The sequence below is a fragment of the Ruditapes philippinarum genome, unplaced genomic scaffold (genome assembly GCF_026571515.1).
Source record: "Ruditapes philippinarum isolate M1 unplaced genomic scaffold, ASM2657151v2 ctg359_1_1_1_1, whole genome shotgun sequence".
In the NCBI taxonomy this organism is placed as follows: Eukaryota; Metazoa; Mollusca; class Bivalvia; order Venerida; family Veneridae; genus Ruditapes; species Ruditapes philippinarum.
This window is the reverse complement of record NW_026863896.1, coordinates 397,045-507,521: the sequence shown is the minus strand read 5'-3', so window position 1 is coordinate 507,521 and position 110,477 is coordinate 397,045. Positions and strand designations below refer to the sequence as shown.

The following is a 110,477-nucleotide window of genomic DNA, read 5'->3' as shown; positions in this document are numbered from 1 at the left end:
TGTTATCTTTAAAGTTATAAATGCTTGTTTATTCTATGTAAAAGGGGGCATTCAGTGTTTAACATGTGTTCATCATAGCCATCAGGGATTTTATGCCATTCAAGAAATAAACTCTTTTAAAAAAATGTGTAAATTTTCATCCAAATTCATTTTCATTTTAACCCGTGTAATCACTTTGTTTGTATTAACAGGACATTCCATGTGTACGTGTATGTCTACTTTCACTCATTGATCCGCCCAGAAAATTGCAAAATTCAAGATAAAATATGATTATATGATTTTTAGGACTTGCCATCACAGAATGATATTACACTATAAAGGTGCTATAAAACATTTATAGCGTTTTTTGTGACTTTATAACCAAACATACATTGTACACTTGGCTGAGTAGTTTTGTTTGATGTATAATACTGTATGATTTAGAGATTCAAGATTATTCTAATATTTAAGATCTCATGCTTTCTTTGCTTGTAGATTAGGAATTTTCCCATGTTAGAGTTTTTACTATTCATTTAGTCTCCGTGTTTAAGTTTTTAATCAACCTTTCTTGATAGAATTCTGTTACTGAGCTTTTGTTTGTTCAATATATCTTTATATTTTTGTTGGAAGTTTTCTGTTTTAGGGCAAATAAACAATCTCAGTACTAGTACATCTTTGTGTTTTTTTGAAGATTTTCTCTTTCCCTAATAAAGAATTGAAATATAACTATGCTTTAGTTTAGTAAATAATGAAAAACTTTTATTGTTATTTGACTTAGGTTTAATACATATTTGGTATTAATGCACCATTACGGGAACCCACCGTCACCTATTAAATGTTTTGATTACATATGCATAAGCTTGGAGGCAAACTTCTACTGCAATATGTGGCACATGCCATTGTCACAGGTACGGTGTATGAGCTGGAAATTATATCGGCAGATTCCCTCTTGACAGGCTTTGATTCACGTGGCAATTTCTTCTACATGTCTATAAATATTAACTTATAAATAAACCTATTCAAGAGCACATGGTTACCTACCCATTGGGCAAGCCTCTAAATGAGGCAAACTATGTCTAGAAGTTAAAAGATTTAAGTAATAATTTACATGCTACATGCAATGTATGATTTAGCACCACATTTCTACTACATAACTAACGCAGTAAGGATTGAAAGTGCCGTTTACTTTGTTAGTTTAATTTTTAAAAAATCTTACACATTCTCAAAAAAAATCATGAAAATTAGCATGAATCTGAATGCTCGTTGCTTTATCGGCCATATAAAGCGAATGATACGAGTAGCAAAAAATTATCTCCAAGCCTCGCGGACTTTGATATGCATGTATATAATAGTTATTTCTGATTCATATTTATATGATTAATTTTACATGTATATGTACAACTAATATCGAATTCAGATTGTATCTAATAATAATGGGAATTGGATAACGTATGTAATTTTGAATAATTATTAATCAAACTGTACTTGAATGACACAATATAAAAAAGTAGTCCGCGTTATGACCCGTTTGTTGTAAAAGGTCACGTTGTACGTCAACACCGGTCCGTGCGATAACTTGTGTGGTATACAATAAGCCAATACGCTTTACTGATTTATGTAAATATTGAACACTTATTAAGTTATAACCCTTTGTTTTCACTTTTAAAATTTCCTGGCGAAGTTTCAAATGGAATACCAATATATGACAAATATTTGGTCTCGATTTTTAATAAATTTGCCATTTAAATGAAGTCAGTAAGTTCATAATAAGATTGTCGTCTGCGACTTACGATTGATTGCAGGTATTTATTATTTATGATTATATTATTAATATTGAAGAATTTTAATCTCCTAAGCTACTTTATATATCCCCTCCTGTTAATCTATATTATTATTTTTTATTTGATATATCTGTTACTTTTAAAACAGGAGCGGGCTGTCAAAATTATAATGAAAGAACAAACGATTTTGAAAATATTGAGTTGGGAAATTTATTTAATAATATCTTATTACCAGAAAAGGTAAGTGCACGTGCTAATAAATGTATTATAATGATTATCACGGTTAGATAATTTTGATAAGAAAATATATGTAAACAAAAACAATTTTATTAATCCATAACTGGATAGACATATATTTCATAAACGCTTACAAGTTGTTTTGGATCATTGATTCCAGCACTTTTAAATGTTGAAAATTGAGTTCCATTCAAGCCGGTGCTAGGGAGCGTGAGGGATGTTGCACTTTTGTACAGACTCAATCAAACCGAGTCTGCTATTTTCATGTAATTTTATTGCGATTTATCTTTCTTCCATATTGGTATTCTTCAGGTCATGTTTTAGAGAATTTTAACACTGTCAATGTGACGCACGTGAATATTCTTTAAGAATACAGTAACAAAATACTGCTATGTTTATGCCGGTTTGAGACTGATTTTGTGCATGAACCACCCGCAAGATCGGAATTTTAATAAACAAGGTTCTTCGATGCTATATTCGCATTAATAGCCCAATATAGATTTATACGTCTTAAATTTTCTATGCTACTAAACATTCTTATAGTTATTAACTTAATGGAATTATGAGTTATAAAACGTGCACGCTTGGAAATTCTACACATAAACTACAATGTAATTTTGTCTTAAGTACCAACAACTGTACCTCGTTAGATATTTGAATATTGAAATAATAAACATTTTAAAGAGTCTATATGGCAGTGACCAGAGCAGTAATTATGTTCTTCAAATAAAACTATTGAAAATAAATACAACTGCCCCATGAAAATAAGTATACGTATATTTGATATAATTATAAATTGTTTAAACAGATAGGGTTATTTATGCTGATACAAACTCCTGTTAACATATTGTCGCAACCTTAAAGGCAAAGTTGTGCCGCAATAAAGCTGTCAAATATTTCTTAAAGTTACTCAGTGGCCAATTACCTGAATCATATTTTGATTCTGTTACTTTCTCGGAATTAGTACAGTTTTAGTGATTTAGTATTTCGTATGGAAGTCAAAATACTAGTTGGTTTACATTTTGCCCCTTGTATGACAAATAATTTCATATTCGCTCAGCGCTACTTTTTTCGGGTAATGAAGCATCTAACATGTTCGAAAACCATTATTCAAACATTATAAAACTCATGTTTCACGTATTTCTAAAGAAGGAAAAATGGCATAATGTGCCTTTTATCAAACAGTAGACTATAATATTGCACGTTTGTAACGTCTATTTTCAGTGGACAATCGTGGCATTCATATTTTTGACAACGCCCAAGCAAATTTATATACATAAAGAAAATATCGAAGAAAGCAACCCTTACAGTAAAATACATATGTGTATTATACATGTGTATTATATTCGTTATGTAATACTAACAGGTTATATGTCCGTGTGCAAACGGTCATTTATTATATAACTCTCGCCTTACGGTTTAGGGTAATATAAGCTTTACCATTGTTTATATATTGAGCCATATAGCCTATCAAAATACCTTTAAAGCTAATAATATACATTGATATTAAAGAGAAACCTTATACATATATTAGGTTGATATTTAAACATAAAAAGGCATAGAGGAGGGAGATATAAGTTAAACATTTTTTATAGGTCTTTATCATTTTTAACAATATCTTACCATAATAGTGTACCATTTCTTTACGTTAAATATTGATTTTAAATAGGTTTGATTCTTATGGTGTAATTAGAAATTTAAATAGCATCTAAATATTCTGTATATCATGTTATGTCATAAAGGAAACCTAATATAACACTAGTGTTTGACAATGTAGCGGTACATTATTTATTATTCTATTTTAGCATTTTTTAACAGAAGCGAATATTTTTCGATATTGAACTCGAAATTATATATAGGTATCAAACTAATTTAATTCATTCAAAAGATATAAAGTTATATTGAATTTATTCGATCAGGAGATTCATATATTGAAAAATTGTTTGCTGTACTGTAGGAACAGTTATTTGTAATTAAAATTTATAAATTTATAGCTTACAGATTTCAGTTTAGGAAGCAAGAATTTAAAATCATTTGAATATTAATAGCAGACGTCGTCTTTGTTTTCTAGATTTCAAAATGGGATATGATACAGATAGGTTCACGTCTGCTATAAATGATGCTCTCACGTGCTGCATATGCCGTGACGTATTAGAAGATCCGGTTCAAGCTCCGTGTGAACACGCGTACTGCAGAACCTGCATAGAGGCGTGGTTAGTGCACGAGACAACGTGTCCCGAAGACAGGAGGCCATTGTCTTATTCAGGACTTCGTCCTCTTTTCCGCTACATGAAAAATGACTTGAATCGTCTGCAACTTAAATGCAAAAACGAGGCTTACGGATGTGAAAGCATTGTTTCTCTTGAAACGCTTGAGGCGCACGAGAGAGATTGTATTTTCGACAGACACAAGTGTCCAAATGACAGATGTTCTTTCTTTGCAAATCGGCAGGAAGTTGAAAGTCACGTGAAAAGATGTGAATATGGTCGAAAGGAATGTCCAAATGGATGTGGAATGCTTCTTGCTAGGCCCGTTGATCTTGATCATAACTGTATCCAAGAACTGAAAACATGCCTAGAAGTATTACGATCAGAGTTTGCTTGCAAGTTTGACGATCAAAGGCAAGATATTGAATTGCGATTGGATACTCAGAGAAATCACATGATCCAAAGAGAGGCGGGGCTTCAGAGTCAAATGGACGCTTTGAAAACGGAGAATTCTCGGCTGGAACTGAAAGTGAAATCGCTTATGGATATTGAATTAGAAAGGCGTCAGGATATTGAAAAGCTGAAACTGGAAAATAAAGAGCTAACAGAGTTATTGAGAAAAACTTCAGCAATGTCGGAACTTCGAGCTCCAAGAAAACTACAACGCAGCCTAACTTTTAGAGGAAAAGAATCACATGTTTAAGTGTGACTTCTTTCAAGACCATACAAAAATTTCGCCAATTATTTCTAGGGTAATTCGAAAATAAGTCACACTATGCATGGATACTGTAAACTTATTTTGAATCAGTTTATTCATGTACATTTTTCATTGCAGTGTGATGAAATGATTCCATTATTTTTACCTCTGTTGTAAATACTTCGTAACTGATACACATTTTGCAATTTTTGTGTATTATAATGACAAATTTCAAATTTTGAAAGACAACAATTTTATAGATGCATGACACAGGAAATAATTGTACCTGTGTGTAGTTAGGGCCTGTATACATCTCCGCTTCTAATTTGTTTGCATATTCACTAACTTTGAATTTTATTTCTAACCGGAGAACTGAAAAAAGATACACATTTATAAATCATGTATAGAATGAATTCTGAATGGGCATTATTGCATGACTTTTGGATGTATGGGGAATATGTTATTCCAAAATGACAAAGGATATAAAAAGGATTTTATATCCAGATTTTTGCCAGAAAAAATAAATGTACGTGTATGTACTTGGCAACTAGGCAACTGTAAGGTTCTATTTCTTCATTCATATTTTTATATCTGTTAAATACAGTGATAGTACATTTTATTACAATAGCAATTATAATTTATATGAAAACTTGTTTAGTAGAATTTAGACAAATGTGGCATTATCTACCCAGTGATATTTCCAGTTATTTTGTTATGTTGTAAAATAATGCACTGTTAATAAATGTTGATGTAAATTTAATGTTGTTTGCCTTTGTGTATGCAGTCTCAAGTTTTATATAATTTATAAAAACGTTTAACGTAAAATTTTGCAAGTACATACATTTTTCATGACTTGATTTTTTCTTTGTATTATTTTCTTAAACATTTTCTTTAAATTCATATAAGGGGTCTGGGCTGCAACTGCTATTTTATTAAAAGGAATGGAACTCTTATCTTAATCATTAACTGTAACTCTAAATTCATTTAAACTACAAGTCAACGTCATCTGCAACTGTTACATCATTGAGGGACTGTAACTATTATACATTCAGTATCTACAACTTTTACTTCATTTAATTGCTGCAACTGTTACTTCGTCCAACAGCTGTAACTGTTATTTCATAAAACGGCTGTTACTTTTATTCCACTAGTTTTGTACCTATTTCTTCTTAAAAGGGTTGAAACAGGCGGTCACTGTTACATGCACTTCTTAAAATGGTTTTTACTTTTAGGGCATTGACCGTTACTAAATAAAATTTTTGTTATTTGAAATTATTTCATTGAAGGGCAATAAATGTTAATTCAATTAAAGGACATATCGATTATTTCATTCAATAACAATAATAATACTTCATAAAATAGTTTCAACTGTTACTTCACTAAAAGTACGATGCTAACTAATATTGGTACAAATGTCATTGTTCATAGGTAGAAGGGGTCTCCAGGGCAGAGTGATAAAGGTCGTTGGCCTCTCTCCACTGTGGGCTTGAATCCCGTCAATGACTTTGAATTTTTTTCATGTGAGGAAGCTATCCAGCTAGGTTAAGAAACATTGATGGTTCTACAAAGGTGCCCTTTTCAGTCTGAAATAATGCATGGTTGGGCACCTCAGGTCCTCCTGCACTAGTAAAGCTGCAAAGTCACCATATAACCTTTACTCTGTTGGTATGGCATAACACCTAATGAAACAAATCATGTGAAGGAAAAATTGAAATAATTGCTCTGTGAACAAATATTTAATCTTAAAAGTGTACAAAGATATACAAAATGGCAGTAAAGAAATACAAAAACAACAACAAAAATACAAGCAAATTGTCAGATTTGATTCCAGCACTACTTCAACACAAACAATAAACAATTAACAAAAAACTTTGACTTAAATTTGCTACCAAACTTTAATGCACCAAAATAAAGATATGATTGAAATTAAAATACAAATGTATATGACCCTTATTGACTGGTTTACTTATAAACCTACTGGCTTACTTACAAGCCTATTGATATTTCAGCTCTACAAGTTTACAATTGATGATTGATTGAAAATGAAATGCAGTACAGTGAAGGCAAAAAAATCACCAACACATAATCTTGTGGCTTTGTGAATCTAAGTGCAATTCTATGTGATTCTGAATTTCATGGAATCATATACAGATTTAAATAGAAAAAAACAACATAATTTCCTTTTGCCCCAAAAAGCCCAAAATAAAGCACTGAAACTTTTGTGGATTTAATTGCATGGATAATTTTAAAGAGACAAAACAAATGACGAACTATCCTAACTCTAGACTAAATCAAGGGGAGTAACTCTGTTGTTACAGTTTAAAGATCTGGACAAAACTTACGATTAAAACTGTTGGGAATATATATAAGATCAAGAAAAATATGGATTTCTGTCTTAAATCTAAGAAAAAATATCAAAATATATTAAAAATCTTATATTTCAGTCAAAAAGTTAACTTAAAATCAGTTATGAATAAAGTATGACATGTAAAAGTTTCTTTGATCATTTGCTTAGCTCTTGATATTATTATGTAAAGATAACTATCCTTGGGTCAATGTTGAAAAATAATTAGAGTTATGGGCACCATGACTTCATAGTGGACAGGATGTGTATTTTTTAAAATTATTATTGCACAACAACTATATATAACTACATACACACCAACATGAACTTTTTAGTACAGGTTAATTGTATATTCATCTAGGTACAGGATAATTTGTAATAAGGAGAGATATGTATAATTCCAATGGTAAATTGTACTTGTAAGTTTTTCCTTCAGCACCCCTGGATGGTGAATGCAAGGGCACCTCACAATAAAAGGTAAGATTTGTCTCATGCATGACTCTGGGGTCCGTACTCTCACTAAAAGGGTGGATGGACCCTCATTAAGCAAAGACAACTTTTATGCGTGACTTATATAAATAAAATGGCCATATTGGAATGGGTTATAAACACTGTTAAAGAAGTACATGATACAAAAAACACTTAAAAATACATTCAATTAAATGGATACTTGTGTAAGGTATAATGAAAATGTCACATTTATTTATAATGATAGCATTTAATCATGAAGGATTTCACACTCTATAGGCTTTACATTCGTAGTGATGACAAGTGATGACTTAAAGTCTCAATTCAGCAGTTTTTGAACCCTAAATCACACTACAACCGAGGTTTATCCAGTACTTTAATGAAGGGAATGTAATTTATAATGAGCAATTTTTTATAATCATTCTAACACATCCAACTTTTTCAATGATAACATAATATAATATAAGGTGGACAGACTGACATGTGCATAGAATTTATAACTGCTTCTTCTAAGTGAGGCATAATGATCATAAATGAAACATCTTAATAAAGTTTACCTATTCTGTGCAACATTTTTATCTTTAATAAAAGTAAGCCCTCATTATTTTTGTTTCAGAAGTTGCCTAGTAAAGCATAAAATAACATTCACAACAGATTGACAAACAAATGGAAATCACAATACATGTATAAAGTTCTTTCTCTTAAAAGACACTACAAGTTCTAATACCGTATTCTCAATAGGGTTGAAAAGGCTTCTTTGTGTCACATAATCAAAATTTAGGTTCCACTAATTGGATTTTGTCTTCAAACATGCTGAGAGCATTCCCAAAGTCCTCTTTAAAGTCCGTTTCCAAAGGCAGAATCTCAGACTGCCTCACAGAAGGATATTCCCCAGAAGGTAAGCCAGTTTGGTAGTACGGCAAAACTAAACAAAGTGAACAACCAACTGCCGAAGAAATATTTATCCACCATCGACAACAAGAGGCCCTGACTTAGATTATTCCAGGAAATGTAAAGAAGCTCCAGTACATTCCTGTACTCAGAATTCAGACTAGATATAATTGCTGCTGCGTAGAGTATAGTTAAAGGAGAAACTGCTAGCAACATCAGTTTCTGGCCCCACCTCGAGTACCTGAAATCAGTAAAAAACATATTAAAATCTAGCAAATAAACTTACTCCTGAATAAATAATATTTGGGTTTTTCCCAGCTAATCCCCCGGTACAGACAAACTTTTACACAGCTTCCAAAATAAGCGCAACAGGTTGACTAATCTATTGTAACTGGTAGTGCACCATGAAGATATAACGGTAAAAGTTTGTTTGTACCAGGAGATTAGCTGGGAAAAACCCACATTTGCCGAGTTCCGGATTACATATATTCATTGAACTAAAATTTCTTGCTGAGGCCATCCTTAAAAAAATGTTTGTTTGCAGTAACCCAACCCAGAATTTTCAAGGTGGGTAGGTAGGTTGATTTTTTTCAATTTTTTTTTTATTGAACAACCCAAATAAACATGGAATTTCAAAATGCTGGACAATATATGCTTTGATAATCTGGTAACAATTAATAAATTGTTAACTGAATTCTAATTTAATAAGAACTACATTTTATTTCTTCTACTAACCTTTAAAAGAACGAAAACAAAGCACAAGGCATAATCTTCTGAGACAAAAAATTTTTTTTATCCAGACCATGAAAAAAAAATTGAGTAGGGGCAAATTTTGTGAGTCGGTTGTGTTACTGCAAACATACATTTTTTTAAGGATGACCTGAATAATGCAAATCACTAGTTTGAAACTGCTTAGTAATATTATCATTAAAAGTTCAAAAACAATCAGTTGTAAGATACAGATGGACTGACATGGATATACCAACTATCAATTCATAAGATTACTTTATTACCCATCTTAATTTTTCAGAAGGGACAATGTTGTGTATTCTATAGACTACAAGTATATGGGCACTTCTAAAAAAGACTGTATGTTCACTAAAGTACAAAACTTTGATCAGATAATTAGATCTTCCAGTACTCCAGCAATTCTATAAGGCACATTTTTTCATGTTTTACTTAACCTTGATTTACTGGTAATATTAAAGCAAATTTGATTCAGATTCCTAATGTCATCAACATAGGACTCAAAACTATGTTTCAACTATACACCTTTGGGCCTAAAAACTACAAGTACATCCAAATTGTGATGGAATACACTCCAAGACTGTATATTTGTTGATACATTCTTTGTTTATATACATGAATATATATTGTGTAAATAATATCTCATAATCTGAGTGAGTCAATCGCAAAAGAGATTTTCAAACTGTAGAAACTTTCAAGTTCGTAACCTAAAGCTCTCATTCAGCATTGAACTTTGTTGTCGTTAGGTTTCAAGTCCTGTTGACAATGCTAAAGTTGTGTGTCAACTTTCTAGTTTAAATGATGGAGAAAAATCCTAGATGATGCACAGCACATAATTCCGTCAAAAAGCAAGTACATGTACAATGAACAGGGTTATAACCAGCAAACTTGTTATAATTTTATTTCTGAATAATTTCTTAAAATTCCTAACTTTATTGAAATGCAAGACTTACCACTTTTTGGATGGATGAACTATGACAGAAACTGGTACAAACAAAACAGCCAGGAAAAATGCCAGGGATATGTTTAATAAAGCCAGGGAGAACAAGACTAAAGATTGAAATATCAGTGTGACTGCCTTCAACAGTGCCCAGTCAAATAACAGTCTCTTGTCGTCTGCTGTCCGTCTGAAATTATAAAATAACATGAAACTGATAAAAAGATCTTTTTCAAGCAGTGTAACTGAATATCAATCTCATTTAGTACAGCTGTTCAAAGAATTTTTATTGGTACGTGTTTCAATGAAAAATTTCCTGTTAAATCATTTTTAGTTTGAAAATATGCTTTTCATGCAATTTAAATGAAATTCAATAACATTTAAAATAGTTGTTCAATGAATTTTTACTGTTATGTGTTTCAATGAATAATTTTTTTTTAACCACACAGACAACAAATGACCGATGTACAAGTTCTCTAAAAGTAGTTTCTGAAACTGTATTTTAGTCTCTTAAACAGGGCATGAAGAAACTGTGTTTAAGTCTAACTGTCTGGTAGCTCAATAGGTACAGCATTGGACATTGAATTCGGCCACTCTGGTTTGATTCAGGGATGGTGCAGGTAACTTTGTTACAATTCATGATTTATTGACCACTGCTCTGGTATGTACAGAAGTTTCAGTTCCTTGTGAAAGTGAAGGCAACTAGTACATAAACTTGTAAACTGCTTGACAGCCTGCCCAGGAACTATACTGTGGCTGCACTGTGCTCTGGTAAATTCAATGTGGGTTACTGCCGTGATCCAGCATGAAAACTACCAACACCACTGCCACCTATGTTTCAGTCTTGTCTCTGTATGACAAATTCTCACTAAATTTAAACTGGCTTAAATAATTTGTGAAATGTAAACCCTACCTGGCCACCATCCTCGGAAATAAGAGAGATGCAGTAAATAAGGCAAGGAATCCAAAGAAGATCCCATCTTCTATGTTCATCTTGAAAGGCACCGCCATGTTAGAGAGTAATTCCGGTCCAGTGTAACACAGTAACGCCATAATCACACTGCTCAACATCAATGGTAATATAGTGATCACTCCTTCCGGCTTATCTTCCTGCAAAAAATGAAGAAGCTATCATAAAAATAACATTGTTTTTTTTTATTGGGTTTTAAGTCGCACCAACATAGTTTAGGTCATATGACAACTTTTCAGCTTTAGTGGTGGAGAAAGACCTCAGGTTCCCCTTTGCATTATTTCAGGCACAAATGGGCACCTGAATAGAACCACTGACATTCCGAAAGCTAGCTTGATACCTTTTCACACAAAAAGTATAAAGACACCATTTGAATCTACAGCCAAGTGGCAAGTGGTTTGAATTCAACGTCCGTAACCATTCGGTCAAGGACGCCCCATGAATAAAGTTAAACCTCTTCACATACTTTTAAGTCTGCCATATGTTAATGTATGACTTTAAATCTATAAATCTTTTTTCTTCTTCAAAACTGATGAGCTTAAAATAACATTTTAAGTTGTAATTACAAAATCAAGCTCAGTTTCTTCATCCACAATTTTGTTCAAGGAGGCTTTGTCAAGTTTTTCTCCCTTTTCTTCATTCTTCTGTCCATCATCAGCCTTTGGTTCAGTTTCTCCTGCTTTCTCTTCTGTATTTTTCTCTGTTTTCGCTGTTTCTCTTTGACAAAGACCTACCCATAGTGCTATAGCTTACAGAAATGTTAAGGTTATATCTCTTCTGGTACATTGTATACAATTATCTTAAAATATATCCTCCAATCGACCTAAATTCTTCAAAATACACCATGTGCCTTAAGAAAAGGGCTCAAAACATAATTTTAAACAAAACTTACCTAAAATTTGACTAGTTCTATGCTGTAGATATACTATTTCATGCTTATTTTGTTTAAATCAAAGACATAAATGGGTAAAACCGAAAATGTTAAGAAATTGAGTTTTATACCAAATATGTTGATCATATAAATGATAGTTGAACAATATTACCTAATGGAATAAAAGAAAAAACTACTACTGATAATGATGCACTTATTATACAAACAGCCACAATTTTAAAGATATTTTTAATTTTATCTCTTAGCCTTCTGGTGGAGACTAGATCTACCCATGTGACCCGTGCTGGCCATGATCAGGTTAGATGGCAAGGATCGTGGTCTGCACTGTTTGCTATTCAGTGAAGTAATCATGTTGAGATATTCCCTAAAAATGATGAATGGCTTTGTCTAGCTTATAAGTCCATTTAAGAAATTTAGCATTGTCATAATAATAGTATACCAAAAGATAGATATCTTTTATCAGCATATTTTCATGAGGTTTCATAAAAAAAGGATATTTTAACAAGACATGATGCACAAATTATACCAAAAGGTATCATATAAAGACCAATGGACACGTATCTCTCAGTCCCAGGTAGAATGTAGAAGAAAAAAGACTGGTGAAACCTCTCCAATAAATTGTTCAAGCTGCGGAATATACCCTCCACTACCCTGAAAAAACACAAACAATATTATTATACAGTGCAATCTCTGCCAAGTGTTCGCCTTTCACCCCTATTGAGTAATAACCTCTTTACAACCACAGTATCAATGGTTGTTCAAAGAAAGAAATGAGCCGCGCCATGACAAAACCAACATAATGGGTTTGCAACCAGCATGGATCAAGACAAGTCTGCGCATCCTCGCAGTCTGAACTGGATTAATGCTGTTCGCTATCAGTTTCTCTACTTGTTATAGGGTTTGTAAGCGAACAGCATGGATCCTAATCAGATTGCGCAGATGCGCAGGCTGTTCTGGATCCATGCTGGTCGCAAAGCAATTATGTTGGTTTTGTCATGGTGCGGCTCAAATAATAATAAGTTTAACCTCTACAGCAACTTCTCTCAGCAATGATCAAAGTCTATGTCTGTCAAAGGGTGTTGTGTTGCTCTGCAGAGTTTGTACTGTATGCATAATATAAAATATTCCAGTGTAATGACACTTTCTTGCTTAAATTAAAATAGAAATTTTTGGATAAAACAATCTTTAGACAATAACCTTACCTACATTTTGACCAGTCTTTAGTGTCTCTTCAAATATAGTAAACTCCGCTTAAAGAGATATTAAGGGGACCGCAGAATTTATATTGTTATATCTTGATAATGCGTATATCCTTATATCCGAGAGGCAACCAAGTTGAAAACAAGAGCCGGGACTGCGGCAACAGCATCATTATAAGCTTTATCTTTTTAAGTAGAGTTTACTGTAAAAAGACATAAATGTTTGATTTCTTTCCACATGCAAACATAAAGCAAATACACTTTTTTACTGTCAATTTACATCAACTGAAACGATACAATAAGTTTCAAGAATGTTTGAAAACTACCATGTCAAATTTTGGGCCTTTTTGACATAAAATTATTGCTAGGATTCATTATAACACAGGAATTAATACAACATACCTTCCTGTAACGGCTAAACTAATTTTGCCTGTCTTTTTACGTCTGATTCCTTCCAGTGTGACTGCCTCAATATGGAACCTATAATATAAATAGGATATCAGCAAGATCAAAATAATTAAATCGCTTTTAGGGGAAATAACTCTAAAGCATATTCTGTAAGCAGGCCCCTTCAAGACAAGTGACGAGATCTGCAAGTGATACCAATTCTTTGCAATTCTAGTTCAAATCAAATCATAAATGAAACTGCAGTTTTGCAGCGAAATAAACACTTTGATGCACAGAGAAATATTAAGTGGTCACAAATATTGAAAAACAAAGACAAAAAGTACTTAAAATTGATGACTTAAGAGTATGAAATAATATATGACTGCTCACATTTAAATAAAGTAAGACTAAAATAACAAAGAACAGTAATTCCTTTACCTATGAAAAAGACCATGATTTCCTGATGGCAACCCTGAAGCTTGAGCCCACATCATTTTCAACATAGTTTTAGCTGACTGCTGGAAACCAGCCACGGTTTCTGCTTCCCACTGAGGAACATCTCTCTGTCATATCAGAAATAAAGAAAATTATTAAGCTGGTGCCCCTCTACTTAAAATAAAAAATATTTGAATTTATACCACAAATAAGCACAGCAGAAATACAAATATAAACATGTTTTGCTCCAATACTGAAATTAAAATCAAGACATTTACAACAATGGATTTTGAGCAGAAAATGGAAACCTGCATCTGTGCCAGGAAATTTGACAGTTATTCATATAATATGCATGTGAGGTCCATGCAAGAAATTCCAGTAGACTGTCAACCCACAATCAGAATTAACATACATAAGACTGGTTCAAAAATTTATCATGTATTTCATTCATCATACTGGCAATCCTCAAACCAAAAGACTCAAAGCTATGTTAGGCATCGTCTCATTCAGTCAACCATGACAGTGAAATGTTGTTTTTGCTCCATTAAGAAAGAGATGACAGATAACCCTGAAATTTCTAATTTTAAGTTGGTACATGCTTTTTTCTTCATCCTTTTTCTTTTAACAAAATGGACTTTTAGAAATTATGTATTAACTCATTTTTAGCTCTAGCAACACCTTCAATACTTACACTATTATGTAACATGACATCTACATTATTCTTGTGACACAGTCTAACCACTAAGTTGACCAGGTCCAGGTTAGGAAGCTGTCCGTTCAAACCCTCTATCTTCACATTAAAATATTTTATATTAGCATCTGGTACTTCCAGGTTGATAGCAGCTTGTATCTGACCACTTCTACCAGGCAACTCTCCAGGCTGGATGTCTGTAATATGGAGAGAAACGTAAAATTTTGTAGGACTGTTTTTTGTTTTTGTTTTTTTTCATGTTGGGTTTTATGTCATACCAACAAAGTAAAGGTCATATGGCAACTTTCCAGCTTTACTGGTGAAAAAAGACCTCAGGTGCCCTTCCGTGCATTATTTCAGGCACAAGCAGGTACCTGAATAGAATCACGAACATTCTGTAAGCTAGCTGGATAACTCCCTCACATTGAAGAATACGAAGTCCCTGTCAGGCTTCTAACCCACAACACTCGCAGTGTCTGAAATGGCCCATGAACCCTCATTAAGCCTAGAATACACGTTTGCAAAAACATAATGCACAACACCAACAAAACTCTTCACCCTTATATTTAAGAAATGGGAATGGATTTACATCTCGATGCCAAATTGTCACTTTGACAACTGTCTTTTATAGCATACCATTTTGCACCAGGTCATTTGATTTTTACATGACACACCAGGTCATTTGATTTTTACATGACACACCAGGTCATTTGAGTTTTACATGACACAGTATGTAAGTAGTAGAAATTAATTCATTGTCCTCATAATAATGAACTTACAGTCTGACTGTACTTCATGATATCCGTCGAGCCACGCCTGCATACCAATCTGTTCATGATCAGTAACGAGGAATATTATATCTTTGCTCCAGTATGGCTGACCTGTTAAAGAGAAAATACAAGAAATTAAACTAATAAAAAATACCATTCAACTTCCAATATCAACATAGCTTTTCATTTATTCCAGTTTTTTAAACATGTGTTGTTTTCCTTTCTTTCTTGTTTTGTCAATGTACATTTATAATTTATTTGCTCTAAAAATTTAGTACCGCATTTCCCAGGGAATATTTACAATTACTTAAAGCAAATTATTGAAACACCATAAAGGGAGTTAAACACACTGGTTAAACAATACACCTTGTCTCTTAAGTTGAGATAATAATCATAAGCAGATAATATGCATTGAAGTGCAAAGATGACTATAACATAAAATAGATTAAAGAGTAGAAAGTTCTATTTGTCAGCCCTTTAAATTTGAGGACACTTGTGTCTTCAATGTTAATTTTGGATAAAAAACGCTTTTGTCCACTTTGTTTTGTTTTTTATCATCAAGGAGGGCTTTTATATATTATGTCTTTTTTAATGAAAGTGCTTTTGTTTACTTATACTCTTTTGTCTGGGAGGGTCTTTGTCCACTGTCATTTTTGACGGGAGAGTTCTAGTCTCAGTGGACTTTTGTCTACTTTGTTAATTAGATTGAGAGGGGCTTTTTTTCTAACAAGACTTTTGTTGACCAGTCATTTTTTGGATGGGAGGGGTTAAGTCTGAGACGGCTTCTGTCTACATTGTTATTTCAAATAAAAGGTTTTTTCTCTGAGAGAACATTTGTGAACATATGTGCCATATCAGAAAATGAATAAATAATACAAATAGTACGCTATGATTTGCACAAGGTATACAACTTACGCATGAAGTATTTGGCTAGACCAAGCATCACAATGATACCACCATAGGTCTGTGGTAAATCAGAGGTTTTAGATCTGAATGGTACAGATAGCACTACTGCCTCGGTACTCGCAGCTCTTCTAGCTCGCAATATGGCATACACATTCTGACCAGGAACCAGCTGAATATAAAATAAAAATAATATCTTACATATTGTCAAAAAACACATCTTAAAAATAATGAAGCCTGGAAACATACAATACTAAATGAACTAATGTTAGCTTAAACACATAAACTAAATTTTAAACATCAATTTTTGGAATATTTTATGAATTAAATAAACTGAATTTCAATTCCTTATGCAATTCATATGCTAAAATAAAATACATAACATTTTTATAAAAAGCATATGATAGAAATTTGTAACAAGTTTATCCCATTCCTTTGTATATTTAATACAATACAATTATTAGCAATCAGATTTTTTTCAGTATAACATTATGCATTATGCAGCATTTTTTTACCTGTCCTCTAACAATTTGTAGGGGATATTTTACTGTGTAGTTTTGTATGTATGCATCCAGTCCAATTTCTCTGAACTTTTCAAATAGCCAGTCCCTTGGCACATTTCTAAATTAATGGAACAAATCAATGTACATGTAAATGATTGATTTATATATTTAATTCTAATAAATTGTTATGTTGAACTTCACATTTAAACAAACACTTACAATGTAATTTTCAACATCACTATTTTGCAAACGTATAGCTATCACAAAAATAAGAGATGTTGGCAGAGACAAACTCCTTTCTGCAAAATTTGATATTTTCATTTTGTCTAACCAGAAATATATAAACATTTTTCAGTTTTAAAGACTGAATTAGCAAAACACGCACACAAGCTGGTTGTAAAAAATGTCTTAGATCTATCTTTATTTAAGGAATGGGCATGCTTACAGATATTTAACTATTAGGGAAGGGGAAAAAATGACTGCTGTGTGATATGACATATATGTATATATAACTTGCCGATAAAATAAATATCATTCTTCATTATAAACCAAATCAAATTATGCTTAATTCCTACCTTTTATCTTTCTTTAGCTCTTCTTTAATCTCAGCTATGTAAGCTTCTGAACTATCTTCAAAGAAGAATCCACTTTCAACAACACCTGTGAAAAACGCAAAGTTAGAAATGTACATGCTACTTGTTTTCTAAAAATACTTAAACCATACAATACATACATTTAATACAACAATACAATAAGTAACATGCCTTGAAAAATACAAATTCTGTATGCTTTACGCAAATGAATGACTATAATGACTGATTTTACTAATTTTAACCATAATCATCACTCTGCTACAAAATTCTAAGTAAAAAAGGGGGCATAATTTTGTCAAAATCCATGAAAGAGTTATGCCCTCTTGCCTGGAAATGGGGATGAGGGTTACTTACAAGAATACAAAGTTTCAAAGCAATACCTCTAAGGGTATTGGGCATGAGTGGGGTGGTATGAAAAACTTAACCATAAGTGTAACGCAGAAGCCGAACACCTGGATGAGTAGGAGAGCTCTCCCGATTATCTAAATATAAAACTGTAATGCTAAAAATGCTTTGAAATCACCCACAAGTTTTGTATCACTGATTTCTTTTAATTTATCACTGGCTACTTAAAAATTTACAGCCAGCACTGTATATTTATTACCTGGTAAAAGAGCGTTCTCTGAGAAGTAAGTTTTAGCATTGAGTGGTGGGTAAGCTAAAGCCAGGAACCAGATTACTCCAACTATATAACATGCAGCACTCAGAACATTGTTATACTTCGTGACAGCTCCTATAATCTTCTGCCGTGACTTAGGATTGGACAGTAACCCCATCTTGTGTCTGAAATTTTATTATAATAATACATTGTTGATAGGGAGCACTCTGAATGGTGAAAACTAATAATCACATAATTCTATATAAAATTTTATTCATTTTGATTTTACAACACAGTTTATAATACAGGGATATTTTTTTGGCTTATTTTATAGCCGATATTCGGTCATATTCCCAATTGAAAATAGTATATTATTTTCCCAATCCACAGGAAAAAATTCCCAATTCAAAGTAACAAAATAAAATATTGAATAACAAATTAAATAAGGGCTTCTTCACTGTGAAGGTGCTTAAATGTTTGAAGATCAATCCTAGACAATGATTCTTTGCTTTCATTTAATCACTGCAAAATTTAAGTAATGCATTTTTCCCAAATTTTTAACAAAACATCGCTGAATTTCCCAATTCCATGAGTTTGGGTCATGTTCCCAAAATCCTGAAAAAATCCTGCAATATACATTTGTAAAACAGTTATAACTTTAAAAGAATATCAGGACATTCAGTATCCCCTGTTGATTACCATCAATCTTAATATTAAGTTTTGCTAAAGTACTACCGGTAATTTTTTCTGAAATGGGATACTTGGCGCAGTCATGATCGTTTGATGAATTAATCATAAAGTAGATAAAAATTTGACTGATTCAAGTATACAGTACAATTTTTTATAAATTACAGTTAAAATAATTACCTTTTAATACACACAACTTATTCATAATATACACAATAAATAGAAATAGACACTGAGTCAATATCAAACTTTATAGCTTCATGATGTCCTTTTCCCAAAATGGAATTATTAATCACCAATTAGTTTTAAGTAAACTTATGTACTCTGAAGGGTGTGGATTTTTCAATTTGGACCAATAGTGTTGTTAGGGTTCCATAATGATATAAGCGAGGCTCTGATTGGCTAATGATAGTCAGCAGCTCGTAAACCTCATGTAGGATGCCAATATATGCAGAAACATAAAGGTTAAATCCCATTCCATTAAGTCCATCACTTAGCAGATGTTAGTTAGACCCCAGCTTGATTATGGTTCCGAAGTATGGTCTGCCCACAACAAAACTCAAATAAATCAAACGAAAATGTCCAAAGAAGAGCAGCCCGATATATTAAGCTACAAAATGTAGATTATGGTCAGACCTCTAGCATCACGGAAATGCTTCACTCTCTTTAACCTTCAAAAACAGGAACTCAGACATATAGATGCTAGGTTATCCCTTCTCTGTAAGATTCACCACGGTCTGGTTGCTATCCCCATCTTTCGTAGGACAATATACAACTGGAACCACCTACTCCCCGCAGTTGCCCAACTCCCTACCCTAGAGCAGTTCAGTGCAGCCATAGAGAATGCCAGACATTTCACTCCCAAGACATTTCACTATTGAGACGTTTCACTCCCAAGACGGTTCACACCTAGACGTTTCACTCCCAAATTGTAATTGTATGGACGTTTCACTCTCATTTTTTAAAATGTTTATAATAATTTAGGAAAGTTAACAAATATTTTTTCATTTAATATTTAGGGAAAATTAAATTTTATGTTTGATTAAATAGATAATGAGGGGATTGTAAATAAGAATTTATGAATTTGAAGGGAAAAAAATGAAATGTTACAGAATGAGTAAAAAATATAATCTAAACAGTACAGTATAGTATATGTTCAGAAGAGTAAATTTTGTTCTGTTTAAACAATGTTTTGAATTATTCATGTTATTAGGAGTGAATATATTGGTTTCAATGAGAACATAAGATAAATTATTAGAAGATTACTCATTTCATTATGAGTTGAATGATGAGAGGTTTAAATGAAAGACAAATTTTTAACATTTTATTTTTTAACAACATGATTAAAAAAGATAATAGAATAACATAAAAATGAAAATTTATTAAATATATAATTATATTATTTTTTGTAAGTCTAAAACTATGAAATGCAAAAAAATGTATAAAATCAATTATTCTTTTAAATCATTTCTTTATCAATGTATTAAACAGTAGCCATTAAACAAACTTATGTAATTGTGGTGTTAACAGTAATCTTGTCACCTAATTAGTTGTATAAACACTGAGACCATCAACTAACAGTTTGACATCACTATTAAATCAGTTGTATAAACACTGCACTTTAGCATCAACAGTTTACTAATCAGTTGTTTATTGGACTATTAAAATTGTTTTCAGACAACAGCCACATATAAAAAAGGTCTTGGGAACAAAAACTTCTCCAAAAGTTTTGTATTAAATTAAATATATAACAAAAGTAAAATAATATTTAATCAGATAATAAGTTATAAATAAATTATATAAGATGATCCAATCAAGCAAAAAAACTAAATTAACAATTATGATATACAAACTTAAAGTACTGAGACAAAGTGAAATCCCCTTTCAGGTTTTAATTTATTTTTATTAAATTTCTGGTATATTTTAGTAATTCACAAGTATCAAACGTCTTTAAGACATTTCACTCCCATTTCGGAGTGAAAGGTCTTGGTGTGAACCGTCTTGGTGTGAACCATCCCAATTATAAATAGTAAAATGTCTGTCTACCAGCCATAGCTTGTATCGAACCAGAGACATAGATAAAATCTATGTCTCTGATCGAACATGTCTCACCCTTAGACTAAGTTCTCTAACATTTCTAAATATTCTTTTATCCTCTTAAACAACTCTTTTAAACTTTCTGAGAGTGATGGTTATGGTTAAAACTTTCTTCCGATTTTTTACCTGCAGACATGTCTACGTCCATGCGAGGGATTTCACATTAACCAAAGACAGATAGTGTTGAGTGAATTTTGCGGTCGAATTATCAATAAAAGTGTGCAGTTGTCAATTGGGCCTAATAAATATGGTCATCATAATGAAATCATTTAATGTTTAATAGCGAGCTGGCCAAGATGACCCAAAGGGCCTGCTCGCAAAACGAGCTTTACGGTAACGTGAGTACCTGCTGGATAGTGATGGTTTTGAAAACTTTCGTCCGAAGTACTGAATTAACACATCGCAACTTTTCGAATTACAAGATAACGATAAAAGCCGAGGTATTCTGATTGAAAACGGAAGTGTAGACTGGTGTCCTGCTCATTTTATGGGAACCATAAGAGGACAGGGAACCAGATTAAACGGAAGCAGTGAATAAAATACCGAATGACATTTTCTAAAACAGAAAATGAATGAACGTTTATTTAATAGATATATCACTATTTCACAGTTAAAGTAAATCGAGTTCGCTTTGAAGCTTTGCCTTTTTCATATTTATTTCTGTCAAAGAGCTCGCTTTGCGGCTTTGCCTTTTTAAAATATTAGTAGATCTATTAGCAACTGACATGCCTATGATTATCATGTGGATTTGTGGTGCTTTTATTTTTGACAAAAAAAATGTAAAAAATATTGTTATATATGAACAGATGAAGATTTGCAAAATGGTGGCAAAAGCACAAGAAAAAACAGCATATGATTTTGAAAGAAAACTTGACAAGTCTCAAATATTCAACAAGTTTAAAGGAGATTTTACAGTGAAAATATACAAAATCATACCGGTTCCTCAAAAATAAAGAAATTTCATTTAGAGTAGACTCCCTTGGTATCTGAAGTTTACAAAGCGTATAATATTTTAAAATGCGGACTCTTCCCACAATAGATATTTACATGTATGATTCTGATACTAAATTAACAATAATTTTTGTGAAAAACTGAAAACAATATATTAAATTATCAGATATCTGCAAAATGATGGAAATTAAGTGTGGAGATTCAGTTTGACAGTGTATATTCCGCTGTAACCTTGTGTAACCGTTCTTTCGTCATGAGTGTGTGAAAAAGAATTGTGGTGTTGTGCCATCAATGCTTATCAAATCGATACTAGCGATAGGGGTGACAAGAGTCATTTTTCAAAAGACCAATACAAGTAATTGAGTCTGACGTTGTTCAGTAACAACAAGACCTTAAATAAGATTACAATTAATGCATACATATAAATATATCATTTTGAGAAAATTTCATTCAATTTAATCTCAACACATGGTTTTTATTTCTACTGTATTTGAAGATTAATTTCGCAAAAGATTTATATCAATATAAATGGTTGTATTTTATGAATATTAAGATTAATAATGAAAAATGGCCCTTAATTGAAAAGCTTTGCAGCGCTTTTCACTCCAATTGGACTAAGAATGGCACAAAATTACGATTTTCAATTTGTTTCTGGCTATATTTCTGAATTATCTTTTTGGTTATCTTTCTGCTTAAAATGTTCCAGATGATTTATTAAAGAAATTCAAATTTGATGTTTTTAGGAATGTGGAGCTCCTTTAATGATTGGGGAAAAGTCTAAAACAACATTATCTTTCTAGTGTTAGAGGGATCTATTGATATTTCCTTTTTATACCAAAAAACCTTTCATCAATTTAAAACTGAGTGCCATAAGTCCGGCCTCAGAGAAAAACAGAATCCCTAAAGAAAGCCCAAAACGCAAAATTGACTATTGAGCCTGTTCATGCATGGACGGTATTGGAAGTGCAAGTTACCGTCCACGCCCTCTAACTCCGGCTTTAGCAGAATTCAACATTTAAACACGAAAATGGTGAAATTTTGAATTTCAGAACATCCGCAGATGTGTTCATACGGCGGTTATCATGAAACCTTCAATGTGACACAGTAGTGCCATTCCATGAAAAGCGGCGTATGGTCCCCAAGTAAAAGAATGTGTGTGCCCTAACCGAGAAAACAATGGGCGGAACTAAATAAAATGAAATTTTGAAAGGGGATCAGAGGTTATGGAGCCTGCGTAAAGACTAATATCTTTGATATTATTCACATTGTGTCGTTAATATGTTCAAAGGGTTAAGTACAGTACAATGAACTAAAATGTAATTCATTTACATCATACCGTAATGAAATTACTTTAAAGATAATTAAAATTGCAATTACTTTATGCTTCAATATCAACTATTCGTCCTTAACAACAACAACAAAAAAACGACATATGAATGCCCCTATTAAATTCAAAATAACACATTATACTTCATGACGCATAGATGAAACTTAAGTAATAACAATTTATATCGGTAGCTGGTTAGAAATCTAAGGGTTGCAAATTGTTATCTTTCCACAAAAAGTCTTTCACATGATACTGTAAAAGGTCCCTTGTAGTGGAACTTTATTGGTAAGCACATAAATTGAAAGGTGCTTTCTTGCTTTCTTGGATAAAAATCATTTGAACTATCTATATGTTTACCACTGTATATTATTAAATCCATATATGGCGTTTCAATGCAGAGTATTGGCACAAATAGAATAGTCAAAATGAGAATAAAAGACATTTTGAATCGGTTCTTGGAAAAAATCCCTCCTATCCAAAATATGATGAAAACCCCTTTCCATTCAAGCTATTAGTATAAGTAGTCAAAAAGCCGTACCGTGAATTTTATGGTGTACACAGAAAATTTCTCAATCAAAATCTACTTTTAAATTGTTATTGTTCTAAAATTAATGCTTTATACTGTTGTACATGTAACCTAAAGGATTTCTAAATATAAGTTTATATAAATGAGTATAAATGAAAGTGCAAATTATGCTCACAACATGGCTTCAGAGGCTTGACATTTACATCCTATATCATCACATTAAGTTTTTTGTAACCAAAGAAGATAAGAAACAAGAATTGTTTGTGTCCCTTGTTGTTTTCTCGTCTACGGTAAATATCTTCCCTTTTCCCTTTTTCTCCTAGTTTATTCCTTTAATTCCCCCCTTCTCCCATTCCCTTCCTCTTTTACTTTGTAATCATTTATTTGTTTTCTTTGATTTCCTTGTCGGTTACTTTCATTTCTTCTTCATATCATTTTGTATTATTTAAGTGATTAGCCTGCCCGTGCTCTGTCATACGCCCTGTCCTGTTTTTGTTTGGGGTCCTCCTGGGCTCCTAGCCGCTAGTTCTTGTTGCTGGGTTGCGTGGGGTTGCGTTCATTGAACGCCACCTTTCCTTGTTGATATTGTTTATCATATTTTACATAAATTGGCTAGAATGAAAGGTGGCGTCCATATGATTCCACTCAATAAAAAAGAAAACCACTTTGATGTTTTGCAGTCAAACTTGTAACAAGATAGCTTTCAACAGAGATTTTATTCAAACTTGGATTTTTTTTTGCATTTTCATATTATTGGACAAACTATTCCCAATCTTTTATATCAATATATAGGAAAATGCCGTCTATGCAGTACATGTGTTATTACAATGAGGAAACTTATTTGATTAAGAATTAAATGTTGTATTTGTATAAACCAGATGTCAGAACAAATTTTATTGTCATATAAGTTGGCACTTAAAACCATTTTTATAAAATAATCGTATGCATATGATAAAATATAATAAAATAGAGAAAAACAGAATACCTAAAAAAGCCCATCACGGAAAAATTGAAAATGTTGCAGTCTTGATTTGAATTTACCTGTTCATAAGCCTTATATCTAGTTGTTTTACACTATTTTCAATATTTAACATGTTCACGTCTGTAAAAGCTAAACTAGTTCTTGGATTTTTGTACAGACAATTTAGCGGTGTTAATTCAGGCGGTAATATGACGTAAAATTTATTTCTATCCGCATATCATACTGGAGATTCCAAAATGGCCGGGTTGGTCGGACGTTCGGCGAAACAAGCACTTTTAAAAGTGTCTAGCACTGCACAGAAACAAAATGTAAGAAAACTTTACTTAGATACAGCTGAAAAAAGTTGTATAAAATATCATCTCTCACATAATTATTTTTATAAATTGTATATTTTCAAGATACAAAGGTCTAAATCTTTGTCCTTGAGCGAGGAACAGTCGTTTCAAGTTAAAGATTATGAAAAAAAGTTATATAAGTATTTTTATGTTACGTTATCTACGTTACGTAAATATATTGCTGGAATGATTGTTAACTAATTTTTTGAAGTAAAAAAATCAAGTTATTGCAGTTCTATGTTATTGATTTATATTCTGTAGTGTTACATATAGAATTTTAAAATAATGGTGGATTGTCCCCCACTTAACTGAAAATTGTGAGGGACATGCATTTACCAAACTTTATCACATACCGAAAAAGAATTCATTTATTTCATGCTTAAGCATTTTTGATAGCAGACGTCTGCTCGAAAAATGATAAAGAATTGGTGAAAACTAGTAAAGTATGCAGATCAGACGGGTGAGAGTGGTTTCATGGAACTACAGGTTCAGTGAACTGATTACAGGGCTCACACTGGCTCAAATAAAATAATAGCCAATATTTTCAACTTAAAAAAATAATAGCCAAAAGTTCAGCGGACTTTTCACGAATTAGCGATTAATGACATACGCAGTTGATTAAATAAACATTACATTTATATAAAACTTTCAGTTTTATAAGGATTCTCAAATAAACTGATACATTTGTATATATTGGTAACTACCTTTTTTAAAATAGAACCACAACTTTAATTGTTATTATAGAACAGAATAAAAACGTTATAATTAGTATCATTACTGTATAACAATAATACTAAAGATTCATTATAACTTTACATATGCTGTTATCAGACAACTTTTTTTTGTTTGTTCTAATCAAATTTTGTCAGCTTTAACCACTGTCAATTTCCACATTTCACACAGAACTGGAGTAGATCTAGGTCATATTAGCCTCAGGGTTCTCGGGGACGCTTATTTCGGCGTCCCGGTACGCATGTTTATTACAGCTGGACGCAAATATTTCAGAGCAAGGATTCCACGTACGCTTAATTTTGCCTGGGGACGCATAAACATTGCCGATTGTTTACAACCACTAATACACAAATTCGTCGGCGCGTGTCAGTCTATAGGTAGGCGGTCCTATGCACATCGACCCGTGAAGCGATTAGCCAATCAGCGATAACGCTTTCGATCATTATCACGCAATAGAGATCAGACTAATGTATGTACACGCTCTGCAGGTGTAATTACCAGATATAACGCGAGATATATTTGATCAACAGTTAATTGGAAATTAGCAAATTTTACCGACAAAAGGATAAAAATATTGACTATTTACGCCGCAAGTTTAAAGACTGTTTTCTCAAATTACAAATGAGTGTAATTTTGAATTATTGTCGAATATTTTCGGCATTTTCTAGGCAAAATTTTGCTTTCGTTTCATGCCTGCAAAAACGTTCTATAAGAATATTAAGAATTTGAGATTTGTGCCGAAATTCCAGGGCAACAAACCAAAATACACATACGCTTTTCTTTGATATTTAGATTTTATCAGAAAATTGATCCCGAACATCGGCAATTTCACTTCGCCAGAAACCCTAAAATTTCGCAAAAATTCTCAGTTTCCAAGCCAAACATGTGAATGAATTGTTCCTTTATTATTCAATCAACATTAAATCTTTAAATATCGATCTTCAATTTGCCCCCTTTTGAAGATATTTGCTAAAATAATTATCGATCGGATGAATCTCTTACACACTGTGTGAAGCTGTACGCGATTTTCCTATTCATTCCGCTAAACGCTTCCTATATACATTTACGTTTTTTTACAAATATAAACTTTTTGTCTTTAGAGTGGACTTATTTTACCAGAATAAAATTTGATTTGGTATGAAAGTGAAAAATAAAAAACGAGTTCCATGTGTTGATGCATTATAATGAAATAATTTTAAAATAAATATTAACAACAAAACAATAAATTTACTATGTAGTTCAGAGTTTGTTGTGAATAACTATAAACTTTGAAAGTCTCTTGAAGATTCAAAATATCAGCAATGCTATTGTGAGCATTAAATAACTAATCTGTAAACATATTAATTGCGACGCGCTTTTGGACTCCAACTTTTTCAGGGTTGGGAGTCCATGGACTCCATGTTTTAAAGTCCTAGTGAGAACCCTGTAGCCTATAGAAATAACACAAGTTTGCAAACTCATTCACAGAATGCAGCCTTTTTTCTGAATAATTTACTGAAAAATATCATCATCACCAATGTAATACAAATTTTCTGCCAAAGTGGTAAAGATTTTTAAACAGAACATAGCTTATTTCACCTTTAAATAAATATCAAAATTATCGGTGTCGCGAAAACATGTGACAATCGGATTTTTCCTGTTTTCTGAAGAAATATTCACAATTTTGGTTGTTGTGCAAATAGTTGTTTGGAAGTTAATACTTGTTATATATTTTACCATTGTTTTCCACTGGCGATTTAGTCAAGTAGCTTAAAACAAAAAAAAAATCAAAATTTGCAATTACTGCAATTCACGGTAAATTTTGGGTAAGTCAATATCCAGTTTATCAATTTTAAAACGATTTTTGTGGCTAATTGACGTATATTTGATGGCTATTATAAATGCTGGACAATATCTTTAAAGTACTTATACAATTATACATCTCGCATGTATTTTATCACCTCGGGCAATATAGTTAGCAGCACGTGACCGGTAAAAAGTTGACACTCAATTAAATGCACCCCGCTGGTGTTAATTGGGTCTACTGCATTCATTATCGATTTTTACACCTTATATAAACACTGATGGAAGTAAAAAATAATCGCCAGATTTTGTAGCCAAAATGCAAAAATAATCGCCAATCTTATAAAATAATCGCAAATGGCGACTATGGCGACCGACAGCGTGAGCCCTGGATTAAATAAAATAAAACAGGTAGTGGTTCCGGCGAACTAATTTATATAGTGCGAACAATATCTATTGTATTATGGGAACGTCAATTATCGCGGGTCCTCATGTGTGGTTTATCACACATTTTCATGCATTTCAAAACAAGATAATGAAAATTTAAACCTATTATTTATAATTTATCTTAGTGTAATAGTATTTAATAATATTTACATAAAAGCATAACACATTACAAAAGATCTCGGTGAACAAACAACATCATAGGAATTTTCAAACAAAATAATATTGGTTTTTTTTTACATATTTTTTTGTCAAAAACAATCAAGTAACGCACAAATCATTAAAATAAGTATAATATATAGGCATACTTGTACAATATATTATATTCATTTAATGATATTTGCGCCATAATTTTATTATATCAAAATATTGATGATAAAAACACTTTATATATTATATGGACAATGTCTACTTTGCTTGCCTTTAATTACTATATAATATAAGATTGACGAAACTACTTTCGCACCTCTTCATAAATTAAGTTCGCTGCACCGGTAGTTTGACGAAACCACCATAATATCAGACCGTTGGTACACATGTGAATTGACCTGGCCCTCTGCTACCCACGATTAAGTACATATTTCCGTCATTGTCACAAGTGAAAACAAGCATGGCAAAAGCATTCTAGATATGAAGATTAACTGAATTAAGTTGAAAAGAATGTCAGATCTATGCTAAACTTGGCGTGCATTGACTTCATTAAAATATGCGATCTGCAAAAAATATGGGGGAATCAGGCAGCCTTACCTAGATTCAACACTGCTAATAGAAAGGCCAACAACTTTTGATACAGACCTCCATCTCCCAAGTATAGTGTCTCTGTAAAAGTTCATGTCAGAGAATATGATTGCAGTGTGTATTTATTATGCAGTGACTGTGTGTCATGATAATACAGGTGTAGTCACAAAGTAATGACCTCCTTGCATAGATTCTGGTTTAAACCAATTGACCCTAAGCTAGCTCTACCCCCAGGGCTCTTGTTAGCATTTTGAGACTGGGGCCAGGGTCCATGCAGAGGGGGAATTTTGCATGATTTTCAAATATTTTTCATTTAAAGGGGATTTTTCCGGTAAGACTTGAAATTGTGCGACATGTTGGAATGCTAAAAACTGTCTGGAACATTTTATTTATATATACATACTAATTTTCGATAGCCATTCCCAAGAATACATACTAATTTCTGGTTGCCAGTCATGGAATACATACTAATTTCTGATTGCCGTCCGCGGAATACGTACCTATTTCCGGTTGCCGTTCGCAAAATATATATTCGCTGATCGGCATTTTCTATGCCTGTTAAATATTAATTTCCAGGGATTTCAAGGGGGATTTTTTTTCGGTTTTAGGGGAAAAAACATACTTTTTTTGGTGGGGGAATGGGCCGATATTCGGCCCCAAATTTTATCAAACGAGAGCCCTGACCCCAAATGGTAATGGTAATATTCCCACATAAACCAATTTTGGGGTCAGGTTGGGTGGAAATTGGTGTATGCGAAATTTTGTCTTTCTTTTATAACATTAAATGTTGACTTTTTGAAAATAAAACTTTTTTAGTTTTTAACATGCACCTGCTCAGAAACATAATATTTGGTGAAAAAAGTAAAAGATAAAAGTGTATCCAGTTCCTGTAATCCATGGGTTTCAGGTTTGTTCAAAGGGTTGAAACTTGAGTCGACAGACACTTGCACCACTTGCAGAAAAGATGAAAATCTTGGGACATATTGTTCACAACAATTCTTTCTTATGTATTTCAGGTCAGACTATTTTCATTAAAAAAGCCGTCTGCTAAAAATGTGGTAAGTAATTTTGTGAACATTATTGAATGGGCATATCAAACTATTTGCATTTTTCTTTTTTTCTCTAAGATTTCTAAAGATATGTTGATAGCCAACAGCTTCAGTTTATTAGTCTTTGCAAAACAGGTTTGAGTTTGTCCAATCTGGAATTCTTTTATTCTTGAAATGTTGTAAATCCTTTGGATTCTTTTATATGACTTGTGAGGAAGCCAGAAAGTTAGTTTGCTGAAAGATGATGGTTGTGCCTGAAATAATGTACAAAGCAATGCCGTTAGTGTCCCACCAACAGTAGCTTTTGGTATAATGATGAATATGTAAAGATATTTGTGTCCAGTGTAAAATAGATTCTTTTTTGTATCTTTGTAGGCATTGGCAACAGTAGGAGCTGCCGCAGTTGGCGGTCTAGGTTTCGCTGTGGCCTTGAACTCATCTGTTAATGCAGCTGAACTTGAGCTCCATCCACCACACTATCCATGGGCACACAATGGTTGGTGGACAGCTTTGGATAAGGCCTCGTAAGTTTTACTTTTAGACATCCAAAATATTATATAGATTATATATACGCATTTCCTGTTGTTTGTCTGTCTCCATTCTGCTTAATAACTTTTTTTTCAGACTTTGTTTTAGTTTTGATTTTGTAGGAAGCTATAAGCTAAAGGTTAATAGGTTATAGACACGCTCATATATTTGTCCCTGAAACAAACTCGTACTTAACAATTAGTGTTAAGTTTATTGTTCATTCACTTGCTTCTGAGTTTGGACCCATATGGGCAGCAATGCCTAGATTACTAGTTTAAACAGTTAACTACATGCTCATTCCACAACTCCTGCCTTTACATTTGTTTTGTATTCATTTATTAGTATGCACTTTTCTCTGTGAAATTAACAAAAAATAGTTCATTTAAATTGGGGGTGAAGACTCATTTAATTTGGGAAGAGTACACATTTAAATTGGGAGAACTGAGAAGACCATAGATAAAGCCAATGCTGGAAATGCCCATTTCTTTTATATTTAAGAATGCGAAGGGGATACGAGGTTTACAAACAAGTGTGTGCTGCATGTCACAGTTTGGAATATGTTTCCTATAGAGAAATGGTTGGTGTAATTTTCACTGAAGCTGAGGCGAAGAAAGAGGCAGCAGAGGTATGGTATTACTACAAATGATTGTCCATTCTTAAAATTGTCTTGAGGTTTATTTAAATAGCTGAATCGATTGATTAAATATTATGCCATATACACGTATACAAATTGTTTGTCTTTAAATGTATCATTATGATTAAATAACCAGTTGAAATTTAATGTCAAAATACAAAAAAATATATGAATAACGAGAAATAATGAGTTTAATTGTTAGGCATGTTGCATTACCTTATGGGCAAGTCCACAACAAGAATTGTAAAAAGCATTCCCTAAGGGAAAAAAAGGCATCTCTGTGGGTCACCTCATTTTCATAAACTTTGTAAAAAAAAACACTTGAATCTTCTTTTCTAAAACAATATGGCCTAGAGCTTAGAAGACATGTCTATTTGTAACATTACGTAAAGGTCCTCTAAAGAAGATAATTAAGTAAACATCCTTGAATCAAAATAATCTCACCCATGGCATTAATTGCATAGATTTCCATAATAGCAAAATAACTAAAAGCTCAAATCAGGGCTCACACTGGCTCAAATAAAATAATAGCCAATATTTTCAACTTAAAAAAATAATAGCCAAAAGTTCAACGGACTTTTCACGAATTAGCGATTAATGACATAAGCAGTTGATTAAATAAACATTACATTTATATAAAACTTTCAGTTTTATAAGGATTCTCAAATAAACTGATACATTTGTATATATTGATAACTACCTTTTTTAAAATAGAACCACAACTTTAATTGTTATTATAGAACAGAATAAAAACGTTATAATTAGTATCATTACTGTATAACAATAGTATTAAAGATTCATTATAACTTTACATAATGCTGTTATCAGACAACTTTTTTTGTTTGTTCTAATCAAATTTTGTCAGCTTTAACCACTGTCAATTTCCACATTTGAACTGGAGTAGATCTAGGTCATATTAGCCTATAGAAATAACACAAGTTTGCAAACTCATTCACAGAATGCAGCCTTTTTTTCTGAATAATTTACTGAAAAATATCATCATCACCAATGTAATACAAATTTTCTGCCATAGTGTTAAATATTTTTAATAAGAACATAGCTTATTTCACCTTTAAATAAATATCAAAATTATCGGTGTCGCGAAAACATGTGACAATCGGATTTTTCCTGTTTTCTGAAGAAATATTCACAATTTTGGTTGTTGTGCAAATAGTTGTTTGGAAGTTAATACTTTTTAAATATTTTACCATTGTTTTCCACTGGCGATTTTGTCAAGTAGCTTAAAACAAAAAAAAATCAAAATTTGCAATTACTGCAATTCACGGTAAATTTTGGGTAAGTCAATATCCAGTTTATCAATTTTAATTTTTTAAAACGATTTTTGTGGCTAATTGACGTATATTTGATGGCTATTATAAATGCTGGACAATATCTTTAAAGTACTTATACAATTATACATCTCGCATGTATTTTATCACCTCGGGCAATAGAGTTAGCAGCACGTGACCGGTAAAAAGTTGACACTCGATTAAATGCACCCTGCTGGTGTTAATTGGGTCTACTGCATTCATTATCGATTTTTACACCTTACATAAACACTGATGGAAGTAAAAAATAATCGCCAGATTTTGTAGCCAAAATGCAAAAATAATCGCCAATCTTATAAAATAATCGCAAATGGCGACTATGGCGACCGACAGCGTGAGCCCTGCTCAAATTCTTTATGTCAAGGATTCTTCTCCATTTTTGCAGCTTTGGTCTTCAATATTAACAATATACAGCATTTGTGTTTGAAGTATTCTTTCACATTTGATAACTTTTGATCTACATGCTTTGGTCCTCAAGTACAATTTGTTTCATAATATTGTACATTTGATTAGAAAATATAGAAAGAAAGGGACCTACTTTAAAAGTTTTAGCTTCAATCTTTAAATTTTGTAATATTGTAGAGCAGATTTATTAAAAAATCCCCAAAAGTCTGTGATTTTCAGCTATTTATAATTTTAATTTGAATCTTTTTATTGCTTTATATGGACCCCCCTTTACAGATGTTTTATAAAACAAATCATATTTTTGTGTGGAGTGTAAACAAAGATTTGTAATAATATGAATATTTTTACTAATTTTAGGCAATGATCCAGGATGGACCAGATGCCAATGGTAACATGTTTGAGAGACCTGGTAAATTAGCCGACCATCTACCAAGTCCATACCCCAATACCCAGGCAGCCATGGCAGCTAACAATGGTGCAGAACCACCAGATCTTTCCTACATAGTTCGAGCCAGACATGGAGAAGGGGTATGCTAATATTTAATTTTATCTGACTTTGGATAACTGACAGACAGTGTCCGTGTAACTTTACCATATATTTATCATAGATTTTTATTCATATAAATACAATTGGGATTTTAATGCCCCCAGAAAATATCTGAAGCATAAATTCCTGTGTTTTGACACTTTTTAATCGAACTACCTATCAAAATAATCATGGACGGACATGAGAGACAAATTTCAATTGTATGTAAAGAAATAGGGTCTCACTTTTCTATTCAACTCTATTTGTAACAGGGAATTACGAAGGTGACGGAAATTGACGAAAGTCTGTCATATTTAATTTTGTATTAATGATCCTCTTGTTTGAAACTTTGTTGAATTATTTGGAGTTTGCAGCTTTATTTTACTACTTTTCAGGACTATATATACTCCCTACTGACTGGCTACAAGGATGCTCCTGCTGGAATAGAATTAGGCGAGGGTCAACATTACAACCCATACTTCCCAGGTGGCGCCATCAGTATGGCTCAAGCTCTTTATAATGAAATCATAGAATACACAGATGGTAAGACTAAGAGTACTATGTTTGAACCCTGAACTTTACTTGTCCCCTGTTAGATGTGTTCACTTAATATGTTAACAGTCATAAGTTAGATAAAGTTATTTTACGTAAATTTTTAGGATTATTTTGGCTACCTAGCTAGTTAACAGATGGTTTGTAGTTCTACTTGGATGCCAGATTATTTCCCCTGAAATAGAAGTCAATGAGGTGCACCTAGTCTTTCTCTACCAGTAAAGCTGGTTGCGGTTTTGGTTTCTTTTACCCCTGCAGTCAGAATGGACCATACGAGCAAATGAGAAAGTAATATGACCCAATTATTTATGTATGTTAAATCTTTTGTATTAAAATTATATTACTTTTTTAATGTTAATGTATCGGTACTTGTTGTAGGAACCCCAGCCACTCAAAGTCAGCTGGCTAAGGACGTAACAACATTTTTGACTTGGACCGCCGAACCTGAGCATGATATAAGAAAGCTTCAAAGTATAAAGGTATCATAGTTTATTTAGCCTTCTTAAACTTTTGAAACCATAACCTGTTGAACATGTGTTATAGATTTGATTTGCACTGCTTTGAGTTTGGAACAGTACATTTGAAGTTTAAAGTGATTTTAATATGAAAATACAAAAATGAAGCTACTTACAGTATAGAACATAATCTGACTGCACAGATGTACAGGCCAACCTGTGTAACACAAAGGTGAAGTTGTGGGGGGCATTTATAGACACATGATATAAATGAGATAATGATGGTTCTTGTTTTAAGGCAGCATGCCTCCAGATTCATGCTAATTTTCACAAAAATTTTGAAAATGTATTTAAAAGTAAAATATTGTGAATTGACAAAAACAAATATACACATTGTTAATAGCACATGCGATCCACGTAAGTCTAAATATGCAAAAGTAGCTCACACAGCATTAGTCAAGGAGTGGAAATATGTTGATAAACACTGCAAAATTTGTGTTTAATCTCTCATAACTTGTAAATTATTACTTGAATCCTGTCTTAGTACATTTCTCTCAAGTTTGATTTCCTTGAAATATTTTGGCTCATTTGGAGGCATGTAGCTTTAATAATAATTATAGATTAGTAAAGATGATAATACAAAGCTTTCATATGTTGTCATATTATTCTTTCAGGTTATAATAGTTAGTGCGCTGCTATTCGCAGTGATTTATTACTACAAGAGACATAAATGGTCGTACCTCAAGACTAGAAAGGTCGTTCTCAAGGACAAGCCAGACTTTACCTTGAAAAAGTAATATTTGTACTGCCTGTTAAAGACTGTTAAAATATTTATAAACATTTCTTGATTTTACACAGAAATGCATGAATGTAAATCATTATTTTGAAATGTTCGGACAAAAAAATCTTTAATGTACGAGTATCTCTATGGTAGAGGTGGGATTGTACATTGTTTTTATGTAAGTTCGGTTTAGAAATCTTATGTGATAATAAAATGATGAAAACTATTGTTATTTTGTATTACTTAACATTGATACAAACCAAAACTAGACGGCCACAATGGCCATTGCATCATTCACCCAAGATCCTGTAATGTAGGGGTGGGTCACTTGCAGAGTCATTTGTCTTCAAATTTTGAACAGGATATCGCAGCTAAGAAAAAAGTAGGACATCATTGTGATCATCAAAGTTGAACCCAGTGCTATGCCAAAATTTATCCCAGTGTCATAAATTAATAAGTTAATGTAAATAATATGCTAAACAACTAAGCTGTGGTGTGTGCAGTTGGACAAATTTTTTTTTATATGTTTTCCATGTAAATCTGTTCACTAAGTAACCACCAGGGTAGGGCCAGTTTCATCCTATTAATGTACTAAGGGATGAAGGAATGAGTGACAGATAGGGTGATGCTTGTTTTACTTAAAGGTCGAGTGTGACAGATAGAGTGATGCTTGTTTTACTTAAAGGTCAAGGAGTGTGACAGATAGGGTGATGCTTGTTTTACTTAAAGGTCAAGGAATGTGACAGATAGGGTGATGCTTGTTTTACTTAAAGGTCAAGGAGTGTGACAGATAGGGTGATGCTTGTTTTACTTAAAGGTCAAGGAATGTGACAGATCGGGTGATGCTTGTTTTACTTAAAGGTCAAGGAGTGTGACAGATAGGGTGATGCTTGTTTTACTTAAAGGTCAAGGAGTGTGACAGATAGGATGATGCTTGTTTTACTAAAAGGTCAAGGAGTGTGACAGATAGGGTGATGCTTGTTTTACTTAAAGGTCAAGGAGTGTGACAGATAGGGTGATGCTTGTTTTACTAAAAGGTCAAGGAGTGTGACAGATTGTGTGATGGTTGTTTTACTGAGAGGTCAAGGTGAGTGACAGATACGGTGATGGTTGTTTTACGTAAAGGTCAAGGAGTGTGACAGATTGTGTGATGCTTCTTCACTAAAAGGTCAAGGTGAGTGACAGACAGGGTGATGGTTGTTTTACTTAAAGGTCAAGGAGTGTGACAGATAGGGTGATGCTTGTTTTACTGAGAGGTCAAGGAGTGTGACAGAGGGTGGGGTTTGTTTTACTGAGAGGTCAAGGTGAGTGACAGATAAGGTGATGGTTGTTTTATATAAAGGTCAAGGAATGTGACAGATAGGGTGATGCTTGTTTACTAAAAGGTCAAGGTGAGTGACGGACAGGGTGATGGTTGTTTTACTTAAAGGTCAAGGAGTGTGACAGATTGGGTGATGCTTGTTTTACTGAGAGGGTCAAGGTGAGTGACAGATAGGGTGATGCTTGTTTTACTAAAAGGTAGAGGATTGTGACAGATAGGGTGATGCTTAGTGGAATAAAATTTAAAGAGCACTCTGGGGACAGTATGAAGTTTTCAAAACTAAAAATTCAGAGCTTGTGACCAGGATAGGCCAAGAGCTGATTTAACAAGTGTCTGGTATAAGCATGAGTCAGTCACCATCTCTTCTTTCTGAGTAACAAAATCATTACAAAAAATAGAAATCAAAATAACTATATTAGAACTTTGTTGTACAAAGGAATTCAGTATCATACATAATTACGGTAAAGCATGCAAATGAACATAAAGTACTGTTTTCCTAACACCATAGACAATATAAATCAAAGCACAGAAGGCGCTGAATTTGTTTGGGTCTCAGAATGTAAGAAAGGTGCAGGTTGTGAGATTATATGTATAGTGCCACCAATGCTTTCCAGCGTTTTAATTGTAGTAAATTGGCTATAAGACTTATTGCAACACTGATATGCAATTCAATGTTTATTTGACTTAAACAATTTGAAAAAAAAATGAGTTGCCTTTACTGGGATTTGAACTCCAGACTTCTCGCTTTATAGGCGAGCGCAAAAACCCTTCAGCCACGGTGAATATAATTGAACGGCCTGAAGAAAACCATATTATTCTAAATTAGGGCTTGTAACGACTTTAACTGTTGTTTAACACAGATGTAAATAATCCTGGAGCTTACTATAAGCATGTATATTTATAAAGAATCAAAGGGATGCAAGTTCTGTGGTATTTTCTGATCTTTGCAATCTTAATCGTACTGTATATCTGTATGTATTTTCCTGTATAAGTTTATTTTTATGTATTATAATTCATTTTGCAAGGCACCAGAGTTTGATACATACGGAATTCTGCTTAACTAGAGATGCATCAAAAAATCATTTATGCTCATTTTTTTACGACAGTCACACTTTATCCTTGCATATCATGGCTACTTCCTTAACAAAGACACTTACAAAAGAATTTAAAAAAAAAGTTTCCTCGACTTGGATTTGAACTCCAGACCTCTCACTCCTGAAGCGAGCGCGTTACCCCTGCACCACGGAGGAGTTATACAAATAGCTTCTGAATAACATCAAGTCATTCTATATTTAGAACTTCCATTGCATTTCGGGTTTGTTATCCTTATTAATTTCGAGGTATTTTGTTCAGGATAAACCTGTTGTTTGAAATTGAAGTAAATAATTTAGCGAAAATCTTCTCGCCCAAACAGTCCGACATGTAGAATCTATATATTCCACTACTCGGTTTGTGTAGTTTTCGGTAATAGACATCGCTAAAAATAGTATTTTCATTGATAAAATCATATTCATCCGCGTAATTTGTGATTGTGCATTTATTGACAATTCTATTAGCCAACGCTATTTTTAAACTTTGAATGCGTTGTTATTTGTTGGATACTTGTAACAAAATAAAAATATTTCTTTCTTTTAAATCGCTAGTTTTAAGCTGTTTTGAGAACTACTTGTTGTTAGGTTTGTTGTGAACTTCTGTGTCAGAGATTGAATGTCCGCTTTGTATTTACTTAATTTCGATCAGAAAATACAATAAAACAATATTAGAAATCTTCGACCATTCGGGAATTATTTTGCTTGAACATTAATTCGCCTGTCTTTGACCATCTTTACGCAGTGATCTCCCCTGAATTTTTCGGCGTTAGTGTACATATAAAGGGAAGTAACCGCTTCAAAAAAGTGGACTACTTTCGGCGTTTGCAATTAACAACATTAGACTCTGAAATTTCGCTACCATTATTTGTTTGGTCTGACGACCCAAACAAATAAAAAATCATTTTCTTCCCATTTCCCAAAACCAAGTTTTCATACCAGGTTTGATGAAAAACAATTTGAAAAGATCTAATGTATAAAAAAAAAAAGAACAATTATATGTATAAACAAGCAACTTCTCTTTTTAGCTCACCTGTCACACAGTGACAGGGTGAGCTTTTGTGATCGCTTTTCGTCCGTCCGTCCGTAAACTTTTACTTTAAATGACATCTCCTCATAAACCACTAAGCCAATTTCATCTAAACTTCACAGGAATGTTCCTTATGTGGTCACCTTTAAAAATTGTTCAAAGAATTTAATTCCATGCAGAACTCTGGTTGCCATGGCAACCAAAAGAAAAAACTTTAAATATCTTCTTTTAAAAAACCCAAAGAGCTAGAGCTTAGATATTTGGCATGAAACATCTTCTAGTGAGTGTCTACCAAGATTGTTCAAATAAAAGCCCTGGGGTCAAAATTGGCCCCGCCCCAGGGGGTCATTGATTTTCCCTATATGCATAAAGTAAAAACTTAAAAAATCTTCTTTTAAAGAACCCAAAGAGCTAGAGCTAAGATATTTAGCATGAAACATCTTCTAATGAGTGTCTACCAAGTTTGTTCAAATAAAAGCCCTGGGGTCAAAATTGGCCCCGCCCCAGGGGGTCATTGATTTCCCTATATGTATATAGTAAAAACTTAAAAAATCTCCTTTTAAAGAACCCAAAGAGCTAGAGCTTAGATATTTGGCATGAAACATCTTCTAGTGAGTGTCTACCAAGAATGTTCAAATAAAAGCCCTGGGGTCAAAATTGGCCCCGCCCCAGGGTGTCATTGATTTTCCCTATATGCATATTGTAAAAACTTAAAAAATCTTTTTTTAAAGAACTCATGGAGCTAGAGCTAAGATATTTAGCATGAAACATGTTCTAATGGGTGTCTACCAAGTTTGTTCAAATAAAAGCCCTGGGGTCAAAATTGGCCCCGCCCCAGGGGGTCATTGATTTTCCCTATATGTATATAGTAAAAACTTAAAGAAATCTTCTTTTAAAGAATTCAAAGAGCTAGAGCTAAGATATTTAGCATGAAATATGTTCTAATGGGTGTCTACCAAGTTTGTTCAAATAAGAGCCCTGGGGTCAAAATTGGCCCCGCCCCGGGGGTCATTGATTTTCCTTATATATGTGTTTAGCAAAAACTTAAAAAGTATTCTTTGAAAAAATCTAAATAGCTAGAGTTAAGATATTAAGCATGAAACATCTTCTAGTGAGTGTCTACAAAGTTTGTTCAAATAAAAGCCCTGGGGTCAAAATTGGCCCTGCCCCGGGGGTCATTGATTTTCCTTATACATTGTATGTGTATAGGAAAAACTTAAAAAACATCTTTGAAAGAACCCAAATAGCTAGAGTTTAGATATTAAGCATGAAACATGTTCTAGTAAGTGTCTACAAAGTTTGTTCAAATAAAAGCCCTGGGGTCAAAACTGGCCCCGCCCCAGGGGTGTCATTGTTTTTAACTATATGTGTATAGTAAAAACTTAAAAAATCTTCTTTAAAAAAAACACAATGAGCTACAGCTTAGATGTTTAGCATGAAACATCTTCTTATGGGTGTCTACCAAGTTTGTTCAAATAAAAGCCCTTGGTTAAAATTGGCCCTGCTGGGGGTAGGGGAGGGCAGATCATTGTTTTTCATTATAAGTGTGTACATCATGAAACGTCTTCTTATAGGTGTCTTCCAAGTTTGTTCAAATAAAAGCCCTGGGGTTTAAAGTGGCCCCGCTCCGGGGGCCTACATACAGGTGAGCGACCTTAGGGCCATCATGGCCCTCTTGTTATGAAAACAGTAAGTTTGGCAATATGTCAAATCTTATTTATATAATGAAAACTGAAAGGATTAAAGATCAGTAACTTAAAAAGCAAATACATGTACCAAGGAATCACTTGCATAATATACATAAAAGGTTTAATCAACACTTGGCACAGAAATATTTGTGGGCTTCATTTGTACAGAACAGTGAACTCTTGAACAATTTCTTGGTCACATGCCATCTAATAACCTTTATATAAGGAAATATATAACAACTTGAAACTGTGTTACCATAATACTGCATTATTACTTTCCATGTATAAAATTATTGTTGAACAGTTCTTACACCAGCTTTTTTAGACCCCAAAAAAACTTTAATGAGCAATCAAACCTGAAGAAAAATCATATGGCGAACTAAAGAGGTCTCAACAAACTGATACTTAAGTTTTTAAATAATGATAAAGATGTGTAAAAACAGAAAACGATTAAGAATGAAGCAAAAGTGAAATATGCGGATTATCAATGACTAGATACTAGTCTGCGCCATCAATCATTCCTTCTTCCATCCTATAAATAAACTGTAGCCTGGGTTTCAGTCTGTCGATTTTTATGTGCTTCTGTTCGGCAAATCGATATCATCAAAACACGATAGAGTACGAAATAGTGCGTATGTTATGAATGAGCAAAAAATATGAACGCCTGAAACCCAGGCTAAATGAACTGGTACATATTGCAGAACACGTTGTTCACCATGGAATGTTTGTAAACTACATTGTATATAATATTAAATCATGTCCCAACTCAATTAAGGTTTTCTCCAACTGACGTTTTCTCCAACTGACCTTCCAACTTCTATTTACTTGACAGAGAAGCACTTTTCTTTCTTATATTTCACCTTTCATACATGTAATTAACATATTCTGATATGCACCAACATACCACCCAATTTTAGAGACCATTTTAATTTTTTTTAAAGGTGGTCTTTTCCAATGTTCATCACTTTGAACCAACTTTTCACAGAATATCATGTATATTTCCTGTCTTCTCAACTCTCATTTATTTTAAATAATATCACTATTTGGGACATAAGGTTAAAAACTAGCTCATCATAAGGTTAAAAACTAGTTCATCAGCTTGAATCATCAACGTCACTGTCTTCTTGGGATTTTTGTCTTTCAGGGGAGAGAATCCAAGCTATTACCAGAATAATCAAGAACACTGCTACCCCATAAAGCATTGTTGACGTATGATTTGATTGTCTATGTAAACTAAATCCTATATATCTGAAAAAAGAGAAGAAAATACAATGTATTAGAGCTGTCATTGTTTCAGTGCAAAGCATATTGACGATATATATATCAATATCAGATGCGATATATGAATATCGGATGATAAATATCCACGATACACTTATTACTTATAATTACTTGTCTATTACTAAGTATTCACTTTCCTATCTCTTTAAAATACATGTTCTGTTCATGCAATTACGATATGTCCTGTTTATAAATGCCCACTGCATGATTATTTCTTCAATGCTATGAAATAGGTCCTTACGTAATGACGGCATAGTTTAGGATATGGACACCTACTTCTGGATAAAGTTTTTTAGGAGAATTTTCATTTTTTTCATGACATTTAATTTATCAGTCAAATTTATGAATTTTCAAAAGTGTATTGATTTTTTCAAATGATAATTGAATGAAACTTTTTGTATAAAATATTGATTTAATCTAACAAGCTTAAGGTAAGTCAAAGGAAGGATGACTAAAAATACAAGACACTCAAGGTCTTCCTCCAACAATACAATGGGGAATCAGTATAAGATTTGTACAGTGTAAGTGTTGCTTAAAATGTCACAGAACATCAAATGAAAGAATTTAGCATCTGTACAGTGACTAAAATCTACATCACAGAAGGCTGAATCAATAGCCAATGAATGAAAAAGCCTTAATTACTCAGCAGACTACCAATCAAAGACATAGCCTTTAGTCATTATCATAAAGGCCTAAATAGGGGCATCCATGGCCGAGTGGTTAGAGTGGTTGACTTTAAACCACTTGCATCCCAATACTGTAGGTTCGATCTGTGCCAGAAATTCTTTCATTAGAGAAAGTTATCCAGCGAGCATATGGGAAGTTAATGGTTCTACTTAGATGCCTGTGTGTGACTGAAATAATACAAAAAGGGGCAACGGAGGTCTTTCTCTACCAATAGAGCATGAAAGTCACAATTAAACCCATACTGTGTTAGTCCCACATAAAACCCAACCAAAAAATAATGATATGGGCTAGCTATTTAGTTTTTCTACACTGTAAAAATATATCTATATTTAACAAAAGGTGCTTTTCTTTAGCACATTATCTTTTTCAAAATTCAAAGACTACTTACCCAAATTTACAAGTAAATATCACATCATTATAACCATCGTTATTAAAGTCCCCTACAACAAGAGGCCCTGTAGAGGGACAAGGTGTGGAATGTTGAGCAAGAGTCCTTCCTTCTGTTAATTCCACTAAACTGATATCTCTCCATCCAACTACTAATACGTTTTGCTGTAAAATTACAATACATAACATTCATAATTAACACATTCTTCTGCAAGAAGGCTATAAACAAAATTAAAGGAGCTCCACTGAGGTCAAAAAGTCTAAAAACATAAAATTTGAAATTCTTGCTTATATCAAGTGAAGCACTCAAAATAGAAAAATCAGCAAAAAATAAAGAAATTTGCTCAGAATTAAATGGAAATTTGATTGTTTATGCAATCCTTAGAGTGAATAGCCTTTCAAAGCTTTCATTTTGAAACATTTTGCACTATATAAATGACGATTCTGGAAAACTGGGTTGAGGGAATGATCTGAAAAGTCATTGGTCCAATCCTACATCAAGTAATACACAAATCTTGAAATAATATTTCTAGTTGAATCATGTCAAAATAGCTGTGTGGAGTCCCTTTAATATGATTTGCTGTTAAGTTACAATAAAAGAAATCTAACTGTAGAATATTTCTTATCAACACATTTTGCTGCAAAAACGTAGTCAACATAGTTTATATGTTTTGCTGTAAAATTATAACAAACAATTATTTGAGCTGTAAAACAACAATTAACATATCTTGCTGTAAAATTACTATCAACATCATCACTACATTTTGCTGTAAAATTACTATCAACACCATCACTACATTTTGCTGTAAAATTACTATCAACAGTCACCACATGTTGCAATCAACATAATTAACTAATTTTGCTGTAAAATCACATCACAATTAAATATAATCATCAAATTTTGCTGTAAATTTTCAACTTACAAATTTTGCAGTAAAAAAAAATAGTAATTGTCTTTGAGAACTAGAGGGGGCTAATCAAAAGCATTTAGCAACAGCAAAGGGCTATCTGTACACATTTGCTCTTGACCATAATTATTCTGTACAATCCAGCTTAAGTTTTTCTAAACCAATTCTATATTTCGGAGAATTTCAGATTTTGTTACCCTTGTTTTTTGCTGGTACATTGTATATGAATATAATAGAACAAAATGCAAATTCTCCACTTTTTTCTTGATCAACATGAAGGTTTCAAATTTCTAAGTAGTAAGTAATCTGTTTGTTTTCTAGTTGTTGAGTTATTTACTAAACTATTGGTTCATATGAGCCGCGTCACGACAAAACCAACATAGTGGGTTATCCAGACCAGCCTGCGCATCCGCGCAGTCTGATCAGGATCCATGCTGTTTGTTTGCTATCAGTTTCCCTACTTGTTTTGTTTGTTTGTTTTGGGGTTTGCGTCACATCGACACATTATAGGTCATATCGCGACGTTCCAGCTTTACTGGTGGAGGAAGACCTCAGGTGCCCTTCCGTGCATTATTTCAGGCACGAACGAGCACCTGAGTAGAACCACCGACGTTCCGTAAGCTAGCTGGATCCCTACTTGTAATAGAGTTGGTGAGCGAACAGCATGGATCCTGATCAGACTGCGCGGATGCGCAGCCTGGTCTGGATCCATGCTGGTCGCAAACCCATTATAATGGTTTTTTCATGACGCGGCTCATATGTACATGTATAAAACAATTTAAAAAACCTTTGCTCCATATATTTGCAGAGACATGAGAGCCCTGTCTGGATGAAAAGAATTTTTGAACTCCTCAAAAAGTTCAGACCATTCTCCTTTCTTCATTTTTCTTACTGACATGGCAACAGAGTCCCAACTAGCATCAATCTGGGTCTGAAGATACAAAATATTAACAAATCTTGTTATATAAATGCATGTGTATATTTTACAGTAAGTAAAAACATTGTTTAATGTTTATCTTTTTTTTAAAATAAGTTTTAACACATGAATTGTGATAGTCATATGACAACCATCAACTTATGGAGGGAGACTTTGAGATTCAGATCTGTAAATTATTTCAGGTACAAACTGACACCTAGATAGAATCATAGAACTTTTTGTAAGCTAGCTAAATAGCTTTCTCACTTGAAACAAATTTACGTCTACCATGGGATTCCAAGCAAGACTACAAGTGTGTCAATAGGACACCAATATCACCTTTATACACTGTTTAGTCAGTCTACAGTTAACAGTATAACAGTGGACAGACAAGGGCAAATCTAAGTAATGCTAAAAATCACTAAAACAAGTAGCTTATCAAATATAAATTCATCTACATTAAACCTTTAGCATACTAAAACACTGCTACACATAGCTATTACTATTCTTATTAAGTTTTTGTCTCAAACCATTTAATTTTTTTACATATCAATTCATACCTGCCAGTTGAAATCCCCGTTTTTATCAACAGACGTTACTCTTCCCATACTGCCAAAAGCTATCAAATCATATTGGTCATCTACCTTCCGTAAATGATGACCCAATAAATGCCGCACAACCCCTGATTTTCTAGCAATACTGAAATATTCCAATTAAAATGTTTGACTTTGACAATTAAACTTCACCAATAGTTAAACAAGAGGGCCATGATGGCCCTGAAGTCGCTCACCTGTATATAGGCCCCCGGAGCGGGGCCAGTTTAAATCCCAGGGCTTTTATTTGAACAAACTTGGTAGACACCCATTAGAAGATGTTTCATGCTAAACATCTAAGGTCTAGCTGGTCAAGTTTTTTCTTTACACATATAGTTAAAAACAATGACACACCTGGGGCAGGGCCAATTTTGACCCCAGGGCTTTTATAAGAACAAACTTGGTAGACACTCACTAGAAGATGTTTCATGCTTAGTATCTAAACTCTAGCTATTTGGTTTTTTTTCAAAGAAGATTTTTAAAGTTTTTGCTATACACATATAAGGAAAATCAATGACCCCCTGGGGCGGGGCCAATTTTGACCCCAGGGCTTTTATTTGGACAAACTTGGTAGACATGCACTAGAAGATGTTTCATGCCAAATATCTGAGCTCTAGCTCTTTCAGTTCTTTAAAAGAAGATTTTTTATCCCAAGGGCTCTTATTTGAACAAACTTGGTAGACATCTATTAGAGGATGTTTCATGCTAAATATCTTAGCTCTAGCTCTTAGGGTTCTTTAAAAGAAGATTTTTTAAGTTTTTACTATATGCATATAGGGAATTCAATGACCCCCTGGGGCGGGGCCAATTTTGACCCCAGGGCTTTTATTTGAACAAACTTGGTAGACACCCATTAGAGGATGTTTAATGCTAAATATCTTAGCTCTAGCTCTTTGAGTTCTTTAAAAGAAGATTTTTTAAGTTTTTACTATATGCATATAGGGAAAATCAATGACCCCCTGGGGCGGGGCCAATTTTGACCCCAGGGCTTTTATTTGAACAAACTTGGTAGACACCCATTAGAGGATGTTTCATGCTAAATATCTTAGCTCTAGCTCTTTGGGTTCTTTAAAAGAAGATTTTTTAAGTTTTTACTATATGCATATAGGGAAAATCAATGACCCCCTGGGGCGGGGCCAATTTTGACCCCAGGGCTTTTATTTGAACAAACTTGGTAGACACTCACTAGAAGATGTTTCATGCCAAATATCTAAGCTCTAGCTCTTTGGGTTTTTTAGAAGAAGATATTTAAAGTTTTTTCTTTTGGTTGCCATGGCAACCAGAGTTCTGCATGGAATTAAATTCTTTGAACAATTTTCAAAGGTGACCACCAAAGGAACATTCCTGTGAAGTTTGGATGAAATTGGCTTGGTGGTTTATGAGAAGATGTCATTTAAAGTAAAAGTTTACGGACGCCGGACGGACGCCGGACGAAAAGCGATCACAAAAGCTCACCCTGTCACTTTGTGACAGGTGAGCTAAAAATTACTGTACGAGTACAATATTTCATTTTCAAAGTTTTTCTTGCAAAGAAACCCAAGGGAAAATATCAATCTCTAATAAAATTTCATGATTTTATCATCAATTTAACTCTACATTATTTCTGCCTTTTGATGTCGCATATCTACTATGTCACGTAAATTGTTTTAGAATTCATCCTGATGAAGGCATGAGCCTAATTGTACCTCATGAAGGCTTAAGTCTAAATGTAGAAAACAAGCTATACTCATGTGCTGTTGTTGATCATTCTACCATAATGTGTAAATACATGACAACAATTCAGTAATTACGCAGGTCCTAAACTTTCTACAAATAAACACACTGATTTCATACCTTTTAAGAATAAGGGGTGGTAACTTTATAAACATGTCTTCATCGTACACCCAGTTGGTCGTAAAAAATAAACGTTTTGTTGCACACACTGGAAATCTTTCCAAATTTTCTTTGATCGGAAATATCCGCCAAATCTCCAGAAAACATGGACTATAATTTTCTTGTTCACCCCATGACAGCTTCTTGATGTCGTTTTCTGAATCCATAAGTCCATAGATGGCGCTATCGTCCGCAAGTTGAAGGCGTGTTATAGGACGCCCTGTAAGGATGTTTAACACCTCAACACCATTTTGATGGTTAATAACGACAGCGTTGGGGTTAGCAATATGCTCTGCATCACTGTGAGGCCTCTGTCCACCATATGCATAACCTGAATTTATGAAATGTGAAATGTGTTCAAACAAGTTGCAGGTATTCTAAGTTTGGTTTTAATTCACAACACACTGCTAATTCCATATGGTGCCATTTTAGCTTTACTGGTACAGGAAGACCTTGGATTATACTCTTTGTAATTTGTTTTTTCAAATATAAACTACATGAAAAGAGTGTCAAAATCAAAATAGTTAAGGGAAGAGGTGATCTTACATAGATCATTTAAAGACAGAAATAAAATGCAAGAGATATGAGGAAATACATTCAGAATTAAACATAACCGTCTATTTTTTGAGTGATTTTTGGCCTGGTTTGTGATAGAAACTCTTTTCACTTTTAAGGTCATTTCCACAATCAAAATAATTATTTTGGAAGAATGGAGTAAACGAATGATCCGGAATTTCGCAAACAAATTATAAGTGTAAACCTACATCAAATCATATAAATTTCTAAAAATTAATCCATCAAATTCTAAAATTGAGCAGTCATTAGTATAGAGAACAGCTGGCCAACAGAGATGTCCAAACTGGTTCGGCTCTATAAAGGGTGGCATCGGCCTGAAATAATCCTTGTAAACAGTTGAAATATAAACAATACTCAACCAATCAGATGTTTTGGATCAAGTGCCGATTTAGTTGGTTCAACTTCTGCTACATCTTCATCATCATCGGTTACTAGGCTCTCATCTACAACCTTCTGGTAACGTCCCAGAGAAAACTTTGTATCCTGTATTGATTTCCAATTGTGCGGCTGAAAAATAAACAAAATTTATATTAATAATCTATAAAAAATGTTATTAACAAATAACTTGCTTTTTTAATATTGGTTTATGTTTGATGGCAAAAAATCTTTACTTGATGATGTTAGAATGGCATTCTAAAACTTTCAATTTGGCCACACATTATATACTTTTTTCTTTGAGTTTTGGAATTATACTATTATAAAATAACTTAGGCTATTAAATTCTCAAATTTTCACTGGCTGACAAACCTTGTATTCACTGAAAGAGAATGTTGTCCCATTAATAAATCTTTTGTTGCGCAATTAAACAAATACATGTACCAACATTGATTTCAATATCCACAATGGAATTTTATTGTCAGAGGATAAAAGTTGTATGAGAAATTTTTATGGTTAATAATTCAATATCATTATTCATTCAAAATGCTAAAACCAACCTTCCCTGAATTTATTTTAGTTTTCATAACAGCTTTTATACGCATATCATAAAATGAATTACAGCCAGTCTTACCAATGCCTTGTAGAGCTCCTGTTTATAGTAAGTCCATGGTGACTCACCAATGTGAAGTCTGTGCCGTTTTAAACTCAGCTTCCAGTGATGCTCTTGTGTCTCTTCCTACATGAATAATTATTATAATATTTAGCATTCATATTTTTTAAAGAAATTGTCATAACAAGAGCACCACATGCAGTGTTAAGGCACACTGTTACAAATGGGCATAACTCCATAAATATTGCTTTTAAAAGTATGTACCTTGTCTAAAAACTGCACCTTGTCATGATAAGCAAGCAGAGCTGCATTACTGGTACTGGTACTGCAGTACGTACTGCAGCGATTTTGCAAGTACTGGTACTGATACTGAATTACTCTTACAAAATTTTGCTACTACTGGTACTGGTACTGCATTACTGTCTTAAAAAGTGGTACTGCTACTGCATTACCCAGTACTTTTGGTTTTGATAAAAATGAAAAATAACATCAATTTTTCTCATAAAATAAAGCTGTAAAATACATTAACTATATTTTATTTTTGTGAAAAAGTAAGTGATCAAATCTAAAGATAATTTGCTGCAATATTCCTTCAAATGTTAACATAGTATTCATCATAAAAAGCACCAAAGACTTTCAGTAAAAATTAAATTAAGATAAACAGACTCAATAACTCTTTACCCTAAAATATCCTTATTAAAATCTTTTATTACTTTGTATTTACTAGTAAAAGAGCAAAATAAACACTAATTAATTTCTTCTATTCTAAAAAATCCCATTTCAAGTGAAAAAGTGATATTGTTAGCACCATAAAAAGTTGTTATTTACTTTGGTTTAAATTGAACAGAGGTGTGAAAGGCAACAAAAGACTGTTGTGTTTTAAATGAAAGATGTTTGCATTGTATTTATACCGTTGACTGGTTACTAAACAATTAGATATGACATGAATATATGTTGTAAATATTGTTTATAAAAAGTATGTTAAAACTATAAACTTTAAGTTGTAAATATGTTATGTTAACTTTAAAGCAGCACGCCTCCAGATTCATCCTAATTTTCATGAAAATTTTGAAAATGTATTTAAAGGTAAAATATTGTTAAATGAACAAAGAAAGTACTTATAACATTACAATCGGCACTTAAATATCCATGTAAATTACCAAAAAAGGTCAAAACATGCATAAATAGCCCCTACTGCGTTAGTAACGCAGTAGAAATATGGTGATAAATAATACAAAACACAGTCATTAATTGCACATAGGATATAATTTATCACTTGAATCTTTAATTTGTTTACTTTTCTCAAAGTTTTAGTAATTTATTTCCAAGTTTAATTTTCTTGAAATATTTTGGGTCATCTGGAGGCATGCAGCTTTTAAGTAAATAATGACTTTATTTCTTTGCTGAATAATATTTGCTATTATTTGTTTGTCACTGTATTTATTCAAACTTTGATGAATATATAAAAGTAATGGTACTGATACTTAATTACTTCACCAAAAAAAGTACTGGTACCGCAGTACCGAGCTAAAATCTAGTACTGGTACTGGTAATGGTACTGCATAATTTGCCAAGTACTGGTACTGGTACTTAAGTACTACAACCTTAGTACTGATGCAGCTCTGTAAGCAAGTATTACAAGTTTGGAGCTGATAACTTTTGAAATGTTTGAATAATGGGCTACATTTGATAAATATATTTGCACGACGACAACAACAGTGATTGTAAGAAAAAGATAAAAACTTGGGTGGTGAGACAATCTATTAATTCTTTTGAAATTGTCAAGATGCTGTTCTTCTCCACAAATAATAGTCAATTTTTATACTTAGCACGCTAGTAATAGTCCCTTATTTTGCAAAACACAAATCAAAAAGACATAAATCGTTCTGAAACATGCAAACACAGTTCAATGGTTCAGGAACAACACTAGTCAAAACTGTCCTCATTCAGGATTTTATCAAGACATGCTTAATCAAATTGGAATAGTCTTTTAAACAAAAACTGTCAGTAGGACAGGGTGCTCAACTATTCTCAGTGATTGATAGTAGAACAAGAGCCTGTATTAACAATGTGCAATTTTCTTAGTTCTTAATTTTGTCAAAATCTATGTTAGATTATGGGCCTTGGTCAGTGACCTCTTATTATGCTTTCAAATAAGTCTGTAAAGTGTCAACCTATTCCCTTCAGTACTTTTTGAGATATCAAATTGCAATCAAGAAGTTAACCCAACTCAAGTGTGACACCAAAACCGACACAGATGCCTGGGTGAGTACAACAGCTCTCCCTATTCTTTGAATAGTCAAACTGAAAATATAATATATTTCTATCAAATACAACATTTCAAGTAATCACTTGATTGTTTATCAGATTAAATCTACCTCTTTTTTAGTTTCTTGTTCACCAAATTCTCCTGGCAAATGATGCCACCTGGTCGATCCATCTTTAGCACTGAGGGCAAATGTGGAGAAGTGTGTGAATGTATCCTCCTCCACTGTATGCTCAGTGTGAGATGCCTCCGTCTGCTCAGGCTCGGTACCATTCTCAGACCTGTAATAATACATTTAATAAAACATACAGTCAACTATCGTTATCGTTATCGCTTTTCTCGATATTTCGTTATCTCGATGAACTTTTGAAAGTCCCGATTTTCTTCCTTCTTTATCTATATTGGAAATATTTGTTTATTTCGATATTTTTATTTCGATATTTTCAGTATCTCGATGTAAAATTTTAGCCCCAATAGTTACTTTCACACTATTATCCTTTGATTATCTCGACTAATAATTTTCCTTCGTCTGTTCCTTCAGACGTGTGAAAAACACAAACTAGACGATAATTGCTCAATAGCCCGTGTCATAATGATGATTATGTTTGTAACAAGTTAAGCTGTTTTTATAAAAGTTAATCTATTTAGCGTTTTGATTGACTTATGTCCAAAATGAGTGAATTTTACGTTCTTTATAAATATTCGAACACTGTATCAATTCATTATGACATTAAATGTAAATGAAATAGTGAAGGTAAAGAAACGCTATCGTTGCAATATTGTTTCACAACATCACCACCAAATCCATCAGCGGTGGAACAATCTTGATAACTAACCCAGGAAAATATTTGGATCAACCACCCTGAATTTTTTTTTCACTATATTGGTGTATTACTGAGTAAACCTCACTATGTGTTTTTATCACAGACACCCGTATTTCCGTTGGAAAACATCCGCTAATGTTACTTTGTTAAATATTGACTAGGCCTATGAAAACAAGACATGGAATAGTTTATTTGACATAAGGTATGCACATGTCTTTTGTAAAAATCAGTTTCTGCCTTATTTAAACCCTTATATGTTTATCTCGACATTTCGTTATCTCGATATTTTTTGGACGGTCCCGATGACTTCGAGATAACGAGAGTCAACTGTATTTAGTTTGGTTTTAAGATTATGATCGTCCGGTTTTCAGAATTCAGACGTTCTGGTGTTAAAAGGATTTTTTTTCAATGAAGTTATATGGAGAAAATACAGGACATTTAAAATTGCCGGTTTTCAGAGGATTCCAGTTTCCAAAGAGTCTGGTTTTCAGAGATTTTACTGTATTGGTTTAATGGCATCATTTTACCTTTAGCTCAGGTGCATTTTTGTGCGTTTTTTCAGGCGCCTGAGTACACACTTACTTTACTAAAAACTCTTTTGACTCTCAGTAAAAGTATACATTTAAAAGAGATGATAATAGATGGATAAAATAATAATCAATCAATACTTGTTTTCTTCTTTTGGAGGCTCTTCTTTCTGTTTCTCGTGTTCTTTATGTGTGTAACTGCCTCCTACAATCACCAAACCTTCGTCTGACTTCTTTACTGTGTGTGACGTCACAATGGCGCCCATTGATTTGACGTAGTAATTATCAAACTGCTCTTTGAAGTCGAGAATTTGTTTTTGCCAGAGTAGTTCCAAGTCAGATGAGTAGCAGAACACCCACCATGTGTTTGTTACAATCACAATTACCTTTAAATAGAATATTTTATATTTCTTTTTATAAAACAAATAAATTCAAAGTAATTCATTAAACAGTAATGTCAATTTACCATCCATTTATGATTACTAGGAATAATGTGAAGTCGATTGATAGTCCATAATAATGTATTTCTAGAATGCACATCAAAAGCAGTAACATAATTCAGCCAAATCCATGACAGAATTATAGGTTTTGGACCTTAGAAAGTGAACTTCATATGGGAATGGATTATGTGCATGACAAGATTTTGTAATCAAGTGATACTGTCAGTGGTAAATCAGATATCAAGTTGCATGCATGTTTAAAGATGACACTGGCATTCCCATATGAAAGATAACTCACTGTAAATTCTTTAAATATAGAAGCTAATAAAACAGAAAATTAATATTTTCATGTTGTTTTTCAATACTTAACATGTATTATAAATAACAGACAATAATTATCACTTTTCAATGTGACTCAGTAATATGTCTTCTACAAACCAGATGCATTTGCATTTGTAACATTCTATATATTCTGGCAAAAATATGCAGTTATGGTGTAAAGTAAGTAAATTTCTGAAAATTCATCTGCTAAGAAAAATACCAATACTAGAAACTCAAAAACACTGATTCACCTGCTTCCTGATCTGCATTAGAGACATATATGGAACAGTAAAACCTGTGACCATGACAACAGGCCAGCCTGAAGGTTGATCTTGACTACCATTGGTTGCTTGTGGTAACACAACCTTATGCTTCACCTCAACATGTGGCAAAGTGCGATCCTCTTCATCCTTCCCAACCGGATCTGGCAAGGTCATTATGCTTAATTTCAAGTCATTCGTCAATAAAATAATGTCATTAGTTCCATCACTATCCACATCTGTAATAACAGGAGGTGGGAGCTGTTCAACTTTTGTTGGAAATTTCTTGTTTTGGAAATGATGATATTCAGCTCTTTTTCTCCAGACTGGTCTCAGTTCATACTTATCATGTGACCGCATCAAATATCCAATCACGGCACAGAGAAGTAACAAAATGAAGTGGTTTTTGGAAGGACTTCTTATCTTTGATATGACAGACATTGTCTAAATGGCAGATATGTTACCAAATGGCAGGTGTGTTACCAAGTCTTGGCGGGTACTGTACTCTGAAAATAAAAAATAAATAATATCAAAAAATGCAAATGAAATAGTCATTTATGCCGTCAACAATCAATTGAAATCAGAAAGTAAATTCCAGTGACAATGTCCTGGATAATTGAAATCAGAAAGTAAATTCCAGTGACAATGTCCTGGATAAGACCCCTGTGTATATTTCAGAAGTAAAACTTGTATTTAATACACTTAAGAAAAATGGAATGAACCTTATATAAATTATACCACCGGTTTAGACCCCAGGGTGTATTCGGGGATATAGCACTTCCACACCAGATATTCTAAAAATGACTCACGTGACTCAAGTATGGATAGAACTTTTGGCTAGCAACATTGGCTCGTACAGCTAGCCACAGCCTTTCACAAATAAGCTACATGTAAACTAAACAGAATCAAAGTCAAACAGTCAAAATTTGGTCATAAACATGAAGTAGTGCGGTTATTAACATATACTGAAGTATCCTTTGGTCATGAAAGTTATATATTTTTTTAATTAATTTTTCCTTGGTCTACAGTATTTCAAATAATGGTCCAGAGTTCTAAACAGCTAAACTCTGCCTCTGGTCCGAATGTTATCTGGTCCGAAAGTCCAAAAATAATTTGAGGAAATTAATGGTTCATACACAATACATTATGAGTACTCTGGAAACATATAAAACTTTTAATATAGTCATAAAAAACATTCAAAGCTTTTTACCATAACTCTATGTTAGTTTTATTTTATTTGTAGACCAGTTTTCCAAATTGATAGATAATTTTTAGTAAGAGTGAGTTCCCTTTCATCAAAGCGGTGCAGAAGTAGAAATATACTCGACAAAATGGACGACTTGTCAAAAATTCTACAGATACTGATTGACACTTAAAATGCTAAATTCCAGTTGTCACTGTCTAGCTACAGGGTAAAACATTTGATTTGACAACAAAACAATTATATCGACAAATATTTGTGGAATTGATATAAATCTTTTGCCATATTTTCAAAGCTATCTGTCAGATTAATTTCTGAACAGCTATAGCCTATCAGCTGATCAGCTGAGAGCAGGGTCTTTTGAACAGTGTTGAAATAACCCGCTTAACAACTGGTTCTTGGCTGTTAATTTTACGCTATCAGTCAAATATTTGAACATAAATAAAATGTATTATCATTCGACATACATCATTGATATGTTGTGAAAATAAATGTAAATTTGTAGAATCTGTCTGCCCTAGTCCAATATATTAGATGTTACAGGCTTGTTATAGTTTACGTCGGTCAAGCCTTACTGTCTGCCCATGTTGGAACTTGGATGTCAGACCTTGATGAGAGATCATGACCCTTACGTAACCTTACAGATAAAATCAGGCATTACCATGATTAAATTAAATGTTAGTGTATTATTGTGCCAAATTTATTTTAGTTAAACAGTCTGTGTAAGAATTATTAGCTATAAGCTATACACTCTCGGATCTATTCCTGAAACCAGGGTCTTTCTGTTTGATTTAAGACCCTGCTGAAACCAACCTGAGTAAAAGCAATATGTGTAAAATTTCTTGCTCAAGGAAATAACAGCTTCCATCCGACAGGGTTTGAACACACATGTTCCTTATGTACATGTATACTAGTTTCACATGTCAACTATTGACTAGTGGATTGATCAATGCTGGTTTTACATTTTCCTAGCTAATTGCACAAGAATAAGATTATAAAATTACCTAAAGCTTTCATTTACAGTCATATCTATTTTCAGGATGAATAGTTGATCTGACAGCATTTTCATCTCAGGATTAATTTAACTGAGTGAGCCGAAAGCTTCAGCAAAGAACAAGTTTACATAATTGTTTCTCAGTTGCTATTGTGAGTGTGATGTACCGCAATTATATTTTTATATATTTTTTTTTGCAGGTATACATGTCCAGAATGATTAGGTTATAAAGCTGTCATACCTATTTCATGGCTAAAAATGTCTGCAACAAATAATTTTGATGAGGAGGATCTATGGGCATGTAAATGTGGTGATGGTCGGACAATAAAATTTTCTGTAGCAAAACTGGTTGAATACTCAGGGTATGTATCAATCTATTCTATATAGATACTATATATCTACTTTATTCACAAGTTATTAGTTCCATGCTTAGTTTGGGCAAAGATGACGATCTCTGTCATTATTTATTGGTTTTAAAATATGTTAAAATTGGTTTAACAAACAAGCGAAGTTTAACAAACAAGTTTTGAATAATAAAGTGCATGTTTCCATTTAAAATAAGTAGCAAGTCAAGCGAATCAGGTCAGATTAACATTTTGTTATCATATTTTTTTCCTTACAGAGACACATGTATGAAAAATTTATTTAACATATTTCAGGTATTTCAGTGCTTTGATGAACAGTCAGATGAAAGAAACAAGGGAAAGAACTCTTGACCTTAGATTTTTCTCATCCGATACCATTAATCTCGTCCTGAAGGTGTTCCGATATAAAGACAAAAAATTATGTGATGATAAAATTTCTGACATATTTTATGAAAGTTGTCAGCTGGAAATCCTTGAAGATCTGTTGAAGGCGATTGACTATCTTGATATGCCTTGTCTCTATCGTAGGTGCAGCGACTTGCTTATCACCATATTGCCGCCATTTTGTGACGAGATAGACCGACTGTGGAAAATGTGGACAGTTTGTGAAACTTATGGTCTAGAAACTGTGGAGGATGAAATTTGTAAACAAATCGCAAAGAATGTTAGTGTGATAGAGAGTAAAGATTACTTTTTCTTCCGAGAAGTTCCTAGAAATATTTTGTCTGGTGTTCTGTCCGAACCAAACATTGACGTTAGTTCTGAAGTTGGGGTTATGAAGCTCATTTACGAATGGATTCTGTATGCTAAGGAGGAACGGTTGAAGTGGTTTGATAGTTTATTTAAATGTATTCACATACCGTCGCTGATTCATTCCAATTTGCCCGAGATTGGCCACATGGTGAAAGCACTGGGTGTGGAAAATATTGATATAATGAAATGTTATTCTGGCTACATTGCTAATCCACATGAGTATTTCATTCTAAGACCACAGCATTGTGAATTACGTAATGGTAAGAAAGTCTTAATGCTGTTTGGTGGCGTGTATGAACATTCGCTAATGGCACATAATCAACATGCAAGAAGACTTTGGCGCAGTGCACAGTCAATTCCGATCATGTATCAGGACCTGGAGGAAGTCAGACGTCAATGCCTGAATAGTAATGTCTCAAATGCGACAAAAACTTCCCCAAATATCAGTCCAAGATCAAAGATTAAGCCCATTGGAACAGGTTTGCATCTGAGAACAATAAATAGACTGAAATCTCCTATGAGGCTGTTAGAATTTGGAATCTGTTTATTTGAAAACTTTGTATATATGGCTGGAGGACAGAGAACTAACAATGAAGAAGCAAAGTCAGCTGTGAAAGGAACTTACAGAATGGATCCCCATTTAAGGGAATGGTGGGAGGTAAATTATTTTTGAAAGCAATATTACGAGTTGGAAACAATTTATTGAGCATATATCCAAATTTATTTTTTCCATTTTAAATAAGTGACTTTTAGAAATAGGTAAAAACTTACTTGAGGCTTAATGGGCCTTTAACCAAAAAATGTACAGTATATTGTTTAGCTTCATGGCTATGAATGGGTACTCGATAGGGTGGTATAATTCCATGGCTCCATAGTGTGGAGTGCCATCAGCTGAGTGAAAGACTCATAAGAACTATACATAGATTCTAGTGGCTTGAAGAACGGGGGTTGAGCTTAAAGTTGTTGTGCAACTTACTAGACTGTAAAATGAATTATTTTTATTAATTGTTTTAGGTAGCACATATGATAGAAGCTAGATGTTTATTCACTCTGTCGAGTATTTGGGGCCGACTTTATGCCGTTGGTGGCGCTAATGAGTATGGTATACTAAGCTGTACAGAATATTATATCCCGAGGGAGGACAAGTGGTATATTGGTCCCCAGTTACCCACACAATTGCATGAGCATGCCAGTAAGTATATGTAAATATAATGAGCTGCGTCATGACAAAACCAACATAATGCGTTTGCGACCAGCATGGATCCAGACCAGCCTGCGCATCCGCGCAGTCTGATCAGGATCCATGCTGTTCGCTTACCAAACCTTTTTAAGTAGAGAAACTGATAGCGAACAGCATGGATCCTGATCAAACTGCGCAGATGCGCAGGCTGGTCTGGATCCATGCTGGTCGCAAACACATTATGTTGGTTTTGTCATGACGCGGCTCAAATATATTTTCTGAAGATTTTAGTTTAACCATTCAAATAATATTAGAACTATCAGAATTGAAGTTTGTGTAATACTTGATAATGGTTTTTGGCTGCAAATTTTATTTCTACAACCATCAAAGGTATTCACTTAAACCATCACACACGGTTTGTTTTCTTGGTCATAATTCTACATCTTTGTCAAAGTCTGACATTTCTGGTATGGCATTATATTGAGTTATTCCCCTTTATTTATTATGAAGAAACATTTCTGGTTAGGAATTTGCATTGAAGATGCAAGAAATCCATAACCTGTGAGGTTTCAAAGTTTTTTTTTTAACACAATGGTAAGTGTCATATTTGAATATGTAGGTTTTGACTAATTTTCAAATTTCTACAATGTACAATGTCCTGTTGTTTTTTCTGAAATTTCCCTCTATGTATACACATAGAAATTCCTGTAAGGCTCTAGTTTGATTTTAAAACACTGTGTCACTGCAGACAGCAGATATATATAGCTTTATACAATTTACCAGTAAATTATCATCTTTGTTTAGGTTGCAATTTTAGAGAAAAGTTGTACATCTCTGGTGGACATACCAACACAGAACATTCGAATCAAGTTTGGGTGTTAGAGTCCAAAGATGGGACATGGGAACCAGTAGCTCCTCTTCTTGAGTCAAGGTCATATCATTCCATGGTTGCCATGGGTGATAAGATGTATGTGATAGGTGGATGCCAAAAAGTTGGTGATAGAATCAGAGATTTACATGTAAGCTATAGAAATCATATTTGCCCATTTTTTCCTCTTACATCAGTTAACTTTAAGCATATTGTATGTTATTTAGTTTATACTGAATTTATTATGCCCCCACGTCGAAGAAGAGGGGGTATATTGCTTTGCACTTGTCGGTCCGTCGGTCCGTAGACCAAATGGTTTCCGAGTGATAACTAAAGAACCCTTAGGCCTAGGAACTTCAAACTTGGTATGGTGATTGGTCATGACCAGTAGATGACCCCTATTGATTTTGGGGTCAAGGGGTCAAAGGTCAAGGTCACATTGACCTTGTAGGTAAAAACGGTTTCCGATCAATAACTAAAGAACCCTTAGGCCTAGGAACTTCAAACTTGGTATGGTGATTGGTCATGACCAGCAGATGACCCCTATTGATTTTGGGGTCAAGGGGTCAAAGGTCAAGGTCACATTGACCTTTTACGTAAAAACGGTTTCCGATTAATAACTAAAGAACGCTTAGGCCTAGGTACTTCAGACTTGGTATAATGATTGGTCATGACCATCAGATGACCCCTATTGATATTGGGGTCAAGGGGGAAGGTCAAGGTCACATTGACCTTGTAGGTGAAAACGGTTTCCGATCAAGAAATAAAGAACTCTTAGGCCTAGGTACTTCAAACTTGGTATCATGATTAGTCATGACCAGCAGATGACCCCTATTGATTTTGGGGTCAAAGGTCAAGGTCACATTGACCTTGTAGGTTAAAACAGTCTCTGATCAATCACTAAAGAACCCTTAGTCCTAAGAATTTCAAACTTGGTATGATGATTGGTCATGACCAGCATATGACCCCTATTGATTTTGGGGTCAAGGGGTCAAAGGTCAAGGTCACATTGACCTTGTAGGTAAAAACAGTTTCAGATCAATAACTAAAGAACCCTTAGGCCTAGGAACTTCAAACTTGGTATGATGATTGGTCATGACCAGTAGATGACCCCTATTGATTTTGGGGTCAAGGGGTCAATGTCATAGTGACCTTGTACTTAATGACCGTTTCTGACCAATAACTCAACAACTCAAGTTGCCTTGGTTGATATTTTTATGTGCTTTTGGTATACACATTTGAATGTCTTATGTAATATATCAACTTGGCTGTCATTAATGAGGCCTATGTGATTCATAAAATTTATTTATATATAATTTGGTAAGATTTTTATTAACTTTAATTGCTGCACAAAACCTATGGGGTCACAATAATTATTACCTTGTGACTAGTCAGGATCAGTAGATACTAGATAACCCTGATTAATTGCTTGTTCACTGGGTCAGAAGTCATGCATAATAACCTGATCACATGACAAATTGGTTGCCGATAGGGGGCATACATGTTTTACAAACATATCTTGTTTTAAGTTTGATTGTGAAGGCTAGAATCTTAAAGGCTTTATGCCTCAGAAATGCTATCATTTTTTGGCTTGTATCATTTCCTTCTTTTTCTTAAAACAGAGTATAGAGGAGTACAACCCAAAGTCGGACACTTGGACACACCTTCTGAATCTTAGTACACCAATCAGCTGCACACTTCCTGTCATTATTGGAGAGGAAGTACTTTTCATTGGAGGTTACAGTTTTGATGAGAAAGAGTACCTCCAGCAGACGGTATCTGTCGATTTAGAGAAAAGACAGTGGAAAATTTCTCCAATGGTGATCGGGACATCAAAAAAAGTTGTAGGATATTTGTGCCTAAGTTTGAGTGTCAGGCCAAGAATATTGAGATGAAAATACTTTTGTACTTGTTAAAATGATTACGTATAAAAGATAGATACTGGTTTCCTAGCAGTTTCCGTCCCCTAGCAGTTTTCCGGTCGTTTATCATTTTCGTCCAGTACAGCCTATTTTTACCAGTGAGGCGTCCACATTAATTCATCAATCAGAGAGACATTTGTTTTCTATGCTAAACAGCATTTAAAATAGTACAACGATTTATAAATTTTGAAGTTTTGCTTGTTATTTTACAAAGTTACATAAGAGAACTTGCGACTTTTAAAATAAGCAACACCTGGGGAATTCTAGTTTGAATATCAATGCACAATAACTAAGACCCCATTTTAGGTAAATCAATACTTCGGAAAATATTTTTGCAGACGACACGGAAATTGTTGGGAAGTTCTGTTTGTTTGATAAATCCATTTTAACATTGCTTTACGGTACTGAATTATATTCAAAATAAAAAAGGTCCGGAAAACTGCTATGAATTTTTGAATAAAGGTGAAAAAAGGTGTTACATTTCAGGCTTATATTCAAATTAAAAAGTAAAATGAAAGTGCAACATTAAACACATGGCAATGCTGGACAGGTACCTAACTTTGTCCTGTCAAAGTTTTGTACCACTCAGTAGACTGATTTTTATTTTATTTGTTAAAATGTGCGATTTGTGGCTGGAAACTCCTAGGAAACCAGTAGATCACCTGTCAATAACTGTCACTTTAACTAACATTTAGGCAAAAATTGTGTTAATAATGGCTGCAAATGAAATCTAAATATATTTTAAATGTGCAATGAGTGAGGAATAGTAGGGACTGTCACAGATGTGATCTTGTGGTTGAGGTGTTTCTGTCTTGAGGGATCGTAGGTACGAGCCCATATTTTGATTAGGACAATGTTTTCTCATACATGCATAATGTCAGTACCGGTCAGTTCTAGAATGTGGACTCAAGAGTGACTTACTCCGATAATGTAGTTGATGACCCCTGCTGGTTTTGGGGTCAATATTAGCAACTTGACAAAAAACATATATTTATTTTACATACTATTTTATCTAGCATTATGATCGTTATTGTAGAAAATTAATGGAAATTAGGCCAGGTCAGCAAATTGATTGTTAGCCTCTTGGAGACAATTTTAAGTAAAATAATATTTATGGATCAGTGTAACTGAGGGGGGGGGGAGTAGGAGAGAAATTTCTCCTCTTGTGCCAAAAAAATGGTTTATCCAAAAAAAAATTATACACATACATTGTATATAAAATTCATAGATGTTTTTTGGGGCTATTTTATTACAAGTCTCATAATGATTTCAACAGAAATATTTACAAATTCAGAGTTAATTTTTTAAAGACATATACAGTTCAAGAGTTCTAGTTACAATCCCAAATCAGATTCTTACATATCAGGTTTTTTGAGGAGAAAATTTTTTTTATATTGAAATAATTCAGAATTAATGATTTCATAGAAAGTTTTATAAATCATTTTGTGAGAAAATTTGTAAAAATGGACTATCATTGCTAATATTTTTATCATTAATAACATTATTATTTTGTGATTATTATTATTATCATAAATACATGTATAATGATAATCATTATTATCTTACCATATAAATTCTTCATGTGTAAAACTGGTTCAAAAATGTTTTATGATATAACTGCTAAAAACAATATGGAGATATCTTGTATACATTTTGGTTGTACAAGTTAGAAAGATGAAAGAGCCTGAAACAATGTACAGAAGGGCACCTGAGGTCTTTTTCCACCAGTAAAGCTGAAAAGTTGCCATATAACCAAAACTGTGTTGGTGCGACGTGTAATGTGTAACCCAACCTCAAAAAAATGTATAGATTTCCATTGGCAACTATAAGTAAAAGTATATACCGGGCTATGGTTGAGCAATATAAACCTGTACAATCAGGAATAAAATCGGCAATAACAATGCTGCCTATACTGGCTTAATATAAAGACGAATAATCATGTAGATTTTGAGATATGATTGTGGAATAAAACTTATCTCATATGTTATGCTGCATGTGACGTATAGATTTTAACTGTGATCATTGACTTTTGCATTGCAACAACTGTAAAGTTATAATGTTTAATGTGATAATTTGTGATTTCATCATTTGTACAATTTATTGTGTCGCCTCTACGGAGTAGTGGCGACATATAGGGATCACTTCTCCGTCGTCTGTCTGTCCGTCTGTCTGTCCGTCCGTCCGTCACAAAACATGTCCGGACTACTCCTCATAAACTACTGGTGCAATTTCATCCAAACTTTACAGAAATGATCAGTACCAAGTCTAGTTGCGCATATTGTCAGCATTTTCCGGTTCAATGATTTTTGTCAGAGTTATGGCCCTTTAATAATTTTTAATTTGAAAGTTTGTCCGGACTACTTCTCTTATACCACTAATGCAATTTCAATGAAACTTTACAGGATTGATCTGTAGCTCAAGTCCTTGTGCATATTGCACGGGTTTTCTAGTTGAATGATTTTTGGCCGAGTTATGGCCCTTTGATAAAAAGGTGTTTTTTTCTGTGTGTTGCCAGATACACAAAAGCTTGTCCGGAATACTTATCATAAACTACTGGTGCAATTTCATCCAAACTTTACAGGAATGATCGGTACCAAGTCTAGTTGTGCATATTGTCAGCATTTTCCGGTTCAATGATTTTTGTCAGAGTTATGGCCCTTTAATAATTTTATTTTTAAAGTTTGTCCGGAATACTTCTCTTATACCACTAATTCAATTTCAATGAAACTTTACAGGATTGATCTGTAGCTCAAGTCCTTGGGCATATTGCACGGGTTTTCCGGTATAATGATTTTTGGTTGAGTTATGGCCCTTTGATAAAAAAGGTGTTTTTTTCTGTGTGTTGCCAGATACGCAAAAGCTTTTCCGGACTACTCCTCATAAACTACTGGTGCAATTTTATCCAAACTTTACAGGAATGATCAGTACTAAGTCTTGTTGTGCACTGTCCGTCTGTCTGTCCGTCTGTCACAAAATTTGTCTCAACATGAAATTGGCCATCATGAGGCTACACATGTGATCACTAATTGCTCTTGTTATTTATTTTTTGTAAACAATTTCTCATTTTGTATCATTGGTGCATTTGATTTCTAAAGCAGAGGCTGTAACATTTAATAAAATCAATAAACTTAAATCATCAAAAATTAAAATTTAAATGTGCAAACCTTTTGTAATAAGAAATATTTTATTTGTATGAAATAAGCTATTTAGCCAGTCTATTGTTTATGCACTCTTCTCCTTTTTCAGTCAAGTTCATTAACTGTTTCGATTCTCTCTAATCAGTTTACTGGGCATCTGCTTCAATGAAGTACATTTGTAATGATAAATATAATGTCATTGTTAATTGCCATATCTTTTCTTTTTTTCGTAAGGTCACATAATATCCAACAAATTACATTATTATCACAAAATTTGTACAAACAACTAGCATTGTTATCAAGAGAATGAATTTGTTTCGTTCTCCCACACAAAAACCAATTACATGTATAAGGTAATTTAATAAAAAACAAAAGTATTAATTTCACAAATAACATAATGTTAATTATAAGGTAATTTAATAAAAAACAAAAGTATTAATTTCACAAATAACATAATGTTCTCACATACCTATCATTTTTCCTGAGATAAATAAATCCAGCAAACAGATATAAATGATACACTGCTATGATAGCAAATATAAGTAGGGCATTATTATGGCCCACACATTTGAGTGATTAACCCTTATAGCTTTAACGAAAAAATGGTATTATAGATTAAACCATTTTCTTTTTTTAATCTTCATAACGTCTCAGCCGTAGGCATTTTCTCTGTTGCCTATTTCTAGGTACAGATGTACTATCTGCAGGTTTCGTCTGCACTGGCTTCTGATCTCCTTAAACATAATCTAAACTTGGACACGTCCCGTGTTATTTCTTTTCCTCTGTTTGATTGTTAGCATAGAACCTTTCATAGCAATGATTATTCAAGGGGTAGGGTCATACGCTGTTTCAAGTTTATTCTGTTGTTCCCAGTTTAATAGCACGCAATCTCCAAGTTTCAAATTATTTGGCTTAGCTCTACGTTTCTGATCAGAATACATTTTGTTTTTCGTTTCGATAGACTGTCCCTGTCTCGTTGTTGTCAAATGTCATTTTTGGTAATTTTTTTTTTTGTGTGTAGTAGTTTGTGGTGTGTTGCGAAAATTCATAAGATATCTACTTAACGCTCTTTTATAATCTTGTCTAGACGCTTTAGCTGTTTTAATTGTTTTTTTGCAGTGGCGCCATGAATCTCTCAACTATTCCATTTGCTTGTGGGTGCAATGGAGTAATTTGTTATGTTTAAATCTTGTATTATCAGCAAATTCTCTGAATGCGCGACTTTGAAACGGAGGTCCATTGTCCGTTTTCACTACCTCTGGATATCCGAATATGAAAATATCGCCTCTAATCGCGGTATGACTGTATCTGCAGCTGTCGATTTGATTCTCTCAACGACAGGAAATCTACTGTATTCTTATATAACAACTAGTAACATGTAACCGTCTGGAAATGGTCCACAAAAGTCACAACTGACTTCAGAAAACACATCTCGTGGTAGTAATGTTGGTTTGATTGGATCTGGAATAATTCTTGTTGATGCACCTTGGCATACAATGCATGATTTACATATTTCTTCAACTATTTTATCCTTATCTGGAAACCAACAATATTCACATAGTAATCCTTTGCATTTTGATTGGCCTTGGTGACCTTCATGCGAAAGCAAAATAATTTGTTTTCGCAGACTTTTTTTTTACATAGCTTAATATACAGTCTGTTTTGGTAGCTTTTGCTACATCTGACAGCTTCAATGCACCTGGCAAAGCATTTTCAGTGATAAAGCTGATATACTGCTCTGCTACTGTGTTTGTTTTGTGTCTTGCATGTGGATGCCTGGAAGGATAATCTGATATCATCATTTTACCTGGTCCATAAACTGTCTGAAAATCATATGTTGTCAACTTCTAATCTTGGTGACTGTATTGTCTTGATATTGTTGTAGATTGACTGAAGTGCAGCATGATCTGTTATCAGTTTAAATTTCTTGCCGAATAAATACAAATGGAAATGCTGAATCATGATAACAGCACTCAAAGCTTCTTTCTATTTGAGAATTGAATTGTATGCTTTGCTTCCATATGATACTATTTTGCCGTTTTGAATACGTATTCCTGAGCATCCAACTGAACTTCCAACAACCCAGAGTTCAATTTTCTTTTTTTTGGATCGAAATATGTCAAGACTTTATCACTAATTAAGGTATCTTTTAATGATGTGAACAAATTTTCTTGGTCTGCAGTCTGTTCAAATTTTACGTCTTGATGTGTAAGTTGTCTTAATGGTTCTGTTAAGCTTGAATAGCATCAAGAAATGAACGAATTTTGGATATTGATTTTGGTCTGTCCATATACTTTAAATTGTTAGGATTGGGTGATTTTCCTGTTGCGGAAAATACGTATCTATAGAACTTGATTTTAGATTGTCTGAATGAACATTTTTTGCTGTTCAATGTAAGGTTTGGATCTTGAAGATGTGCAATAAAGCTAGAAGATTGGCATCATGTTATTCATGTCTTACCAAAACATATGATATTGTCGGCAATATTCAATATGCATGTAAAACCTTGAAGTGCTTGACAAAGCTCGTTTTGTAAAATTATTGGTGCTGCGGACACCGAAATTTAGACATTTTTATAATACTAAAGCAGCCCAATATGTGTCTGAAATGTTGTCATTACACATGATGCTTCATCCAATTTAATTTGATGGAAAGCTTTGTACAGATCTAGACGCGAAAATACTGTTGCGCTGTTTAACGCCAAGATATCAACCACTGTTGTGCAACCATTTTTCTGTTTTGATTACGGTGTTGGCTTTCCTCATATCTATGCACACTCTCACTTCATGTGGAGCATTAGGTTTCAGAGTAGCTACTAAGTTCGAAACCCATGGTGTCGGAAAACCTTTAACCTTTTCAATGATATCCATTTCCTCTAAACTTTTAAGTTCCTTTTTGACTTGCACACGTACATGAAATGGTACTAGTACCTCCTAGGTGGTTGAGCTAAAGGTACAACACTTTCATCAATATGAAACTTAACTTTTCTGTCTTTCAGACATCCTAAGCCTGTGAAAACTTGAGAATATTCATCAATAAGTCCTGAATATGCGTCTTTGCTTTGAACTGATTTGGAACTGATTGTATTTGCAGTAAAATCCCGAGCTCTACCAATAATTCATAACTGATCATTGATTCTTTGTTGCCTCTAACAATGTGAAAATCTTTCGTCTAAAGTCCGACTGCACAAGCAGGGAACATTTGCCTATGAATGGAAGTGGAGATTTCTGTCCAAATGTAGATGCTTTTGTTTTCGTTTTCTTGATTTCTGGACGAATTTTCATTTTCTCAAGGTCGATTTCGCTAATAATATTTATCAATGAACCGTTATCTATCAAGACATAAACATCTACACCATTTAATTTTACGCTTTTCTTTAGCACTTTCTTTTTCCATCTGACATCTTAAATCCAAATAACATGTCGCATTCATTCGAATTGTCATCCGCCATGCTTGCCTCTGATAAAACTTTTGAATTCGACTGTTCTTCATCTACTGATGACGTTTTCTACAGACCGATATAATTTCCATGGTTCTCATTTTTAGCTCACCTGTCACAAAGTGACAGGGTGAGCTTTTGTGATCGCTTTTCGTCCGGCGTCCGTCCGGCCGGCGTCCGTCCGTAAACTTTTGCTTTAAATGACATCTCCTCATAAACCACTGAGCCAATTTCATCCAAACTTCACAGGAATGTTCCTTTGGTGGTCACCTTTAAAAATTGTTCAAAGAATTTAATTCCATGCAGAACTCTGGTTGCCATGGCAACCGAAAGAAAAATCTTTAAATATCTTCTTTTAAACAACCCTAAGAGCTAGAGCTTAGATATTTGGCATGAAACATCTTCTAATGAGTGTCTACCAAGTTTGTTCAAATAAAAGCCCTGGGGTCAAAATTGGCCCCGCCCCAGGGGGTCATTGATTTTCTCTATATGCATATAGTAAAAACTTAAAAAATCTTCTTTTAAAGAACCCAAAGAGCTAGAGCTAAGATATTTGGCATGAAACATCTTCTAGTGAGTGTCTACCAAGTTTGTTCAAATAAAAGCCCTGGGGTCAAAATTGGCCCTGCCCCAGGGGGTCATAGATTTTCCCTATATGCATATAGTAAAAACTTAAAAAAATCTTCATTTAAAGAACCCAAAGAGCTAGAGCTAAGATATTTGGCATGAAACATCTTCTAGTGAGTGTCTACCAAGTTTGTTCAAATAAATACCCTGGGGTCAAAATTGGCCCCGCCCCGGGGGGTCATTGATTTTCCCTATATGCATATAGTAAAAACTTAAAAAATCTTCTTTTAAAGAACTGTAAGAGCTAGAGCTTAGATATTTGGCATGAAACATCTTCTAGTGAATGTCTACCAAGTTTGTTCAAATAAAAGCCCTGGGGTCAAAATTGGCCCCGCCCCAGGGGGTCATTGATTTTCCCTATATGCATATAGTAAAAACTTAAAAAATCTTCTTTTAAAGAACCAAAAGAGCTAGAGCTAAGATATTTAGCATGAAACATGTTCTAATGAGTGTCTACCAAGTTTGTTCAAATAAAAGCCCTGAGGTCAAAATTGGCCCTGCCCCAGGGGGTCATTGATTTTCCCTATATGCATATAGTAAAAACTTAAAAAATCTTCTTTTAAAGAACCCAAAGAGCTAGAGCTAAGATATTTGGCATGAAACATCTTCTAGTGAGTGTCTACCAAGTTTGTTCAAATAAAAGCCCTGGGGTCAAAATTGGCCCCGCCCCGGTGGTCATTGATTTTCCCTATATGCATATAGTAAAAACTTAAAAAATCTTCTTTTAAAGAACCCAAAGAGCTAGAGCTAAGATATTTAGCATGAAACATGTTCTAATGGGTGTCTACCAAGTATGTTCAAATAAAAGCCCTGGGGTCAAAACTGGCCCCGCCCCGGGGGTCATTGATTTTCCTTATATGTGAATAGCAAAAACCCAAATAGCTAGAGTTTAGATATTAAGCATGAAACATCTTTAAGTAAATATCTACAAAGTTTGTTCAAATAAAAGCTCGGGGGTCAAAACTGGCCCTGCCCCAGGGGTGTCATTGTTTTTAACTATATGTGTATAGTAAAAACTTTAAAAAATCTTCTTTTAAAAAACCCAATGAGCTAGAACTTAGATGTTTAGCATGAAACATCTTCTTATGGGTGTCTACCAAGTGTGTTCAAATAAACAAATAAAAGCCCTTGGGTAAAAATTGGCCCCGGGGGTGCTATATACAGGTGAGCGACCTCAGGGCCATCATGGCCCTCTTGTTGTAATCAAGTGATTTATCCAGATCTTGTAAACACTGCATTCTCATTTTTTGTGAAGTAACACCCTGTATAATCTGGCTTTTAATTTCAGAGTCAATGTCTGAAAATTCACAATTCTTAGCGTTCTGATGTAATCTTGTACTAAATTGGTCACTGGATTCCCCAAGCAACTGCTTCATATTACGAAATTCGAATATTTCGAATTGTGTGTTTTTTCTTGGCTTAAAGTATGTTGCTAATCCAATTTTCATTTCCTTGTAGTTTTCATTGTCTTCTTTTAAATTTAATGTATCATAGATATCGTAAATGTCATCTCCTGCATAATGGAGTAACAGTGCTTTTTTTCGTTTTTTAGGGTTTATTCCCAGTCCAACAAAATTAATAAATTTTCTAATTTATCTAATTACTTGTCCCATCGTACTCCAAGAGAGAATTTTCATCAGCATAAACATCGAACTTTGGAAAAACAGGTAAATTTTCCATTTTCAAATCTGCTTTTTCACAGAGTCGGTGTAGATTTATCCACAGTCTTTTTAATATCCAATCCTCGTCGCCAATGTAACATTTATATATTATATTTGGACGGTGTACTAGCACACAATCTAAACAAGACCCGAAGGATGGTTTATATATTTTATTATATGTGTTGCATCCAAGTATACACTTACAAACTCACAAACATCAAGTAAACATATATACAGTAACAATAAAGATATTTTTTTATATTAAAGGTGTGGCTTAATCTTTCTAGTAGACTTGCTTACTACAGAAGCCTCTAAGATGACTTTGTACAGGTTTTTTTGTTTGTGATGATTTGAAATTTGTACAATTTATTGTTTTGTAAACACTTTCTCATTTTGTATCATTGGTGCATTTGATGTTTGCCTGGTTGCAATTTTATTTAAAATTATAAAGAAATTATTGTTATTAAGAATAATAGCCTCCAAGAGGACTTTCTATTTTTTTATGTTTTTTGATAAATTGTAAATAATTTGTACAATATTTTGTCTTTATTCTATTCTTACATTTGAGCCGTGTCATGACAAAACCAACATATTTTGTTTGGGACCAGCATGGATCCAGACCACCCTGCACATCCGAGCAGTCTGATCAGGATCCATGCTGTTTGCTATTAGTTTCTCTACTTGTAATAGGGTTGGTAAGCGAACAGCATGGATCCTGATCAGTCTGCATGGATGCGCAGGCTGGTCTGGATCCATGCTGGTCGTAAACGCACTATGTTAGGTTTTTTTTGTAATTATTCCATTCTTACATTTATTATTGGAAGCTATGAAGTATTTTCATACATTTGCCTCAAAGGTTGTGTAAAAATGTTTTTGATATCGTACCATATTGTACACATACTTTTAGAAAGATATGTATAACATGCCATAAGAATGATATTGTTTACATCTGATTAAATTTGTGCTAAACATTTTCCAGGAGCGGATATTTTCTTCATTTTTTTTTGCCAGGGTATCAGGGGCCATAGACGTCATGTGGATTTGAATTTGGAAATGTCCATTAGAGAAAGGGGGGATATATTACTAAGAGTAGGTATTCATAATTGTTCTTGAACTAGAACTTTTTGCTCTTATTATATTCATCTTTCTATCTTCCATTTATTTCAAACCCTCTTGAGGACATACACATGTATGTGTGTCAAAATTGTGAGATACATGTAGTTAAGATTACATTAAAAGATGATAAAAGTTTTTTAAAACGTTAAAAGTTTAAAACGGGGGCTGGAAAACTAGGGTGAGACATGTTTAACACTTAATCTGCTGAACTTTGCAATGGATATGCCCCGCTTTGAATTTAGAACAGTTGATTTGAAGTTTCAGGGACTTGATTATCAAAATACAAAAATTGAGTTTCAGATGGTGCATGATGTCCTGGCTCAATACAAGGGGCAAAGACTGGTCACTTTTGGTTTCAGCAGGGTAAAAGGAGTCTCTGTGGCTGAACAGTTAATTAAGATAGCTGAGTTTGGTTCATCTGCCCCTTGCTGCATTTGGCCTTCATCTTTAGAAGCTGGCTGGTTGCCATATGACCTTTACAAAGCTGGTGTGACTTACTGTTTGAAGCTATTTACATGCTGCATGTAGTTTTTAACAGTTTGAATTTTGAGGAAGAATATTTCCAAAATAACTGTATGCAAGAAATACGTTTCACCAGTATTTTGCCTCAGAAGCATGCACAGAACCATCCATCAAAATCTACCAATTGGCAGAAATGTTATTTAAAGCATATTTCTATTTCTAGCTCTGGAGACCATCTTGTGCAGCAGACTTATACAACCTGACCATGTATGTAAAGAACAAACTCGAAGATACTCCTGTGGAGTTTCTTTAAAATCTGCCCAGAGATTTCAAGAGGAGTTGTGTAAAAAAGGAAAAAAATATATATATATATAATTATATATTTGTAGCTCTGTTGGTCATATCTTCAGCAGACCAAAATGATAAAAGCAATTTTTGTACGACTACTGCAGGTTCGTTCCTATTTATAAGTTTCATCAGTATTGGGCAAAGAATCAAGGTGGTTTTGTTTAAAGCAAAATGCTGATACCAGACACAAGGTGATCATAATAGCACACGTTGAACACACACTGCTCAGTTAAGCTAAAAATCGCAACTACCAAATTCACTGTTGTTATACATTATTCCATAAGTTTGTCTTGAATGCATAATAATGCTAACACCTCAATCTCAAAAACTTTCCCTTGTTTAACATAAACAAGTTCAAACAAGGGACACTAATCTAAATTAAGTTGAGCAAGATTTGATAAATATTGTTCAATATTTATTACACAAGGTATTTTCATATAAAATACACAAATCACACAAATTTACAAATATATCGATACAAATATGATTATTTATTTACAAAATGATCACAAAGATAAAAGAAATAACAGATTGTTGAAACATAGAAAAGAGATTGAGACATTTACAAAAGACAGGGCAGGTGAAAATAAACACAAATAATGTGGGCAATATAAAAAAACTTCTTCACTATTAAAACTTTTTTTTGGTAGTCTACTTCAACTTAATAAATTATGGTAATTTTACAACTGATTTTTATCATTGGCATGTTTTCCCCCCACTTTTTTTATAAAGATCAAATTTGTTGAAGAACTAAAAAGAGCTGTTTTTTGTTGTTGTTGTTGTTGAGATTCTGGTATAAAAAATAAAATAAATAAATAGACAAAGGAAATTCATTTCATTTACATGTGAACAGCACTTAGTTGAAAGATTTTAATGACTAGTGTAGGAAAGAAAGTCAGTTGAAACAAGATAAAGTCTTGGGATATGTTACTATAATAAAAGTAATACTGTAAAATAAGATTTTTTCGTGAGGCCTAATTTTCTTGAAATCAACATTTCAGACTTATTTTAGGGGTTAAAATTGTACCTTCAGTTCTTTTAAATAAATCAGACACTTCAAAATTTAATACCTTGAGAAAAATACCCGATTTACAGTTTGTATATCATGTCTATGTTTTTTTTTACAAGTCATTGTGTAACCTTATTATGAGATTACCCTCTTAAATTCTGAGAGAGATTTTGTTTCATTGCATTCAGTATATTGTATAGAATGGATTAAAAATAGACATAAATGTTGAATAATTAATCATAAACTTATATCCTCTGAATCTGTTAGGAAAAACGTTTTAACATGACAAAGTAAAAAAGTCCTAGAAGGAAGAATGTTAAGACAAGAAGAGAGTGGATGTGGACCTGTAGGGGTGAAGATTGGGCAGTCTTTCAAAAGTCATTAATTAGCAAGTAGTTTTGCTTATGCACAAACAAAAATTTTATGTGATGCTTATTATTACTAAAAATTGTTCTCAAAATTCAATGTGTAGTAAAATAAAATATAACTCACTGTAGGTTACGTATATGAAAATTAAACACCGGTAAGCACAATGACTCAACTTTTGTATAAGGTATAGTAATAGTATGATTTTAACAAAATTATTTAGATTCTACTTAACATAAATTTCCAAAATTTATAAAGGAAAGATATTCTGTATCACTAAACCGTTGAAACATTACACCCGAGAGTTGGTATTCAATCTTGTCTCTGACAAATAAATGAAATATGAGTTTATTAAAAATATATCCTGTTTTTTTCCCCAAAGTTGTTGTTTTTTCACAATAATATAGGTACTTTTAATATCCACCTTCAGATGACACTTATGAAAAGTTCAAAAATCAATGTATAAAATATCCCTTAGCGACTAAAATACCAAATGATGATGATGTTTTTAAAGCAGATGTATTAACTGTACATCTATTTGTTAGCAGCTGCAGCATTTTTGTTATATTTTTCCACAACAATTTTCTTGTACTCGGCTTGATTATTCCACTGTTCAGCAGCCTGTGCATTTAGAGGACTCTCGTTGTTTGGCTCTGTAAAACAAAATCACATGAATGTAAATGAATGAATAGAATGGAAGCAAATGGATAAATGTTTTCAAACGAAAATCGAAGAAATACACACATTCAGACTGATTTCTCTATTTCACAACAGGGTAAGGTTGTGATTTACAGTAAAAAAACTTTCCTAAACTCAAACTGCGGTATTTGGTTGGTAGAAACCAGCACAGAATCAGTATTAACCAATGAAAATCCAATTCTAGACAGAACTCATAAATAAAGTTTTATAACCTTTAGGCCTGGTCCTGCTGTCTAATGGCAATACAACTTTTACAAAATCAATTAGGGTTGTAATTTTCAACACTGATAATGTTTCGATATATACATAGCACAATACAACAGCCTTTATGATATAAATGCAAAGTAAAGTCCCTGTGATAAGAAGTTACCTTTAATCCTTTAACAAACATACGAGTCTACAACAATTCAATATTATAAGATTTTCAAACACCATGCCTCTAGCTATCCAGCTAGGTTACTGAACAGAAGTAGTTTTACTCAGATGCCTATTTGTGCCAGAAATAAGGTACAGAAGGGCACCTGAGTCTTCCTCCACCATTAAAGCGGGAAAGGCATATGACCTGTACTGTGTTGGTGTGATGTTAAAACCCAACCCATGCCTTCAGATGTATAACATAAAATTTGAAAAATAAACTTAACAATATTATAGCAAAAGTTTAAACAAGAGGGCCATGATGGCCCTGAGGTCGCTCACCTGTATATAGCCCCCCCAACCCCCCAAAACATAGCAGGGCCAATTTAACCCAAGGGCTTTCATTTGCACAAACTTGGAAGACACCCATAAGAAGATGTTTCATGCTAAACATCTAAGCTCTAGCTCATTGGGCTTTTTAAAAGAAGATTTTTTTAAAGTTTTACTATACACATATAGTTAAAAACAATGACACCCCTGGGGCCGGGCCAGTTTTGACCCAAGGGCTTTTATTTGAACAAACTTTGTAGACACTTACTAGAAGATGTTTCATGCTTAATATCTAAACTCTAGCTGTTTGGGTTTTTTCAAAGAAGATTTAGACACTCACTAAAAGATGTTTCATGCTTAATATCTTAACTCTAGCTATTTGGGTTTTTTCAAAGAAGATTTTTAAAGTTTTTGCTATACACATATAAGGAATTTCAATGACCCCCGGGGCGGTGCCAATTTTGACCCCAGGGCTTTTATTTGAACAAACTTGGTAGACACTTATAAGAACATGTTTCATGCTAAATATCTTAGCCATAGCTCTTTGAGTTCTTTAAAAGAAGATTTTTTAAGTTTTTACTATATGCATATAGGGAAAATCAATGACCCCCCGGGGCGGGGCCAATTTTGACCCCAGGGCTTTTATTTGAACAAACTTGGTAGACACCTATTAGAACATGTTTGATGCTCAATATCTTAGCCATAGCTCTTTGAGTTCTTTAAAGAAGATTTTTTAAGTTTTTACTATATGCATATAGGGAAAATCAATGACCCCAGGGGCGGGGCCCAATTTTGACCCCAGGGCTTTTATTTTGAACAAACTTGGTAGACACCTATTAGAACATGTTTCATGCTAAATATCTTAGCTCTAGCTCTTTGGGTTCTTTAAAAGAAGATTTTTTAATTTTTTACTATATGCATATAGGGAAAATCAATGACCCCCCCCGGGCGGGGCCAATTTTGACCCCAGGGCTTTTATTTGAACAAACTTGGTAGACACTCACTAGAAGATGTTTCATGCCAAATATCTAAGCTCTAGCTCTTACGGTTTTTTAAAAGAAGATATTTAAAGTTTTTTCTTTCGGTTGCCATGGCAACCAGAGTTCTGCATGGAATTAAATTCTTTGAACAATTTTTAAAGGTGACCAACAAAGGAACATTCCTGTGAAGTTTGGATGAAATTGGCTTAGTGGTTTATGAGGAGATGTCATTTAAAGTAAAAGTTTACGGACGGACGCCGGACCGACGCCGGACTAAAAGCGATCACAAAAGCTCACCCTGTCACTTTGTGACAGGTGAGCTAAAAACTGGTAACTATGTAACAGTACAAAATTCTTAGTCACATGGTACACTTGCATTAACAGTAAGAATAACTCCCAGAGACCTATGGGAAATTAACATTACGAAAAAAGGGAGGGGTAAAAAATATTTATATCATAAATAAAAACAAATTTCTATTGCAATTCCTGTTATTTCTGATATTATGTATACATATATACATAATAAGTTATACTTTCTGTTTAAATGTGGTGAGTGTATTTCTATTCCTTATATAAAATACTTAACGTATTAACAAATAACAGCTCAATATGATTTCACTTATTATTCAGCATATCTATTTAATTATATATAATAAACAAACTGGTAAACAAATTAACTTTTTTCTACATTTACGTCTTTATGCACATTTTGTATTCGAACTGAACATCTTAAGGTACATTATAGAATAAGGGGTCGAAATGTCCGGTCATTTTAAGGGGTCTATTAGTGTTTAAGGGGTCTAAGTGTCATGGGTCGAGATGTCTTAGGGGTCGAGGTGTCAAGGTGTCAAAGGGTCGAGGTGTCATAGGAACAATCTTGGTGGACATTTACTAGAACATGTTTCATGCCAAATATCCAAGCTCTAGCTCTTTTGGATTTTCACAAGAAGATTTTTTAAGTTTTTACTATATACATAAATATAAGAAAAATCAATGACACCTGGGGCCGGGCCAATTTTGTCCCTAGGGCTTTTATTTGAACAAACTTGGTAGACATCCACTAGAAGATTTTTCATGCCAAATATCTAAGCTCTACCACTTTCCATTTTTTACAAAAAGATTTTTTAAGGTTTTTGTAAAAAAATCTTTCGGTTGCCATGGCAACCAGAGTTCTTTATGGAATTTAATTTTTTTGACAACTTTGGAAGAGCGTCATGCAAGGAATATCCCTGCAAAGTTTCAACGAATTTGGCCAAGTGGTTTAGGAGAAGTTGTTTAAAGAAATTGTTGATGCAAGGACTGAACACCTTGACAAAAACACCATATATTATAGGGATATTATATGAAATAAGGTGAGAAAGTAAATTTTAGAGTGGTTTATTGTTGCTATAAGCACATTGATTATGCGAAGAATTAATTTCTTAATTGATTGGTGAATTATGTACCGCATTATAATCAGAATTTGATATTATATTCCTTTCTTCCCATCAGATGTTGATCAGAATATTTACAATTAAAACCACCCTGCAATTAAGACCACTTTGATCCAGTCCCGATGGTGGTCTTAATTTAGGGTTTTCACTGTATATAGCAGATACGTGTACATTTTTAGAGTATATGTATGCATTTTAAAAAATATGATAATATTTATAACATTGGAATTTAAATAAGTGTTGAACCATGACAATCTACCAAATTACATAAATTATTTCCTATTCTTTATCAATAATGGTAAACCTATATCTTATGAATGAGATTAAAGTAATAGAAAGAGCATCGAAACACAAGGCTATCTGATTTGTACAAGGGGGGGGGGGGGGGGGGGGGGGGGGGGGGGGGGGGGGGGGGGGGGGGGGGGGGATGGGGGGGGGGGGGGGGTGGGGGGGGGGGGGGGGGGGGGGGGGGCATAGCCCCCTGAGTATAAATCAGATTCCCTAAGTGTTTTGATGTTTCTTTCTCTTTTGTATCATAGTCCAAACATAAAAACACGTTCCCTGATGCCACAATATGAAACCCCACAAAAAAGTAACCAATGAAACGAACATCTGAAATATGATATTTCTGTTGCTTTCCCTCTCTCTGTCATCACAATATTAAACCCCGGACAAAATGAGCCAATCAATTGGAGATGCTCTGGAGTGCGGGTAACTAATACCTGCACTCCAGTTAAGGCACTGTGAATGTTATATGTATATAACGTTTTAACTCACATTTTCAAACAGAAAGGTCCCCAAACTATGATACAATCTATATTATCACTCTCTCAGAAAACACAGACCAACAAAGCTTACTGTTTATTACATATTTCTTTTTTCACGCTGCAATATCTATACAGATATTAGTGTGAACAAATAAAATTAATATCCCTTTTTTTTGTGTACAATGATGAAATAATATACTGTATTTCATCAGTGTGATATATCATAATATCACACTCCTTCTATAAACTGTGACCTAATTTTTTGACCAAAAAAGATGACCCATATTTGCCTTCTTTGACCTAGAAATCATCAAAAACAATCTTCCTCAATCAATTTCAAGGATATTTGGATAAAACTGCAGCCAGTAGTGTGTAAAACAAGATTTTTTCTATTTTTAGCTCCTGCGGCCTAGTTTTTGGCACGAGATGACCCATATTCTAAATCTGTATTTCATTGAGACAAACATTTTGACAAAATTTGATTATGAATCCAATGAAAACTGTGAACTGCTAGAGTGTTAAAAACCCAAAATGTTGAAGCCTGGTTTATGAAACCAAGCACGATCTTCCGCGGTCAGGTGAGCCTAAAATATTTCAGTATTCATGGCATCAGTCACATCAACCACTGCAGAATAGGGAACATTACATATGAGCCGTGTCACGACAAACCCAACATAATGGGTTTGCGACCAGCATGGATCCAGACCAGCCTGCGCATCCGCGCAGTCCTGATCAGGATTCATGCTGTTCGCTAACAAACTCTATTACAAATAGAGAAACTGATAGCGAACAACATGGATCCTGATCAGACTGTGCGGATGCGCAGGCTGGGTCTGGATCCATGCTGGTCGCAAACCCATTATGTTTGGTTTTTTCATGACTTGCCTCAATTATACACTTGGAAATGGAAACTTGTTCTAGACTAAAAAAAACAACCTTTCAGCTTGTGGAGAGATAAATATTATTCAGGAAATTTTCCGAAACAAGTCAATTATATTTATTGTCCCCGATGATTACAAAATACAAGGAAATGTTATAAAAATCTTATTCAGTTACTCAAGTTGTCATTTCCCAGTCAGTAAATATAATCCTACAATTTTAATATATATTTCCGTTTCAAAAAAGTTTTCAAGGAAGTTAACGTGTATAAAATTATATATAAGTTGATACTTTTTTTTTCAAGATTATTGTTAATTTTTTATATTATTTCGACATACAACATTCAAAGTAAGTTTTAAAACCTTATTTCTTAAAAATACACAAATTTTTCATTTTATACAGAACAAATTATGTAAGAAAAGTAGCGTTCAAGGCCAATATTTTTAGACAGTGCTTTTAATTTTTGTGCCTGCCTTTCAATCAATCTCAAAAAAAAAAAAATTTTTTAAAAAAATTATGTATTTTAAAATTAAACAGAAATATAAATAATTATGTTTTACCATTATAATGTTATTTTTACAATAAATATCTAATAGTTATCTAATAAATTGATATCTAAACCAAATTATTTTATCTTATGTTTCATTAGGTCAGATTGGCACTCCTGTTTCTGTTCTGTTCTAGGACATAAAGGACAAATAAGTAACAAGTAGAAAGTATGTGATAAAATCAATTTGACTGCTGACTATAACAATTTTCTCTTTTACTAATATATATTACAGAATGTTTTCAAGAGCCTGACTACAGAGAGAAAACCTATCATTGATGTTATCAGAGGTTTTTACATGACATTGGTGTCAATGAAAGAACTGTGATGGGAAGGAGAAGACATTAACAATGCTGCTAGACACTATGTGGAATATCCAGAACAGGCTAACTGATAGAAACTTAAACTTGCTATTCTCTAGGGAGTCAGAGTGAAGGTACAACTACTAGAGGACTTGATTCAGACATTGATGTACTAGAATCTTATAATAATTTCAATATAATACAAGACTGGTCAGAGTGGGAACATGGCAAGAGTAACTTCCTCATGATACAGGATGAGAACACTACTCCTGGGTATTGTTTCTTACAAGTACTCAGAACGTGATGAACCTCTTCCTCTCACTGTCATTACTGATGAATATTGTATTCTTGACAGAAGAGGAAGAATATTGCAGAAAAACACAATTATAAATCATTTTCTTGAAGGAAATCAGGCAGCGGCATGGACCAGCTATTTGCTTCACAAGGAAGAACCCTGGAGTTTATGATAAAGACAGAGTATTTGCTTTTCATTGTAAATCATGGCCTCAATCAGCATCAGGTTGGTTAGATAGACAGGGTATTGGCAGATGGCCAACACAAGAGATGAGAAGATATGCAGCCAGTACTGGATTTTTTTTTGTTCCAACTGGAAGTAAGGTCAGTGAATATCCTGAACTGGAATGGGAAATATCTACATCATTAACAGAAAGATGTCTTATGATTAATCTAAATATAAACACAAATAAGGTGCTATGTACTATTGAAAATGATTCTTAAGTCCTTCCTTAATCCTCAAAAAATGAAATCAACATATCAAGTTTCATGTGTAAAACAGTTCTATTACATTGTATAGAAAACACAGAGTCAGGTATATGGAAAGATAACAATTTATGTACATGTTTAATATACTGCTTATTGAAATTACACAGTTGTGTACAAAATGAGTGTTGTTCACATTTCATTATACCGGAAAATAATTTGATGGCAGGGCAATTTACAGCTGACACAAAACATGAACTTTCAAAAAATATTTGTGATTTTATACAGAATGATAGACAACGGTTACTTAGTATTGATATTGATGATGTTGGTCATAGACTTCAAGTTAAACTGAACAGGGTACCACATGCAATTAACTATTTTCCTTCTCTTGAAATAAATGAAACTGTTATGACGGGGTTATATATAGACATTGCAACTGACATAAGTTATCAGCATAAGCAAATTTTAGAACATTTACACAATAAAAACTTTAGAACAATAAAACAATATGTAGGTAAACTAACTACCTTCAATGATAATGGTAATAGATTACATCATGCTGCTTTCAAGTTTCTAGCACCTTTTTATTTTACCACATATGGATCTATCCTAGCATCTTACAGAATTGGTGAAAATAATCAAGTGTCACCTCAAGCATTGGTTTGGCTATCAGCTGGTTTTTTAAACTCAGATATCTCATCTAGCAGACTTAAACTGGCTTCAGTGTTTTACAGTACAGGAGAAATGGAGAAAGCTGAACTAATTCTGAGGCACACAGAACAACAATATTACTCCTATCCTGTTTTACCTATCTGTGGATGCAATATTCAGCCCCTTGAAGCAGTAACAGAAGAATTCGAGAGATTATGTGGTGAGCAAAGTGTGAACTGTATCAAGCATATTACAGCATTTTGTGTCAGATTTAATACAGGGAGAGATCAACTGTGTTCCTCATGAACTACAATATGAAATGTTCAGATCTACACAAGATGACATGATACACAGACATGAAATTAAAGACTGTTGGATGGACATGGCTGTAGTTGATTCTCTACCTTTCTTGTATTTCCTACAATACAAGATTTATCGTCATCTACAAAGACATCAAGATCAACAACAAGCACTTGGTAAACTTAATCAGAACCATAGAAACAGATGTAAACCTCAGACATAGAGAAACAGCTCTAAACATTTTAGGACAATGTATGGAACAAGAAAAAACAGACCTCAAGTAGCATTAAAAATGCTACATGCTTTCTCTTCGACAAAGGGCAAGGAACAATGCTGCAAACATCCATATATGTAAGCTCCTTTCTGGCTTACTGGCTATCCAATAAACTTAGATAAAAAAAAGAATGTATGAAGACTTTAGTTTTCAATGATATCAAACAGCTAAAATGACAAAAATATAGGCCCGTCGTTACACTTTTTATCACATATTATTTTTGTGATAATAATTACTTATAATTAACATTAAACAAGTTAAATTGAAAGAATGATGCCAACTTCATTGACTTGGAATATCTGACTTTATATTTAAGAGTTAAGAGCATCTTGTGTGGAGGACCAGTATTGCTTGTGAAAATGTATTTAAAATTTTGGCTTATAAGGTGAATGTTTTTTAAAGCTTTTTTTTTTTTTATACAGTAGTCAAAAACAGTTTTTAGCTTTCTATTGTTGGCAATATTTATTAAAAGTCTTGTTTCATAAATGTTTCTTGTAGTTCTTGTTCTTATTTTATAGTTTGTACCCTGTATACATCTGTATATAATCAAGTGCTTATTATATATATATACCCTGTATATTAAATGACCCTGTTTAATGCAGTCATCAGCCACAATTGTCTCAGGTCAATAAGAATAATGAAATAGTCAAGTGTAGAATGTACAAAACAATACAAGAGGGCTATAATGGCCCTATATCACTCAACTTAATTTCTAGAAAAAGTCACAATTCTTAAATGCTAAAGCAAGTCATTAGGAGGGATCAATTTGGATCAAAGGGGTATGATTAAATCAATTTGTATAGGTGTTCACGTCGGCAATGCTATTATATTAGAAGATTTTTTGTTGTTTTTACTATATAAATGTGAGGAAAATCAATGACCCCCCTGGGGTAGGGGCCAATTTTGACCCAAGGGCTATAAATTTGAACAAGAGCCATATCAACATGGCCATCTCCCGCCGAATGTGTTTGCTTATTGGAAGAAATGTATATGTAGTAGAGCAGAATAATTCAATTTTAAGAGGTCTTTTGGTAATCGAAACTGATGGCTGAAGTGATTACAGATTTTAAACCTATGTGAATACTGATGGCTGACAATAACAAAGGGCAATAACTGAAAAATAATGCAGGATAGGTTATCATTCTTGTGTGCTGCACCCCTCCTCAGTAAAATATATCCACCTATGAAGTTTCAAGTTCATACCTCAAATACTTTTTGAGATAAGCTCCCTACAAAATAGTATGAAAAAGAACAATGGGCAATAACTAAAAAATTATATAGGGAAGAGTTATCATTCTTTGGCACAGCATTCCTCCTCAATATGATCCACCTATGACATTTCACATTGACACCTCAAACACTTTTGAGTTATGACTCCACTCAGGTGAAAAATTAAGTATGAAAAATACAAAAGGGAAATAACTCAAAAATTATGAAAGGTAGAGTAATCAATCTTATGCACTGCACACGTCTGAGTGAGCTCTATGCACCTATAAAGTTTCATGTTGATATCTCAAAGGCATTTTGAGTTATGTTCTGGACAAAAATTCAATTTGAAAAATAACAAAGGGCAATAACTCAAATATTATGCAGGGTAGAGTTATCATTCTTCTGCACTGCACTCCTACTCCATGAGATCCATCCACCTATGAAGTTTCAAGTTGATACCTCAAATACTTTTTTAGATAAGATCCCTACAAAATAGTATGAAAAAGAACAAAGGACAATAACTCAAAAATTATATAGCCAAGAGTTATCATTCTTGCGCACAGCATTCCTCCTCAATAAGATCTATCCACCTATGACATTTCATGTTGATATCTCAAACACTTTTTGAGTTATGTTCAACAAAGGGCAATAACTCAAAAATTATGAAAGGTAGAGTTATCATTCTTGTGCACTGCACACCTCCTGAGTGAGATCTATGCACATATGAAGTTTCATGTTTCAAGGCTTTTTGAGTTATGCTCTGGACAAAAATTAATTTTGAAAATAACAAAGGGCAATAACTCACAAGAGGGCCATGATGGCCCTGAGGTCGCTCACCTGTATATAGGCCCTCCCACCTCCCCCCCAAACGTTGCAGGGCCAATTTAACCAAAGGGCTTTTATTTGCACAAACTTGGTAGACACCCATAAGAAGATGTTTCATGCTTAACATCTAAGCTCTAGCTCATTGGGCTATTTAACCCATTACTTCATATACACGCCTTTTAACGCCCCCCCCCCCCTTTTTGTTGTCTCAAATGATGAAAAAATGCCTTATTTAGGCCCCAAATACTTGTTTTTGTTTGAGAAATGTTGTTAAAAAAAGTGACCTCTTTTTCGGCGCGGCCCCCAACCAAAAGATACATCATAGGGTTGCCAGAAGGGGGATGTGCCCCCTTCTGTTTGGGGGGTTTGAAGGGGGGCGGTAGTCCCCCTCATCGCCAAGAAAATTTTGGACTTGTGAGAGGCTGTAAATGACCCCAGATTGATCATAAGGTAACGTGTAACCAACGCTGAAAAGCATTTGACTCTATCTCAATCCATTGAGAAGTTGCAGCACTTTGAAATCAATTTTGATGGAAAAAATCAACGCAAAATAGTGATTTTTGGCAATTTTGAGATGTCCCCTCGTTGCCATGGTAACAGAAAATTTAAGCCTGAGTATGTTGTTGCAATGGCAATGGTCCAGTCAACATTTGTGCCAAGTTTGATTAGTGTTGAAGCAGTTTTTTTAGTATTATAGCAATTTGAACTTGCAACGGGAGACTTTTCAATGAAAACAGCCTTTTTTCACAAAATGCTCATGAAGTAATGGGTTAAAAGAAGATTTTTTTTAAGTTTTTACTATACACATATAGTTAAAAACAATGACACCCCTAGGGCCGGGCCAGTTATGACCCCAGGGTTTTTATTTGAACAAACTTTGTAGACATTTACTAGAATATGTATCATGCTTAATATCTAAACTCTAGCTATTTTGGTTTTTTCAAAGAAGATTTTAAGTTTTTGCTATACACAAGTGACATATAAGGAAAATCAATGACCCCGGGGCGGGGCCAATTTTGACCCCACTTCTTTTATTTGAACAAACTTTGTAGACACTCACTAAAAGATGTTTCATGCTTAATATCTTAACTCTAGCTATTTGGGTTTTTTCAAAAAAGATTTTTTAAGTTTTTGCTATACACATATAAGGAAAATCAATGACCCCCGGGGCGGGGCCAATTTTGACCCCAGGGCTTTTATTTGAACAAACTTGGTAGACACCTATTAGAACATGTTTGATGCTAAATATCTTAACCATAGCTCTTTGAGTTCTTTAAAGGAAGATTTTTTAAGTTTTTACTATATGCATATATAGGGAAAATCAATGACCCCCCGGGGCGGGGTCAGTTTTGACCCAAGGGCTTTTATTTGAACAAACTTGGTAGACACTTATTAGAACATGTTTACTCTTTTGGTTCTTTAAAAGAAGATTTTTTAAGTTTTTACTATAATTATGCATATAGGGAAAATCAATGACCCCCTGGAGCGGGGCCAATTTTGACCCCAGGGCTTTTCTATGAACAAACTTGGTAGACACCTATTAGAACATGTTTGATGCTCAATATCTTAGCCATAGCTCTTTGAGTTCTTTAAAAGAAGATTTTTTAAGTTTTTACTATATGCATATAGCGAAAATCAATGACCCCCCGGGGCGGGGCCAATTTTGACCCCAGGGCTTTTATTTGAACAAACTTGGTAGACACTCACTAGAAGATGTTTCATGCCAAATATCTAAGCTGTAGCTCTTATGGTTTTTTTAAAGAAGATATTTAAAGTTTTTTCTTTCGGTTGCCATGGCAACCAGAGTTCTGCATGGAATTAAATTCTTTGAATAATTTTTAAAGGTGACCACCAAAGGAACATTCCTGTGAAGTTTGGATGAAATTGGCCTTGTGGTTTATGAGGAGATGTCATTTAAAGTAAAAGTTTACGGACGACGGACGAAAAGCGATCACAAAAGCTCACCCTGTCACTTTGTGACAGGTGAGCTAAAAACATATACATGTAATTCAGTCAATGTCTATGTGGCTCTTTGCATGTTTATTGCAACATATGATCAAATTTACTCACTGACACTTGATGTGCGGATCAAATTTATCACACCAATACCAACCATACACATATTTTAAACCAAATAAAAAATTGTTTTTGTAAATCTTAACCAAAATACTAATTATACAAACCATTAAAAACAATTTGAGCTCAGTCGAATAAGTGTATACTGTATTTCAAATGTGAATCATTTTTTAGGTGTTTATATCCGATCCACACCACAAGTGTCTGTGTCTGGAAATGTGCAGATTTAACATTGAATTGAATTTCACACTTACCTCCTAAAAGACTTTGTAATGACAGCAGTATTGTTCTCACATCATATAGGGCTGACCATTTCTCTTTTAAAATATCGAGGCAAATGTTTCCAGACTGATCTACATTTGGATGCCAGCATGGGGTCTCAAACTTGACTGTAGGTGCCTGGTATGGGTAACCACTGGGAAATTCTAGTGATAGTTTGTAACTAAGGCTTTCATATGCCTACAAATAATGATTGAAAGAATATGAATAACATTCATTGCATGTGTAGGAATAAGATCAAAGTTTTATATCTTTAAACCAGTCACATTTCCTAATAGAACATTTTCAGTGTTTACTTTTCACTTTGGGAGAAATGGGACATGTGCTCACGTGTTAATCAACTACACATTATTAAATTAAGTTTGAGTCAGTGGCCAAGTGCTGAGTAAGAACACAAACTACAGTACCACTTTATGGTTTGCAAGTTTGCTTATGCTAAATTGCACCAAAATATATTACTTTGCAGAGGACTTAACTAAAGTCATGTTTAATGGCACTTTACACCATGTGTATTCACATTTGTTTGTTTTGAAACAGAAAACTTAATATGAGGTTCACTATCCTAAGAAAAAAAATCACATTTCTGGAGGCGGGCAACTAAAGTGAATTGAAAATAAAAATATGAGATTATCAAAAAGACATACTGTGCCCTTTGGTCCAAGTAGGGTAGCAACCCATCTGAAGAGATTATCACCATCTGGAAATGCTGACACTCCTGGATCACCAGACATCTGTAAGTATAAAATCAAGTTTAATTGAAACATCGCATCTTACTTTCCATGGCATTCTTGTGCCAAATTGGCCTGCCAATCTGAGAATCTCTATCGTTCACAGTATATTAACAAGTCTACTTCTTGTTATGGCAAGAAAGGTTCAAGATAAAATATAAAGATTCCTAAGAAAGGTGCAGTGAAAAGGAGTAACACATGATTGTTATCACAAGACTGGGTACAAATCGATTTGTAATGGCTTGCAAGACAGGGTACAGTAATTTTGTTGTTTTTTTTACTGTGATGTTATTTTAATGAATATTCCAAAACATTTTTTAACAATTTTTTTCATTTTAATGTTGAGTTTTTATTTAAAGCTTGACAAAGAAAGGAAACATTTTCTTTTTTCTGTATTTTCAACACAGTTATATTGAAAGCTCTGTTGTGGTGAACTTTTAAAACAGAACGTTTTTCACACTGATTCTAATACTTTATACAAGCAAGAAAAGAATGTACACTATGATATAAATTTAATTTATAAAGTGGCAAACAGACAATTTTTCCCGACAGACTGTGGCTGTACTCTCAAATTAAAGTCTATATTTAGGAACTTGCACGGCTTTTAAACTGTGGAAGTATATACTTACAAGAAGTGTTCTGAGTTCTTGCTGTAATCTGAAAAAAAGAAAAGAAATAGAGATTATAGTAGTATATTATAATTTATACTTAATACCTATGTTACTATATATAGTAACAAAATCTAGGGTATTTCAGGGCCATTATGGCAAGATCTAGGTCATTATGCAATTTTGGCCGCCTTGCTACTCGCCATTATTTTTCCATAAAGAGCGAGTGAATGAGCACAATCAACTCTCGGTGACTTTCAAGATGGCTGCTGACGTTGAATGAACTGTAGTCACTTGTACACAAAATATTTTAAAAGTTAAATGGCATTATTAATCACAATCAGCAAAGCTTAACATTAAAGATTTATAAACGCAAGACAATACATGACCCTCAGAAATTCTAAAAATGATTTAAGATGACAGTAGGAAAGACATCGAATCGGTGGCATTCAGACCTGGACATCAGTCTCAAAAACTGTTCAAGATTGAAAGCACAAAACTTCATAAATAACTGGCACTTGATCTAAATGTAATTCTCACAAAATCGATAAAAACAACAATAAAACAACATTTCCTTATATTTATTTTGTGTTGTCATGTTTTCCAAGTTAATCGGATGGTAAAACTGTACATGACAGGTATCTGTTTACAATGACAACTGTTCGTTTCTTAGAAAGGGCGACAACCAAGATTAGCAGCAGTGTTTAAATGCCGTATTTCGGGAATAGGTATTAAATGGCCCTTGAGTTCATAATGTCCTTCGGGCCTGCGGCCCTTATGCACATCTACGGGCAATTATTGAATGGCGAGCAGCAACCAAGTATTAACCTCCAATTAATATATTTTAACAAAAGAACAAGTTAATAATACACAATCATTGACAATGTGCTTGACGGTTACCTGTTAAGTACCCTTCAGTGACTTTTCACTGAATTGGGAAGAGGCCTTAGCCACTTGATTTGGGAAAAATCATCGCTAAAATTGCTAATTTGGGAAGTAATTAAGCAGGTTTAAGTTCACATTTTTGGGAAAACTGCATGAATTAAAAGAAAATTTCAATTGGGAAGAGGCCTTTTATCAGAGTCTGTCATATAAGCAGAAAAATCACTGCCCTTGTTGGTCTATTTTTCCTTGTATAGTTACATTACAACTGGTAAACTGAAGTGTTCCTAATGCCAAAAGTTGCCCAAAACATGATAATTTTCCAACAGCCCCCCCCCTGGATTCTGATACCTGTGTGATATACGCGATCTGATTGGATGTCCAATTAGGCTTGTCCAATCAGATCACGTATTACATCCCAGGTATCAGACTGCAAAATGGCTACAAGTAAAAAAAATACCGTGAAACAGAAAAAAATCGATAGAATATTGATATTCGTTGGACTGGAATTAAGTAAGCTGTGGAATTCAAGTTCTTTTTATTGATGTTAATGAATGATGCAGCGAAATGCCTTCGGAATCATCTCAGTCGCCAAAACGATGATTTCCCGTGTTCCACATTGTTTGGCAAATGAACATATAGAAGGCTTTTCACCTTTCTATATAATAACTATAATTATTTTGATAGTGGACATTTTTTTTTCATAATTTTATCGGTGGTTTTGTATTTGGTACCTTATTATAAGCGTTAGAGTGTTGAATTCTTTTTCAGAGTTATAGTAGGGTCCGGGGCAGATAGGGGTGGGGTGTCCAATCACTGCCACCTGTGCTTCCTAATAGTACATTATGCTCAAGCATGGAGCTAAACATAAGATGGAGAAGAGACTGTGATGTCACACAGTTAAAATCAGTATTGGCGGAATTGTGTTCCCCCAAGATATCATATGTCACGAGATTTTATGCATCCTGGGTAAAAGTAGCCATATTGAATTCCCGGAGGTACATTATCAAAAAATACTAAACATTTTTTACTTATATAAGAAGCAATAGTTATTTATTCTAAAACGTACAAAACACACTTTTCCACACAAATATTTCTCTGTTGAAAATCCATTATTATTGTAAGCAATAATTCACGGGTATTGCAGAAGTATAAGGATAGCGTGAAAATCAGAGACAAGCGGGAAAGCCCGATTATCACCAAGCGCGCAAAGGATTGTGGGTCTCTCGTCTATTTTCTGAGTTTCCTATCCGTTGTTTATATATCTGTGGCTCAAGTGTGTGAAGCTTCAAACCATTCCCTTCAGAAATATTGGAAAAGGCCAACTTCCAAACAAAAACTTAATCAAAGTAAGATGCCACCATCTCAACATCTGAGCGAGTACAATAGCCTTCCCAATAATTATAATTTCTTACACAGACGCTTGTGGTTTGGAGCTCAAAACGCCTTTAAAATCCAAATAAAATGCATATTTGTCAATCCCAGGACATGTACTGATCATATATATCAAAAAATCTTAATATATGCCGTTTTGAAAAAAATTCATATTTCAACATCTATAATAATACACAAGATAAAAATGTTCGCCGGGAAAAAATCCGCACCCCTACCGTCATAATCACCATGTATTTTAATCCATTTCCAATATTATCACATAATCCTTTGGTCCATCGACACAGAAGATATAATTCTTCACGATGATGGTCAATTTTAAACTTCAACGGTAATATAAAACAACGCAACAGCCGAAATAAACATCAATATTCTCGCCGTTTTTTTTCAACGACAAAAACTTTCGATAAATTCAATGGACCAGACGGCTATGAACGAAGCTATCCGATTATGTGGCCCCAGCTTTGCCGTGTGCAAAATGCGCAGCGCTTTTAAGTTTGGGAACCACATAATCGGATAGCTTCGTTCATAGCCGTCTGGTCCATTGAATTTATCGAAAGTTTTTGTCGTTGAAAAAAAAAACGGCGAGAATATTGATGTTTATTTCGGCTGTTGCGTTGTTTATATTACCGTTGAAGTTTAAAATTGACCACCATCGTGAAGAATTATATCTTCTGTGTCGATGGACCAAAGGATTATGTGATAATATTGGAAATGGATTAAAAATACATGGTGATTATGACGGTAGGGGTGCGGATTTTTTCCGGCGAACATTTTTATCTTGTGTATTATTATAGATGTTGAAATATGAATTTTTTTCAAAACGGCATATATTAAGATTTTTTGATATATATGATCAGTACATGTCCTGGGATTGACAAATATGCATTTTATTTGGATTTTTAAGGCGTTTTGAGCTCCAAACCACAAGCGTCTGTGATTTCTTATATTTGTTGAGTAAAAAGCACGGGTGTGAGGACAGTGCCTTATTCATACAAAGGAAGTTTAAAATAGCATCTATAGATCTATCATCTATATAAAAAATCTAAAAACAAACACAAAACATCAGTTAACACATAATCAAAAATAAATTTATAAAAAATATAGAATCTAATAGAACTGCATCGCGAAATCTTATAAAAATCTTTTTCGTTCTTATAGAAAACGTTTTCGTAGATTATACCTCTTGCTAACGGAATGTGTATCTTTGGCCGAAGTAGTTGATCTATTATTTTCTTTTGTTGAGCGAACGCTTAAAGCTGGGTCGATATTTTGTTCAGACATTTTCTTCGTTTTACCGAATTTCAAACTTCCCTGGCTAAAATGAAAGAACCAATCAAAATCGTTGTAACTGTGACCGGTGGGCGTAAATTAAATCATTCGTGGCATACGCTCTACAAATTGGCAAAGGTTGCCTCCCTTAGAAAATGTTTAGCCATTTGTAGATGATGTTGTTTCATATGTTTGTACATGTTCACTAAATAGGTAAGTTGTTATTTGTAATTGCATGACTTCCAGTTATTTAAATTTGGCTCCTCCATTTTATTGAAACCAGTATTGTTAAAGTTGCAAGTATCTGATACCACAAAATTAAAATTTTTATGAGACATTTCATCTGGATTCTAATATGTCCAAAAACTGGATCATCCTTAGTATATTTTTTGCACAATCACATCTGGAAGCTTTTAATGCTACTTATACTACTTTATTTAAAGCATTATCATTATAATTACTTTGTTTATCATTTGTTTACAATTACATATTACAAATTACATGCTAAAACTGAAAGGATTAGTATTCATACAGTATCTAATTACATACTGAGTATATCAACATTCCAAAAAAATTTCATATGTTTTATCGAAGTGTATTTGTTTCACAAATTACATCAATTTCTAATTAGGACATTATTGAGGTTGTCTGCTACTAAATTTTGAACTGCAGTCAACTAGAACATTTTCTATATTACACTGTGTCCTGTTTATTGACCCCAAGTGTACTTATTTTAAATGCATATAAACTATACATATCATTTCAGGCTGAAATTATTTGTTATGCTTGGATAGCTTTACAAACGTTGAATTGGAAAGGGTTTAAGGTAACTTTTTTGTTTATGATTTAATATATTTTAGCTTTGTCATGCTTGTAAACCGACTTAAAATAAAGTTTCTTGTATCTTGTATCATTTTAATGTGAAAATTAATGTGGAAAGCATTTTAAACCATTTGGGTAATAACAAGTTTTAAAGATTCAGCTGGATTTTATGCTGTTGAATAGTTTTTAAGTTGAATCATTTGGGAATGTAAATACTTATTTATCATTCAAATCTATAATTATTTTTGTTGCATTTATGTGTGTGTTTTTATATATATGCAAGTTGATATATGTGATAACATTGTATGTGTTTATGTCTATTCCCTGAATAAATCGATACGATCCTTGGTTTTGTAAATAACTTGTATGACATACATGTACATGTAGTAAAGAACAAAAACAAAACAAATGAACAAAAACAACAACAAAAACAATACATTGGTGCTGTTTTTTTAAATGTTAATCTTTTATGAAAATTTGCGAGTTGAAATATCACATATGATTATGATCTAATTTATTATTAATATAGCTACAGAAAATATGTCAGCAACAGCTCTAGATCTATGGGGTGTGACAATTTCCAAGGAAACAGCAGACCAGATTATAGAAAAGGCCAAACAATGGGCTCTTCTGCATGGTATGTACAAAACAATTGATCAATGATTTATGGTTTATTTTATGAAGTGGATTTAACCACATTAAGAAGATTATGGTATTTTGCTAAATTTTTGTACTTTCATGTCAGGTGCAAAAAATTTATAAAGGTAGAGAAAAAACTGAGCTCTGAAGAAAGTATGAAAATTGCCAGAAAATAGTATCATATTACAAATGTTGTTATATTGATTGTGAATAACTAATGTTGTTCCATCTTTTTATAATTTTACATTATATCACATAATTCATGGTAATATACATTGCATATTAATTTATGCATAAGAAAATGTGTATAAAATATAATGCAATATTTAAGGCGAGATAATAGCAGTACAGAGTTGAATTAAAAAAAAAAAGCTGTGATAAAATGTTGAATTGTTAGAATTGATGTTACTGGAATTAGAGTTTTTTGTATCTTTAAATTGTCTGTCATTTACCATAATACATTTGATTAAAATATGTATAATAAAAACTTTTGTCTCCCAAACGTTGCTGCTCTGCAGAGATTGTAATTATTTTATATTAACTTTTACATTTTATATTTCTATATTAAATGAGTATTTTTAAAATGTTTTTTTTTTTAATATATGCTGCAGGTGTACAAATGAAGCCCCAGCATGATCACCACTCTACATGCCACTGTGAGTATGCACCAATTACGCTATTCCCCAGCCCCCTTCCAGTTCCTGTTCTCCAGGAAGCCAAATCTCTACAGAAACACTACAATCTTCTCATGCACAGAGTGGCCAATGATCCAGAATTCCTTTGTCAGTGTCTAAAGAAGTAAGTCCATTCATTTACTTTATAGCCATATATTGTAGCTTGTAAATTGGCAATATAGTAGAAATAATTACCTTTTAAAGTTACATAGAATTTCCATGTGAAACTGCAAAGATATTTTAGTATTAATCATTAAGCTGTTGCACGACTTACTGGAATCGGCTGAAATACCAGAATCTACCGGATCTGAATCAGTTCACATTTTTAATATTTTACAACTTTTTAAATAAATTATTGTAGTGTATGTCTATAAAAAAAATAAACACTAAAAATTTTAAGTCTTTTGACAATTAAAAAACTTATTTGAATAATTTACACAAGATCTGTGATTGGTGATTTGCGCAGAAAATTGTTAAAATTATATGTTCATTCTTGAAAACATTCTTAATAGTAAATCATGAGTTACACTAACAAATTATAGAACTTTTTTGTATATTGGAAATATGATTTAAGATATTAATATTTTATTTCTAGTGTTATAAAGGTTGATGAGTTTACAAAGATGTTGTATGATATATATAAAGAAACAGGAGGGGAGAAATCAACACAGGTATTATAAACTATTTCTATATTTAATACTTCAGTCAATTTCATTTGATAAGTTTAAAAAAAGTGCATTTGATGAAAAGTACTGTAGTAAATTGAGTGTTCAAACACTATTGCATAATTAATTCTAACTTGTGAACAAAGGCCATCTATGGTAAAAACAAAAATAGCCTTTATTGACAGATGGCCTTTATTTAGAGGTCAACTTCATCTAAATTACTCTTGGTCTAGCAAATCTATTAAACCCATAAAGTGTTCACGGGCAAATCTGAATCATGATATTATCACAGGCAAATCTGAATCATGAAGTGATCACAGGCAAATCTGAATCATGAAGTGATCACAGGCAAATCTGAATCATGACATGATCTTGGGCAAATCTGAATAATGACACGATCACAGGCAAATCTGAATTATAATGCAATCACAGGCAAATTTTAATCATGACATGGTCACAGGCAAATCTAAATAATGACATGATAACAGGCAAATCTGAATCATGACATGATCACAGGCATATCTGAATCATATTGCGATCACAGGCAAATCTGAATCATGACATGGTCAAGGGCAAATCTAAAGATTGACATGATCACAGGTAAATCAAAATCATAACATAAACTCAGGCAAATCTGAATCATGACATTATCACTGGTAAATCTGATTAATTAAGTTCTGTCACAGGCAAATCTGAATTATCAGATGTCGCAGGCAAATCTGAATCATGAAGCAGTCACAGGCAAATCTGAATCATGAAACTGTCACAGGCAGATCTAAATCATCAATCCTAGAAAAATCAGAAAGTTAAATGAGCACATGAAATGGAAATAAATGGTTTCAAAGACTTTATTTGTATTTCCAGTAGTTTAAGAGGACCTCTTACAGGCAGTAATCCTCATGATTATTTATCTTATGAATCATCATCAAGTATTTATTTGGTTTTTCTTGCAGAAAGTTAGCCTGGGTTTGTTCCGTAATGACTACATGATGGATGTGAAGGACAGTTGTTGTACCATTAAAATACTGCCGGCCAGTCTTAACCTGAAACAGATTGAGTTTAACACAATAGCGTCTAGCTTTGCAGGTCTTTCATCAGCAATGTGGAATGTTCATAGGTAATGGCTATGAATAGCTCACAAGTAAACTCTTTTGGGATGCTTATTTTCATGTAAAGTTTAAAGTTGTATTGTTTGTACCTGTAATACGTAGTTGCCTTTGTTGACTCCAGGAATATGGTGTATGTATTTAAATTTAATTATTTAAGTATACATGTACCTTGTAACCAAAGTACCGGTACTTATAGTGCCATGGGTGATCCATTTACCTGAAACAAATAAGGTTGTTTCATATTACAATGTACATGTATGTTGAATACTCTCTGATTTAGGGTAAGGAATTTTTTTTCTGTCATTTAGAATGGTCACAACTAGTTGTCTGCTGAAATGTATTGATTGTCGAAAAAAAATTTTGTACATTGTCTATTTTAAGCATTTTTTGCAGCTATAGGCTTCTTGTTGTTGTATTGTCATGAACAGTGGAATAGTTATAATTCTTTATTGAATACACTTAAGTTTTAAATATAAAGGCAAGGAGTTAGTTGAACTATCCAAGATTTTTTTTGAATGTTCAAAATACAAATGTAATGTGATAATTGGTAAATCCTATTACTTTCAGGTACACAATGAAGCAGGCAGGAATAAAATGCAGCTGTGATCAGGTATTGATAAATGTCTTGTTTTTATGCAATGTCAAAACATATTTAATTGAAGCATAACTTTGTGAAACAAGTTTTGAGCAACATTAAAGTGAGTATTGGGTGTGCTAAGTATTTGAATTAACAAACCTGTTGAGTGGACTTGGCAAGTCTTGTGTCATAGACTTAATTTGCTAAGTTTATGTCAGACTAAACCCAGGTTGGATTCCTGTAATCTTTAACTTGTTTCATTCAGGTATTTGAACTTTTTAGAGGACCTGACCATTAAAATGGACAAGAGCTTTTTGACATAAATATTTGAAATTTGGTTCCGGTATATACATTTGTTTTATGTTCAGAATGAAAATTATGAACCCAGCTATGCTCAAACCAACAATCTTGCGATAACACACTTTTGGTCTATAAACAAAGATTTTAGTCATTAAGCCCCTATTCTCCTCATTGTTAGGTTTATTTATTACATGTTGCCTTTAATACCAATGTCTGAGTTATAATATTAATAGAAGTTTTTACTTTCCTTGCTATAAAATGAACTACTGCCATACTAGTATATTGTGATGAGATCTGTCCAAGCATGTGTTTGATTTCTGCTTTAAAATTTTGTAAAAGAAAGTGACAACTTATAATTTATTTTTAGCTGCCTGAGAATAAACCAGCACATGGTCTGGCTGTTGGTTTTGTGAAGGCCTGGGAATGCTACGGTAACCCAGAGTAAGTTCCAATTTATCATCCTAGCACCATGCACTTTCATTGTCTTAAAATTGTTGAGTTTTATGTCCCCATATCAACCATTAGATGAGGGGTTGGGGGGGGGGGGGAATGGTTGTTGTCCAGTCCAGACAACTTGTAACCATGGCAATGATGTCATCATTCTGTAAGGTGAAGCATGCATTCTCAGTCTTACGAACATATTTATTTGTGGCACAAAGATGCTTTTTTGAGAAAGATCACTCCTGTTAAAAGATTCGAACTTAGAACTGCCAGCTTGTAAACAATAAACACAAAGCTCATGACCACTTTGCCGTAGAATTTATTCCAGGACTCAGTTGTCAAAGGTCGTATTTATAGTAATCAAGGTTGGTATTCCTTTGTAAAACTTGAACACAATAGACCTCTGTTAGGGAGCTACCTGTTTATATTTAGAAATATGACAATGAGTAAGTGACATTATGCCCATCCAAGTGTTAAAGGTGAGAGTAGAGTAATGTTTAAAATAATTTCACATTTGTCATATTTGTTTTACATTTTTATATACATGTATTTGTACTTTATGCAACCTGAATAATCAATAACCAATGTGACTCACAGAAATATCTATAAATATCCTTCGAGAAATTATCAGTAACCTTCAGTTTAGGGAGAGAATGGGGCATTTTGTTTTACCTTTCTGGCAGTTTTTATGTTCTATACTTAACAATTGTCATTATACATTATTGGTCAGCCACTATTATGATGGTCAGACTTTTGAAACATAACTAATTCAGCTCAATTTGACAGCAAAAGTCTAACCCAAATTTGATCTTCCCGTACTATTATTATTTTCAGTGCTGTAATACTTTTTATTGTGCAATCGGTAGAGAGGAACTCAGTGGATCAAAGATGGTTGGAACGATTTGTACATGAGATTAACCACAATATACATGTGGTCTACAGTACATTATTAAATGCGTCAGAACATTGCAAGTTAACTAAATGGAACACACTAATGCTGTAAGTATAGAATGGTTTTATAATGGCTTTTTTGTTTCATTTAAATGCCCCTACCTCTCGTTTTCCTTTTGGTATATAGGCCTTGTCCGCCTGTCAGACTGTCATAGAGTCACACTGTCTGCACTTAGACCAGTTTGTAACACATGTAACTCCAAATTTATTAATGATCAGAAGAGTGGCAGGTGTGTGTCTTGCCCTTGTGACTCCTTCTTAGGACCCATGCATGTTCTTTATCATTGACTTACTTAATTATGTGTAGTACTAAAAACAAACGTATTCCATTGACAATTTGACAATATCAGTGAAAAGTATTACAATTTATATATGTTCTTACTTGGATAATTCTATTGAATTTTAGCAGCAATACTGAGTTGTTTATGCCACCAAAGAAATTCATAGAGACTGACCAAACTTTACGTTGTTGGTTGCTTGATTTAAACAACTTGATAGATATGATTGGGATGATGATATATATGATTGGGGCAATGATATATGTAATTGGGATGTTTATCTATGTGATTGGGATGATGTTATGTATGATTGGGATGATGAATATATATGATTGTGGTAATTACAAATATGATTGGGGTGATTTAATGATGATATATATGATTTGGATGATGATAGAGATGCTGTTGGTAATGATAGATATGATTGGATGATTGGGATGATGATATATATAATTGAAATAGATATGATTTGGATGGTTATGATTTTGATAGATATGATTGAGATAGTTTAAATTTATTTTCAGCGATGGTAAAGAGGTAGCTGTGATATATTACAGAGATGGTTATATGCCGAATCATTATCCAACAAATAAGGTACGGAAAATCTAAGGCAAACTTGAGTATAGCTTCCTTTCATAAAAAAGCCAATGAACCTTTCCAGTGATTACAGTTTGATGCAGATTGTCAAAATGGCTATCCAATTGCTACACTGTTATAATACATAGTCATCTGACACTTATTGACTTAGTTTACACAAAAGAACACATGGTTTTGTTTGTGGTACTTTTTGTGAGCAGTTGACCCAGTAATTATTAGAAAAGGCATGATAAAAAATTTCACTGCTAGAAATTGGAAAAGTCCATTGTTTAAAGGCATTTGATGAAGTTGAAGCATATGGATAACATTGATTTAAAACAAACTCATGACTGTAAAGAGATTATCAATTAAAATTCATTGAGTTAATGTAGAAAAACATTCAACTTCACATTAAAATACTTTTATACACATTTATACTAGTGTATTGCTATATTGACTTTAAATAGCATGTTACTAAAGCTTTGCAATTTTCCCTTGAATTATCATTTTTAGCTTTATGAAATACAAATATACATATACATCTTCATGTATATCATGAGAGATGTCATACTCACTTACATGTGATCTTTTAAAGCCATATTTTCTAGTGAGAGTCTTCCAAGTTTTTTCAAATAAAATCCCTGGGGTCATAATTGGCCATTGGGGGTCATTGACTTTCACATATGTAAATAGTCAAAAAACATAATAAAATCTACTTTTATAAAACCGAATAAGCTAGAGCTTAAACATCTTCTAGTGATTGTCTACCAAGTTTGTTCAAGTAAAAGCCCTGGGGTCAAAATTGGCTTTCCTTATATTTACACATCTTTTGGAACTGTTGTTTTTTTACCCTAGCGTATTTACACATGCACTATTTCAGATACAAATATGAACTTGTGATATCAGTTTCTGATTTTATATCTGCTTTTGTTTATAGTTTACAATATTACTTGTTCGTGTGTGTGTGTTTGGTTTGTTTACCCTCGCCACCGGAATGAACCATATGGGCGAGCACATACTTCATTTAAAACTTGCTTAATTTATATGGGGACTAATTTAATTTGTCTACAGTTTTATCGGTACATGTGTTTACGTGTGTGCCATAATTCCTACCACAAGTTTGTATAAAAGTACGTAACCCATGATAGGAATAAGATGGGATTGCTCCCATACTAAGTTAAAATGACGTGTATTTAAAAAAAGTTGAACAGCATATTTAAATTACCTAAGGTTAAAAGGGCCGAGACGTTTATAAAAAGCACCGTCTCTTATAACAGGTCAACTATTATAATATTCCATGATTAAAATGATAGAGAGAAAGTCTTGTTAAAGCAATGTCAGGAACGCATTTTCCCAATTCAATGTGGCTAGTCATTTAAAGGCCTGACTTGTTCCTTGTCATGGAGAGTTTTTATATTCAGGTGCGCAATTTCAGGGCCATTATGGCCCTTTTGTTTTATTCATTTTTCATCACAGTACAATTTAGTTGACGGATTTTTTCATTTACAGGAAAAGGATGTCCGTTTATTAATGGAGAAGTCTTGTGCAATAAAGTGTCCAAATGTAGGTTTACAGTTGGCCGGCTGTAAGAAGGTGCAACAAGAGTTGGCTGTTCCGGGCGTCCTGGAAAAGTTCATTAAGGATATTGATGTTTGCGATTGTATCAGGAAAACGTTCGCTGGCCAGTACAGTTTAGATAGAGTATGTTAAGGGAGAATTTTCTATTTTATCTGAGCACGTTTGTGATGAGAGCTTATCTATAAGCTTATATATTTTAGATTTTCTTTAAGCTTATTTACTTAAGCTTATTTTTAAGCTTATATATTTAAGCTTATCTTTAAGCTTATATGTTAAAATTGTCTTTAAGTTTATATATTGAAGGTTTTCTTTAAGCTTACTTATTAAAGATTGTATTTAAGTTTATATATTGAAGGTTTTCTTTTAGCTTATATATTAAAGATTGTCTTTAAGGTTATCTTTAAGCTATATATTAAAATGGTCTTTAAGTTATATATTTAAGATGATTAACAAGTTAATATATTAAAATTGTCTTTAAGCTATGCATTTTAAGGTTATCTTTATGCTTATATATATTAAGGTTTCCTTTAAGCTTATGTATTTAAATTTATATATAAATCTCTTTATAATTGTTTTTGGACTAATTTGTACTGATAAATTTTCATGACCCCAGTAAGACATGATGAATCCAAAGCGTCTTAATTGAGAGAAAGACATCCTTACAAAATTGTTTTCTTTACCCTCATAAGTTTGTGATGTCATCAGTTATAATCCATGGATCTTAATTGCATAATGTATATCCGTGGTTTAAACTAAAATATTGTCATATTATCTGTTAAAGGAATGGCTTTCATGTGTTGAACCATCTTATACATGTATATTGAACTGATATTAAGCCCTTTTATCAACTGAAAATTGAACCCTTGGAATCCTTTAAAACAAAATAAACAAACAGCAAAAAAAAGAACACCACTCTACATAACTAGCTTAAGTTGGATCTGGAGAGTTTTCTGTATTTGTAAAGAATGAAATAATAATGTTTATATATATTATAGAATGAAGAAGGAGACAGAAATGTGGAAATGGCACTCGCACAACCTAAAAAGTTTGTTTTAAAACCTCAAAGAGAAGGTGGAGGTTAGTTAATTTATCATACATTAGCAGAATGATCTTACTTTCATGTTTAAATAAACAGTACACACCACCACAGACTTTAAAATTAAAGTCATTTTGCTTTATTTTATGTCCATTTCTTTCAAAGGGAAATAACTTGGTATTTGGTAGGAGCACACATTTTGATGAGTTATTTACCCTTGACTTTTAATATTATTAAATTATTAATCATTCATGTGGTTAATATTTTGTGAGGAAGTTACCCAGGAAGGTTGGTGGTTCTACTGGTATCATGTCCCGGAAGTTATGAACAAAAGGGCACCAGAGGTCTTTCTTCAACAATAAAACCATATGAGCCGCATCACGACAAAACCAACATAATGGGTTTGCGACCAGCATGGATCCAGACCAGCCTGCGCAGTCTGATCAGGATCCATGCTGTTCGCTTACAAACTCTATAACAAGTAGAGAAACCGATAGCGAACAGCATGGATCCTGATCAGACTGCGCGGATGCGCAGGCTGGTCTGGATCCATGCTGGTCGCAAACCCATTATGTTGGTTATGACACGGCTCATATATACATTACAGTGTCATTGTAACTTAAACTAACAAAACAAATCCACATGTGTTGACATTTTGCCAGAGGAACTGAATGATGACATGTTTTATAACTACATTGTAGAATTTCACAAGTTGATGATTTTTTAGCATTTTTTCAAAGCAGAAGAAAATTTTAGACAATATGTCAGCATCTTGTAAAAGCAAATGAAAAATACATGCCAAATACGAGGGGTTAAAATCTTTACCACCAAATTTTTTACCTCCTTTCCTCAATCTTAACACTATATATACAAGGAAGTTTAAATATTTTTTACTGTAACCTTGACCTTGAATCTTTTTTGCTGTAACCATGACCTTGAATATTTTTTGCTGTAACCATGACCTTGAATCACTGGTAAGAGACAAATTACCCAGAGATCTATTGTCGTAGAGAAATTTGGCATAGACTAAGGATTGAATTGGCGACCCTTCAAGTGAGATTTGTAGTTTGTCATTTAAGTAGATATAAGTACTGGTTTACTAGTTAGTTATTGAGGAAAGTCGGTAAGTGGACCACCTTGATCATACTGACGTGATCAAAAATATTTTAAAATCAGCATTGAAACCAAGCAAACTGAATCCATGTAATGTTTAATTACAATATTTTTTGTTTATTTTTAGGGAATAATGTGTATGGAGAGGATATCAGGGAGTTCTTGTCCGGCATCAGAGATAGCGAAGAAAGGAACGCCTATATTTTGATGGAGAGAATATTTCCATGGCCGCAGAAAAATTACCTTCTGAAAGAAGGAAAAGAACCAATACTAAGGGATGTGATAAGTGAACTGGGAATATATGGTGTATACCTCGGGTAATAATGACTATCTGATTTCTTTATTTATCATTTTGATTTCTGTGGGCTCGAAAAGAAATACAGGAATTGTTTTGAAATGTCTCTCGACTATGTGTGTTTACTAGAACTAACAAATAACATATTTGTGGTGCCAGTATGCATCTGCACAGATCAACATTCTCTTGGTTGAGAGGTAGACATTTCAAATCACAAAGTCATCTCTTAAAACCAATTTATATACGATAATGAATGAAAAAAGTAAGGATCGGCGAAGAAAGAGGTATTTGTCTATTTTGTGATCATGATTTCTGCAAGCGTCATGAGGTACTGCTCCAACACTGTATTGAGTTAAATCCATTACTTTTCAATCCTCGATTTGGTTGGATGATTCACTTGCATAGAACCCCCTTATTGTCATAAGCACATTTCTAAGACAGTAGTTTATAGTTATGAAGTACCACTGATTTAGAAATCATGTGGGATAAAGTTATTCACTTGCAGAAAAATAGACTTACTCAGGAATTAAGAATATTTGGGTTTTTCCCAGCCAATCCAGGGTACAAACAAACTTTTTACAGTAAAGCTTCGAAACTAAGTACAACAGGTTTACTTATCTATTGTGACCCATAGTGCACCTTGAAGCTATAATGGTAAAAGTTTGTTTGTACTGGGGGTTTAGCATGGAAAAACCTACATTATTTTGCTGAGTTCCGGATTACATGTATTGGTAATTATGGTCAGTTATCCAGGAAAGTGGGTAAAGATGGTCCGGACCGACTTCCGAGATATGACCAAAACTGTGTAAATACCGGCCTATATCTAACCAAATAAATAAAATAAAACTTTATTATTATATAAATTATTATTTCAGTACTGCTGAAGAAGAGTTTTATAATGCAGAGGCAGGGCATGTTTTGAGGACAAAGTCAACAGAAGATGATGAAGGTGGAATTGTGGCGGGCTTCGCAACCATGGATTCTCCACTTCTTGTTTACCCTCCAAAACTTTCCAGTTAATCTGTTTCCCCTTGAATTTCATGGATGGACTCGTCCAATTTCCATTTTGGAACAGTCCATTGCTTAATTTAGGGTTATTGACAATGATGATTTGGAAATTAGGCAGCCTATTATATACAGTCTTGTCTGACTGCATGGATTTACAACTTTCCTGGCTTCTTGTTGGTGGCAAAGGCTTTAGGGTTTCAAAAAAACACTTTTATTTCATTTCTTGTAATTGCAGTCTTATATACAGCAAAGGAAGATAACTACATTCCAAGTTAGAATTTTTGATGCGGTATCGTCGATTTTTAGCATACTCTTTAAAAAAAAAAAATCTGTGGACCTTAGTACATAATATACAATCTACATGCATATGGACATTAATACATAATATATATACATGACTGACACTAACAGTCTTAAAGGAGCTCTTCTGAGTTCACAAAGTGTAGAAAAACATAAAATATGAAAATTTAATATAGAGCAACTTGGGCTCTTAAAACGGAAAAATTTGAAAAAGACAAAAAAGGAATAAGCTCAGAATTAAAATGATTATAAATATTTAATGAGATTATTTTTTTTTTGCCTATTTTGGGTGCATATCATATTGGGGTCACTTTGCATAATAAAAATAATTATTTTGGAAAAACATAGTGAACCAAATGATCTGAAATTTTGCACAGGAGAAATTGGTATAGTCTTATATCAACTGCTTAAAAAAATGATTTTTTTTTCCATATTTTGTCCAAAAAATATGTCATTGGAGTACCTTTATATGTTGTACTCTTATTGATTGATAAGCATGTCTTGGCATGCGAGCAGTTCCCGTACAAAAATCGTAGTTACTTAAACATTATTTTTTATTACGCTCACTCACCAAAATTTGAATGTTACACATCAATATTCGGCTCGTCACATAAATCATGGAAATTCCATCATGTTCTAAACATAGAATAACCCTTAGTTATGAGGCCTCATATGGGGTACAGAAATTATCCATTATTTTGTATGAAGAGAAGTAGTTCCCGTACATAAAATTTAACCCATTATAATTATACAATTTTATTATATCGGACCTATTTTTCATTTATGATTGTTGAACAGACCATTTTCTAAGAGATAAATAGATGTAATTCAGGAAATAGAAAGTAGACTAAACGCGTGTATCTATTACCCGGTTCCGTTACCCCCAACGCATTCACATGCGATGGCATGCTTGTATGCATGATATTTTACGCATCAAAGCCATAAAATTATTTTATATAGTAATATTGGTCAAAATTCTGATAATTAAACAAGTTTTAATCACATTGCCTTCTTATCTGTAAACAGGTGGTATTAGTGGAAAACCCTTTAACATGCCTCACGTGTAAGTATGTTGCGCATGCGCGCAAGGACGGAATCCCCCCGATAAAACAAGGTCACGTTTTGACAACGCACAGGTGAAATTGATTTAAAATGAGACTTTTTATACATACTGCCGAACTGACACTTAGATTTTGTCTCGTTTATGTATCTGCTTGATTTGAAATGAATTTTTGAAGAATGCATCTAAAAATCAAGCGTTTAAATGAAAAATACGGGTACTGCTTCTGTACGGGAACTGCTCGCATGCCAGTACATGTATAATTTTTTTAGAGAAAGGGTCTGCTTCTAAAATTTTATATTTTCATTGTTACATACAAATTGAATAAATATGTTGGGTTTTTTTTTTTTGTAAAAGGGTAAGGTTTTCTTGATAAACATGTGTCTTTCATCAGATTTTTTTTTTTTTTTTTTTTTAATATTTTGATAACACTTTCTTTGTAATTTTTATTATTATTTTTTTTAAACATACATACTGCTGATGTTGAAAGAGGATAATTTTTGCAAACATAAATGAGTAGACAATTTTTATAAATACAATAGCAGAGCTTATGGAACAAATTGCAAACAATGGTGAAGGTTAAATTTTTTAAAAAATTTTTGGACATTTCAGCTATCATGTAGTCTTTGATGAATTTTTTTTTAAAAAGGACATGTACAAAATGTATATAACTTTGCTGGCCAATGAAAATATTTTTATTATTTTTAATAAGATTTTGTGTATACACAACTGTATAATTTTACAGGCACTTTTAAGTCAGAAAATTCATGTTTATTTATTATGCTGACATACTAGTTATTAGTGTATGGAAATAATTCTAGTTATTAGTGTATGGAAATAATTTATAAGTAACCACAACAAAATTATTTTGCTGGAATCATTTATAAGTTTACAATAAAGGAAACATGCTGCTTTTTTTTGGCATCGTTGGGCATTTTTAGACTGACAAAAATAACAAAAAATCTTAAACCATTATTAATTAACACAAACTATATACAGGAAAGCATATATAGTCTTGTTTTTATGCATTTTCTAAAATATGTGCAGGGTGGTTTCTTTGCTTAATGACATGTGTTTATAACTGGTTTGGAAAATTTATTATACTGCATGCAATTATTTTTACTCAGGCATTTAATAGATATGCCTTTGATAGCATAAGAATTAGTAAAAAAATCCTTTGAGGTCAACCTAAAACTTGAATTTCTTACATAGATTAACTGTCACATTTAAAATGGAAATTTAAGTGGTCATAAAAAAATATACTCAGAATTAATTTGAAAATCATATTTTCTTGCAATTATCAGCCAAAATTTAGTTAAAAGCTTATAATGCTTTCCATTTTTGGGTCAGTTTTTCACAATTAAGATAATTATTCTAGAATAATGAAGGGCGAAAATAATCTGAAATTAAGTCCATATCTACATCATTAACATGAAATACATAAATATATAAGAAAAAATTTTTTAGTTCCATTGTGTCAAAAAACTGGTCCCTTTAAGTAACTTTAACTAAGGCACTACATGTATATAGAAGAATCTTTGCTGATGATAAATTTAAAGGGGAGCCTTAATCAGTTAAAATTGTACACTAATGATATATTGTTCGGTCCTTTTGTATATTTTTTTCTAATATTGTTAATATTTAATTTGATTGTTTTTGATTGTTATATATTTCCAGCTTTATTAGCCATGTAACCTAATAGAGGCATTATTCTATACTTTTAGGATTTTAGTTCATTTTGATTTGAGAGAAATATGTTGTTGAATTTTGTAATGAATGTTTTTAGAGGTTAAACCTTTGTTGTGGTCAGGATTATTACTGTCAATAGGGCCTCCTGATATTTTTTTATCTCAGTAGACATTGATTCATATCAAACTTTTGCAGGCATTTTTTGTCTGTTTTTGAGCTTCATGTTTTTCCCTCCATCTTGTGTATAATCAATAATAAAAATAATTAGGGAATCGTGCATTGATAATCTTTTTGTTTGAAATTTCAATTTTTCTAATATTTTATTCAAATTTACAGTTTTCTGCAAAGAGAAAAAAAATGGTGTTGACTGTTGAATTATGTTTTTTGACAGCTTCCATCCTATTAGATCATGCTGGGAACAATTCTGGCCAATCAGATTGGCTGTTATAAAATCCATAATATCCCATAGTTCCATTGTAGATTTGATTGCAAATTTGAATATGATTATGTAACAGAAATACAATTAGTTTGAGACTTATATAGGGCTATTCTATTGAATATGATAAATTATATGCAAACTTGAAAGATGATCCATGTATTTTTAAGGCATGTAGTGTTCACAAATGTAATCAAAATAAGTTTAAAATTTGTAATTGAATACTATCATATTGCATATAATAAACAGTTACTTATTTAATTCAGATTTAATTAGATATATACATTCTTATACTAGTAAAATGTTGTCACCTTAGTGCAGTAACAGGTTAAGTCCTTTTAAATTTAATATGAGTTAACCAGTTATTGCACTAAGGTGACTATGTGTACTAATGTTTATACATGGACTGAAATACTTAAATTTAGATTAACTTATGAATCTTGCTGGGAAACATTGAAAATACAGTCTGATATTGGTCATTTACATGAATATTGATAATTGTGTGTGTGTGTGTGTGTTTTTTTTCTCTTAAATGTTATATGCATAATATATATATAAATATGTTATAATATATGCAGAAATTTATATTTTATGTAACACTTATGTTACTGTAAAGAAAAGTTTATCATTGAAAATTCTGAGATCTGGAAGGATAGAACACATGCTTCGGTTTGAAGGGCTGTGAGTTTATTTTAGTTTCAAATTTTTATTTAGCATTATCCTTAAAGCAGCATGCCTCCAGTTATGTTAATTTTTTAAAGTATTCAAACATAAATAATAAATTATTGTCAAGTGGACAAAGAAAGTAATTTATACATTAAAACAGCACTTGGAATTATGAAAATTACTAAAAATAGGTCAGAATATGCAAAAACTAGCCCTGACTGCAGTAGTCAGCGGGTAGAAATATGGTGATTAACATTGCAATATAAGTCATTAATTGTAAATTATTTCTTGATTTGTGAATATTTTAACATTTTCTAAAATCTTAGTACATTTTTCTCAGTGTTGATTTTTAGCTCACCTGTCACAAAGTGACAGGGTGAGCTTTTGTGATCGCTTTTCGTCCGTCGTCAGTCCGTCGTCCGTCCGTAAACTTTTACTTTAAATGACATCTCCTCATAAACCACTAAGCCAATTTCATCCAAACTTCACAGGAATGTTCCTTTGGTGGTCACCTTTAAAAATTGTTCAAAGAATTTGATTCCATGCAGAACTCTGGTTGCCATGGCAACCGAAAGAAAAAACTTTAAATATCTTCTTTTAAAAAACCATAAGAGCTAGAGCTTAGATATCTTCTAGTGAGTGTCTACCAAGTTTGTTCAAATAAAAGCCCTGGGGTCAAAATTGGCCCCGCCCCGGGGGGTCATTGATTTTCCCTATATGCATATAGTAAAAACTTAAAAAATCTTCTTTTAAAGAACCCAAAGAGCTAGAGCTAAGATATTTAGCATGAAACATGTTCTAATGGGTGTCTACCAAGTTTGTTCAAATAAAAGCCCTGGGGTCAAAATTGGCCCCGCCCCGGGGGGTCATTGATTTTCCCTATATGCATATAGTAAAAACTAAAAAAAATCTTCTTTTAAAGAACTCAAAGAGCTATGGCTAAGATATTGAGTATCAGACATGTTCTAATAGGTGTCTACCAAGTTAGTTCAAATAAAAGCCCTGGGGTCAAAATTGGCCCGGCCCCAGGGGGTCATTGATTTTCCCTATATGCATATAGTAAAAACTTAAAAAATCTTCTTTTAAAGAACCAAAAGAGTTAGAGCTAAGATATTTAGCATGAAACATGTTCTAATAAGTGTCTACCAAGTTTGTTCAAATAAAAGCCCTGGGGTTAAAATTGGCCCCGCCCCGGGGGGTCATTGATTTTCCCTATATGCATATAGTAAAAACTTAAAAAATCTTCTTTTAAAGAACTCGAAGAGCTATGGCTAAGATATTTAGCATCAAACATGTTCTTATAGGTGTCTACCAAGTTTGTTCAAATAAAAGCCCTGGGGTCAAAATTGGCACCGCCCCAGGGGTCATTGATTTTCCTTATATGTGTATAGCAAAAACTTAAAAAATCTTCTTTGAAAAAACCCAAATAGCTAGAGTTAAGATATTAAGCATGAAACATCTTTTAATGAGTGTCTACAAAGTTTGTTCAAATAAAAGACCTGGGGTCAAAATTGGCCCCGCCCCGGGGGTCATTGATTTTCTTTATATGTGTATAGCAAAAACTTAAAATGAGCCGCGTCACGACAAAACCAACATAATGGGTTTGCGACCAGCATGGATCCAGACCAGCCTGCGCATCCGCGCAGTCTGATCAGGACCCATGCTGTTCGCTTTCAGACCCTATAACAAGTAAAGAAACTGATAGCGAACTGCATGGATCCTGCTCAGACTGCGCGGATGCGCAGGCTGGTCTGGATCCATGCTAGTCGCAAACCCATTATGTTGGTTTTGTCGTGACGCGGCTCAAATCTTCTTTGAAAAAACCCAAGTAGCTAGAGTTTAGATATTAAGCATGAAACATCTTCTAGTAAGTGTCTACAAAGTTTGTTCAAATAAAAGCCCTGGGGTCAAAACTGGCCCGGCCCCAGGGGTGTCATTGTTTTTAACTATATGTGTATAGTAAAAACTTTAAAAAAATCTTCTTTTAAAAAGCCCAATGAGCTAGAGCTCATATGTTTAGCATGAAACATCTTCTTATGGGTGTCTACCAAGTTTGTGCAAATAAAAGCCCTTGGGTTAAATTGGCCCTGCAACGTGGGGGGGGGGGGGGCCTATAAACAGGTGAGCGACCTTAGGGCCATCATGGCCCTCTTGTTTTTAAATATTTTGGCTTATATGGAGGTATTCAGCTTTAAAATATAATGAATGGGCAAGTAATTGAATGTTTTTTGTTTGTTCTTTATTTTGTTGTGTTTTTTGTTTGTTTGTTTTTACAATATTTTTTCATAGTGTTTTTTTTTTGTGTTTAATTTGCTTTAATATAGGTACATGTATATGTACAAAGAAAATTTTGCTCAAATTAATGTTTGTATACACCCAATGTTATCATAGTTTTTAAACAAGTATCTATTCATGTTTTATATTTTTGAGGAGGCTATCATGTTAAGGATGTCCACTGATCAGTCATTCCTGTGGTTTTGAATCATACTGAATATTCTGAATTCTTTTATGTAAGGAAACTATCCAGGTAGCTTTTGGAAGGTTGGTGGTACCCTTAAGGTGTCCTGCTGTTCCCTGAAATAATGCATGGAGAGGTACATATAGTCTTTTTCTATCAGTAAAACATGAAAGGCTACATATGACTGAAGAATTATGTGGCTTGCTTAAACAAATTTTGCCTTGCTTGGCTTGACTTTGCAACTGCTATTTGCTATTTTAAAGCAGCATCCCTCCAGATACATGCTAACTTTCATGAAAATTTTGAAAATACATTTAAAATGAAAATAATGTGAAGTGAAAAAAGAAATGTGCAGATTGCAAACGGCATTTATAGTGCACATTTACAGTCAATGTAAATTACCAAAATAGGTCAGAATTTGTAAAAATAGTACTTACTGCATTAGTTACACAGTAGCAATATAACGTATAATGATAAATACTGCAAAATCAATCATTAATAACACATAACATGCAATTTATTACTTGTTTTGAGAAAATTTCACTTTTCTTAAAATCTCAATACAGTTTTCTCAAGTTTGATTTTCTTCAAACATTTTGGCTCATCTGGAGGCATTTAGGCTCATTTTGGTTTATCTGGAGGCATTTTGGCTCATCTGGAGGCTTGCAACTTCAAAGGATAGTCATATCTTGGAAGCTAAAATTCAGCATGGATATGTACCTTGACTTTGCTGTAATTTAGGGGCATAGGCAATTCATTACCTCTTGGAGAGCTTCATCAGTTTACATGGAAGTCATATATTTTCCTTGATTATCTTGAAAATTTATATTAATGAAAGAAAAACGTAAACCACAGGGTTAATACAATATGTAAAATATATATTTTTGTTAAAATGAGACTGTCCTGATTTTTGTAAACAAAATTTGGTTTGAAATATGGATCTCAAATAATCTCAATATCTCAAATTTTAAATACAATGTAAAACACTTGTCTTTTGGTTTTAACTTATAAATAAATGACATATTAATTACTTGTATTAAAAGTACCCTATAACAGTTACTTACATTTGATGTGTACTTCAAAATTGATTTTTACTTGATAATACACAGTAATGTAAAATCAAAAATTTTAGTGAGGAATTAAATTTTGCTAATTTTGCAAATTGAAGATTTTCAAGAAAATGACTGTTTACTAAACATCTGTTACATGTATGTTAATTTAACAAACCTGAAAGTAGAAATTCACTAATATTTAACTTCACCAATTAATCTTTACAAGGCTTTTGCAGTTTTAAGCCTAGAATAAATATGGGCTGAGTTGCCATCTAGTCATACAGTCCAGCTCAAGTCAGTTGCAGATATAATCAGTTAAAGTTGAGCATTTGATCTGTTATTAGTTATAATCGCTTAATTTGTTTTTGCATACTTATTTTATTTATTCATTTAAACTGGTCACTGAGTGTATTTCTTAAATTTGTAATTGCTGTTATATTTATATATAAAAAGGAGCAATAAATATATCATAATAAACATGTATATGTCTTGGTTTTGATGTAACAGTGGTGTGGTGACCTTCATGGGAATTTAAAGGAACTCCACTGATGTTTTTTTGACATGACGGGACTGGAAATAATTTTCCAAGATTCATGTTCCATTTGATGTATGTTTAGAACAATAACTTGTGTGCAAAATACAGATCATTCGCCAGCTCCTTTTTTCCAAAAATAATCATTGTCATTGTGAAAAATGACGGATTATTGTGATAAGAAAGGCGAAAAAATGAGATCA

At 33.3% G+C, this 110,477-nt stretch overlaps 7 protein-coding genes across 10 annotated transcripts; 4 read left to right on the top strand and 3 right to left on the bottom strand.

Moving 5' to 3' along the window:
- Positions 1 to 1,624: 1,624 nt before the first annotated feature.
- On the top strand, positions 1,625 to 5,619 carry LOC132723710 (RING finger protein 151-like). 2 transcript variants are annotated; one of them, XM_060708493.1, is made up of 2 exons: positions 1,625 to 1,781; positions 4,069 to 5,618. In XM_060708493.1, exon 2 carries the CDS (start codon positions 4,077 to 4,079, stop codon positions 4,905 to 4,907), a length of 831 nt encoding a protein of 276 aa, XP_060564476.1. In that variant the 5' UTR covers positions 1,625 to 1,781; positions 4,069 to 4,076; the 3' UTR covers positions 4,908 to 5,618. The 2 variants fall into 2 exon arrangements, with proteins under 2 accessions (XP_060564476.1, XP_060564477.1); XM_060708494.1 differs by lacking the exon at positions 1,625 to 1,781 and adding an exon at positions 1,903 to 2,000 and having other exon boundaries at positions 4,069 to 5,619.
- Positions 5,620 to 6,975: 1,356 nt separating this feature from the next.
- Positions 6,976 to 22,037, bottom strand: LOC132723701 (glycosylphosphatidylinositol anchor attachment 1 protein-like). The gene is made up of 14 exons (XM_060708482.1): positions 21,950 to 22,037; positions 18,236 to 18,414; positions 17,614 to 17,698; positions 17,051 to 17,156; positions 16,548 to 16,707; positions 15,642 to 15,743; positions 14,863 to 15,059; positions 14,175 to 14,299; positions 13,752 to 13,829; positions 12,650 to 12,801; positions 11,825 to 12,009; positions 11,202 to 11,398; positions 10,305 to 10,478; positions 6,976 to 8,845 (listed from the first exon to the last, which is right to left on the bottom strand). The coding sequence occupies exons 2-14, from the start codon at positions 18,405 to 18,407 to the stop codon at positions 8,578 to 8,580; spliced, it is 2,001 nt and encodes a 666-aa protein (XP_060564465.1). The 5' UTR covers positions 18,408 to 18,414; positions 21,950 to 22,037; the 3' UTR covers positions 6,976 to 8,577.
- A 2,930-nt stretch (positions 22,038 to 24,967) lies between these two features.
- Positions 24,968 to 35,314, top strand: LOC132723700 (cytochrome c1, heme protein, mitochondrial-like). The gene is made up of 8 exons (XM_060708481.1): positions 24,968 to 25,107; positions 29,847 to 29,888; positions 30,255 to 30,403; positions 30,906 to 31,032; positions 33,132 to 33,302; positions 33,696 to 33,843; positions 34,231 to 34,331; positions 34,982 to 35,314. Exons 1-8 carry the CDS (start codon positions 25,036 to 25,038, stop codon positions 35,102 to 35,104), a joined length of 933 nt encoding a protein of 310 aa, XP_060564464.1. The 5' UTR covers positions 24,968 to 25,035; the 3' UTR covers positions 35,105 to 35,314.
- A 4,888-nt stretch (positions 35,315 to 40,202) lies between these two features.
- Positions 40,203 to 54,366, bottom strand: LOC132723697 (uncharacterized). Its single transcript, XM_060708479.1, has 11 exons — positions 54,272 to 54,366; positions 53,053 to 53,567; positions 52,182 to 52,426; positions 50,802 to 50,970; positions 48,445 to 48,549; positions 47,795 to 47,942; positions 46,821 to 47,190; positions 44,955 to 45,093; positions 44,266 to 44,409; positions 42,572 to 42,735; positions 40,203 to 41,463 (listed from the first exon to the last, which is right to left on the bottom strand). Exons 2-11 carry the CDS (start codon positions 53,500 to 53,502, stop codon positions 41,310 to 41,312), a joined length of 2,088 nt encoding a protein of 695 aa, XP_060564462.1. The 5' UTR covers positions 53,503 to 53,567; positions 54,272 to 54,366; the 3' UTR covers positions 40,203 to 41,309.
- On the top strand, positions 54,367 to 70,665 carry LOC132723698 (kelch-like protein 9). The gene is made up of 6 exons (XM_060708480.1): positions 54,367 to 54,473; positions 55,457 to 55,618; positions 55,916 to 57,032; positions 57,389 to 57,566; positions 58,359 to 58,573; positions 60,045 to 70,665. Exons 2-6 carry the CDS (start codon positions 55,515 to 55,517, stop codon positions 60,315 to 60,317), a joined length of 1,887 nt encoding a protein of 628 aa, XP_060564463.1. The 5' UTR covers positions 54,367 to 54,473; positions 55,457 to 55,514; the 3' UTR covers positions 60,318 to 70,665.
- An 871-nt stretch (positions 70,666 to 71,536) lies between these two features.
- On the bottom strand, positions 71,537 to 90,090 carry LOC132723696 (ubiquitin-conjugating enzyme E2 C-like). The gene is made up of 5 exons (XM_060708478.1): positions 89,931 to 90,090; positions 86,495 to 86,522; positions 85,782 to 85,868; positions 85,113 to 85,317; positions 71,537 to 73,162 (listed from the first exon to the last, which is right to left on the bottom strand). The coding sequence occupies exons 1-5, from the start codon at positions 90,029 to 90,031 to the stop codon at positions 73,044 to 73,046; spliced, it is 540 nt and encodes a 179-aa protein (XP_060564461.1). The 5' UTR covers positions 90,032 to 90,090; the 3' UTR covers positions 71,537 to 73,043.
- Positions 90,091 to 90,094: 4 nt separating this feature from the next.
- On the top strand, positions 90,095 to 110,223 carry LOC132723695 (glutathione synthetase-like). 3 transcript variants are annotated; one of them, XM_060708475.1, is made up of 14 exons: positions 90,095 to 90,232; positions 90,786 to 90,845; positions 91,371 to 91,478; positions 92,092 to 92,278; positions 92,750 to 92,825; positions 93,773 to 93,936; positions 94,496 to 94,538; positions 95,173 to 95,246; positions 96,081 to 96,245; positions 97,000 to 97,069; positions 98,561 to 98,752; positions 99,625 to 99,706; positions 100,906 to 101,095; positions 101,949 to 110,223. In XM_060708475.1, exons 3-14 carry the CDS (start codon positions 91,382 to 91,384, stop codon positions 102,091 to 102,093), a joined length of 1,485 nt encoding a protein of 494 aa, XP_060564458.1. In that variant the 5' UTR covers positions 90,095 to 90,232; positions 90,786 to 90,845; positions 91,371 to 91,381; the 3' UTR covers positions 102,094 to 110,223. The 3 variants fall into 3 exon arrangements, with proteins under 3 accessions (XP_060564458.1, XP_060564459.1, XP_060564460.1); XM_060708476.1 differs by lacking the exons at positions 90,095 to 90,232; positions 90,786 to 90,845 and adding an exon at positions 90,928 to 91,049; XM_060708477.1 differs by lacking the exons at positions 90,095 to 90,232; positions 90,786 to 90,845 and adding an exon at positions 90,934 to 90,976.
- Positions 110,224 to 110,477: the final 254 nt, after the last annotated feature.

Coding starts and splice junctions, on each gene's coding strand:
- LOC132723710 (XM_060708494.1), top strand. CDS start 4,077: ATGGGATATGATACAGATAGGTTCACGTCTGCTATAAATGATGCTCTC.
- LOC132723701 (XM_060708482.1), bottom strand. CDS start 18,407: ATGGGGTTACTGTCCAATCCTAAGTCACGGCAGAAGATTATAGGAGCT. Junction 17,157..17,613: donor GAGCTAAAGAAAGATAAAAG/GTAGGAATTAAG, acceptor CCATTAATTTAG/AAATGTGCCAAGGGACTGGC. Junction 8,846..10,304: donor GTTCATCCATCCAAAAAGTG/GTAAGTCTTGCA, acceptor TACTGATTTCAG/GTACTCGAGGTGGGGCCAGA.
- LOC132723700 (XM_060708481.1), top strand. CDS start 25,036: ATGGCCGGGTTGGTCGGACGTTCGGCGAAACAAGCACTTTTAAAAGTG. Junction 29,889..30,254: donor AGCCGTCTGCTAAAAATGTG/GTAAGTAATTTT, acceptor GTATCTTTGTAG/GCATTGGCAACAGTAGGAGC. Junction 33,303..33,695: donor GAGCCAGACATGGAGAAGGG/GTATGCTAATAT, acceptor ACTACTTTTCAG/GACTATATATACTCCCTACT.
- LOC132723697 (XM_060708479.1), bottom strand. CDS start 53,502: ATGTCTGTCATATCAAAGATAAGAAGTCCTTCCAAAAACCACTTCATT. Junction 45,094..46,820: donor CCACCCCTTATTCTTAAAAG/GTATGAAATCAG, acceptor GGAATATTTCAG/TATTGCTAGAAAATCAGGGG. Junction 42,736..44,265: donor TGCAAATATATGGAGCAAAG/GTTTTTTAAATT, acceptor GTAATTTTACAG/CAAAACGTATTAGTAGTTGG.
- LOC132723698 (XM_060708480.1), top strand. CDS start 55,515: ATGTCTGCAACAAATAATTTTGATGAGGAGGATCTATGGGCATGTAAA. Junction 57,033..57,388: donor ATTTAAGGGAATGGTGGGAG/GTAAATTATTTT, acceptor TAATTGTTTTAG/GTAGCACATATGATAGAAGC. Junction 57,567..58,358: donor ACAATTGCATGAGCATGCCA/GTAAGTATATGT, acceptor ATCTTTGTTTAG/GTTGCAATTTTAGAGAAAAG.
- LOC132723696 (XM_060708478.1), bottom strand. CDS start 90,031: ATGTCTGAACAAAATATCGACCCAGCTTTAAGCGTTCGCTCAACAAAA. Junction 86,523..89,930: donor ACACATTCCGTTAGCAAGAG/GTATAATCTACG, acceptor TCTTTTTTTCAG/ATTACAGCAAGAACTCAGAA. Junction 85,869..86,494: donor AAGAACTCAGAACACTTCTT/GTAAGTATATAC, acceptor TTATACTTACAG/ATGTCTGGTGATCCAGGAGT.
- LOC132723695 (XM_060708475.1), top strand. CDS start 91,382: ATGTCAGCAACAGCTCTAGATCTATGGGGTGTGACAATTTCCAAGGAA. Junction 94,539..95,172: donor TAAAATGCAGCTGTGATCAG/GTATTGATAAAT, acceptor ATTTATTTTTAG/CTGCCTGAGAATAAACCAGC. Junction 98,753..99,624: donor GCCAGTACAGTTTAGATAGA/GTATGTTAAGGG, acceptor TATATATTATAG/AATGAAGAAGGAGACAGAAA.